Source organism: Ovis aries, chromosome 1, assembly GCF_016772045.2.
Source record: "Ovis aries strain OAR_USU_Benz2616 breed Rambouillet chromosome 1, ARS-UI_Ramb_v3.0, whole genome shotgun sequence".
Taxonomy (NCBI): domain Eukaryota; kingdom Metazoa; phylum Chordata; class Mammalia; order Artiodactyla; family Bovidae; genus Ovis; species Ovis aries.
In genome coordinates this window covers 262,336,585-262,480,145 of record NC_056054.1, presented here as the reverse complement: position 1 = coordinate 262,480,145, position 143,561 = coordinate 262,336,585, and the positions used below count along the sequence as shown (strand labels likewise).

The 143,561-nt window shown below is 47.4% G+C and overlaps 2 protein-coding genes and 1 long non-coding RNA gene across 8 annotated transcripts; 2 read left to right on the top strand and 1 right to left on the bottom strand.

The window, feature by feature from the left end:
• The first annotated feature begins 8,555 nt into the window (after positions 1-8,555).
• Positions 8,556-18,451, top strand: LOC132657465 (uncharacterized). The gene is made up of 4 exons (XR_009595686.1): positions 8,556-8,638; positions 9,962-10,079; positions 10,874-10,980; positions 12,829-18,451. It is a non-coding gene; the product is annotated as an uncharacterized LOC132657465 (long non-coding RNA).
• A 28,099-nt stretch (positions 18,452-46,550) lies between these two features.
• Positions 46,551-97,083, top strand: TMPRSS2 (transmembrane serine protease 2). Of its 6 annotated transcripts, none has more exons than XM_027960704.3 (14): positions 46,551-46,653; positions 56,101-56,171; positions 60,441-60,663; positions 66,532-66,618; positions 67,285-67,398; positions 69,865-69,991; positions 71,109-71,219; positions 79,478-79,521; positions 80,863-81,034; positions 82,534-82,709; positions 83,379-83,474; positions 92,419-92,561; positions 92,755-92,907; positions 94,637-97,083. In XM_027960704.3, the coding sequence occupies exons 2-14, from the start codon at positions 56,157-56,159 to the stop codon at positions 94,646-94,648; spliced, it is 1,473 nt and encodes a 490-aa protein (XP_027816505.2). In that variant the 5' UTR covers positions 46,551-46,653; positions 56,101-56,156; the 3' UTR covers positions 94,649-97,083. The 6 variants fall into 6 exon arrangements, with proteins under 6 accessions (XP_027816505.2, XP_042093293.1, XP_060252027.1 ...); XM_042237359.2 differs by having other exon boundaries at positions 56,035-56,171; XM_060396044.1 differs by having other exon boundaries at positions 46,551-55,697.
• Positions 97,084-102,086: 5,003 nt separating this feature from the next.
• Positions 102,087-136,782, bottom strand: MX1 (MX dynamin like GTPase 1; the record flags this gene model as incomplete). The annotated part of the gene is given in 15 exon segments (NM_001009753.1): positions 102,087-102,697; positions 105,659-105,898; positions 107,214-107,290; positions 110,595-110,753; positions 114,443-114,584; positions 114,974-115,096; positions 115,409-115,487; positions 117,906-118,104; positions 120,067-120,205; positions 120,782-120,936; positions 123,236-123,373; positions 123,891-124,083; positions 127,863-127,959; positions 128,630-128,706; positions 136,772-136,782. Coding segments are annotated over 13 exon segments (1,965 nt in total). The 3' UTR covers positions 102,087-102,466.
• Between the last annotated feature and the right edge of the window lie 6,779 nt (positions 136,783-143,561).

The window sequence follows — 143,561 nt, the reverse complement described above, 5'->3', positions numbered from 1 at the left end:
GTTTGTTGGAAATGCTGCTATTAATGAGATGATCTGATTTGAGAATGGAAACACATGCACCCACAGCTCTGGCTACAGAAAACTTACAAACCCGCTGTCTTCATAGCACAATTTTGTCCCTCCTGTTGTCTGTTCCCAGGCAGAAACCTCCATCTTTTCATCCAGGAAATTCCCCAGAAGCCCATCAACCTGTCAGTGGCGAGTGTCCACAGACGGTTGAAGATCTTTTCAAACCCCTCACCTCAAAATCGTCTCCTGGCTGTTTCTGCCCATCCTGCCATCTTACCCAATTCTAATCAAACCCCTCTCTTTCCCCCAGCCTGACTTCCACACAAAATCTCGACCTTGCCTCCCGCTACACTGCCCAGCTCCGTGGGGAGCCAGGGTCTAGCTTGCCATGAGAATACAGGGGGAAGGCTGCTCCAGTTTCCCTACCTGGTTTAGGTTTCTAGAAGAGTGAGAAGTCTAGAAGTTGGCATCAGCTGGATTACTGCTCTTTGTTTTACAAACATCAGGGCTGAGAAGCCTGCTGGCCTCAGTAAGAAGATGGGAACAGAAGGTCCGGTCCAGCCTCACCATCCATCTTTGAATTCGTTCCAAGTGCTGGGCCAGGGTTACACGATGTAACCCAGGCGGCCAGGCTCGCTAGTCGTGTGGCCCAGGACAGGTCATGACACCCCCTTGCCCCGGTCTCCCCACCTGCCAGGTGGGCTCAGTGCTGTCCAGCCCTCAGGAGTGGGGGGATTCATGGGCTATGTAAGTGGGTCCACCAATAGCTTCTGGCACATGCGAGGGGCTCCCCCGAGTGATAAATACTTACCAACATGCTTTCAGTGATCTCTCATTGATGACCTACTCAGGTCCCTCATCTACCTGTGTTTAAAGCCTGCCTGGAAACTGGACCCTCACCTCCTCCCACGTTCGACAAACAGGGACAGGGTGAGGTCAGGAGGTGGGAGGGGGATGTGTTTTTAGCTGCCTCTCAGGAGAGCAGTCTGAGTGGGCAGGCAGATTTGGAGGGTGAAGAGATGGACATCAGTGACCTTGACACTATCCTCACCCAGTGGCCACCAGTGACTCTCTGTCACCCCTGACTCTGCAGCCCATCTCCCCAAGCTTCACCTGGATTTCTTCCAGCCCCATGGGGGCAGCCTTACTCTGAGCTGCCTTTCTCCTTTGAAGGCAACAAAGGACGTCTGCATTCAAATACAGGTCTTTTCTCCAGATGGTAAAGAATCTGTCTGTAATGTAGGAGATGCAGGTTCGGTCCCTGGGTTGGAGCGATCCCTGGAGAAGGGAATGGCAACCCACTCCAGTATTCTTGCCTGGAGAATCCCACGGACAGAGAAGCCTGGTGGGCTACAGATCATGGAGTCACAAAGAGTCAGACACGACAGAACAACTAACACCTTCACTTTTTCCCTAGAGCCTACCCCTTCCTGAAAACCTCCCCAACTTCCGAGACATCCTGTCAGCTATTCCATCATCTCGGCAGTGGCCTGGGAGATGCCTGAAGGATCCTCCCTCTGCTGGTTGTAGCTGCATTCCCAACAGACGTGAAGGCAGCCACTTAAAGGGGGTGCGTCAAGGGATGTGTTTCCTGATCTGTGTTGTTGGAGGCATGGAGACCTAAAGAGCCCTCAGTGCCCTCAGTTCAGACTCCAGCCCAGCCACTTACAAGGTATGCAGCAACTCAAGCTTCTTAGCATATTTGAGTTAAGTAAAATAGCTTGGTAAAATAGACATTCCACTGATCTCATAAGAGCAAGACCTAGGCAGAACAGATACTCGACTAGGTCTCAGATTGGGACCTGGCCACTGAACGAAGCAGCAGCCCAGTAAATGCACCTGGATGAGATTCCCTGCTCATCACTGGCCAGACCTCAGGTAGATACCCCAGATGTGGAGACAGAGGTCCCCCACCCCACCCCCCAGAGCCTCTGCCCAGCCCTGGGCCCCCTGACAATCTCTGAGCCAAAAGCCTTCCAGGGCAGGCATCAGTGCAGACCTAGCTCTAACTGCTGCTATTCCTGTAGAGCTGTGAGTGAAAAAATTATTGCCTGCCATGTCAGTAAACAAAGGAGGTTGTGGCCATCAAGCCATCGCATTGCAGCCACCCCGACCTGGGCACCCTGAGGGAAGCCGGGATGGACACAGGATGCCCCACCCCCCACCATCCAGCAGTCAGCTGCTGCAGCCACTCCCATGGTGCGCCTTGAGGAGACACAGGATGAGAAAACAGAGGATTCTGGCCCCAGGTAGAACAGGCGCTCGTCAAAGGAATGATTGCCGTGAGTCCAGACTCTCGAATCTTCCCACACCTAGAAAAGTGCTGAATTTATTAACTTGATATGGCTGGTGTGCTTTAACAGTCATCTTTTGAACTTCAGACTATCTGGTCTTTGTTGTAAACAGTCCTACATACCCTGGCTCCTCCCTGACCTCTTTGGGGCAGTCTGTCAGAGTGATCTGAGATGCTGTGTCCTGGGCTTATGTCCTACGACTGTTCACTGAATAAAACATAATTCTCAACTTTCAGGTTGTGCTTTTTTTTCAGTTGACAGAGTCATGCCTGTCACTCCAGAATGAGCTTGTTCTTGAGGGTGGGGAGTTTTGAGGGTGAGCAAATAGACAGCTTTCTTCTGCTGCAGATCAGGTGGTTCCAACTCTCAAAACCCACTGTCTCCCCAGCCCAGTCTCCTCCCCAGGCTAGTCCTAGGGCTGCTGACGAAATGGTCCCTCAATCCCCACTGTTGTCAGGACACCTGTAGCCTGTATGAGTTGCCCACCAATGTGTGGGGTGGTTCTTTTGTATTCTGTTCTATTACACTGATCTGTCTGTGGTTCTCTGAACAGTTCCAAAGTGATGCGACTACTAGACCTTTAGCAATGGTCTTTTTTTGAACATACAGACTTGAGTACACATTTTCTTTAAAATATAAAGAATACCAACATTTCTATTGCCTTCCTGCAGGAGACATGGATACTCTGACACCCAGCCTCCAATGATTACTGTGGTCACCTACAGCTTAACCAGTTTTAAACACACAACAAAGGTGTGTATGTGAGTGTGTGTGTGCCCACACATGCCTCTCTCTCTTTTTTAGTCTTTTTCTCTATTGTGGCTCTAACAGATGTCCACACACTGGCTGGTTAAATGTTATACATTTGTTACGTGAGAGTTCTGGAAATCAGAAGTCAGATATAGGTCTCGATGAGCTAAAACCAAGGTGTCAACAGGAGCATGCTCCTTTCTGGAGATTCTAGGAGGAAATCTGCTTTCTTGCCTTTTCCAGCGTCTTGGCATGTGTGGCCCTTTTCTGCATCTGCAAAGCCAGCCACCTGTGTCTCTCTGATCCTCCTCCATACTAACAACTTTCTCTTACCTGGCTTGGAAAGGTTCTTTCCTGATTAGGTTGGGTCCACAGGGATAACTCCCCATCCCAAATTGGGAAGGAGGCAGGTTTCAGGCCCTCACCTGACTTGACCCCTGATGACACTGTATCCATCGATCATCACTGATCTCACCCCTCAGTGCACAATTTCTCCTGGGTCTCTGGGACCCCACCTGGAGCAGTGCGATCAGGGCACAATTTCTCCTGAGTCTCCAGGACCCCACCCAGAACAGTGTGATCAGGCCACAAAAGACCGCAAACTGGCCGCTTAAACAACAGAAATGTATTTTCTCATCGTTCTGAAAGTCAGAGATCAAGGTGTGGGCAGTGTGGGTTTCCTCTGCAGCCTCTCTCCCTGGCCTGCAGACAGTCGTCGTCTCCCTGTGTCCCCACATGGTTGGAGGGAAGCAGAACATAGACCCCCAAAATGTGCCCATTTAGCCATGTGGATTATTTCGAGGGGAAGGCAATCAAGACCCAGCTGACTTATAAAAAACTTACTTCTCCCTTAAGTGCCTGAAAGATGTTGGCAGAGGGCCTGATTTGGGCTTCCTGGATGGCTCAGTGGTAAAGAACCTGCCTGCCAACACAGGAGACATAAGGCACATGGGTTCAGTCCCTGGGTCAGGAAGATCCCCTGGAGCAGAAGATGGCAACCCACTCCAGTATTCTTGCCTGAAAATCCCATGGACAGAAGAGCCTGGCAGGCTATAGTCCATAGGGGTTGCAAAGAGTTGCCACTACTGAGTGTGATTGACTGAGTACACACACACACTGACCTAGAAAGGGAGCTCTTCTCAGAGATGACTTTTTATCTGACAGACTTACCTGAGCAGCAGGGCAAACAGCCAATGACAGGACCTCCTTAGCATCCTGAGAGTGACACTCCTCCCCTTTCGAGGCCAGGCCCCTACTCTTGTTCTTAACTCCAAGTGGTATATTGGCCTCAATTATGGGACTGCCTTTGGGGCTCATATGGGGATCAAATTTGTTTTTCTCCTGTTCATCTGTTCAGTTCAGTTCAGTTCAGTAGCTCAGTCATGTCCAACTCTTTGTGACCCCATGAATCGCAGCACTCCAGGCCTCCCTGTCCATCACCAACTCCCGGAGTTCACTCAGACCTGCGTCCATCGAGTCAGTGATGCCATCCAGCCATCTCATCCTCTCTTGTCCCCTTCTCCTCCTGCCTCCAATCCCTCCCAGCATCAGAGTCTTTTCCAATGAGTCAAGTCTTCTCATGAGGTGGCCAAAGTACTAGAGTTTCAGCTTTAGCATCATTCCTTCCAAAGAAATCCCAGGGCTGATCTCCTTCAGAATGGACTGGTTGGATCTCCTTGCAGTCCAAGGGACTCTCCAGAGTCTTCTCCAACACCACACTTCAAAAGCATCAATTCTTTGGCACTCAGCCTTCTTCACAGTCCAACTCTCACATCCGTACATGATGACTACTGGAACCTTGACTAGACGGACCTTTGTTGGCAAAGTAATGTCTCTGCTTTTGAATATGCTATCTAGGTTGATCATAACTTTTCTTCCAAGGAGTAAGCGTCTTTTAATTTCATGGCTGCAATCACCATCTGGCAGTGATTTTGGAGCCCCCCAAAATAAAGTCTGACACTGTTTCCACTGTTTCCCCATCTATTTCCCATGGAGTGATGGGACGGGATGCCACATCAATTTAATTATTAGACCAAAGAATTTAGAAGAGAAGAAGGGAAAACTTCTGCCCCTATGTGGCCTTCTCTCTGTACACGTGCACCCCTGGGGCCTTTCTGAATTCACATCTGTTTTGAGAACAGAAGATGGGATGAAGACCCACCCAAGGGTCTTGCCTCATGTTACCTGAATCATTTCTTTGAAGACCCTATCTCTGAATATAGTCACATTCAGCAGTGTGCTGTGGTAGGGGTGGGGGAAATAGGGCTTCAACATGTGAATTTGGTGGGGGGCAGCAAGCACAACTCAGCCCATAGCCTCGCCTTGCCTGCTTTTCCCCCTGGCTCTTTCCAGGTTCTCTGCTGCCCCTGGGCCTCCATCTAGAACTCCCTTCTCTGACTTCCTCCCCTTGGTGACCCCACCAGGCTGCAGGCTTTAGAGGTCACTGTCTCCACTTCTGTACACAAGTGACTCCTACATTTCCCCTCCCATCCTACCCTCCCCAGCTCCAGCCTTGAGTTCTCAGTTCCCTCTGTGATGTCTCCATCTGATGTCAAGCAAGAATCACAGATGCAACTTGTCCAAACCTGAGACTTCATTTCCCCACCAACTGACCCCTTCTCAGCTCATTAGATGACAACTCTGTCCTTCCAACCAGTCAGATCAAGAACCCTGAGGCATAAGACTGGTCTTCTCACTAATTGGTAGCACACAGCAATGAGCTTGAATACCTTTCTTCTAAACTAACTGCTTGAGCCTGCAGATACATCAAGGCCCAGAGACGTGCTGCTGGCTGATTTGTCTGGGCATGGTGCTGTCTCCCCATCACCAGCGGAAGCAGACGCAGGAGGGCTTGGGCATCCCTGTGATGCTTCTGGCAGGCCTGTGCCAGCTCAGCATCTGTCCTCTGGCAAAAACTCAGCACTGGACAGCCCTACACAGAGGCCGGGCTTGCTTCCAGAGCTTCATCTTGGAGCACAGAGGAGGATTTACCTGGACACTAATGACGTGGAAATCCCATGTCTTCTTGGAAAGACTGTTGCTGAAGCTGAAGCTCCAATACTTTGGCCACCTAATGAGAACAGCTGACTCACTGGGAAAAAACCCTGATGCAGGAGGAGAAGGGGACAACAGAGGATGAGATGGTTGGATGGCATCACCAACTCAATGCAGATGAGTTTGAGCAGACTCCAGGAGATAGTGAAGGACAGGGGAGCCTGGCATGCTAAGTCCTTGGGGTGACAGAGAGTTCGTCACAACTGAGTGATTGAACAACAAATCAGGTGGAAGCCTTGGGGCCCTGGGAGGGTGCTGCTCATATGACTAGAATGTTTTGCATGAGAAAGCTTTTATAGCTGCCGTCGTGAGCTGCTCTGCTCACTCTCACCTCCAGTCCAGTTTTCCTGGTGATACCACAGCTGCCATGGGCACGTTTGGATGGATGCTCAGGGGAAGCTGAGCTGGGGATATGTTTCAGTTGGGATGAATACATTTTATGTTGTCTGCCTCATGTGTAGGTAGTTTGTTGTTGACTGTGGGGTCTGGAAACAGCTTCTAGGATGCTCCTGCCACCCACAGGGCCGGCTAAGGTACAAGGATACAAGACAGGTGTCTCCTCATCATGAGTGCAGCATGTCCTGGGGTGCCCAGACTCCTCCTTATGTGGGAAGTGGAGCAGAGCAAAGGTTCTGGATCGACAGAGCCAGAGGCTGCCCTGCTAGAGAAAGGCAGAGGCTTCTTCCGCTTCCCAATAAAAGTGCTGTTTTCAGGAACTTCCCTGGTGGTCTACTGGCCAGGACTCCATGCTCCCAAAGCTGGGGGGCCTGGATTCAATCACTGGTCAGGGAACTGGATCCCACAGGCCACAGCTAAGACCTTGCACAGACAAACAAATGAACAAACACATAAAATATTTTTTAAAGAAATATTATTTTAAATTGCTGTTATAAGAAGCAAGCAAAGAATAACCACTAAAATGTAGTTTAAAAGATATCATAGAGTAAATAAAACCCTTAGTCTGTTCTTCTGAATTATGCTATCATGGTACTGTTTGTTAGAATTCACAGTTTATTGCAGTTACTCATTTTTTAAAATTCTTTTGAAATGAAACACTTTAATCATATCTCTAAGCACTCTGCTCTATGTTTTATTATATTAAAAAATGAACTCATGCTATGTAGTATAAAAATGAAGCAGCACAAAGGAATGAAAAGCCAGTAACTGTATCTCCAGTCCTTTTATTGCAGAACAGATTCTTACAAGCAACGCAATTACTCTTAAATATTTCTAGTATCAGTATTTCATGGTTATCCTCAGACTACAAAAATACCACTATTGACGTGCACGTATTCCTGTTCCAATAGACAAGAACTTTGTCTATTCAAACACTTCAATTACTCCTCCCTCTCTTTTGTAATTGGAGAAGGAAATGGCAACCTACTCCAGAGTTCTTGCCTGGAGAGTCCCTTGGTCAGAGAAGCCTGGTGGGCTGCTGTCCATGGGGTTGCACAGAGTCGGACATGACTGAAGAGCCTTAGCATGCATACATGCATTGGAGAAGGAAATGGCAACCCACCCCAGTGTTCTTGCCTGGAGAATCCCAGGGATGGGGGAGCCTGGTGGGCTGCCGTCTATGGGATCGCACAGAGTTGGACACGACTGAATCGACTTAGCAGCAGCAGCAGCAGCATCTCCTTTGTTATTCAGTCGCTCAGTCATTTCCAACTCTTTGTGACCCCATGGATTGCAGCACGCCAGGCTTCCCTGTCTATCGCGAACTCCTGGAGCTTGCTCAAACTCATGTCCATTGAGTTGGTGATGCCATCCAACCATCTCATCCTCTGTCATCCCCTTCTCCTCCTGCCTCCAATCTTTCCCAGCATCAGGGTCTTTTCCAATGAGTTGGCTCTTTCTATTATGCGGCCAAAGTATTGGAGTTTCAGCTTCAGCATCATAATATTGATTGTTATATCACTGATTTTACTTCCTTTAATGGGTATCTTTGCAATATGTATTCTCATTTTAAATAGACATCTACTTTTGATCTGCTCTTGGATTTAGAATTTTGGATTTTACGCCTTCCAGGGGATCTTTTCAAATCAGAGAAGATCCACCCCGTCCTATGTGGTGTGGGTCTGGCCTAGTAGAGTCTCTTACAAATATGCTTCCCCCTCCACACAGTACTGGGTTCCCAGAGCTGTGTAAACAGCGGCTTTGTTGACATAGAAGGAGAGCTGGAACAAGCTGATTCCAAAAAAAGCCAGGCTTCCCTCCTGCCCCAGGTGCTGGTCTCTACCGGCTGGGGTGCTGGTTTTGTTTGGTTCTGTGCAATAGCAGATGCCTGGGGTGCTGCAGTCCATGGGGTCACAAAGAGTCGGGCACAACTGAGCAACTGAACTGAACTGAACTGTGCAATAGTTTGCTCTTTGTTGTCTTTTCAAACCCTGTTCAGATCCATCATTTCCTGGAACTGTTGGCACCACGGGCAGGGACAGGCTCACCCCCGAGTCCCTGCGTTACAAAGCAGGACATAGTCACTGGCCAACAGCTGTACCCCTGGAACCTAGGAGACTGGAACCCAAACCCAGGTATCTTGGACACTACAGTCCCAGCCTGGACATGTTCATGTCCAGTGAGGGACCCCGCCTGAGGTTTCCAGCTATGGCAGAGCCTGCTCAGGGAGCCATTCTCTCCTCCAAGCCCAGGGAAAGAACCCCAGGGGCCCCAGGGGTTAATTACCTCTGCAGCCGGCTGTTTCCGGTCCAACTGGAAAAACCAGGCAGGCTAGGCTCTGGGTGATGGGCCAGTGGGAAGAGGGAAAGTGTTTCCTTGTGCAGCTAGTGAGAGAGGGGAGAAGCAGAGAAGGCGAACATTTAGCAAGCAGCGAGTCCACTGGGGGAAGAACAGGAGTCTGTCCGGGGGGCGGTCAGGGCCCCCCAACCCCGACTGTGGATGCAGCCACGCAGGCCCTGCCGAGGAAGGGTCAGGACTCACTTCAGTCTCTTGCTGAGTCTCTATTTCTACCAGTCCCAACTCCCATCCAGTCTCCTAGCTGTCAACCCATCTTCCAAACAGGACGCGGGACTGCACTTCTAACAATCTGGCCAGCACTTGCTCTGTGGCCTGGAAGTAAACTTGGAACATAGAACCTGCCCACCCATGTGCTTGACCGCTTGGGGGCGGGAGAACGGCCTCTAGGACTCAGGCCTGGGCCTGACTTTGTGGCCTACCATCTCTAGGTACAGGGCTGGCCTGGCACCCTTCTTGACCACAGCCCCCAGGACATGAGTGTGTAACTGGGAAGGGTTAATTTTGAATTTATGTTGGAGCTGCTTCTGAGACTTTAACCCTCATCTTGCCACGTTTGTTATTATAAACATACATAATGGGCTGCAAGGAGATCAAACCAATTAATCCTGAAGGAAACTGATCCACCCAGTTAATCCTAAAGGAAATCAGTCCTGAATATTCCTTGGAAGGACTGATGCTGAAGCTGAAGCTCCAGTACTTTGGCCACCTGATATGAAGAACTGACTCATTGGAAAAGACCCCGATGGTAGGAAAGATTGAAGGCAGGAGGAGAAGGGGATGAGTGAGGATGAGATGATTGGATGGCATCATCAACTCAATGGATATGAGTTCGAGCAAGCTCTGGGAGTTGGTGATAGACAGGGAGGCTGGCGTGCCACAGTCCATGGAGTTGCAAAGAGTCAGACAGGACTGAGTGACTGAACTGAACTAAATAGCCTGCCTCAGGGAGATAACCTGAGCCACCCACCTGTGGAGGACTGTAAGGAAGTGAAGCTAACACATTCCCCTGCCTGAGGCTTGTTATTCTAGGGGACATTTACATGGATTGAATAGCCTTTTTAATTTGTTTCCTCACCTCCCCCCATATCTGATCCATAAAGGAACCTGGCATCCAGGTCCGGACTAGATGGATATTTTGCGGTGCTAGCCTGCTGTCTTCTTCATCGGCCGACTCTCGAAAAAAGTCTCTTTCTGATCCCATCACTTCCTTATCTTGCGGTGAGCAGAGAGGACTTGGGGTAACAATTTGGAGCACCAGTGCAGGAGCCTTGCTGTTCCTGGCTAGCCAGCCCTGGTCGGGGGTATTGAAACCAATATCGGGAGGTGCTAGGACCATTTGTTTTGGGAATCTTTCCTTCAAGGCCCCTTGAAAGCAGTGCTGGCTACTCCCAGCGTTTGGCCTTTGGGACCAGGAACTGACTTAATTTGTAGGGTGAATTGAAAGTGAAAGTGTTCCTCTCTTAGTTGTGTCCAGCTCTTTGTGACTCCATGGACTGTAGTCTACCAGGCTCCTCTGTCCATGGAATTCTTCTGGCAAGAATACTGGGGTGGGTAACCAGTCTGTTAGTCTGCATAATCCGATAACTGGTTTGTAGTTTTCATGTGCTTTTGTGTTACAAGTTGATGGGCTCAATTTTTGTAGGATAGATCACTCCAGTGTGCACCCTGGGAATATATTTCCTTTACAGGACAGGCTAATTTGGTTGGTGTATCCTGTTGGAGGGGGAAGGTGTTTTTTGGGCTAGCCGAGTGGGAACTGGCTCATCTGGGAAATAATTAATTGTAGGGTAGGATGCCTAGCTGGAATTGAGTTATCTGTTCTGTAGCATATTTGGAATGTGTTAGTTGCTTAGTTGTGTCTGACTCTTTGCAACCCCATGGACCCCATGCAACCCCTGCCAGGCTCTTCTGTCCATGGAATTTCCAGGCAAGAATGCTGGGGTGGTTTGCCATTTCCTTCTCCAGGGGATCTTCCTGACCCGGGAATCTAATCTGAGTCTCCTGCATTGCAGGTAGACGCTTCACCATCTGAGCCACTAGTGAAGCCCTCTGTTCTATCAGGTAAAGCCTATTTACCTGAGTGGGAACCAGAATCAGTTCATCTGAGGAGCTAATGGATGTGAGTCTGATTGAACTCCGGGAGTTGGTGATGGACAGGGAGGCCTGGCGTGCTGCAATTCATGGGGTTGCAAAGAGTCGGACATGACTGAGCAACTGAACTGAACTGAAGCTATCTAGCCAAAATTGGTTCATTTGTTCTGTAGGGTGAAGCCTACTCACCTATTCTGAGCCTTGGCTCATCGGAGCATTGATGTTGAAATTTGTGCCATTTTTGTTGAAATATGTGTAGGTCTTTAGCATTTTGGTATTATGAAGCTTATAGAAGTGGAGAATACTCCATCAGTCCTGAAGGAAAGCATTAGTATATTAGTTAAATGGGCAAAATAGAGCCGTGGCATCTTTGGTCAACTCCCCTCCTTCCCACTTGAGAGCTTCCTGGCACCACAAGTGTTCTCTTGGCTGCAGCCCACAGTGTCCAGGGCAGGGCCGGTCCCATGCACATGACGGGGAACCGATGGTGGTGGGGCCAAGTCCGGTCCTCTTCTGATGCTCTTTCTTCACCAGTGTCCCAGTGCCTGGCTGGCCCCCTCTGAGGCTCCCTCCCCACCAAGTATCCGGGTCTGCGCCCACTCAGACCCCCTCGCTTCACTTTGTTGGGGCCAGAGGCTTGTGTGAGGCCTGAGTCACGTTCACGGTCACACCCCAAGTTGGCATACCCCAGCAGCAACGCATGGGGCACCCCAACTCCATCAGCTGCTGCATCAGAGGGAAGAGGGAAAAACCATCTAAACTAACAACGGTGGGGATTCCTTAAAGGAAAACGGAGAGCCCCTAGAGGGAAGTGGACATTTCTGTGTATCTTGGAGGTGCAGGTGTCCTATCTGGTCTCCTCTCAGCTGTCGTTTGCAATGCGATTTTAGAACAGGAAAAATAAAAATCTGCTGGTAACCCAATATCAATCCAACCTTTGTGCAAACTAATGGGTTTTATAGTACTTTACCTGACTCAGGATTGAAACCAGAATAAGAACTGAGGTCTCACTGGGTGTCTGTATGTGTCTTTTTTTTTTTTTTTAATCACATTGCTGCGGTTATTTTGAGTTTCAGGTTCACGTGAACTGGGAAATATTTGATATTAAATTAGTACATGGTATTCGTGTTTAAGTTTGTTGATCTAATAATAATGATATAGATATGTTTTGAGTCATCAACATATTAAATTTAATATTAAGTATAATACTTTCATTGTGCCTAGGTTTAGCATAAATAAGGCATTATATCTATTACAAATTTGTGAGCTAAAATGTACCTCAATGTGGAAAAAAATTTAAGAAAACTAAGATATGTGCTTTCAGTAGAAGGTGTGAGAAATAAAAATATGCTGAAGAGTTATGTATGATCAAGACCTCCTAAGACTGGGTTGAGTTTGGTTGGGTAAATGAGTCTTTTTTGAGAGTAAACTAGGATGTGGATTTGATGTTTTCTTTCCGTTCAGAGGAAAGCTTTCCTGGAGTGTCATTTCGATGATGGATTATGTGAGATTTTTGCCTTTGTATGAGTTAGTTCCTCAGTCGTGTCTAGCTTTTTGCGACCCCATGAACGACAGCCTGCCAGGCTCTCCTGTCCTACAGATTTCCCAGGCAAGAATACTGGAGTGGGGTGTCATTCTCTTCTGCAGAGAATCTTCCTGACGCAGGGATTGAACCCGAGTCTCCTGCATCGCAGGCAGATTCCTTACCATCTGAGCCACCAGGGAAGCCCAAGAAAATATGTTTCTGCCTGGTTAAGTGATGTGTATTCGCTTTTGAGATCTCTGGTTACTTTGGTTAAGAATTAAGTTTATTCAAATGCCTTTGTCAATTGATCGGGTGTTTAACCGTGACTTTGACGTCTTTTGTCATTTATAGATACTTTTGTACTCTGATGCTCTATAGTATGGGCTTCATTATCCGGGAGATTCACAGAAAGGTCATGGAAGCAGCTGCAGCAGTTCCACATGAAAATGACGACTCTGCGAGGATTCCAGCCCATACAGATGAAAACAAGGCTGTCCTACCCCTGGGCCCCTAGACCAGGTATTCTGGGATTTTTCCTCCCTGACAGGCAAGGTCGAAGCTTCACTAAGCCTTAAAGCAACTACAGAAGGTAGGTACCCCTTTACTTCTCATACGAATATGAGAATAAATTCTCTGAGGGGGGCAATGAAACAGAAGGAAAGGGGGCAGGACACAATCTGAAAGAATGACATAGTCCAAGGACATTACAAGGGCTGAATATAAGCAAATAGGTCCAGGACGGTGGACTAGTCAATTTCCACTGGACCTTAAGCCTCAACACACACTCTTTATAACACATCAGCCAGCTAAGTGATATACCTACAAGTGAGTGGAGGCCCCATTAAATGGAAAAGAACTTTTAGAAATAATGTTTTAGAACCTCTTTGGATATTCTACAACTTAAAAGTTAAAACTGTGCTACGATAATGATATAATGGTCTTGCCCAAGATCAGTCAGTTTAACTAAGGTTTAGACAAGTTTAACTGAGTAAATGAAACTTTAAGCTAATGTGAAAAATAAATTTCCCTTTTCCTTCTCTTAAAATGGACACATTTTCTGAAGATGTTAAACTGCCTTTTGATAACAGAGTTCTAGTTACCTTTTAAATAATCTGTATTTGCCTTTAAAATCTTCTATTATTGCTTTAGCTAAGTTTCATGGTGACCCACGGTCTGGTTGTATTTTAAAATGTTACTTGGTACTCCTTTGACAAGACTTCCCAAATCAAATTAATAATAAAGTGCCTTTGACCTCCAGGTAACTCTGGGGTGCTTCAAAGGGCCTCTGAGGGACCCCAAAGGGAGATATTAAATCAGGTTCTTTTGGTATGTTAAACTACAAGGGAAGTGTTGTCAAATGACTAATAAACTTCGAATTCTGTGGTAGATGGTACAGATAGTCTAGAACCTAAGAATCTGATATGTCCTGGCAGAATGTTATGAGTCATATTTTTAGTTATCCGGAGTAACAGACTGCAGCCGCTCCCTCTGGTGAGTCCTGAGAAGCACTGATAAAGCAGGACTACAGGCCCCAGGTAGCTAAGGTATATAAAATGTGACTAATGTTGTTTTTCACTCGCTCAATCATGTGACTCTTTGCGACCCCATGGACTGCAACACACCAGGCTTCCCTGTCCTTCACCATCTCCCAGAGCTTGCTAAAACTCATGTCCATTGAGTCAGTGATGGCATCCAACCATCTCATCCTCTGTCGTCCCCTTCTCCTCCTGCCTTCAACCTTTCTCAGCATCAGGGTCTTTTTCAGGGTCTTTTCTTCCCATGCATAGAGAAGAAGTAAGTTTCTTAACCTGAGATTCTACCTCCTATGTTTCAAGTTCATTATTTCTAAGTCTACAGGTATAACGAATGCATTTTTCCAAGAACAAAAGAAGAAGAAGTCTCAACATTTAAAACTCCAGCACCAAGGGCAGCCATTCCCAGGAAGATCCATCTGACAAGCAAAATGCCTCCCTCCCGCCCCCCCCCCCCCCCCCCCCCCCACCCTGCTGCCTTCTCCCACAAGATTTTGGATGCACATTGAGAAGGGGGAATTTTAACTGGGAAGGGTTAATTTTGAATTTACACTGGATCTGCTGTGACTTTAATCCACATCTTGCCACTTTTGTAAGCATGCATAATGGCCTGCCTGAGGGAGATGGCCTGAGCCACCCACCTGTGAGATGGTGAGGAAGTGAAACTAGCACATCCCGCTGGGGCTTGCCTTCTAGGGGACATTTGCAAGGACTGAACCGCCTTTTTACTTTGTTTCCTCACCTCCTCCCCCATCTCTGATCCATAAAAGAACCTGGCAACCAGGCCCCGACAAGATGGTCATTTTGAGGAGATAGCCTGCCATCTTCTCCATCAGCTGGCTCCTGAATAAAGTCCCTTCCTGAACCCAACAGCTTGTCTTGGATTCATTGACTTATCATGCACTGAGCAGGGTAAGCTTGCACTTGGTAACAGGTGCCCAGCCTGACAACATACTTACACTGAAGGATTCACAGTGGGCATGGACTCCAGCCCCTCCCTGCCACAGCCTGGACCACCTTGGGACTTTGAACAAGATACTCCAACTCTGGGCCTCATCAGTCCAGCAGGCCAGTGACACCTAACTCCTTCACATTCAGGAGGCACCACAGACATACAGAGCACATGGTGATCCTTCAAACTTAAGAAAATTAAGCCTATTGTCTTAGTCCGTTTCGGCTGCTATAACATAAATACTGCAGACTGGGTGGCTCACACAGCAAGCATCTCCCACAATTCTGGCTGCTGGGCCAGGGAAACGAAGATCAGCTTGCCAGCATGTTCAGTGTGTGGTCAGGAGGGCCTCCTTGGTCCGTGGATGCCTGACTTCTCACTGGGTCCTCAGCTCCCCTGGATCTCTTCCATAAAGACACTGACCACATTCATGAAGACTTCATCCTCATGACCTAATCACCCAGAGTCCCTACTCCTAATACCATCACACTGGGAGTCAGGATTTGTGTATGAAGAATGTAACCTGCCAATGGTTTTTGTTCAGTCGCTAAGTTGTGCCCAACTCTTTGTGACCCCATGGACTACAGCACACCAGGCTTCGCTGTCCTTCACTATCTCCTGCAGTTTGCTTGAACTCATGTCCATTGAGTCGATGATGCCATCCCACCATCTCATCCTCTGTCGTCCCCTTCTGCTGCCTTCAATATTTCCCAGCATCAAGGTATTTTCCAATGAGTCGGCTCTTCACTTCATGTGACCGAAGTACTAGAGCTTCAGTTTCAGCAACAGCCTTTCCAATGAATATTCGGAGTTGATTTTCTTTAGATTTGACTGCTTTGATCTCCTTGCAGGCCAAGGGACTCTCCAGAGTCTTCTCCAGCACCACAGTTCAGAAGCATAAAATTTTCGGTGCTCAGCCTTCTTTCACCGTAGCTTTATAGTATCGAAGTTGGGTAGTGAAACAAAGGATAGTATGGCCATCAAGTCATCAGCCAGTGCAGCAGCCTGTCCCCCACCTCCATGTACCCTGGCCCTAGATAATTAAGGTGTTTACCAAGAGAATGATTTCAATGAGCCCAGACTCTTGCATCTTCCCGTATAAAGAAAGGCAATAAATTAACAGTAATCTTTTGGTGTTCCAACTACTCGCTTTTAGTGGTAAAGAGATTCCAGTACATAGATATAGATATATTCTTTTTCAGATTCTTTTCTGCTACAGGTTATTACAAGATATTAAATGTAGTTCCCTGTGCTATACAGTAGGTCCTTTTTGTTTATCTATTTTGTGTATATAGGTGTGTATCTGTTAATTCCAAACTCCATATTTATCCCTCCCCACTTCCTCTTCAGTAACCATAAGTTCATTTTCTATGTCTGTGGGTCTGTTTTGTAAATAAGTTCATTTGTACCACTTTTTGAGATTTCATATGTAAGTGATGTCACGTGATATTTGTCTTTCTCTGTAGGACTCATGACAATCTCTAGGTTCTTGTATATATATTTTTTTGGTTGACAATTCAACACATGAATTTTGGGGGAATACAAACAAATCTATGGGCTTCCCTGGTGGAACAGATGGTAAAGAATCTGCCTGCAATGCAGGAAACCTGGGTTCAATCCCTGGGTTGGGAAGATCCCCTGGAGAAGCAATGGCTACCCAGTTCAGTATTCTTGCCTGGAGAATTCCACAGACAGAGGAGCTTGGTGGGCTACAAAGTCCATGGGCTTGCAAAGAGTTGGATACGACTGAGTGACTAACACTTTCAAACAAACCTATAGCACCTATGTGATTACATTTCCATTATACATAATGAGAATTTTTAATCTGAAATAGAAATTTGAATATTTATTGTTGTTACTTAGTACCATTGGTAAGAAAGATTGTATTTTCCAAAAATATTGACCATGGGGCCTTCTCTGGTGGTCCAGTGGTTAAAAATTCACCTTGCAATACAGGGAATGCTGGTTTGATCTCTGGTCAGGGCACTAAGATCACACATGCCATGGGGTAACTAGAGAGAACCCCACACACCACAATGAAGATCTAGTGAACCACAAAAATAGATAAATATTTTTAAAAATAAAATAAATGATTTTTCAGTATTTTAAAACCCCTCCCTTCTATAATACTTTTCCCATTGCTTTGGGTGTCCTTTGTTTGCTATCACCGAATAAGAACAAACAGGGGAATTCATTTATTCTCCAAAAATCCTGCCCGATAAAATGATGCTTAGTTAATGCCTTCTTACAGGAAATTACATTAGTCCAGGCTTTGCCAGAAACCGTAACACATGTGGTCCTCCTTTTACTTCTCTTGGTTAAATTTCAGGATGAGGGAAGATACTTTATATGTCGAAGTCAAACTACCATTAGTAGGAGCTCTGGTCTATGGTCACATCACCAATGCTGTGGGTGAGATGATGAGTTTAATGTTGATGAAACCAGACAAAAATGCCCAGGTCTTGAGACTTGGACCACAGGCTTCTTTCCTGAGACCTGGCCTTTGGTGTTTCGATTTCTCAGGCTGGTACGCCACATGCTCCTATCCTTTTGTTCTGCATCAAACCATCATCACTGTTATTTCCTCAAGGTAGTAAGGCCCTTTCCTTGTGGCTCCATCCTCTTAGGTTAAATAGAACCTGAGAACACAGTGAAAGAATCGTCAGATGCTGTCCACGTACAGTAATAACGGGCTGCTTGTGCAGAGCCTAGCAAGCACGGCGCCGTGGCTGCTACACAGCCTGTGTCCTTCGGTCTTTGCAACAACCCCATGGTGGCAGATGCTGCTTATCCCGTACCATGGGTGAGATAACTGCATGTCCCGTATCATGGGTGAGATAACTGAGGCTTAGAGGTTTCAGTAGCTTTTCCAGATTACATATGTTGAGATATTAACTCATATTTTCTTACACCTCCCCTTTCCCACCTCATCCTGGCTCGAGCTGGCTGTGGACTTTTATTTCCTGGAGAAGGAGGTGGCAGATGGAGAGAAGTGACCAGAAGTGGTTCTTTCCTTTTTTTTTAGTCCCAAAGTCTAAATCCCTAGGACAACTATTTATGGAGCATTCTTTTAAAAGGCTGTAAACTGAAAGGAGGAGAGAATTTGCTGAGAAGGAGACGAGAGGACTGGGGTGCGGTGCTTTGTGCCTGTACTCTGCCCTTTTCTAAGCAGAGAGGAGTGTTTCCGCTTCCTCTTTATAGACCTCTGGTCACCTGCTTCACGGGGATCTGGGTTTCTGTTTGAGACAGTCACACAGTCGGGAATCCTGAGTAATAAGTGCCATGGTTCTGTTGGTTTTGCCTTTTCCCCAGATGGGGCGTCTCCCAGTACCATGGGGCCCACGGAGGCAGCTACCAGTAGTGATTCCTTATCTCCAACTGTTCTTTACCTTTGTACCTTTCTTTCTATGGGGTTGCACAGTATCTATTTTTATTTATTTAAAAAATATTACTGTCATTTTTAAGTCTTTATTAAATTCGTTACAATATTGCTTCTGTTTTACACATTGTTTCATTTTTGGCCACAAGGCATGTGGGATCTTAGCTGCCCAACCAGGGGTCAAACCTGCACCCCCTGCACAGGAAGACAAAGTCTTAACCAAAGCATCCCCAGGGAAGAGGATGCTCCTGAGAGCTAGGGTCTAGACAGGACCCCAGGAAGGGAATGGCCACCACGGATGGCACTGGTGTGTCGGGGGGAGCCCAAGGGGGCAGCATAAGACGGCAGAGCCTGTGGTTGGGGGCAGGAGGGACCTGGAACCTATCTTTAAAGTTTTATATTGAAATAAGTAGATTCATTTGGTTTGAGAATTTAATGTAGTCATCATGATAATGAAACATCCTGAAAAGAAAGCTCAGGATTCAGAGTCCCTCCAAGGAGGCCTGGGTGGACTGGACAGGTGTTCCATTGCTGGGATCGATTTATATGCCACCTGTCGCAAAAGTCTGATGCAAGGTTGCAAAAGAGAATAAAAGGACCTGAGCAATAAGGAAGTTAGAGTAAACAAGCAAACTGGAAGGATAAAGAGGAAGCAGAGCACCCCGACTGTAGAGGTGAACACAGCAAGTTTGTTTCTGAGCTTCCTGGAAACCAAGGGTGATGGGGGCAGCCCAGCAGTTCTTGGGAGCTGATGGTCCTTCCCAGAAGGACCAGATTAGATACATCCTTCCAGCAGACACAGACAAGACTGTGTGTGATGAGGGGTCCACGCCCGCAGGGAGAGCCCACAGCAATGCCCATTCCTAGGCTGGGTTTTCCTTTTGTAAGTAAGATAGAAGAAAACCCTCCAATATTGGATGGGCCTTAAGATTGTGCCTCTAAAGGACTTGAGGTACCACCTCATCCTTTCCACTCACTCTCTCAACACCCCAGCAACCCGATCTGTGTCGTCGCTGGAATCACCCTCACCGAAGTCCCTGGATCAGGCTGGGATCCAACTAGTCCACCCTCACATCACGGGCCAGCTGCTCCTTCTGCCTGGAACCTTCATTCTGCTTCATTCTGCCTCCCTGGACTTCTCCCCGCTTGGTCCCTCCTGCCCCCATCTCAGGCTCTTCCCTCTTATCCTTCTTCCCCTGAGCACCCCCTGCCCCACACCAGGTCCATTCGTGGGGGACACTCCCTACCCGGGGGCCCGTCGAGACCTGGGGTCTCAGTAGCTTCCTCTGCTGGTCACTCCAGCCTTGAGTGTCCTTTCCCTCAGCTCTGACACAGAGTAACCATCTCCACTTAGAGGCTCAGTTGACAGCTGTGTCAATTTCCTGGGACCCGTCACTAAATACCATGTGCTCTGAGGAGCTGAACAACACAGCTCCTTACAACTTGGAGGCCAGAAACGCAAGCTCAAGGTGTTGGCAGGTCTGGCTTCTCCTGAGCCTCTCTCCTTGGCTTGTGGGTGGCTGTCTTCTCGCTGTGTCCTCAGTGGTCCTCTCTCTATCACATCCCTGTTCTGTGTCCAGATTCTCCTCCTCTTGAGGATGCCAATCAGATGGGATTAGAGTCATCCTCACTGAATCAACTCTAAAGGCCCAACCTCCAAATGCAGGACATTCAAAGTCCTGGGGGTTAGGGCTTCAGCATATGAATTGTGAATGGACACAATTCAGCCCATAAAAGCACTTGAAACTCAATCTTCCCAAGACCACATTCTTAACCATCCCCAAACTTGCTTCCTCATCTCGGTAAATGGCCCCTCCCTTCCAGGGGTTATTTTCAGGGTCCTCTCTGACTCCCCACTTGCCTCTCACCCGCAGCCACTCACTAAGGCTGATTCCATCAGTCTGTCACTGTCTCAGCCTCCAGCATTCTTGGCCCCACCAAACGCGGCTTCTCTGTGGACCTCCCTCATCCACGTGGCTCACCAGCAATTTATTCTGAACATGGCAGAGAGCAGAGTGCTCCTTCCAAGTGTAAACCGAACCCTGTGACGTCTCAGTTACCATCCAGCTTGGAATGTAACCCGCCTTCTTCCTGAGGCCCCAAGACCTCCCACAACCTGCCTCCATCTCCCATCTCTTATCTTTCATGGTTCCTGTTTGTTCATGCGGCCCCTAGGGCTGCTCTCTGAGCCTCTACCTGGAAAGCTATTGCCCTACACAGGGCCACCCGTTTCTCTCCAGCCTCTTGTCAGAGCCTCCCTGACTCCCATGTGAGAAGGAGTCTCTTTCTGTCCCCTTGTCCTGGTTTAATTTTTCTTTTTTGCTCTTAGTCCCACTCCACCTTATGTGTTTATTGCTTGTGAATTTCGGCCTTTTCTGGTGGAAAAACAGTTGCACAAGGACAAACCCTCCCTGAGCCCCCAGCATAAGCCTGGCGCGTGGCAGATGTTCAGTAACTGTGGGGGCGTCCAAGAGCAGAAGCAGGCGTGGGGGTAGGGACCCTCCTCTGCTCTCCTCATCCCACTAAGTAAGGACTTAAGGAGTAGGGAGGCTACACAGGAGAAGGTGGGGGCATTGGCAGCAGCTTCTGGTCTCAGGCTCCAGGGAGACAGGTATCCAAAGCTCAGTGCTGTACATTCAGCACTGACCGGACCCCAGAGCTTCTAGAACAGGTTTTCCGGTGGTCCCAAAGGTCCTTCATGCCAGGAGCAGCCACACAGATGCCCACATAGAGGACAGCAAAGACTGCTCAGCGCTCAGTTCTACAAGGGTGAGTTGCAACCTATGGCAGTGTCCACTGACTGGTCACTGAGAGGATGGAAGGTACCCATGGGAGGAGATGCCCTGTACTGTGGACAAGCTACCCCTAGATAGCTCCACGCGTGTCTCAGGAAGAATGTCAATGACCCCAGGTTCCTGCATCCTCCCATATATAGAAAAGTACTAACATCACTTACTCTAAATATCTGTTTTTTGTGACCAGCAGTGGATAAACTTTTACCAAGATTATCATTGACTGCAGGTATTTCCCAGCCAAAAAATAATGTATAAACCAGCTTCTCCCCAACCTCTTGGGGGCAGTTCGCTCAGAGCTGCTATAGGCTATATCCTGGACTCAGGAGGTCCCTGGATAAAACTTAAACTCAACTCTGCTGTGTTGCATTTTTTTTTCTTTCTTTTTAAAAAAGATTTATTTGTTCATTTTCAGCTGTGCCAGGTCTTTGTTGCTGCACACAGGCTTTTCTCTCGTTTCAGCCCGTGGGGGCTGCTCTTGGTTTCTCTTGTTTTGGGGTGCAGGTGAACGGCTTCTCACTGCCGTGGCTTCCCTTGTCGAGGAGCACAGCCTCTAGGCATGAGGGCTTCAGCATCTGTGGCCCCCGGCTCTAAAGCGCAAGCTCAGTAGCTGTAGCACTCTAGGGCTTTCTTCCCCGGTGGCATGTGGGGTCTTCCTGGAGCAGAAATCAAAGCTGTGTCCCCTGCATTGGCAGGCAGATTTTTAAACACTAGACCACCTGGGGAGCCTTCCATTTTTTCCTTTGAGTTGACAGGTTCAGGGCAGCTGGGGCCACCCCTGCTGCATCTAAAAGGTATGGGGCCCGAGCAGCCAGATATCTCAAGAAAAGATAGAGGGCTGGATTTCTGTGAAGTCTCCCTATTTTAAAATGTTGTTTCAAAATGGTTTTAGACTTCTGTGTTTCTGGAAGGATGAGTCATACCTGGATTGACCACTACAATTAGGAGCTTGGTTCTAGATCAGTCTAAAGTGATCTGACACAGTTTTAAAGTGATTGATGGTTTTCCTTCTGGCCTCTAGCCATATAGTTAAGTCATAGAAAGGTTAGGTCACTAAAACAGTGATTTAACTTTGCAAACCTGGTAGAGGAGGATATTGCCATTGGGTTTGTTCCTCCCATCTTACCAGATGCCGCTGGACAGGCAACCTCAACCCAAGCTTGCTCAGCACTTCACATGAATTAGAGTAAATCATCCTTTCTGGCAGCTGCTGGATGCTGTCATTTAAAAGTATGCATCTCGCATGACTATAGATGTGAAAGGCACCCCTGGAGTTGTGCAGTCCACAACCTGCACAACCACACATGACACCCTAGGTGTGGTGGCCTCTGTCCAGCCCATGCCAGAGGCACACCAGTTTGGAAAAGATGAACCCTTGGATTTGCCTAGCTCTTCCCAGTTTGCAAAGTCTCTCCTCATTCATTGGTTAATCTAACGTTCCACGACACAGAAATAGGTTGTTATGCCTATTTTGTGGATAAAGGAACTGGGCAAGCTATTTGCCTACGAGATTACAGAAGGAGTTAGAAGCCGAGGGAGTGCAGACTCCAGTGCTCTGACCACAGGGATCCCTGGAGGCCTGGGAGGGCCCGCTCTGGTGTCTCTGGGCCTTCTCGTCCATCTCTTGGGCAGTTGGTTCTCTCAGTCCCGTTCTGGCACCCAGAATGCACTGGGGGCCATCTCCAGTCCCTCCCAGGGCACTGCCTGGGGGTGTCTGGGGGAACTGGGAGCCATCCCTTCTTGAAGGTCATAGTTGGTAAAGGAGAAAAGAGGTTGCTGTCTTCTTCCATCTTTTATTTTATTTTTTTTTCTTCCATCTTTTAAAAAACTATTTATATTTATTGATTTGGCTGCCCTAGGTCTTTGTTTCAGCATGTGGGATCTATTTTCCTGACCAGGGATCAAACCCAGGCCCCTGCATTGGCAGCGTGGAGCCTTAGCTGCTGGACCAGCAGGGAGGTCCCCTCTTCCGTCTTAAATGCACAGTAACTTACTGTTTCACAGCAGACGATTTGTACCCAGGACTGAAAGATCTTTGCAGCCAGGAACACGACTGCGGTATTAGCCCTATTGAATAATTTCTCTGTCCAACTACAGAAAATTGGTCCATTAGTGTCAGGCTCAGGCTCCTCAATACCACTCACTCACCAGCTTGCTAGTCCTGGTGATAAGGCAGAGCTCACCCCTGTGGCAGAGGGAGGCAGATGAGATTTGCCCTGGAATGGAAACTGGGGGCTCTTAGGAGGTGGGGGGCCGGAGGGCACAGGTATGATTAGGGTTAGATGTAGATCATGTTACCAGAGCCACATTGGTGGAAAGAGCCAGGCAGGGACTTTAAGGCAGGGGTTCATAGAACCTCAGGGCATGAACTGTCTGTTGACACGTCCTACTGAAAGCCGGCCTTTTGGGAGGTTTCTGGAATGAACGACCAAGTCTTTTGCCTAAGCCTCCTGGAATAGCAGCCATGCTAATGAAGGTGTTGGATAAAATCTTGTTGATGTAGATGGGCATGGACACGGGGCATGGGGGGTTTCAGTGTTCATATTTTAAAGGACAGAGTCACTGAAGCAGCTACAGTTTCTAAAAATCAGTGAGAAAAAGGCGCATCTTTGTATTTTCATGTTTACATATATACACACACATTACATATACTGTATAGATGTGTGTGTTTGCACATGTATGGGTTTATGCACACATACATGTGTACACGTGACAAGGCTATGTGTGTACACAATGGCAGGGCTTCGTCTGTGCTCAGTCACGTCCAACTCATTGCGCCCCAGTGGACTGTGGCCTGCCGGGCTTCTCTGTCCACAGGATTCTCCAGGCAAGAATATTGGAGTGGGTTGGTTCCTCCAGGGGATCTTCCCCACCAGGGATCGAACCCACATCTCTTACGTTTCCTGCATTGATAGTCGGGTTCTTTACCACTGAGCCACCTAGAGCAGCCCTGTGAGTACACACACGTGCACAGATATTGAACTTGTGTTCAGCGGGGTCACACATCTCAACTGAACTGAACTAGAGGCATTTGAGACCAGATGAACCATGCAGCATATTGATTGGTTACAGTTCATTTCTTGAGCACAGGTAGCCACATTCGGAGCATCCCTGAGCCTGAAGAAGTGGGAGAACGACCAGGCAGTCCTGAAGCTGCCGGCCACCCCCAGGTTGCTCCTGTTCTGCTTTGTAGCCTGTGGCCCCCAACCCAACAAAGCAGCTGTCTCTTTCACATTGTGCATAGATTCACGACTAGACATTGTGTTTCTCTGGGGAGAAAGAGATTGAAGGGTTTTATGAACCTTTGAACAGCCATTACCAGGAAAAAAAAAAGAAAAAATTTAGGTGCAGGTTGCTAAGCTGCCTTCCTGACTCAGGGCATCAGGGGCTCTTGGTAGAGGGAGGGAACTGGGGGAGGTAAATTCAGCCAGTGCCAAGGCGTGAGCATGGAAGCTTAGGGATCCCCAGTGTCTCCCCAAAGTCTGAAAGGGCATTTAAGCGTGAGTACCAAAAAGAGCACGTGTAGCATCACTGGCCAGGCTTAATCTTTTGCAAAAAAAGTTACTTGCCAGGATTTGAGCCAGAAGAGAGAAATCAGGTATAACATGAAAAAAATCAAGGCTTTTCTCTTTTTTTTTCAATCCACGTTTTTATTTTTCTGATGTGGACCATTTTTAAAGTCTTAATTGGATTTGTTACAACATTGCTTCTGTTCTGTGTTTTGGTTTTTGGCCTTGAGGTATGTGGGGTCTCAGCTCCCCAGTCAGGGATCAAACCTGGACCCCCTGCATTGGAAGACAAAGCCCTAACCTCTGGACTGCCAGGGAAGTCACATCAAGCATGTTTTAGAATGAGGAATACTTGTGAAAAACAAAACCTCTGATTTTTTAGATCTTTAAGAACTTACTACTAATGGAATAACATTTCTAATTTTTCTCTTTTTCAAAGAAGAAAACTATCCAGATCAGTGACACCCTTCTTTGTAGCGTGGGGGTGTCAGCAGGGTGAAGACCCAGGGCTCACATAGAGGTTCAGTGGGGCTGGTTTCATCAGAAAATCTTCCTGCAAATATGTCGCATTTGGTAATGAAAACATTTTGATTTCCCATGACATTAAGCTGTGTCCTGTAAAGAAAATAAAAACTATATAGCTCATTTAGAAACAAATTTTAATACAATGCTAAAAGTAAGAGGGGTGGAATATTACTTGCTAAGCAAATGAAACTTATCAGGAGTCTCCAGGGTGTTTGATCTCACTGATCACCCCTCCCCCGTGAGCATCTTCCCCTTCCTGCCACGTACCTGGTGGGGCAGGGTTGGGGGCAGAAACCAGGGGTGCAAATCCATCTCATCTCCCATCTTAAACTCTTCAAGGATGCCCCTGCATTGAGGCCCAACTAAGTTCTTTGAACAGGTCTGTGAGGTCTCTGAGGTTTGATCCAGCCCACTGTTTATTGATTTATTTTTGGCTCTGCTGAGTCTTTGTGGCTGCACACGTTTTCTCTGGTTGCGATGTGCGGGCTTCTCATTGCGGAGTCTTCTCTTGTTGCCAAGCACAGGCTCTGGGCTCGAGGGCTTCAGTGGTTGGCAGCACATGCGCTTTAGCTGTTCTGGGGCATGTGGGATCTTCCCGGACCAGGGATCGAACTCATGTCTCTTGCGTTGGCACAGGCAGATTCTTATCCTCTGTACCACCAGGGAAGTCTGACCCAGCCCACCTTTGAAGGTTTCTCAAGCAGCAGCACATTTCCAGTGAAATCTTGCACATGCTGCAAGATGGCCCCAGCAGACCTCGTGGATGAAAAGGAGAGTTCAGATCAGCCGGGTGGCCCCACCTTGGCCTCCCCTAGCATATGCGGTGGTCCCAGGCCTCCCTGCCCGGGGAAGGGGAGAAGCAGCTCCTGCGTGCAGTCTCTGTCGCCCACTGGAGCCACTCATTGGTCCCCACCTCCCCTTGCCGAGGCTGTCAGCCTTAGTCCTGGTCCCGGTTGGGAACTCCCAGCCTCTGGACAGCCTCCAAGGGATGAGCTGGCCAGCACGTGTGCTGGTCTCACTGTTCTGAAAGCATGCAGCTTGAAAGGAAAGGATCTGTGACCACGACCTCCCTGAAAACTGTCCCGCCCTTTAATGCCTCAGCACCTTGCCTTTTATTCAGCTCTGAGGTTTTCAGAAAATCCAAGATGTGGGCTTAAAACTAACTCCGATGGCTAACCTTTAGGGAAGTTTGTTTAACAATAAATTGTTATTCTGAGAGCAGGGGGCCATCTACTAAAATGCTTTAACCTATGAGCTGGCATTTGTATTCTACCTGAACTTCTGCTCCGGTTTCTTGTCTGAAAGTGCTGGCATTCAACAATGTGATGGGAATATTAGTCTTGACCTGATGAAAAAATCTTCAAGTCCCTAAGGCAGTGTGAACACAGTCCACTGGGCTCCTGACAGAAGGTCCATATAGGGGGCTCTGATGATAACAGATTTTCGGTGCTCCGAGTTAGAAATGTGGTTTGACGAGAGACAGAGCTTGAAACTCCCCAGACTGGGGTTGATGGTTCCTCCATCGGGGGTTAATTCCATAGTCGATTAATGAGAAATGGATGAGTTCACATATGTAAGCAGTGAATATCGTTAATTTACGGTTCTTTGATGCATGGGTACATCTTGAGCATCTAGAACACATCACCATGAGCATGCAGGTTTGAGCCAGGGTGGGGGTTTTGCTAGAGCTACAGCAGGTCATGGGCTAGGAGGCAGTGGTGTGTCCTGAGTATTAGGAGCAGGACTACCAGCAGTACATGAATGCTTAGTTGCTCAGTTGTGTCTGACTCTGTAACCCTCCAGGCTTCTCTGTCCATGAGATTCTCCGGGTAAGAATGCTGGAGTGGGTTGCCATTTCCTGCTCCTTGGAATCTTCCCGACCTAGAGATGGAACCTGCGTCTCTTGTGTCTTCTGCATTGACAGAAGACTCTTTACCACGAGTACCACGTGCAAACCCAGTTAGCACCAGTAGTAATAACTGCGTAATAGTGATACTCTTTCTAAACCTTTTACATGCCATTACTCATTTAAACCCAACTTTCTCTCTATGGCTTTTCCACTGTAGCCCTAAGAGATTAGATGACTTCCCTCCTGTGTCAGCTTCCCTGGAGACAGGAAGTTTCTTCAGGAGTGTTAAATATTTTGGGGCAGAAGGAAGCAGCTTAAGATGGAGGGAAGGGCTAAGCTGTGGTGCCATCACACCAGAGGCCTGGGCCACCCCCCAGGGAGTGGGGGCTACTACCCACCGGTAACTGGTGCAGACGCTGTCCTGGGAGAGGAGGGTCCTGGGAGGGGATCTGGTGCCCCAGGCTGGAGATGGGAATTTGGTCAGGAGCCACTTAGGACCCCATGGAAGAGCCGGTGTGTTCTCAGGCACTGCAGTTAGAGGGTTACACGACTGTCTCTTCATGGCTGTGAGAGAAGACAGTCAGTATAAACCTCTCAGATCAGGAGTTCATGTTCTCCAGAGGAGAAAGAACATCAAGGGAGAGAAAGTCACAGAATCGTGGAAAGAGCCAGGCTGTGGCTCAGGCACCGGTCCGGCCGGCTCAGGGAAGGCCCTGGGAGGTGGTGGGACCCCTCCGCAGCACTCTTCCCTCTGTGCACCAGGACAGTGGCCAGTCAGAGCCAAGGTCCGGCCTGAGTCTAGCCTGTCTGACCAGAACCGACTGATGGAAATCAAAGCCCAGCAAGCCGGCCATAGACCTGGAGTCTGTACCTCCAGTGATGCCCCATCCAGCACAGAAAAACCGTAAAACCTCCCCCTGACCTGGCAAAAGGAAGTGGGTCCAGGGCAGAATTGGGGCCACCAGCACCTCCCAGAACAGCAGGGCAGGGACGGGATGGCAGTAAGGCACAGCCAGGTGGGCGCCAAATAAAATGCTGCTGCTTCTCCGCCCCTTTCCAAGCGGCTTCCCCCGCCGCCCGCCTGCCCCGCACTGTCCTGTTTTTGCTCCATTGTTATGAATCTGCTGCCTCTAGGGACAGAGTGGGAACTTAGCCCCCAGAGCCAAGGAGGCTTGCTGCCCTGAGTGAATGCACATCCTTCAGTGCCCCAGCCTAGGTCCCTGGATGCAGGGTGATTCCTCACGGAGGCGGGAGGACCAGGGCTGGAGGCAGGGGACCCAGGGCCCAGGAGGAGGCTGACGGAGGGCTGTTCCTTCTTCACTGCGGCTGCTGTGGGCGTTCCGCCTCCTCCACCCCTCCCCCTGCCCGCCTGCCCCACCCTTTGCCCCTGCAATTGCCTCCCTCTGGGTTCTGGGGCAAAGGGAGCCCAGAGACCTGGAACAGATGGGAACACAGGCCCCGCCCACATCCGGGTACCAGGAGCGCCTTACCCTTCCCTGATGCCGCCGCCCAAGAGAAGGCCGAGCCCGGAGACCCAGTTCTGGTCTTAGCCCCACCTGTGTGCCGAAGCAAGGTCTGGTGCACCCTCTCTCCCAGAGCCTCAGGACCCTCAGTTGTAAAACCTGGGGAAATCAGTGCTCCTCTCCCACAATGGGGTAGTGTAAACCCCAGCGTGATGACTGATGCAGAAAATGTTTAATGAAAGGTAATTGTTTTTACAGGGTCAGAGACTCAGGACTTGCTGAGTCTTGGTGCAAAGCCTTACTACTGGCTTTGGTCACGAGAAACAACTGCTGAAAACTTTTTCCTTGTGTGAACAAGTGGGATCTGGGCTCACCCAAAGAACTTGTTGAAAGCATGGAGACCCTCCCAAGCAGCCGCTAGAGATGCTGTTTGCTCAGCCGTGGTGTTTGATGAGGGGCTTCATTAACTCTGGAAGGACAGGCCGAAGTCCTGAGCTCACTAGGCATGGCATCGTAAGGCTTCCGCACAGTCTTCCTCGTCATTTTGGTTCGCAATAAATCCTGTGTGTCCTGCATCCTTGTTTTTCAAGGTACTTGATTCTTTCTTACTCCTTCTGACTCTGGGCACCCACGGGACTCTGGTGAGGATCAAAACCACACAGAATTATCCTCTCCATCTGAAGCACCATGGGGCCAAGATGATCTTATTACCGCCAAACGGTGAGCAGCTTCATCATTCTCATCAAGGCATTCATGTTCAGGGACTTCCCAATGGTACAGCAGTTAAGCCTCTGTGCTCCCAATGCAGGGGCCTTGGGTTTGATCCCTGGTCAGGGAACTAGATCCCACATGCCGCAACTAAAGAACCAGTATGTCACAGCTAAGATCCAGCACAGCTTAATAAATAGAAATAAATATTTTTAAAAGGCATTCATGTTCAGCTGTACACATTCTAAAAACAAAACAGTTTAATGACACATACATCATTTGTAAAATTATGAAATACTCCATATGTACAATAGCATATGTGTGCATGCATGCTAAGTCACTTCAGTTATATCCGACTCTTTGCCATTTTATGGACTAGCCCATCAGGTTCCTCTGTCCATGGGATTTTCCAGGCAAGAATAGTGGAGTGGGGTGCCTTGCCCTCCTCCAGGGGATCTTTCCCACCCAGGGACTGAACCCGCATCTCTTATGTTTCCTGCATTGGCAGGCAGGTTCTTTACCACTGAGCCGCCTGGGAAGCCCCAACAGCATACTGCTGTTCAGTTGCTCAGTTGTGTCCGACTCTTTGAGACCCATAGACTGCAGCATGCCAGGCTTCTCTGTCCTTCACTGTCTCCCAGAGTTAGCTTAAAATCATGTCCTTTGAGTAGGTGATGCCATCCAACCATCTCATCCTCTGTTGTCCCCTTCTCCTGCTTGCAGTCTTTCCCAGCATAAGGGTCTTTCCCAGTGAGTCAGCTCTTTGCATCAGGTGGCCAAAGTATTGGAGCTTCAACTTCAGCATCAGTCCTTCCAATAAATATTTAGTGTTGATTTCCTTTAGAATGGACTGGTTTGATCTCCTTGCTGTCCAAAAGAATCTCAAGAGTCTTCTCCAGCACCATAGATCGAAAGCATCAATTCTTTAGCACTTAGCCTTTAAAAAAAAAAAATATATATATATATATATATATATATATATATATATATAATACAAAATGCTATAAAAAACATATAAAGGGAATACCTATGTCGTCACCAGCCAGGCTTAGAAACATATTGTCATCAATACAATATGGGTTATGTCCAGTCTCCCCAGCTTGCATCTCTCCTTATTGAACCTCATCCCTTCCCACTGGGGAAAAACCTCAGTACGGAGTTTTTTCTTCTTTCTCTTTGACACTTTTTTCTCTTATTTCTCTTTTACACAGTTCACCATATATGTAAATTCACTTCTTTCTCTTTTACACAGTTCACCATATATGTAAATACCTCTAAAAACATTGTTTAACATTGAATGTTTAGAACTTCACATAAAGGGAATCCTCAGTATGTTGTCATACTGCAGCTCACTTTTTTGCTCCACGTTTTGTGAGATTCATTTGTGGTGAAGCACACCCTTATCATTTGCCCAGTTTCACTGCATCGTGTGAATTAGACCAACACGTACTTATTTCTTTTCCCATGAGAAGAACTGACAGGGCTTTCCTGTCAATATTTGGGTTGTTTCCAGGCTTTTGCAATAGCAATTGCGCCTCTGTAAACATTTCTGTAGAAACTTCACAGGAATACTTCAGGCCACATACTTGGGAGTAAGATTGCTGGGTGAAGGGTTTTCAACAACTTCAGTGTTAATGCAGAATTCTGAAAAGGCTTCCAGTTACACCCTCTCTTTCTACCCTCCCCACCCCTCCCCTCCAGCTGACTCAGTTTGGGCCACACAGGTATTGAGTAACTTTAATTTTTGCTAATCTGGTATCTTTGTTTTTGAGGTGAAATATAAAGACTCTGATGCTGGCAGGGATTGGGGGCAGGAGGAGAAGGGGACGACAGAGGATGAGATGGCTGGATGGCATCACTGACTCAATGGACGTGAGTCTGAGTGAACTCCAGGAGTTGGTGATGGACAGGGAGGCCTGGCGTGCTGCGATTCATGGGGTCGCAAAGAGTTGGACACGACTGAGCGACTGAACTGAACTGTAGAGAGCAATGTTGCCTACAAGCGGAAGGGTTCTAATTATAGGAGTCAGTAATTGACTTAAGAACAAATTTGTTAAGAGGCAACAGACCAGATGTTCCATAAAAGTGGAGTGGAGATTTGATCCAGGGATATGTTTGTAACTTTAGGAGAAGGGTGGTAAGGGTGTGGCCCAAACAGCCTGCAGGGCTAACTCTTGAAGAGGCAAACTTTATCCCTGGAAGCCCAGTCGTCTTTGAAGGGATGCCAGCCGATGGACTTCCAGCAGGCACTGTGTGCCTGTCGCCTGCCCTAGCGGGTTCACTGGGAGATGCTGATGTTGTACATGTTGTAGGAAACATGGAAGATGAAGGGTTGAATATCTAGAGGGACCGGATATTATACAGAATTTGCCTCCCAAGGGCCAGCTATTTTCTGGTTGTCCCTCCAGAAGATTGTAGAGGAAACAAATGGGCCTGGACAGGGCTCAGGAAAAGAGCATGAAAAAGGAGGGAAGGGGGCAGGGCACAACCTTTGAAAGAATGACGTAGCACAGCATAACACAAACCGATTAAAATCAATTGGGTCCAAGATGACAAGTCAAAGTCAAGTAAACCTTAAACTCCAATCTGTAAGCCAAAAGACACACCCAGAGGTGGCAGAACAGCTCTAAGGAACTGGCAAAAGACAGAGGAGTGGGTGGTTCCCCAACGGCTGGGATGATCCTCCCACTCATTAGCATATGAATTTACCCCCCTCACAAAGGCTAGCCAGGCCGCATTCCATGGCCAGTACCCTGTAGAGTGGGCTCTTCTCTCTGATTCTTAACAAGTCTACCTCTTATCTATTGCTTTGACTCTCAATGAATTTTTGCAAAGAGAACTCAGAGCCTGAGCTTTATTAAGTACCTGAAGCCATTCTGGGTTTTGGTCAGGCTTAAGTCCCCGGAGAGGACTGAAGGACAGGAGGAAAAAGCAGTGGGAAAAACGTGCCAAGGAATTACCCTTCATAGCCCACCGGAAAATTTGCTAAATATCTAAGTGGTGCTCAGTTTCATTGGTCTGATCCTTGGCAGAGAGAAGAGAAAGGACAGAAGAACCCCCACCGGCTTGTGTAACAGCTACTGGGGCTCAGCAGATAGCACCTTTGGGACGTGCTGAGGAGTAGCCTCTCCAGAGTCCCTCAGTTGTGCCCCCTGCCAATCTACCTTCCAATCAGTTCAGTTCAGTTCAGTTCAGTCGCTCAGTCGTGTCTGACTCTTTGCCACCCCATGAATCGCAGCACACCAGGCCTCCCTGTCCATCACCAACTCCCAGAGTTCACTCAGACTCACGTCCATCGAGTCCGTGATGCCATCCAGCCATCTCATCCTCTGTTGTCCCCTTCTCCTCCTGCTCCCAATCCCTCCCAGCATCAGTCTTTTCCAATGAGTCAACTCTTCGCATAAGGTGGCCAAAGTACTGGAGTTTCAGCTTTAGCATCAGTCTTTCCAAAGAACTCCCAGGGTTGATCTCCTTCACAATGGACTGGTTGGATCTCCTTGCAGTCCAGGGAACTCTCAAGAGTCTTCTCCAACACCACAGTTCAAAAGCATCAATTCTTCGGCGCTCTGCCTTCTTCACAGTCTAACCTTCACACCCATACATGACCACTGGAAAAACCATAGCTTTGACTAGACGGACCTTTGTTGGAAAAGTAATGTCTCTGCTTTTCAAAATGCTATCTAGTATGGTCATAACTTTTCTTACAAGGAGTAAGCATCTTTTAATTTCATGGCTTCAGTCACCATCTGCAGTGATTTTGGAGCCCCCCAAAATAAAGTCTGACACTGTTTCCCCATCTATTTCCCATGAAGTGATGGGACTGGATGCCATGATCTTCATTTTCTGAATGTTGAGCTTTAGTCAGCTTTTTCACTCTCCTCTTTCACTTTCATCAAGAGGCTTTTCGGTTCTTCTTCACTTTCTGCCATAAGCGTGGTGTCATCTGCATATCTGAGGTTACTGATATTTCTCCCGGCAATCTTGATTCCAGCTTGTGCTTCTTCCAGTCCAGCATTTCTCATGATATACTCTGCATATAAGTTAAATAAGCAGGGTGACAATATACAGCCTTGATGTACTCCTTTTCCGATTTGGAACCAGTCTGTTGTTCCATGTCCAGTTCTAACTGTTGCTTCCTGACCTGCATACAGATTTCTCAAGAGGCAGGTCAGGTGGTCTGGTATTCCCATCTCTTTCAGAATTTTCCACAGTTTACTGTGATTCACACAGTCAAAGGCTTTGGCATAGTCAGTAAAGCAGAAATAGATGTTTTTCTGGAACTCTCTTGCTTTTTCCATGATCCAGCGGATGTCGGCAATTTGATCTCTGGTTCCTCTGCCTTTTCTAAAACCAGCTTGAACATCAGGAACTTCACGGTTCACATATTGCTGAAGCCTGGCTTGGAGAATTTTGAGCATTACTTTACTAGCGTGTGAGATGAGTGCAATTGTGCGGTAGTTTGAGCATTCTTTGGCATTGCCTTTCTTTGGGATTTGAATGAAAACTGACCTTTTCCAGTGCTGTGGCTACTGCTGAGTTTTCCAAATTTGCTGGCATATTGAGTGCAGCACTTTCACAGCATCATCTTTCAGGATTTGAAATAGTTCAACTGGAATTCCATCACCTCCACTAGCTTTGTTCATAGTGATGCTTTCTAAGGCCCGCTTGACTTCACATTCCAGGATGTCTGGCTCTAGGTGAGTGATCACACCATCATGATTATCTGGGTTGTGAAGATCTTTTTTGTATATGATTCTTCTGTGTATTCTTGCCAACTCTTCTTAATATCATCTGCTTCTGTTAGGTCCATACCATTTCTGTCCTTTATTGAGCCCATCTTTGCATGAAATGTTCCCTTGATATCTCTAATTTTCTTGAAGAGATCTCTAGTGTTTCCCATTCTGTTGTTTGCCTCTTTTCTTTGCATTGATTGCTGAGGAAGGCTTTCTTATCTCTCCTTGCTATTCTTTGGAACTCTGCATTCAGATGCTTATATCTTTCCTTTTCTCCTTTGCTTTTTGCTTCTCTTTTTTTCACAGCTATTTGTAAGGCCTCCTCAGACAGCCATTTTGCTTTTTGCATTTCTTTTCCATGGGGATGGTCTTGATCCCTGTCTCCTGTACCATGTCACGAACCTCCATCCATAATTCTTCAGGCACTCTATCTATCAGATCTAGGCCCTTAAATCTATTTCTCACTTCCACTGTATAATCATAAGCGATTTGATTTAGGTCATACCTGAATGGTCTAGTGGTTTTCCTACTTTCTTCAATTTGAGTTTGAATTTGGCAATAAGGAGTTCATGATCTGAGCCACAGTCAGCTCCTGGTCTTGTTTTTGTTGACTGTATAGAGCTTTTCCATCTTTGGCTGCAAAGAATATAATCAATCTGATTTCAGTGTTTACCATCTGGTGATGTCCATGTGTAGAGTCTTCTCTTATGTTGTTGGAAGAGGGTGTTTGCTATGACCAGTGCATTTTCTTGGCAAAACTCTATTAGTCTTTGCCCTGCTTCATTCTGTATTCCAAGGCCAAATTTTCCTGTTACCCCAGGTGTCTCTTGACTTCCTCCTTTTGCATTCCAGTCCCCTAGAATGAAAAGGACATCTTTTTTGGGTGTGAGTTCTAAAAGGTCTTGTAGGTCTTCATAGAACCATTCAACTTCAGCTTCTTCAACATTACTGGTTGGGGCATAGACTTGCATTACTGTGATATTGAATGGTTTGCCTTGGAGACGAACAGAGATCATTCTGTCGTTTTTGAGACGGCATTCAAGTCCTGCATTTCGGACTCTTTTGTTGACCATGATGGCTACTCCATTTCTTCTAAGGGATTCCTGCCCGCAGTAGTAGATATAATGGTCATCTGAGTTAAATTCACCCATTCCAGTCCATTTTAGTTCGCTGATTCCTAGAATGTCGACATTCACTCTTGCCATCTCCTGTTTGACCACTTCCAATTTGCCTTGATTCATGCACCTGACATTCCAGGTTCCTATGCAATATTGCTCTTTACAGCATCGGACCTTGCTTCTGTCACCAGTCACATCCACAACTGGGTATTGTTTTTGCTTTGGCTCCATCCCTTCATTCTTTCTGGAGTTATTTCTCCACTGATCTCCAGTAACATATTGGGCACCAACTGACCTGGGGAGTTCCCCTTTCAGTGTCCTATCATTTTGCCTTTTCGTACTGTTCATGGGGTTCTCAAGGCAAGAATACTGCAGTGGCTTGCCATTGCCTTCTCCAGTGGACCACATTCTGTCAGACCTGTCCACCATGACCTGCCCATCTTGGGTGGCCCCATGGGCATGCCTTAGTTTCATTGAGTTAGACAAGGCTGTGGTCCTAGTGTGATTAGATTGACTAGTTTTCTGTGAGTATGGTTTCAGTGTGTCTGCCCTCTGATGCCCTCTTCCAACACCTACCGTCTTACTGGGTTTCTCTTACCTTGGACATAGGGTATCTCTTCATGGCTGCTCCAGCAAAGCACAGCCGCTGCTCGTTACCTTGGGCGAGGGGTATCTCCTCACCGCCGCCCCTCTTGACCTTGAACATGGAATAGCTCCTCTAGGCCCTCCTGCGCCCACGCAGCCATGGCTGCGCTGTCGCGGGGTAGCTCCTCTCAGCCGCCGCCCCTGGCCTTGGATGTGGGGTAGCTCCTCTCGGCCGTTCCTGCGCTGTCGTAGCCTGGCACTCTCGGCCACCGCCCCTGACCTCAGACGTGGGGTAACTCCTCTTCGTTGCCGCCCCTCATGCATGGGGTCCTCCTGGCTTCTGCCCCTGACCTCGGAGGTGGGGTAGCTCTTCTCGGCCGCGCTCTGTGTGCTGTCGTAGCCGCATGGCATAAGTCCTTTTGAAGGAGTTCACCATTACAGCCATTACCCCTACCATAGTTTGGCCTGAGGTTAAGGAGGGAACACAGCCCCACTTATCAACAGAAAATTGGATTAAAGATTTACTGAGCATGGAGTTGTAGGTGTAGAAGGATGCAAATTATTTTTGTATACTGCCTCTGTATTTATCAAATGTAGATATAGATAGACAAACTTTCTTAGTAATTCTAGTCATTTTCCTTGCTTCTTTGAGGTCTTTTAGATACACAATCAATGTCGTCTTCAATAATGATTGTGTTCTTTGTAATTCTTATTAGTTTAATTTTGTTTTTCTTATCTACTACCCTGGCTAATAGAAAAGGCAATGGCACCCCACTCCAGTACTCTTGCCTGGAAAATCCCATGGACAGAGGAGCCTGGTAGGCTGCAGTCCATGGGGTCACTGAGAGTTAGACACGACTCAGTGACTTCACTTTCACTTTTCACTTTCATGCATTGGAGAAGGAAATGGCAACCCCACTCCAGTGTTCTTGCCTGGAGAATCCCAGGGACAGGGGAGCCTGGTGGGCTACTGTCTATGGGGTCACACAGAGTTGGACACGACTGAAGCAACTTAGCAACAGCAGCAGCAACCCTGGCTAAAGCATTCAGTATATTGAGCAGAAATGGTGCTAATCATAAATCTTTTACCATTGAGCATATTTTTTGACACTTATAAATATCCTTTTTTTGTTTTTTGTTTTTAATATGAGCCACCAGGGGACTTAGACTCTGTCTGTAATGCAGGAGACCCAGGTTCAATCCCTGGGTCAGGAAGATCCCCCTGGAGAAGGGAATGGCAACTTACTCCAATATTCTTGCCTGGAGAATCCCATGGACAGAGGAGCCCGGTAGGCCACAGTCCATGGGGTTGCAAAGATTTGGACACGACTGAGTGACTAACACAGACACAGAGACACACACACACAGATATACTTTATCAGGTAAGAAAACTTCCTTTTATTTCATCTTTGCAGAGGACTTTTATTATGAATGTGTTTTAGTTTTATTGAATAAAATTTTTTTATCATTTAACACATTAGACAATTTTTCTGTCCAAAGTGTTATTGTGCTAATTATATGAACAGCGTTTCTAATGTTAAATCAGTATTACATTCCTAGGATAAACCCAACTGAGTCATAATCTTTCTAATACACTGTTGGATTCTTTTTCTTAATTTTTAAGAAGGATTTTCACATTTATATTCATGAATTAGATTGGTTTATAACTTTTCTTGAACTTTCTTTGCTGGTTTAGGGACTGATGAGTTGGAGATTATTTTCTATATCCTTATTCCTTGGGAAAAAACATTTGAAAGACTGGAATATTGTGTTTCTTAACTGTTTCAAATAATTAACCTGGAAAAGCCTCTGGCCAATTATCTGGTGTAGGCATCTACAAGTGAGTGTTAGTCACTCAGCTGTGTCCAACTCTTTGCAATGCCATGAATAGTAGCCCACCCGGCTCCTCTGTCCGTGAATCTATCAGTTCCGTTCAGTTCAGTTCAGTTCAGTTCAGTCACTCAGTCGTGTCCGACTCTTTGCGACCCCATGAATCGCAGCACGCCAGGCCTCCCTGTCCATCACCTTCTCCCGGAGTTCACTCAGACCCATGTCCATGAAGTCCGTGATGCCATCCAGCCATCTCATCCTCGGTCATCCCCTCTCTCCTCCTGCCCCCAATCCCTCCCAGCATCAAAGTCTTTTCCAATGAGTCAGCTCTTTGCATGAGGTGGCCAAAGTACTGGAGTTTCAGCTTTAGCATCATTCCTTCCAAAGAAATCCCAGGGTTGATCTCCTTCAGAATGGACTGGTTGGATCTCCTTGCAGTCCAAGGGACTCTCAAGAGTCTTCTCCAACACCACAGTTCAAAAGCATCAATTCTTTGGAGCTCAGCCTTCTTCACAGTCCAACTCTCACATCCATACATGACCACAGGAAAAACCATAGCCTTGACTAGACGGACCTTTGTTGGCTAAGGAATGTCTCTGCTTTTGAATATACTATCTAGGTTGGTCATAACTTTCCTTCCAAGGAGTAAGCGACTTTTAATTTCATGGCTTCAGTCACCATCTGCAGTGATTTTGGAGCCCCAAAAAATAAAGTCTGACACTGTTTCCACTGTTTGCCCATCTATTTCCCATGAAGTGATGGGACCGATGCCATGATCTTCATTTTCTGAATGTTGAGCTTTAAGCCAACTTTCTCATTCTCCTCTTTCACTTTCATCAACAGGTTTTTCAGTTCCTCTTCACTTTCTGCCATAATGGTGGTGTCATGTGCATATCTGAGGTTATTGATATTTCTCCCGGCAATCTTGATTCCAGCTTGTGTTTCTTCCAGTCCAGCATTTCTCATGATGTACTCTGCATATAAGTTAAATAAGCAGGGTGACAATATACAGCCTTGATGTACTCCTTTTCCTATTTGGAACCAGTCTGTTGCTCCATATCCAGTTCTAACTGTTGCTTCCTGACCTGCATACAGATTTCTCAAGAGGCAGGTCAGGTGGTCTGGTATTCCCATCTCTTTCAGAATTTTCCACAGCTTATTGTGATCCACACAGTCAAAGGCTTTGGCATAGTCCATAAAGCAGAAATAGATGTTTTTCTGGAACTCTCTTGCTTTTTCCATGATCCAGCGGATGTCGGCAATTTGATCTCTGGTTCCTCTGCCTTTTCTAAAACCAGCTTGAACATCAGGAACTTCACGGTTCACATATTGCTGAAGCCTGGCTTGGAGAATTTTGAGCAGTACTTTACTAGCATGTGTGATGAGTGCAATTGTGTGGTAGTTTGATCATTCTTTGGCATTGCCTTTCTTTGAGATTGGAATGAAAACTGAGCTTTTCCAGTCCTGTGGCCACTGCTGAGTTTTCCAAATTTGCTGGCATATTGAGTGCAGCACTGTCACAGCATCATCTTTCAGGATTTGAAATAGTTCAACTGGAATTCCATCACCTCCACTAGCTTTGTTCGTAGTGATGCTTTCTAAGGCCCGCTTGACTTCACATTCCAGGATGTCTGGCTCTAGGTGAGTGATCACACCATTGTGATTATCTTGTTCGTGAAGGTCTTTTTTGTACAGTTCTTCCGTGTGTCCTTGCCACCTCTTCTTAATATCTTCTGCTTCTGTTAGGTCCATACCATTTCTGTCCTTTATCAAGCCCATCTTTGCATGAAATGTTCCCTTGGTATCTCTAATTTTCTTGAAGAGATCTCTAATCTATCCCATTCTGTTGTTTTCCTCTATTTCTTTGCATTGATCGCTGAGGAAGGCTTTCTTATCTCTTCTTGCTATTCTTTGGAACTCTGCATTCAGATGCTTATGTTTTTCCTTTTTTCCTTTGCTTTTTGCCTCTCTTCTTTTCACAGCTATTTGTAAGGCCTCCTCAGACAGCCATTTTGCTTTTTTACATTTCTTTTCCATGGGGATGGTCTAGAGCTTGCTCAATCTTTATTTTTCAAATTTATATTTTTACTAAATTTTTGATTGTCTGTTTGGCTGACCTGTCATTACTGAAAGAGATAATGATGGATTTGAAAAGATCTTTTTCCTCTTCCAGAAAGTTTTCTTTGTACATTTTTGGGGCACTATGTGTTTAGGTACAAGGAAATGGCAACCCACTCCAGTGTTCTTGCCTGGAGAATCCCAGGGACGGGGGAGCCTGGTGGGCTGCTGTCTATGGGGTCACACAGAGTCGGACACGACTGAAGTGACTTAGCAGCAGCAGCAGCAAGTTCACAACTGTTACATTTCTCAGGTGACTTGTTTCTTTTACCGTGACAAAGCCTTTTCTTCAAAAGTTTATTTTACCCACTATTAATTTAGCCAAGCCAGCTTTCCTTTTCATATGTCCTTTCTACATAGTTCTCACAAATTACATGTTTCTATCTTTAAAAATTAGACTATCTGATAATTTATATCTTTCAAAAATCTATTCATATTATCAGGACAGTTTGGAGTATTTATATGTACTATGATTACGGATGCATCTGTATATTTTTTCAGGTTATATTTTGGGCTTTTATTTGTCTTCTTTTTGGGTCTGGTTTTGTTTCTCTTCCTTCCCTATCTTTCTTTCCTTTATTTTGTTAAATTTCACTGAGTTTTTTCCCTCCTTATCTCATTGTTTCTTCGTTAGGTTTGGACTAGGTCAACATACACTCTATTTTTATTCTTTTCCAATTTTCCTTTTAACTCAGTGAAGCCACATGTCCCTCCATGTGTTTATGCTCCTCCAGAAGATTGCAATGATTATAGTGCTGTGCTTTCGTTTCTCCCACCTAGAGCAACAGGATTGAAGCATTTTCCAATATCTTTGTCCTACTTTTTGTTGTTGTTGTCACTTTGCCTCCATGTAGTCACCATTATCAGTGGTGCCTTTTTTATGCTGTCAATATATGTGGAGATTTATTTGCATTTTTACCATTTTATTACCTCACCATTTCCTTTTGCATGTCAGATGTTCCTTCTGGGATTATTTTTCTTCTTCTTGGATTGCATAACTTTCAAATTTCTTTTTGTGATCAACACTGTCTTAATTTGTCTATAAATGTCATTTCCCTCTTTCTTGAAGGATATTTTACAGGATATAAAATTTTAGATTAACAGTCATTTTTTTTTGTCCAAACACTTTGAATATTTTATCCCACCATATTCTGCCTTCCATTTGGGGGCTAGGTCTATTGCTTCCGGATGTTTTTTAGATCTTTCCTTCCTTTTAATAGTTCTGAAGTTTCACTATATTACAATTTAACTCTGATTTCTCATTTTTTTTCTGCTCAGAATTTGTCGTGTTTCAGTAATCTAAGGATTCATGACTTATCAATTTGGGGAAATAAATTAATCATTATTGCTTTTAAAATGTTTTCTCCATTATCACATTTTAGAGGTCTAATCAGGTGTACATTAGATCTTCTGATCCTCCATACCACTTAGCTTCTTATAATTTTATCTTTTTTAAAGTAATTTCATCCTTCTATGTGAATTTTGGATAATTTCTTCAGGAATATATTCTAAGTCACTAATTCCCTCTTCAGCTATTGAAAATTTATATTGTAGTTTGTTTCTAGAAGTTCTACTTAGAATTTTACCCCCAATCTCTTCATTTTAAACAATTCTTGCTTCTTATTCATTTTTAGAGTCTCTGCTTTACTTTTTCATATAGCAAATATACTTATTTTGTCATTTGTGTCTAATAATGCCAGTATCTATGGTCTGATTCTGCTATTGTTATGCTTGTTGATTTTAATTAAGCTCATTTTAATTGACTGGACATTTTTCCTGAGTTGGAGAATACATCAGTCATCAGAATATATTAGCTCTCCAGAACCGGTAAAAGATATATGTTATGTGTGTATGTGTATGCGTGTGTGAGTTTATTATTATAGGAATTAGCTCACCAGATTATGGAGGACAAGTCTTGGGACACACTGTTTGCAACCTGGAAAACCAGGAAAACCAGTGGCATAATTTAGTCTGTGCCCAGAGGTCTAAGAATCAGGAGTACTGATGCTGGTAGGCAGAAGATGGATGCCTCAGGTTGGGCAGAGAGAGCAAACTGGCCCTTCCTCTGTCTTTTTTATTTTAAGCCCTCAAAGACTTGGATGATGCCCACTAGCACTGATGAGGACAGATCTTTTCTTAATCTACAATTTAAATGCTAATCTCTTTCAAAAACACCCTCACCAAGGTGTTATTGCACCAAGCAATAGTATTTTATCAGCTACCTGGGTATCCTTTAGTCTAGGCAAGTTGACACACAAAATTATTCATCACAAGTGGCATTCCACTAGAGAGGCTTGCTTCTGCCTTTGCCTGGGGCATTACCTATCAGGGACCACTTTTGATTAAATTCTTGACTTGATGTTTCTCTGACTGCAAAGTTGGTGGGAATTAGGGTTCAAAACTTGAATTCTTGTAAAAGGCTTCCTAGCACTTGTAAATTCTCAGGAAAGCATTAGTCCCCCTCCATTAAGCAACCCTGAATATTCATTGGAAGGACTGATGCTGAAGCTGAAGTTCCAATACTTTGGCCACGTGATGCGAAGAGCCAACTCACTGGAAAAGACTCTGATGCTGGGAAAGACTGAGAGCAAGAGGAGAAGGGGATGGCGGAGGATGAGATGATTGGATGGCATCAACGACTCAATGGACATGAATTTGAGCAAACTCCAGGAGATAGTGAAGGACAGGAAGCCTGGTGTGCTGCAGTCCATGGGGTTGCAGAGGCAGATATGACCTAGGGACTAAGCACAGAGCATTTTTAACATAGAAGAATATTGTTTTGTTTTATTGTATATGTCTACTCCCCTTGGTTGATAATTCTGATTTCTACTTGTACTCATGGAAGATGTGGTGAAGGAGGCTTAACTTCAGTGGTTGGATGCAGTGGTTCAATGATATCATTAAGAATTAGGGTTCCCTGTCATCTCTATACTGTTTCTTTTTTTTCTTTTTCTTTTTTTTTTTTTTTTCACTGAAGTTAAAGACCCTCATGCTGGGAAAGATTGAAGGCAGGAGGAGAAAGGGGGATGACAGTGGATGAGATGGTTGGATGGCATCACCGACTCAATAGACATGAGTTTGAGCAAGCTCTGGGTGTTGGTGATGGACAGGAAAGCCTGGTGTGCTGCAGTCCATGGGGTCTCAAAGAGTCAGACATGACTGAGTGACTGAACTGAACTGATATTAATTTACAATGTTCTGTTAGTTTCAAGTGTACAGCAAAGTGATTCTGTTATATACATATTCTTTTTCAGATTCTTTTCCATTATAGGTTATCACAAGATACTGAGTATAGTTCTCTGTACTGTACACATAGCAGGTCCTTGCTGTTTATCTATTTTATATAATAGTCTGTATATGTTAATCCCAGACTCTTAATTTATCTCCCTTCCTCTATCCCCTGTTAGTAACCATAAGTTTCTTTTCTTGGTCTGTGAATCTATTTCTGTTTTGTAAATAAGTTCATTTGTATTTTTTTTTTTTAAGATTCCACATATAGGTAATATCATATGATATTTGTCTTCCTCTCTCTGACTTATTTCACCTGATATGACAATCCCTAGGTCCCTCTATATTGCTGCTGCTGCTAAGTCGCTTCAGTCATGTCCAACTCTGTGTGATCCCATAGACGGCAGCCCACCAGGCTCCCCTGTCCCTGGGATTCTCCAGGCAAGAACACTGGAGTGGGTTGCCATTTCCTTCTCCAATGCATGAAAGTGAAAAGTGAAAGTGTGACCCCATGGACTGCAGCCTACCAGGCTCCTCCGTCCATGGGATTTTCCAGGCAAGAGTACTGGAGTGGGGTGCCATCGCCTCCTCTGCATCTATATTGCTGCAAATAACATTGTTTAACTCATTTTTATGCCTGAGTAATGCCACACAATTGCACTCATCTCACACGCTGGTAAAGTAATGCTCAAAATTCTCCAAGCCAGGCTTCAGCAATACATGAACCATGAACTTCCTGATGTTCAAGCTGGTTTTAGAAAAGGCAGAGGAACCAGAGATCAAATTGCCAACATCCGCTGGATCATGGAAAAAGCAAGAGAGTTCCAGAAAAACATCTATTTCTGCTTTATTGACTATGCCAAAGCCTTTGACTCTGTGGATCACAATAAACTGTGGAAAATTCTTCAAGAGATGGAAATACCAGACCACCTGACCTGCCTCTTGAGAAATGTGTATGCAGGTCAAGAAGCAACAGTTAGAACTGGACAGGGAACAACAGACTGGTTCTAAATAGGAAAAGGAGTACGTCAAGGCTGTATATGGTCACCCTGCTTATTTAACTTATACGCAGAGTACATCATGAGAAACACTGGACTGGGAGAAACACAAGCTGGAATCAAGATTGCTGGGAGAAATATCAATAACCTCAGATATGCAGATGACACCACCCTTATGGCAGAAAGTGAAGAGGAACTAAAAGCCTCTTGATGAAAGTGAAAGAGGAGAGCAAAAATGTTGGCTTAAAGCTCAACATTCAGAAAACGAAGATCATGGCATCCCGTCCCATCACTTCATGGGAAATAGATGGAGAAACATTGGAAAAAGTGAGAGACTATTTTTTTGGGCTCCAAAATCACTGCGGATGGTGACTGCAGCCATGAAATTAAAAGACACTTACTCCTTGGAAGGAAAGTTATGACCAACCTAGATAGTATATTCAAAAGCAGAAATATCACTTTGCCAACAAAGGTCTGTCTAGTCAAGGCTATGGTTTTCCAGTAGTCATGTAAGGATGTGAGAGTCGGACTGTGAAGAAAGCTGAGTGTCAAAGAATTGATGCTTTTGAACTGCAGTGTTGGAGAAGACTCTTGAGAGTCCCTTGGACTGCAAGGAGATCCAACCAGTCCATTCTGAAGGAGATCATTCCTGGGTGTTCTTTGGAAGGACTGATGCTGAAGCTGAAACTCCAGTACTTTGGCCACCTCATGCGAAGAGTTGACTCATTGGAAAAGACCCTGATGCTGGGAGGAATTTGGGGGCAGGAGGAGAAGGGGACGAGAGAGGATGAGATGGCTGGATGGCATCACTGACTCGATGGACATGAGTTTGAGTGAACTCCGGGAGTTGGTGATGGACAGGGAGGCCTGGCGTGCTGTGATTCATGGGGTCGCAGAGAGTCAAACATGACTGAGCGACTTAACTGAACTGAATGTTGCATTATATATATGTACCACGTCTTCTTTATCTATTTCTATGTTGATGGACATTTAGGTCGATTCCATATCTTGGCCATTTTAAGTAGAGCTGGAGTGAACATTGGGATGCACATTTATTTTCAGATTAGGGTTTTCTCCACTTATATGCCCAAGACTGGGAATTCTGGATCACATAGTAGCTCCATCTAGCTTTTTAAGGAACCTCCATCCTGTTCTCCTCAGTGACTGCACTAATTTACATTCCCACTAGTGGTGTAGGAGCATTCCTTTTTCTCCACACCCTCTCCAGCATTTATTACTTGTACTTTGTAATGATGGGCATCCTGGCTGGTGTGAGGTGTATGCTTTGGTTCTGGTGGAGAAGCTATCTTTGTTGTGGTACTAGCTCCCTGGTGATGGAAAGACAGCTATCAACGATTCCTGTGACTACTTGCTTCTTCCTCCAAGCACAAGGGAGAGGGTCTCTGAAGGCTCCAGTAGAAGAGAGTAGAAGAGAAAAAAATTCCAGCTTCCCCAGGCTGACCCTAGACTCGGGTGCAAAGGTGGGTTGTGTGTTCATCCCTGAAGCACAAATCCAGGCAAGGATGGGATTTAGCTGCTAAGCCAGACACTGGCCATGTGCTCACCTCCAGAACTGAGGTGGTTCCCCAAGCTAGTCCTTTGCCCCTGGGAACAAATGTTCCAGAAAGTTGCCAAAAGAAGGGGAAATGGATAGTGAGAAAACAACCACTAAAGGGGTGAAGGTTGAGACACACGTAGTTCCTGATGTGTGGTGGACACTGAGTTTTGGTGAACAACGGTGCCGTTCCCAGCAGACTCCAAACGCACTGTTCAAAACAGCACCGCCAGAAGAGCACCTAACCTGCCAGTGAGCTGACACTGACCTTGAAGCAGTCCTCAAGGGTCTTCTACTTCGACAACCTGTACACCGCGAAGGATGAGAGATGGGATGGGCCAAAGGGTGGGGGCCAAAGGAGAGGCTGGGGAGAACTTACTAGGCAAGTCCAGTCCCAGGACACCTGCTCAGGAAGGAATGCTGTGCCAAGGCAGCACATGACTTGGCATGAATCGGGCCTTCTTCTGCCTCTGCCTGATTCTAAAGCAATCCAGACGTATTTGTGTATTGCAAACGACATTGGGAAGAGCCTCTTAAAAGGAAGCAGAGAGCTAAGCTTTATTTCACCCTTTTCCCTCACCCTCTGCCTTAGTGGGGGCAGGAAGACATCAAGCCACTCCTGGGGACGTTCTGAGGGAAGGGGAGGGACTTGGGACCTGAGGGCAGAAAAAGGCCCCCCAAGAGGACTGGGGAGGGTCCTTGGGCTCTAGCGCCCGGGCCAGGGGCCTCCGGAAGCAGATTCCTGGGTCCTCGCCTAGGGTACAGAGATCAGGCAGATCCCTTGCGCCAGGGTTCGGCCGGTTTACAGGAGACTCGGTCAGCGCTCCCCAGAATCCCGTTGCCGAATCCAAACTTGAGCGTTCGGGCACAAAGCGCCGGCGACCGGCTCGGTCCCGGTCCCGGTCCCGGTCCCGGGGAATGCGGGAGGGAGACGCGCTCCTCCCCAGCCCTAGACTGCCCGCCGGGGATGGAAGCGTCCCCCGAGCTCCCTCTGGGTCCCTCCAGGAGCGCGTGCCGGGCTTTCCCTGGAGGAAACTCCTCCTCTCGCCGCCTTCGACCCGACCAGCCCCGCCCGGGACAGCCGTTCCGGTCCGTCCCCTCCCTCTGTCCGAGGTGACCCGGGACCGGCGCTTGGGGGTGTTGCCCTGGGCGCTCGGACACCGCCTCCCAGGATTAAAGCGAGAGCCGGGGAGGATCGGGGACTCCGAGCTGGGCCGAGGAAGAAGCGAACTCCAGAGGAGGCAGAGGAGAAGGAGGAGGAAGAAGGGGTGAGGGGAGGGGAGCTGCCCCGGAGGGCAGCAGGTAAGTGGCTCGCGCGACGGGTTCTCTGTGCTGGAGATCGCGGGAGCAAGGGAGTACCTGGGCGCCCGGACTGGGTGGGAGTAGCGGGATGTGAAGCCAGGTGTGAGCAGCTTCGGCCCGGTGGGTCCGTCCTCCAGCCGTCGGGACGCACTGGGCTGAGCCGTGCAAAGCGACCTGCGTGAGGTCGGGAGGGTTCCGCGCGCCCGGGACGCGTTGGCGCGGGGGTCAGAGGCCCCCCGGCTGCTCTGTTGGCATCACTGGGTTGGTGCAGGCTACTCTGCCGGTCCTTAGCCAACTGGTAGCCGGAAAGGTGCCTTGGAGTGGGTCCCCTTGGCTGAAATCGGCTCATGCTCCCCTGGCCCCTTTAGCTCCTAGTTGGGAACGAGGGGTGCGCCTTTTCCCTTCGGGGACGAGGCGGGAGGGAGGGTTGTCCATCCGCTTCTTTGTTTCGGGAAAATCTCTGCAGCCTCGTAGTGTTACCTGAACTCCTGTTTCTTGGTTCCCTCCCAAAGTGGGGAGAAACTGGAAACTCTCGGAGATGCCGGGAGCGATAACGCCGGCGCGGCGGTGACTGGCCTGGAGGGCCTCCGGGCGAGGTGCGAACCACTCGGTGGCCCCAGGAAGGCAATTCCCACAACCCTGGCCCCAATGCGGCGACCCGGAGGCTACGATCAGGGCTGGACCGCCTGTACAGCCGGCAACGCCCCCCGCCCCCGCTCCGGTCCCCCGAGCTTCCAGTGCCGGAAGGAGCGGTCCTGGTCTCTCGGCGCACATTCCACGCCAGGGACAAGGCCGGACACCTGGGCGCTTCGGTCCACCGCATGCCATCCGGCAGGACCCCGGGCCGTGGCACCGCGGCTGAACGTACCAGCTTGGCAGTGGACACCGATAAGAATTGCCTTATGGCCCCAAATTTCGCGCTTCCAGGCCCCGGAGGGGAAGAACGGGTTGAGGGCGGCCGCCTGCCCTGGCCTGCGCCCCGGCTTTTGGGAAGGGCCCACCACGCCGGTGATTCCAAGTCCTGAATTCCGTTTCGGACGCGCAGGTGGCTGCGGGCCAGTCAGGTGGAAGCCCAGTGGATAGTTTGGGAGGGAAAAGAGAGCGACTCGAGACCTGCCTGTCGGGCAGGGGTCACCCGGGGCTCTGCCTCGAGCCTGCGAGTCCCGCCCGATTGCCGCTAGATTCAGACCCGCGTGGTAGTACTGGGGCACCCAGCAGGCGCCCTGGGCTCCGGGCTGTAGAGAGCCAACAAACTGATGGAAAATTACAAAGGCTACTAAGGAGAGCTTCAAGGTGTTTAGAAAACCTGAAGTGAGGGGAGGGTTGTTGACTTAGCCTGGGAGGTCTCAGAAGGTTCTCCGGGAAGTGGGGATGGAGCCAATCTCCCCTGGAGGAGGGCAGGGGCAGGGAGTGGGAGCCCGGCTTACATGAACCGGCTTCCTGGGGGCGCAGGTGCTGCTGTTGCTGCTGCTGAGTGAGGTGCAGGGGTTGGGGAATCCAGGGAGGCGGTGGAGGTTTGCTCCCACTTTCCACAGCTTTTCCGGAGGTTGGCCTGCCTGCAACCCCTGACCACCGCCAACCTTACTGGACCCTTGAGATCAATGTGAGAGGCCAGGGCACCACCAGCAAGGCCACACCACAGGAGTCAGGGAGCTGCGGTGGGGGCTCTGCCTGGAGATTGGCTATGGACACCTCCCTCTCCGTTTTAAAACCGTGAGCTGGCTAGCAGCAGGAGCCCTTTGTTCTTGACTGGGAGGTTTGTTTGTTTGATCCCCAGCCATGCCTTTCTTATTGACTCCTCCAAGGTCAGTCTTTTTCCTACAAGATTGTGTAGATGCCTGGAGCCTCCAGGGCTCAGAATTGCTTGGTGATTGGCCTCCGCTCACCCTGGGCTGCTCCACCCTGGACTCCTGCTTTAACTGTAGGAGAACATTGGGTTGCACCCCTGTTATCATAGGAACAGCCCATGTGGATGTGGCCTTTACTTTCAACTGGGCATCCTTCCAGGCTCTTTATGATGCATGTAACTCAGTTGTGAGGAACTAAGGCAGACAGGGGAAATAAGTTGCCCCAGGCGATCCCATGACCTGTAGGGAGACCAGGGGGGTGCAGGCAGGCCAGATGGCTCCAGGGAAGCTTCGTGAGGCCTGGAATCCTCGTGGGAAAGAGGGTGGCTCTAGGGCCAGGCTGACTTCCTCATGATCCAAGAGCAGAGCCTCTTCCCTTCCCCCTCCCCCTTACCCCTGCCCCGCTGGCTCTGAGCTGCCCATTTCCAGGGTGACTTGGGCAGGAGATCTTGTACCTTTATGGGGCAGTGCAGAGGGGTGACCATCTCTGGTGATGCGGCCGAGGGTGCAAACGTCTTGGCGGTGAAGCCTACACACGCGAAGGACACTATAATGGTTGTTGCAGAGAGTCGACCCAGCCAGGGACACGGGGTCTACCAGGATGTGTAAACCAGGGCTCCAGGCTGGTGCCTCTCACTCTTTTCCACCTAGGCCTTTGGCAGGAGTCCTGGGGGCCTCTGTGACCACTGAGGGTCATTGCCCTGGTTTCAGTTGCTGCATCAGATTCTGATGGAGTAGGAAATCTATTTTTTGAAGCCCTCCAGAATTATGCAATCCTTAGGCATGGAAGTAGGAAAAGGAAAGGCGACTGGGTCAAAGTAGTGTCTGGTCAGCTTTGCTTACTTACGGAGGGGAAGCCGGCTCTGTTGATGTGGGGGTGGGGCACTCAGGGCTCGTCCACCCTCTGCTGCTCTCTCAGCTCTGGGTCTGCTGGGTGGTCTTGCTTCCCACAATTGCTCAGTCTTTGCTGCCCTTCCTGGCACCCCCTAGGGGACCCCCAAGATGAGCTAAGGGGCCTCTGGGGAGGGAATGGGAGGTGTAACACACCTGGATGCTGAGATGTGAATTGGGCCAGGCTTGGTGAGTCCCTTCCTAGCTTGAGGTTGGGGATCCCTATGTATAGGCCATTTTGGGGGATCTGGCTTGCAAGCCACTCAGGACTGTGGGCCTGGATGTGGGGGAGGGGACTCCCAGTGCCCCTGCCCCCACCATGCCGATGGCCAGCCTGGTCCCAAATGCAGTAGCAGAGGGCTCAGCTGATCACACAGACAGGTCTGAGGAACAACCCCAAGGCAGAACTCGAGATCAGGAGGAAGGGGAGGTAACCTCGGACTTGGTCTGCCCCAGCCACTGGACAGAGGCCCAGAGAAGAGGAACCAGGGGCATGAAAAATGTCATGGGCAGTCTTAGAGACATCCAGGGAGAATGGTAGGCCCTGATTTTCTGGTGGGCGTGTGGGCAGCTCCCTGAACTGTGAACAGTGTGAATCTTGAAGAGGGCAGGTGACTCAAAGCAGAGCTTTATGCTCTTGTTAGAGGTCAGTCAAGGAGAAGGAGGGAAGGACTTGCCATGAGTGGAAACTCCAGGCATTTATGTTGTGTGTAGGGGTGGGGTGCAGGAGGGACGAGGGTACAGAAATGTGATAAGGAAGCAGGGAATGTTTGAAAGGCATGGAGAAGGAAATGGCAATCCACTCCAATATTCTTGGATTACTGGAGAGAGGAGCCTGGTGGGCTACAATTCACGGAGTTGCAAGGGGTTGGACATGACTTAGCAAGTGCTGTGCTTAGTCGCTCAGTTGTGTCTGACTCTGTGAAACCCCATGGACTGCAGCTTGCCAGGCTCCTCTGTCCATGGGGATTCTCCAGGCAAGAATACTGGAGTGGGTTGCCCTGCCCTCCTCCAGGGGATCTTCCCAACCCAGGGACTGAACCTAGGTCTCCCACATTGCAGTTGGATTCTCTACCATCTGAGCCACAAAGGAAGCCCTGCAATTCACATTTATTCTTGCAGCTATCTGCAAGTAAACAGCAACAAAAGCTAAAGTCTGGAAGCTTCTGCAAAGGCAGAGTGGACGGAATCATTGGGAGCTCCATTGGCCTTCTAGTGGACGTCCATTAGAGAAATATTCTCTAGGGAGCTCTGATCTGGAAGGTGAGATGAAGCCCAGGCTTTTATGGTGGCTTGTTTGGATGTCACCTCACATCAGCATTGCTTTAAGCTCCCTGCTTTCAGAGGGGCCCGCCTGTCAGGGCAAGCACCTGGCCTCATCTGAGGCTTGATTTGAACACCAGGCATGTGGAGCCTGTGTTTTCTAGGGATAGATTTGTGTTTCTGATCACAAAAGATAAAAGATCATCGTGTCTGGCCTCTCAGCGAAAGCCCAGTTTGGTTCTAGAATGTTCTGTAGACACAGCCTTCCAGCGTTGGATCAAACTTTTGTTTTTTTTTTTTGGTTTGAGGAACTGTTTCTCACAAGGGAAACCAGTGGATACTGAAACTTCCTCATTGTTGGAACTTGGTTTTCCTGGATTGAGTTAAATCTGCCCTCCTGATATTTCTGAACTTTTTGATCCTGAGTTCTTCCTTTGGATCTTCACACAAAAAAACTGAGTCCTTTTCCCACACATCAGTCCCTTAGCTACTGCCATTATGTTATTCTGGAGGGCTCATCGTGTGATGGGCATGGTGTTAGGCCATGAACACACTTAATCTGGACAAAACCCCATTTATCTGCTATCTTTGGGTCAGGAAGATCCTCTGGAGAAGGAAATGGCAACCCATTCTGGTATTCTTGCCTGGGAAATCCCATGGACAAAGGAGCCTGGCTGGCTAGAGTTCATGGGGTCGCCAAGAGTTGGACATGACTGAAGTGTCGGCACGTATTGCCTGCACGCATGCCCATTTCACAGATCGACTCAGGCAAGTTCTTCGAACCTTAGACAGTGGCTTTTGTACTTTATTGCGGAACAGGCAACCTCTCCAGCCTGCCTGCTGGCATTCGGTCAGCTCTGTGCACCTGGACCTGTAAGGTCACTCACATCCTCAATTTGGTGTCTGCTTTGTCCAGCTGCAGGCTTTCTGGCTCTCTCTGTCTTAAATTTCATCTTACTCATTTGGCCTTTGGGATGCAAAAAAAAAAAAAAAAAAAATTGGAACACTTTCTGTGTATGGTACAAAACTAGACTGAAAGAAAAAGGACCAGATTCAATTCCTGCCCTAAAAAGTTTGCAATCTCGTTTGGACAATGAGGCATTCATAGAAAAAGAAACTTGGATGATGTAGGCAGTACCTCTCCTGAGCGGCTCTCTCCCTCCCTCTGTCTTTCTCCTTCCTGCATCAGTCACTGTGTGTGCCATTTCTCTGATAGTCTTATATTTGTTTACGTTGAACTGTTAATTAAATCCACCACTGTCTCTGTTAACTTCCCTCTCACAGTGTATTTTGTCCCCAAATGGGATATGAAAACCTCTCCAAATGTAAGGTGATTGTATGCAGTGGCTGAGACGTAAGGGGCTCCATTGATCATGGATCCTCAGATAGGGAGTATCTGTTGGTGGTGTTTGCTTGGAGTTTGAAGAAGGCATGCCGAATTTGAGGTCAGGAAGGTGGGGTTTCTTCCACCCATCACACCTCATCACACGACTGGCGTCTGGAAGGCATTAGAACGGGCCCGGTGCAGGCGCCCATGCATGGATGATGTGTGAGGGAAAGTTAGTGGAGCCTTCATAATAGGGAAAACCCCTGACTCCTGTGTGGGCATTGGTATCTACCTCTCTGACCTCATTTCCACTGGTTTGGTAGTTTTCAAAATAAATCTCCAGCAAATGTGTTCTGAGATCCAGAGTAAAGATACTGTAAGGAGGAACCCTCCTTGTCTAGAAATAGATTCATCACGTCATGGGAGACAGGTGGTATTCCACAAAGCCGTCCTGTTGAGTGGTGGCCGGGCAGGTGACTTGAGGCTTGAGTCAGTCCCCTGAAAGGAGAGCCCAGGGTGGCCTGGGACAGTCAGGCTCTGCTGTGTGACTCAGGTGGGTGACATTGAAGTGGACGCGTGCCAGGAGCAAGCAGCAGGGCAGAGCTTCGTCACACGTGAGTCTCGGTCACTTTGGGGAAAAGCGTTTCCCTGAGGCTTGCTTTCCGGAATCAAGAGCACTCACGGGTGTCCTCTGATGACCGGAGAGAACATTCGAGAGGCGGTGTTGTCTCTGCCATCTGGATTGTCTTGTTCCTTTCAGAAACCAGCTAAAGAGTGTTGCTACCTCGTAAGGGAGTGGAATTGCCTGTTTGGGAAATTAATCGCACAGAATGTGAGCCCCTGGTCTTTTTGGACAGCAGTGCGTCTCCATCAGATCCAGGTCCCTGGGGAGACCTTTCTTCCTGGCTTTGTCTCTGGCCACTGAGAGTTAGACTTCCCTGGCAGTTCAGATGGTAAAGAATCTGCCTGCAGTGCAGGAGATTTGGGTTCAACCCCTGGGTCAGGAAGATCCCCTGGAGGAGGGAATGGCAACCTACTCCAGTATCCCCCCTGCAGAATTCCATAGACAGACGAGCCTGGCAGGCTACAGTCTGTGGGGTTTCGAAGAGTTGGACATGACTGAGTTACTAACACACACACACTGACAGTTAGGAGCACTCCGACTCGTCTTCTATTCCAGAGTCCGTGGTAGCCTGTCTGGGCTCATTTGGTGTCCTGGGTCCTCAGGATCTGCCAGCTGTGGGATCTCTGGGTGAGAGAGGATTGTGCTGTAGTTATTTCTGGGTCCTGGGCATTTAGGGGACAATTCACGGTTGCTTCTCCCGGTGCCCCTGAGCTCCTGGCTTCCTGGTCTCACTGTGTGGGATCTTGAATGACTGGGGAGCGTGGATTTCGGGCACTGATTCATCACTCTTTTCAGAGGGCTCTCAAACTGGGAAAGCTGCCAGTGAGATCGGATTTTCATTTCCTGAAACTCCAACCAAACCTATAACTGGTGAGATAGCTCAGAGGCCCGGGGAGTGCCTGCCACTGAGGGCAGAGAAACCAGGGCTGAGAACCTCGGCCGGGGCAGGACTCATCTGAAACTAATCCGAGGAAGGTGCCAGCTTTTCCTGCTTAGATGAGAGGATTCTGTCCTGCTGGCAAGTCTCAGAAACGTCTCTCGTTACAGAGCCAAAGTAGGAAAGGTTATTAATACGTGATCATCACATCCACGTAAAGATGTAAACATCATGTGTATTCTACATGCTGATCTCGTCTTCCTGTGTATGGTCAGGTTTTTTTCCTCATACCTGGAACCATGTTGACTCTTTTTTTTTAATCTTAAAAAATCTCAAAGCTGTCAGCACGAACTGGTTCTTTTATCTTTACATGAAAAGTAAATGAATGACCTGGTACATCTTTCTTGTGACTTGTTCAACAAGTTTTCCTGAGATTAAACACCCTTACTTATATTTTTATGTATCCAAGTTAATGTTTGAGGTTTTTTTTTTTTGATGTGTAACGAGTCAAGTAATAATTTTGCTTGGGACTTGGAGAGGCAGTGCCAGCAGGAGCTCCAGTGGGTTTTTCAGAGCTGGTGGATTTCTTGTTGGTATCTTGGGCATTCTTTGCAGATACAGATCTGCGAATCTATAAATGCTGCCAGTCAGGCCCATCCTGCTTATATGGGCTGTTCAACATTTATCCGCTTTATGATCAATTTTAAGAGCTTCCCATGTGGTACTAATGGTAAAGAATCTGCCTGTCAATGCAGGAGACTCAAGAAATATAGGTCCGATCCCTGGGTCAGGAAGATCCCCTGGAGTAGAGATGGCAACCCTCTCCAGTAGTCTTGCATGGAAGATTTCATGGACTGGGGACCCTGGTGGGCTACAGAGTCGGCTCTGTATGTACAGCCTTGATGTACTCCTTTCCCAGTTTTGAACCAGTTTGTTGTTCCATGTCTGGTTCTAACTGTTGCTTCTTGACCTGCATACAGGTTTCACAGGAGGCAGGTAAAGTGGTCTGGTATCCCCATCTGTTTAAGAATTTTCCACAGTTTGCCTCCTTAGGGATTTCATTCTTTTTGTTGCAATGGTAAATGAGATTGTTTCCTTAATTTCTCTTTCTGATCTTTCATTGTTAGTATGTCGGACTGCAAGTGATTTCTGTGTATTAATTTTGTATCCTGCGACTTTACTGAATTCATTGAGTAGTCCTAATAGTTTTCTGGTGGCATCTTTAGGGTTTTCTATGTATAGTAAGAATCATGCCATCTGCAAACAGCGACAGTTTCACTTCTTCTTTGCCAATTTGGATTCCTTTTATTTCTTTTTCAACCCTGTATTGGGTGCCACTGTTATCCTCTCCCTCTCCTTTTTTTTTTTTTTAAACAGGTTTGTAAACAATATGTTACACTGTGCAAAAACCTCCTATACTAAGTAAATACCAAACTACATTCTTCTGAAAGATGTTTCTAGTATGTCTTAGATAACTTCTGTATTATGTACAGTGAAACCACATTTAAAAAGCAGTGACTTAGGCAAACCAACCCTACTGATTCGTTAAACCATTTCCCCATTTTACAGACAAGGAAACCGAGGCCCGGAAGCCTTATTAGACTCGCCCCCAGGTCATGGCTGGTGTGAGTGAGTTTGGTTTGGATCCAGAGTCTGGTCCCAGGAGTCATGGGCTCAGCCATCCTGCCTTGCTGCCCTTACCGGCTGTGCATCAGGCACTTTACAGATGAAAGATGCTCTGACCAGATCTGCCAGCTTTGAAGCCCGGAGCTTTCTCACCCGGGACAGGTCCTGTGGATGGGTGATTGTGAAGGCTGTTTCTTGGAGTTACTGTTTGATCAATTCAAGGTAGCCAGGATTGGTGGACAAAAGCCATTGTTTGCTTATGATGGGAAGAGTGACATCAGATGGGCCTTTACTATAAAGCTTTTTATGTTGATGGTCTTCCTAGATACCACTGTTCAGAAACGTCTGCAAAGTGACCAAGGGCTTTATTTTTCATGACCAATTTCCTTATATATTGATAAGCGTATTGTATAGGGCTTCCCAGGTGGCTCAGTGCTAAAGAATCTGCCTGCCAATGTAGGAGACACAGAAGACGGTGGGTTCAATCTCTGGGCCGGGAAGATCCCCTGGAAGAGGAAATGGCAACCCACTCCAGTATTCTTGCTTGAAAAGTCTCTTGGACTGATATCCTTAGAAACCACTCAAATGGTTAGTCCTGGATTTCCTTCTTTTCTGGATTTGGGAATAGTAAGTGGAGTATCAAGTGAGTTTAAATGTGTTTTATAGAATTTTTATACATTTGTGTTGATTAAGGTTGCAGCGACTCCATGTGGCTTATTTGTATGTGTGTGTGTGTGTTGTTGTTGTGTTCTGCTTTAAAAAATTTATTTATTTTTAATTGAAGGATAATTGCTTTACAGTATTGTGTTGGTTTCTGCCAAACATCAACATGAATCATCCATACGTATACATGTCTCCTCCCTCTTGAAGTTCCCTCTCACCTCATATGGCTTGTTCAGGTTCTTTCCCATCTCATCTCCCACAGACTCACCGGCACAGAAGCAAACTCACCAGCACAGAAGCAAAACAGTCCTGTCATTCTTTCCTCTAGGTCAACTGGAACATTCCAAATACCTCCCTTTACCCGATGCTGCTGATAACATCAGGATGGCTTTAAACTCAGTAAGTGGTTAATCATTACCTCCCTGGCCTTGCCCTGTCCTGGGTTCCTTCTGCTCTTTCCAGCAGAGGCGTGTGCTGGTCAGCACTGTCAGAGCTGCTTGCTGGATGCCTGTGCCGCTTGGGATGCTGTGAAGGCATTCTGGGGTTCAAGGGTGATCAGGAGTGGGGCCGGGGGAGCCGCGTGGCAGTTGTACAGTTGCAGGGGTTGTGTGGCTGATGAGGTTCTTCCTGCTTTGATCAGCATGGAACAGGGGGCAGGGGTGAGATGTGGGGACAGAGGCAGGATGGTGGTGAGAGGGAGTGTGTGTGTGTGTGTGTGTGTGTGTGTGTGTATGTGTGTGTGTTAGTCACCCAATCATGTCCGACTCTTTGTGACCCCATGGACTGTGTGTGGCCCACCAGGTTCCTCTGTCCATTGGATTCTCCTGGCAAGAATACTGGAGTGGGTTGCCGTTTCCTTTTCTAGGGGATCTTTCTTACCCAGGGATTGAACACGGGTCTCCCACATTGCAGGACGATTCTTTCCCAGTTAAAAGAGCGTGCCTGTGACACCAGTGGCCAGCCGAGCACAGTGTAGCCTCACTTACTGGAATCCTGGGAGAGGCCATAGCTGAAGCAAAGGGCTGGCCGCCCCCTCCTGAAACACCCGCCCCAAACACACACTTTGGATACAAATGTACCTTACATTTGAGCCTCTTGATGAAAGTGAAAGAGGAGAGTGAAAAAGCTGGCTTAAAACCCAACATTCAAAAAACGAAGATCATGGCATCCGGTCCCATCACTTCATGGCAAATAGATGGGGAAACAATGGAAATAGTGACAGACTTTGTTTTCTTGCGTTCCAAAATCACTGCAGATAGTGAATGCAGCCATGAAATTAAAAGATGCTTGCTCCTGGGAAGAAAACTTATGACCAACCTAGACAGCATATTAAAAAGCAGAGACATTACTTTGCCAACAAAGGTGAAAGAAAGAAAAGAAAAGATGTGCCAACAAAGGTCCATCTAGTCAAATCTGCGGTTTTTCCAGTGGTCATGGACATGCAAGTTGGACCATAAAGAAAGCTGAACACTGAAAAATTGATGCTTTTGAACTGTGGTGTTGGAAAAGACTCTTGAGAGTCCCTTGGACTGCAAGGAGATCCAACCAGGCAATCCAAAAGGAAATCAGTCCTGAATACTCATTGGAAGGACTGTTGCTGAAGCTGAAACTGTAATACTTTGGCCGCCTGATGCAAAGAACTGACTCATTGGAAGAGACCCTGATGCTGGGAAAGACTGAAGGCGGAAGGAGAAGGGGACGACAGAGGATGAGATGGTTGGATGGCATCACTGACTCGATGGACATGAGTTTGAGCAAGCTCCAGGAGTTGGTGATGGACAGGGAAGCCTGGTGTGCTGTAGTCCATGCGGTTGCAAAGAGTCGGACACGACTGAAACTGAACTGACCGACTGGCTGTACCTTCCCCATCGCATCTCACTTATCTTACATTTAGATTACTAAAAGTTGTGGTTGACAACAGAGGTCTCTCTATTTGGAAAACAGACCTTTGCTTGCCCCATTCCTGTATTTGATAGTTTCCATTGGATCCTTTTAAAATTCCAAACCCACGGTACAGGAACTCACAGGGTCAGACTGCTGTGCCCGCTGCCACCTTTCCTGGGAAGGTCAGCGTGTTCTCAGATGCTTCAGATGGAGACCTGTTCTGCTTTTTGGCCTCTGGCTTCCTCATTTAGATGAGAGATTACCTTCTGTTTTCCCTTTCTGTTACTGCTCTGGTGTTGGGTGCAGTCTTCGGACTCTGGAAGGGGCACGTTGGTGAGTTATTAAACTCAAGATTGGCTCACTGTTTTCTAACCACGCTGCCCTGGAGGCCTCATTTAAAATTCTCAGCATTAAGTCGCCTATGCTCAGAATACTAGTCTTCTCTGAGCTCTCAGACAGCCAGGAACAAGAGGAGGCGTTACTGAGTGGGGAGGAGTATTGCAAGTGGACACTTAGATAAGAGGGCAGGTGTGGCTCCCAGGGCGGCCTAGCCAGTGGGTGGGCTGTGAGGGCAGGAGTGGGTCTGAAGCACAGCAAGTTCTCAAGCTCCTGGGGTCCCCAGTTGCCTTGGGGGGTTGGGGTTTGGAGAGGGCAGATTTTAAGTAGGCATAAGGGGAGGAGAGAAGTGGGGAAAAAAAAAGAAAAGAAAAACAACAACAAGTAAAACCAAAATTAAAAGGCAAATGACAAGCTAGAAAATACATTTTAAAGCAAAGATTTACCACTTTCTACATAGAGTGTTCACAAAAATTAATCGGTAGAACACTGAGATTTCGGAAAGTTATGACCAACCTAGATAGCATATTAAAAAGCAGAGATATTACTTTGCCAACAAAGGTCCGTCTAGTCAAGACTATGGTTTTTCCAGTGGTCGTGTATGGATGTGAGAGTTGGACTGTGAAGAAAGCTGAGTGCTGAAGAATTGATGCTTTTGAACTGTGGTGCTGGAGAAGACTCTTCAGAGTCCCTTGGACTGTAAGGAGATCCAACCAGTCCATTCTGAAGGAGATCAGTCCTGGGTGTTCATTGGAAGGACTGATGCTAAAGCTGAAACTCCAGTACTCTGACCACCTCATGCGAAGAGTTGAGTCATTGGAAAAGACCCTGACGCTGGGAGGGATTTGGGGCAGGAGGAGAAGAGGATGACAGAGGATGAGATGGCTGGATGGCATCACCGACTCGATGGATGTGAGTTTGAGTGAACTCCGGGAGTTGGTGATGGACAGGGAGGCCTGGCATGCTGCGATTCATGGGGTTGCAAAGTCGGACACGACTGAGCGACTGAACTGAACTGAACTGAAGGTTTCAATGGGCTTCCCTGGTGGCCCAGGGGTGGAGAATCCACCTGCAGAGCCGGAGACACGGGCTCGATCCCTGGGTTGGGAGGATCCCCTGGATGAGGGCACAGCAACCCACTCCAGCATTCTTGCCTGGAGAATCCCATGGACAGAAGACAGGCTATAGTCACACAGAGTTGGGCACGACTGACGCAGCTTAGCACACACACAAGGTTCCAACAGAAACTTTGGTAAAAAGCATAAACCAATACTTCTTGTTAAAGAAAATATTATTTTTTGATAATCATAACTCTGATTATAAACACTGGAAAACCTTTATCAATGTTGCCAACCACAGCATTGCTGAAATCTTGGAAACAACTTATGGCATAGCAGATACACCTTCCCCCCAGATCATTACCATTTCATGAAAAAATGTTCCTATTTGTTATCAAAACGTTTAATTTGAAGCAACTAGATAAGAAAACAACGCTAGGTACAAAGAGAATAGATTTGAAAAGAAAAGCAGATAGGAACCAGCCAAAGGATGGAGCTGAGAGTGCGATGCAGCGACTGGGCGTCCCTTCCATGTCTGTGTGTGTGTACACTACACCCCAGAAATACCACTCAGAGGTGGAGCCGCCAGAGTCCACGTGCTGTCCACACAGACACTTGTGCCATGGAAGGATGCCTGGGGCAGCAGAGCTGCTAGCTGCCCCCAGCTGTAAATCCTTCAGGTAGATTTCGTAGCCTCTGTCACTCACGTTCCTGTCTGAGTATACCCATCACACCTGTACCATCTTGGGAGGTTATGATCAGGCTCTAAGGAGGCTTGAATACAGATGCCCAAGTTGGTAAGTTTTCTAATGTTAGCTTTTATTATTCTCATTGTAATTCTGGTATTGCTAGTCCATAACTTGGTACCCCAGCCTCAGGGGCTGGGGGGTACCGGCTCATTCCCAGACTTCCACACATTTTTTCTTTAGTTACTCAGTCTCAATGTCAGCCATTTATGTTTTCTTTATTTCAAAAAATGAATAGCAAACAAACAAAACCAAACACTATTGCCAATTAATTGGACACCCTGGTGAGTTTTCATTCTAGGTGAGGGTTTGGCATACTTAAAGATGCCCTGGTATCTTTGGTAAAGAATCTGCCTGCAAAGCAGGAGATCCTGATTCAATCCCTGGGTCAGGAAGATCCCCTGGAGAAGGGATTGGTTACCCACTCCAGTATTCTTACCTGGAAAATTCCATGAATATCAGCCTGGCGGGCTATAGGCCATGGGGTTGGGAAGAGTCAGACCTGACTGAGTAGCTAAGAGTTTCACTTTCACATAGGAGTCTGCAGTGCTGAACCCATGAATTGACTGAGTGCCGTGGAAGGTTTCTTTAAGCTTTGGAATAATTACAGCTTTGTATCATTCATTTTCTTTTTAATCATTTAGGGATCATCACCAGGTGTCGGGCCTTACTATGAGAACCATGGATACCAGCCGGAAAGCTTGTACCCTCGGCAGCTGCCCACGGCTCCCCCTGCCTACCAGGTGTACCCCGCTCAGTACTACCCGCCTATGGTGCCCCAGTACACCCCAAGGGTTCAGACGCACGCCTCGACACCTGTAATCTACAGGCAGCCCAAACCTCCGTCCAGGACAGCGTGCACCTCAAGTAAGACCCTTTTTGCTTGTATTTTCTCTAATGGAGCCGAGTTTGGGGTCTGCCTTCTCCAGTGTGCCCTCTGCCCCCACCAGCTTGGTGCCGGCTCTCTGTCTGCAGGGCTGGTGTGCATGCCTCTCCCTTTCGTGTCTCTGCGTCAAAGTTGTGGATCCTGGTTCTCACCCCCCGGGGGCCTTTGGGAGCCTCTTAGCTGGGTGGCGCTATTGTTAAAGAATCTGCCTGCAGGTGCAGGATATGCTAGAGCATTGAATTCGATCCCTGGGTTGGGAAGATCCCCTGGAGGAGGGCATGGCAACCCACTCCAGTATTCTTGCCTGGAGAATCCTGTGGACAGAGGAGTCTGGCGGACTACAGTCCATGGGGTCACACAGAATCGGACATGACCGAGCACACAGCACACATACACAGCAGCTAAGACCTTCATCTCCCACCAACGCTCCTGTACCAGCTTGGCCTGTACCACCCAGCCTCTCTGAACTGCTTCTTGTCTGCGTGGTTTACCACTGTGCCATCTTGAGTAGATGGTAAGCCCCCAGGGCAGGAAGAAACAGCCTTTCTCTACGTACCCATTTCCTGGATGCTACAAGCCGCAGTCAAGGTGCTTGATGAGTGCTGTGTATTCAGTGAAGGAAGTGGCTGGTGGGGTTGTCACCCAGAAGCATCTGCAACATTTTCTCATGGCTTGAAAGGTCTCACAGAGGGTGAGGGACGGCAGGTGGTGTGTCTTCTGCCCACCCCCTTAATTCCATGTCTTCATGCCCTCTCATTTGTCTGCTTTCTTTTTTAGCAGTTCAAACTTCTAACTGATTAATTAATTGTTTTGGCCCCATTATGCTGCACGCAGGATCTTAGTTTTGTGACCAGCGATTGAACCCGTGCCCGTTGCATCGGAAGCACGGAGTCTTAACTTCTGGACTGCCAGGGAAATCCTTGTCTGCCCGCCTTACATTTCATTTTATCTTCTTTCCGTCCAGATCCCTTCCCTTTGTGCCCCCTCCCCTAGCTTGTAATGCAGGCAAGTTGATGTGGTAAGCACTGCCCGGATAGGACGAGTACAGCCCGTTATATGAGCACAGAGCTAGTATAAGGGCTGGCCCAAGGAACATTTTCATTGATGACATTTTTATTTTATTTTGTGAGAAACACATACCCTCACATACAACTCACACAGTTAAAGATCTATGACAGGGTGAATTTCCATGTGCCAACAACACACCATAAACAGTGGCATCAGGTTCTATCTGTACCCTTTGAAGATTCCTCTCCTTAGACCTCCCTCAGTTCAGTTCAGTTCAGTCGCTCAGTCGTGTCTGACTCTTTGCAACCCCATGAATCGCAGCACGCCAGGCCTCCCTCTCCATCACCATCTCCCGGAGTTTCTTCACAAGCGCCGTCCCTCTTGGATTTCTCTCTCTGTCCTTTCTTGTCTCCCTCATGCTTCACAGATGACTCTTCCATCCTTCCTTCTCCCGACCGCTACTCTCTTCCATTCCTGTGTCTTCCACCCCTTTGTGATGCCTTCTCCTTAATTACTCCTACCCCTTTCCTGTGTGGTTCTCTTTCCCTCCATCAGTTCTTCTTGGTTCAAGAAATTACTTGTCTCTGCACTGATGTCTTTCTGGTGATGGCTGTTAGATTGAGAACGGTGGCTCCTAATGGGGTGATTTTGGCCCTCAGGGGCATTTGATGATGTACGAAGACAGTTTCGGCTGCTATAACTGGGGTGGGGTTGCTACCAGCATCTACTCGGGAGGCACCAGTGATGATGCTGAACATCCTCCGGTGCACAGAATGACTACCACCAAGGATGGCCCAGGCAAGATGTCCATGGTACCCAGGCTGAGGACCGCTGTTCTTAGCCCCTCATGGTCTTAGCTCATCCTTCCCTAACTCTTGGCAACCACTGATTTGTCTCCGTAATTTTGTCTCTAAATTTTAGAGTGTAGAGTTGGAATCATGCAGCAGTACATAGCCTGTCAGAGCCTGACAGTATTTTGCAAGTGACTTAAAAAGCACAAAGAGATCCTCAGCAAGAGTACAAGGGACTTTTTATCTTCCTGGTTCTGTTTGTTTTAGCAAGAGATCTTTCACACTGAACCTTAATACATGTGTTAGCGTTTGGGTTTGGGAGGCTCGAAGGTCAACAATCCTGTGAGGCAAATAGTTGACATTGGTCACAGAAGGGCTACATCAGCAACTGGTAACAATGAAGGTGAGAGGAGAGTGAAAAAAGCTGGCTTGAAACTCAGCATTAAAAAAACTAAGACATGGCATCTGGTCCCATCACTTCATGGTGGATAGAAGGGGAAAAAAGTGGAAGCAATGACAAGATTTTATTTTCTTGTGTTCCAAAATCACCTCGGATGGTGACTGCAGCCATGAATTAGAAGATGCTTGCTCCTTGGAAGGAAAGCTATGACAAGCCTAGACAGTGTATTAAAAAGCAGAGACATCACTTTGCTGACAGAGGTCCATATGGTCAGAAGCTTCCCTGGTGGCTCAGATGGTAAAAAATCTGCCTGTAATATGGGAGACCCAGGTTCAATCTCTGGGTTGGGAAGATCCCTTGGAGAAGGAAATGGCAACCCACTCTAGTACTCTTGCCTGGAGAATCCCATGGACATTGGAGCCTGGAGGGTTGCAGTTCATGGGGTCGCAAAGAGTTGGACACGGCTGAGTGACTAACACACACACATGGTTTTTCCAGCAGTCATGAACAGATGTGAGAGTTCGGCCATAAAGAAGGCTGAGTGCCAAAGAATTGATTCTTTCAAATTGTGCTGGAGAAGACTCTTGAGAGTCCCTGTACTGCAAGGAGATCAAACCAGTCAGTCTGAAAGGAATTCAACCCTGAATATTCACTGGAAGCTGAAGCTGAAGCTCCAGTACTTTGCCGACTCATTGGAAAAGACCCTGATGCTGGGAAAGATTAAAGGCAGGAGAAGAGGGTGGCAGAGGATGAGATGGTTAGATAGCATCACCAACTCAATGAACATGAGTCTGAGCAAACTATAAAAGATAGTGAGGGACTGGGAAGCCTGGCATGCTACAGTTCATGGAATTGCAAAGAATCGGACATAGCTTAGGTACTGAACAACAATAACAACAGCAAATGATTAGGTACCCAAATAGGTACAATTGCAAACCAGCACCCAGTCCAGTCTGATCGACCAGACACTGATCCCGAAATAGTTGTCCACCAGCAGTGAGATCTGGGGCCCCCACTGCCCACATTCCTAGCGAAAGCCGGGCAGGTTGCCACCCTGTCCAGGAGAGGTTCAGGACACCTAGTTCAGGATACCCTCTCAAGGAAAGGTTCAGGACACCTGGTTTAACATCCTTCTACTCACCAGCATGGTATCTTATCTTGGATACTATGACACACAGGGAAGTCACCCAAAGGAAGAAATCACCCTTTACTGATGGATCAAATTGACCATTTGGAATTTCCCCTGAGCCTCCTTGGCGACCCCACCTTGCCTGTTGCCAGACACGTTGACCGTGAACCAAGCCCTGATAACACGTGGCTGGTGTCACATGGCACTCTTCAGACCGGCGGCCGTGACCTCACCCAGGAGCCTGTAGGTCTGAGACTCACCTCCTCTCCCCTAGCTGAGTCAGAATCTCTGGGTAACAGGCTCCGCAGGTGATTCCTAAGCAGGTTTGAGCACAGACTGTGGAATTTGCAGAATGTGGTAACAAAATGAGGGGTGAGGGTTCATGCCCAGGTCCAGTGGCTCGATTGACTCCAGAAACTGGACTTCATGGTCTGGTGGACTTCTGGCAGGAAAAATGGGCACAGGTGGGGTGCAGGGCCTCCGAATGGGCTCCACCTCTGCCGCCTGGTGTCCTCCTTTAGGAGCTAAGGAGAAGTAGGTTGTATAAGAGCCTTGGCCCTGGCTCTCCTCTCCTCTGCCTGTCCACCCATCTCCCGAGTGAAGCACCGGCCCTGGGGTGCTCTCTGCACAGGAACTGCTGGGGGTGGCGGTGGTGGACGTCTTACTCTGAAGCTTGGCACGACTTGTGGCTTAGGCTCTGACCAACAGCAGCGTGTTGGTTTGTTTCGAAATGGCACCCCACTCCAGTTGCCTGGAAATTGCCATGGACAGAGGAGCCTGGTAGGCTACAGTCCATGGGGTTTCGAAGAAGTGGACACGACTAAGCGACTTCACTTTCACTTTTCACTTTCATGATTGGAGAAGGAAATGGCAACCCACTCCAGTGTTCTTACCTGGAGAATCCCAGGGATGGGGGAGCCTGGTGGGCTGCCATCTATGGGGTCGCACAGAGTTGGACACGACTGAAGTGACTTAGCAGCAGCAGCAGCAGCAGAGGACACTGGTGACCTTGCCCTACAGCTTGCCTTCTTAGCTGAAACGTGAGCGCTGGCGACCCCAGCGCTGTAGATACTCCCACAGTGATAGATCATCCTTCCTTTTCACGGTCCAGCGCGGCAGCCACTGGCCATGTGGGACTATCGAGCAGTTAAATTTACAGAATGATTTAATATCATTTAACATGAGAATTAATTAAGGTGAAAATAGCCACCTGAGGCCAGTGACTGTGAGTCAGTGAGTCAGTGTGACTCTGGCCCATCCATTCCCTAAACTGCCTTGAGGAAGAGGCTTTTTTCTCTCTGCCTCGAGTATCACTGACACGGAGATGAGAGAATGGCTGTGCTTTGTGGCTTGCAGGATCTTAGCTCCCCAACCAGGGGTCAAACCTGGGCTCCCTGCTTTGGAAGCTTGGAGTCTTAACCATTGGACACCCAGGGATGTCCCTGGAGATGACGATTTGGGGAGTGTTATTATTATTTTGCTTATGCTTGTAGTTACTAGAGCAAGGTATATTTCCTTTATTCAACCAATTTTTTTACATTCATCATTTTTTGGACTATCTTGAGACCAAAAGACTATCTTACTTTTTAAAGAGCTTAACTTCAACGTATGTTTGCTTTATATCATGGCTGCCTGCTTTGGTTCTCCAAAAAGTTAGTTTTAGTTCAGCTCTATGGAAGAAATAAGGCCTCCCAGGATATGTTCCTAAAGAGAAAAGTCACTTTGAAAAAATGGAAATGTAATTGCTTTCCAGTGTTGTGTTAGTTTCCGCTGTACGACAAAGAGAAGCAGCCTCGAGCGGACATGTGTCCCCTCCCTCGTGGCCCCGCCTCTCACCTGGCCCCCACCCCACCCCACCCCTCTGGCCACCGCAGGGCCCCGAGCTGAGCTCCCTGTGCTCTGCTCCCCACCAGCTGTTTCACACGTGCTGGTGTGTATATGTCCACGCTGCTCCCCGTTCGTCCCACTCTCCCTTCCCCCACTGTGGCTGCAGGTCTGTTCTCTGCATCTCTATTCCTGCCTTGCAGATAGTCTCATCAGCATTGTTTTTCTAGATTCCATAGATACGTTTTAAAATACAATATTTGTTTCCCTCTTTCTGACTTAGTTCGCACTCTGTGTGATAGGCTGTGGGTTCATCTGCCTCACTACAGCTGTCTCAATTTCATTCTTTTTATGGCTGAATAATATTTAAGTGTGTAAGTAAGTAAGTAAGTAAGTAAGTGAAAGTCGCTCAGTTGTGTCCGACTCTTTGCAACCCCATGGACTATACAGTCCATGGAATTCTCCAGGACAGAATACTGCGGTGGGTAGCCTTTCCCTTCTCCAGGGGATCTTCCCATCCCAGGGATCAAACCCACGTCTCCCGCATTGCAGGCGGATTCTTTACCAACTGAGCTATCAGGGAAGCCCCATTTAAGTGTATTATTCCTTGATAAAATATACCATAACAGTAGTGCATGAAATTTGAGAGTCTAAGAAACCAGGTGACTAAGCTATGTCCTCACTGCCTTTCCTGCAGAGACCAAGAAAGCCCTGTGCATCACCTTCACCCTGGCAGCCCTGCTGACAGGAGCAATCCTCGCTGCCGTCCTCCTCTGGAAGTACAGTAAGTGCGGGCCAGGGCTGAGTTGCCTTGTGCTGGCCCTTCAGCAGCCCTGCTGCTTGGACTGGGGGCCCACCCCCAGCCCCTCTTGAAGTTTCCCGTCTCTTTCCTGTTTGACTATAAGATACTTGGAAAACCTTTCTTGGAAGCCACCAGTCCCATTGGCATACTTCCTCGCCTGTGGGTTGTCAAGATCCCATGTCCTTCGTGTGGTATTGAAGCGTATTGAGCTCACCCTGTGCTTTAGGACCCTGGGTGGGGCCTGGCACTCGTGAGCATCCGCACCTCGGGGCACACCTGTCTCCTGCTTTTCAGTGTACATGGTGGTGGCTGGAGGCCACGCTCCCCAGGGGACTCCTATACCTACAGCCAGGCCTCCTCCACCAGCCTGGGGCAGGGATCATGGGTCACAGGACTCACCTGTGTGGAGCGGGCGCGGGGAACTGCTGTCCATATCCCAGGTTAGGGATCCGCCTCCGACCGGAAGTAATACACCTGGGGGATTCACCATTGCTGTGGGCAGCCCCGCTTCCTTTGACATACACTGTCGGCAAGGACCCACTCCCTCCTTTTAAAATAGAGGGGAACGGCTTGCTGTCTCTCGTCCCCAGGGCTGGGGGTTTCCTTGGTTTCTCACCTGATGGGCGTCTCCCTCTGTTTCCCTGCAAGTGGAGGACGGGTGCTCAGGGATGGAGTGCGGCTCCTCCGGGACCTGTGTCAGCCCCTCCCTCTGGTGCGATGGCATCCTGCACTGCCCCGGTGGCGAGGACGAGAACCGCTGCGGTGAGTGGCAGGGCTGCTTGTGGGAGGGGGCCGCTTGGCTTGGGCACTGGGTGGCCCCCACAGAGGCCACAGCAAGGCAGGCACACGGTGCCAGGCTTGTATCCCGCACGTCAATCACTCCCCCATCGACTCCATTCCTGGAGGCTGAACCTTGCATGCAAGCCCAGTTTTCAGATGAGGAGATAGGCTCAGAGGGGGTGAGCTCCCACCTGGAGTCACACAACCAGGGGATGGGAGACCACAGCCTAGGGCCAGGCCACATTCATGCCCCAGCTGCCACAGGATGTGACTAAAACAGCAAATTGTTTAAAATAGCAAGTTGGGAGTGGGCTCTGTGCTTTCTAAGCAAGCTGCTTTTCGGGTGGCCTATGTCTGTTGTCACAGGGTAGACACTGCTTCTGCTTTTATTTTCAATGAATTTTTCAGTAGCTGTGGGCTTCCCAGGTAGCGCTAGTGGTAAAGAATTCACCTTCCAGTGCAGGAGATGCAAGAAGCATGCGTTCGGTCCATGGTTCGGGAAGATCCCCTGGAGAAGGGAAAGGCAATCCACTTCAGTATTCTTGCCTGGAGAATCCCATGGACAGAGGAGCCTAGAGGATTATAGTCCATGGGGTCGCACAGAGTCAGACACGACTGAGCAACTGAACGCAAAGTAGGTGCAGCAGGGAAATGATGCCTGAGGATGAAGGTTGCCTTGATATCCCCTGAAGGGCCTACCCAAAGCCTGAAGCCTGCTGCATGCTCTGGGAGCCGTTAACTTTGAGTGCAAGTGATGCAGACAGAGGCTGTGCTCCTCCCTAGAGCTGTCCATCCTCTGTGGCCGTCCTGGGGAGATGGTTCTCTTTTACACCCCAAGTCCAGGTCAGGGCACCCGTGTGAGACACTGCTGTTCTGCCCGTGGATTCCCCTGCACTGGGAGTTCCTGGAGTTCTCGCCTACAGCAGAGGATTTGCACTTGGCAGACTCACTCACTCGGCAAAGTGTCCACATACTGCTTTGCCTTTATGGGTGATGGTATATTTGTCACCATTTTCTTAACTAAAGTGGAGAGTTTCTGAGGTTGAGCAGACGTGGTTACTCTATTGGATGGAATGGTGTTTGATGTTGTAATACCTGTGTCCACTCATGTGTCAATAACTCTAGCAAGACCAACTCATGATGTTGCCTGGAGTGACTTTCTCTTCTTAATGTCGAAGTTTATATTTATTTAAATACTATTAAGAGTTAATGTCTTCAAATAGATCAAAATTCAGGAAGTAGCTAAGGGTACGGAGTGAAAAATCTTACCTACCACTTCACGTAACGCACTCAAACACAGTCTCATGCTCCAGATACTAATACATACACTCATACACTGTGAGATTAGATAGAGGACAGGTGCCGGTCTCTGACCCCAGTTCCCAGCACAGGGCTCCTGAGACCATGGTGATTTTCAAGTGGTGAGACCACCTGGTGCATCTTTTGTTCTGGTATTTGGCCCCTGACCCCAGCTCCTGACACTGAGCTCCTAAGGCCCTTGTCATTTCCTGGGTGGTAGAAGGGTCTTTGTTCTATGAGGCGATTCTGGGTGGCCCCTGAATGGCTCCTGTAGGCGCTGGTCACCTCAAAGACTGAGCCACGGGTAGAAGCTTTCACCCCCTGTCTTGAAACCACTTTCTCGTCAGAAAACCACTGATCCTTTTACTGTCTCCATGGTTTTGCCTTTTCCCGAGTGTCGTAGAGTTGGAATCCTACAGGTCGTATGTAGCCTTTTCCATCACTGGCTGATGTGCACTTACGCTTCCTCCTTGTCTCTTCACAGCCTGGTGGCTCATTTCTCTTTAGGGCTGAATCATATTCCACTGTCTGGATGCCCTTACAGTTGGTTTATCCACTCACATGGTGGATGGAATCGCTCACCACGGAAGCATCAGGAAATGAGCTGGTTGCTCCATGGCAGACTGAGCCTGGATGTCAGGCCCTAAGCAACCACTAGTCTGCTTTCCATCTCCATAGACTTCTTCCTCCAGATGTTTCATAGAAATGGGGTCCTACCGTGTGTGGACCTTTGCCTGGCCTCTTTCAGTCAGGAGGATACCAATCGTGTGTGAACGTTCATGCCTGTTGGGTCCTGTCAGTGTTTCATCCCCTTTCATGGGAGAATAACGTCCCACTGCGCGCAAGGACTGCGTTCTGTGCGTTCCTCCACTGATGAACGTTTGGATGTTACCCGCCTTGAGCTCTTGTGAATAATGCTCTCACGAACATGTGTGCACGATGTTCATTTTTGTCTGAATACCTGTTTTCAGCTCTGTCGGTTGAAGGGCACATTTTGGGAGGAAAGGCTAGATTCTGGGCATCTCTTGTGTGTAGCTGGGGAGAGGGAGCCAAGCCCTCTGGAGCCTCTGTGTCCGGGAAGGGTGGGGCCCGCGTGAGGCCAGGATGAAGGTCACGGTCTGGAACTCACCGGAGCCTCCCTTCCCGCAGTTCGCCTCTATGGACCGAACTTCATCCTTCAGGTGTACTCAGCACAGAGGAAGTCCTGGCACCCCGTGTGCCAGGACAACTGGAGTGAGAGCTACGGGAGGGCGGCCTGCCAGGACATGGGCTACCGGTGAGTTCCGAGCCCCTCGTCCTCCCTGGTGATGGTGACAGGCACAGAGCATGGAATCAGTGCGTCTCTCTGCCCCTCTCCGGAAGTGCCAGCCCATAGACACCACACACCTCTGTCTTCTTCCCAAAGCTGCCCCAGGGAACCAGCAGGGGAGCGTGTGCCCCACACCCCCAGCCCCACCTCCTCCTGGGCCTCCATCTGCTCCTGGTTCCTCAGGGCTGTCCAGCGCCGAGGTCACCAGGGTCCCGGGTGCTGGCTGAGGGCCTTGAGAGACTCATTTCCTGAGGAGACTCCAGTGCAAGGTGGAAGCCTTGACTCAGCTCGCCTCCTGGGTGGGGGCTGGAGGTGGGGGGCCAGTGGGGAGGACTGCGGGAGAGGTTGGAGGGAACACATCTGTGAGAGCTTCACTGCAGGAGTGCAGGAGGCACTGAGGGCTTTTGAACAGAGAGAGCTGATCACTGGATTTATCTGTAAGAGAATACATCCCTCATGTAGCCACCAGAGAAGGTTCCAGTCAGGAGCTCCTCGGAGTGCACCTGCCAGCCTGGCCTTCCAGGGAGAGGCTGGGCCATTTTACTGCCCCCATCTCCTCCCTGGGCGCGTCCCCATGTGACTTCTCTGCAAATCTAGCCTGTTCACCTTATGCTAGTTTTCAAAATGAATTATCACCGGATAAAAAAGTTGCCATCTTAGCTAGGGAACTGCTTCCAAATTCCACTCTCCCCCTAGTTGAAGTGTGTGTCACTATGAATGACGTAGGGATGTCTCATCGTGGTTCAGGGGCTACATTTTACCACTGAGAGCATTTGGACATGTGGTTACATTATATGTTTGGTTACACTATACGTCCTCGCACATCTATATTCATACTGCTTTTTCATCCTGATCCCGATTAGATTCGAAACACGACTGATAGAGGACTTTCCCCTGACACTCCAGGGTTATTGGATGGTTATAATGTGGTGTAACTTCATTAGAAGTTGTGTTTTTGTTTTCCAAAATGCTCTTAACCTGCATGTTGTATAAGAGAAGTACTATGATATAGCTATAGCATAGGGTTTGCAAATGCTCGCAGCAAAACTATTATTTTAAGTAAGACTCTCTGTCTTTTTTTTAGGAATAGTTTTTATTCTAGCCAAGGAATAGCAGATGACAGCGGAGCCACAAGCTTTATGAAGCTGAACATAAGTGCCAACAATATCGATCTCTATAAAAAACTCTACCACAGGTATTTAATTTGCTGATTTCTTTTTTTAAAAATTTGTTTTATTGAAGTATGGGTGATTTACAATGTTGTATTCATTTCCACCAAACAGCAAAGTGATTCAGTCGTACAAATATATGCATTCTTTTTCACATTCTTTTCCATGTGATTTATCACAAGATATTGAATATAGTTCCCCGTGGTATACAGGAGGACATTGTTGTTTATATCCATCCTATATGTAACAGTTTGCATCTGCTAATCCTGAAATTCCAGTCCATCTGCTTTTCCCTCCCCTTGGCAACCACAAGTCTATTTCTACGTCTGTGAGTCTGTCTGTTTCATAGGGAAATTCATTTGTTTCATATTTTAGATTCCACATATAAGTGATATCATATAGCATTTGTCTTTCTCTCTCTGGCTTACTTCACCTAGTAGGATCATTTCTAGGTCCATCCATGTTCCTGCAAAAGGAATTGTTTCTTTTCTTCTTATGGCTGAGTAGTATTCCACTGTGTATATGTACCTCATCTTCTTCATACGCTCATCGACACGTGGATATTTAGGTTGCCTTCATGTCTTGACACTGTAAATAGTGCTGCACTGAACACTGGGATGCGTGCATCCTTTTGAATTACAGTTTTGTCTGGGTATATGCCGAGGAGTGGGATTGCAGGATAACATGGCACTTTTATTTTTAGTCTTTTGAGGAATCTCAAAATTAATCAAACTATTCGCATGGACCACAGCCTTGTCTAACTCAACAAAACTATGAGGTGTGCCATGTAGGGCCATGATCCATGGGTCATGGTGGAGAGGTCTGACAGAATGTGGTCCACTGGAGAAGAGAATGGCAAACCACTTCAGTATTCTTGCCTTGAGAATCCCATGAACAGTATGAAAAGGCAAAATGATAGGATACTGAAAGAGGAACTCCCCAGGTCAGTAGGTGCCCAATATGCTACTGGAGATCACTGGAGAAATAACTCCAGAAAGAATGAAGAGACAGAGTCAAAGCAAAAACAACGCCCAGCTGAGGATGTGACTGGTGATGGAAGTAAAGTCTGATGCTGTAAAGAACACTATTGCATAGGAACCTGGAATGTTAGGTACATGAATCACGGTAAATTGGAAGTCGTCAAACAGGAGATGGTAAGAGTGAACATCGACATTTTAGGAATCAGTGAACTAAAATGGATTGGAATGGGTGAATTTAACTCAGGTGACCACTACTGCAGGCAGGAATCCCTTAGAAGAAATGGAGTAGCCATCATGGTCAACAAGAGTCAAAAATGCAGTACTTGGATGCAATCTCAAAAAGGACAGAATGGTCTCTGTTCGTTTCCAAGGCAAACCATTCAATATCATAGTAATCCATGTCTATGGCTCAACCAGTAAAACTGAATTTGAATGGTTCTATGAAGACCTACAAGTCTTTATAGAACTAACACCCCCAAAAGATGTCCATTTCATTATAGGGGACTGGAATGCAAAAGTGGAAAGTCAAGAAACTCCTGGAGTAACAGACAAATTTGGCCTTAGAATATGAAGCAGGGCAAAGGCTAATAGAGTTTTGCCAAGAGAACACACTGGTCATAGCAAAGACCCTCTTTGAACAACACAAGAGAAGATTCTACACATGGACATCACCAAATGGTCAATGCCAAAATCAAATTGATCATATTCTTTGCAGTCAAAGATGGAGAAACTTTACACAGTCAGCAAAAACAAGACTGGGACCTGACTGTAGGTCAGATCATGAACTCCTTATTGCCAAATTCAGACTTAAATTAAAGAAAATAGGGAAAACCACTAGGTCATTCAGGTATGACCTAAATCAAATCCTTTACGACTATACAGTGGAAGTGACAAACAGCTTCAAGGGATTAGATCTGATAGACAGAGTGCCTGAAGAACTATGGACAGAGGTTTGTGACACTGTACAGGAGGCAGTGATCAGGACCATCCCCAAGAAAAAGAAATGCAAAAAGGAAAAATGGTTGTCTGGAGAGGCCTCACAAATAGCTGAAAAAAGAAGAGAAGCTAACTAAAGGCAAAGGAGAAAAGGAAAGATGTACCCATTTGAATGCAGAGTTCCAAAATATAGCAAGGAGAGATAAGAAAGCCTTCCTCAGTGATCAAAGCAAAGAAATAGAGGAAAACAATAGAATAGGAAAGACTAGAGATCTCTTCAAGAAAATTAGAGATATCAAGGGAATATTTCATGCAAAGATGGGCAGAATAAAGGACAGAAATGGTATGGACCTAACAGAAGCAGAGGAAATTAAGAAGAGGCAGCAAGAATACACAGAAGAACTATACAGAAAAGATCTTCATGACCCAGATGACCACAATGGTGTGATCACCCAGGCAGACATCCTGGAAAGTGAAGTCAAGTGGGCCTTAGGAAACACCACTACAAACAAAACTAGTGGAGGGGATGGAATTCCAGTTGAGCTATTTCAAATCCTGAAAGATGATGCTGTGATAGTGCCACACTCAATATGTCAGCGAGTTTGGAAAACTCAGCAGTGGCCATAGGACTGGAAAAGGTCAGTTTTCATTCCAATCCCAAAGAAAGGCAATGCCAAAGAATGTTCAAACTATCACACAATTGCACTCATCTCACAGGCTAGCAAAATAATGCTCAAAATTCTTCAAGCCAGGCTTTAACAATACGTTAATCATGAACTTGCAGATGTTCAAGCTGAAAAGGCAGAGGAACTAGAAATCAAATTGCCAACATCCGTTGGATCATCAAAAAAGCAAGAGAGTTCCAGAAAACCATCTACTTCTGCTTTATTGACTATGCCAAAACCTTTGACTGTGTGGATCACAACAAACTGTGGAAAATTCTGAAAGAGATGGGAATGCCAGACCACCTGACCTGCCTCTCGAGAAACCTGTATGCAGGTCAAGAAGCAACAGTTAGTACTGGACATGGAACAACAGACTAGTTCCAAATAGGGAAAGGAGTATGTCAAGGCTGTATATTGTCACCCTGCTTATTTAACTTATATGCAGACTCCATCACGCAAAATGTCAGGCTGGATGAAGCACAAGATGGAATCAGGATTGCTGGGAGAAATATCAATAACCTCAGATATGCAGATGACACCATCCTTATGGCAGAAAGTGAAGAAGAACTAAGGAGCCTCTTGATGAAAGTGAAAGAGGAGAGTGAAAATTTGGATTAATATTCAGAAAACTAAGATCATGGCATCTGGTCTTATCATTTCATGGCAAATAGATGGGTTAACAGTGAGAGGCTTCATTTCTTTGGGCTCCAAAATCACTGCAGATGGTGAGTGCAGCCATGAAATTAAAAGATGCTTGCTCCTTGGAAGAAAATCTATGACCAACCTAGACAGCATATTAAAAAGCAGAGACATTACTTTGCCAACAAAGGTCTGTCTTGTCAAAGCTATGGTTTTTCTAGTAGTCATGTATGGATGTGTGAGTTGGACTGTAAAGAAAGCTGAGTGCTGAAGAATTGATGCTTTTGAACTGCGGTGTTGGAGAAGACTCTTGAGAGTCCCTTGGACTGCAAGGAGATCCAACCAGTCCATTCTAAAGGAAATCAGTCCTGAATATTCATTGGAAGGACTGATGCTGAAGCTGAAACTTCAGTAATTTGGCCACCTGATGGGAAGAACTGACTCACTGGAAGAGACCCTGATGCTGGGAAAGATTGAGGACAGGAGGAGAAGGGGACAACAGAGGATGAAATGATTGGATGGCATCACTGACTCGATGGACATGAGTTTGAGCAAGCTCAGGAGTTTGTGATGGACAGGGAAGCCTGGCGTGCTGCAGGCCATGGAATCACAAAGCGTCAAACACGACTAAGCGACTGAACTAAATTGAAATGAGGAATCTCCTCACTGTTCTCCATAGTGGCTGCACCAACTTACATTCCGCCTGACAGTGTAGGAAGGTTCCCTTTTCTCCACAGCCTGTCCAGCATTTGTTATTTGGAGACTTTTTAATCATGGCCCTTCTGACCAGTGTTGAGGTGATACCTCATTGTTGTTTTGATTTGCGTTTCTCTAATAATTAGTGACGTTGAACATCTTTTCATGGGTGCATTGGGCATGGTTGTTTCTTTTTTCCTTTCAAAAACTGCAGATGAGTGGGGGATGTCTGGGAGAATCACCATTAGAGTTTGATTTCTCTCTTGCTGGTGAGAGTTTGAGTTCCTCACAGGCAGGAGACCGGACTCTAAGTAGGACCCATCACTGAGCAGCTCTGGGTTCGTTCTAGGGAGGTGTTCGTGCTAAGTTGCTTCAGTCATGTTTGACTCTTTGTAGCCCACAAGTCTCCTCTGTCTATGGGATTCTAAGAATACTGGAGTGGGTTGCCGTTTCCTCCTCCATGGAATCTTCTCGACCCAGGGATCAAACCCACATCTCCTGCATTGCTGGCGGGTTCTTTACCATCAGCGCCACCTTGGGAAGCAGCTATGGTCTACTGGCCACCTGTGTGTGCCGTCTGCCCTCCAGGGTATTGGGTAACATTACAGAATGAAGATTCCTCTTTCCCGATTTCCTTCTCTGCAGACACTAGAGATGCATCTTAGTGTCTGTCAGGGTGTGTGTCTAGGGGTCCAGAAGAATGTCTCGTGACCCCACTGGGGTGATCAGCTCATCCTGGTTTTCGCAGGACCCTGCTGGTTTCACACTGGAAACTCTGCTTCCCAGAGGTCCTCTCAGCCCAGGCAGTGGGGAAGGTTGGTCCCCCAGCCCCAGCCGTGGAGTCAGAGGATGCTGTGTGAGGGGTGGGCCTGGGAGCTAGCGGCTACTCCAGTACGCCAGTGTTTTCTGTACCTGGAGGCCAACTTGCAGTGCTGGGAAGGTCACAGTGTGTCCAGTGGGTGGACGTGAACCTGAGTTGGTGCCACGGGTTGATCGTTTGACTAGTTAGGAGGGTGGGGGAGAGGGCTAGGCTTAAGCTACTCAGTTTGTGTTGCATATGTTTAAAATGCTTGCAGTCTTCCTAGAATCATTCATGCTGGTGTTATTTAGTGACTAAGTCCTGTCCGACTCTTTCACGACCACATGGACTGTAGCCCTCCAGTCTCCTCTGTCCATGGAATTTTCCAGGCAAGAATACTGGAGAGGGTTTCCATGCCCTCCTCCAGGGGGATCTTCTCGGCCCAAGGACCAAACCTGGGTCTCCCGCATTGCAGGCAGATTCTTTACCACTGAGCCACAAGAGAGTATAGAATACTGTTATCCAAATGGAAAGACACACAGCATACAGCTTCCTCAGCTCCCAGTTCCCCATCACTCACCCAAACCATGCTGTCCCCTCCCTGCTGGCCAGGTGCCAGGTGCTGTGTTTAGGGAAAGAAGGACAAGTCAAGCTTCCCCCTCCTTTTCTGTGAGTGGGTTTGTGTTCCTGGTGGCCCGGGGGGGGGGGGGGGGGGGGGGGCTGCCTTCTGCCCGGGGCACCTGAGCCTGGCCGTCCCCAAGAATGTGACAGGCTGAGCCTAGGAGGAAGGGTGCCCATGGCCAGGTGTGGCCATCAAAACAGCGGGCCGTGGCTTGCCCCCCTGAGAAGCTGAACACAGCTGCCTGGGCTCTTTGTAAATATCGTCTCCTTGTCTTGCTCAGTTACTGGGAACCACGGCTGAGTAAGGGAGGGAAGGCTGCCGCCTTGTGGTAACTCAAGGCTTCACACTTTGGAGGAAAGAAGAGGCACATGGTACCCGCATGCTCGTCAGGGGGCTGGGAGGACTTCTTTCCGGTTTGCTTTCAGACGTAGCACTTTGATGCTTGAACCTCGGGCTCCTGGTAGGGCTCGTCTGAGCGATCGCTTCGTGCCCTGAGGTTGCGTTGTTCTTCAGTCTCTTAGTCGTGTCTGACTCTTTTGACCGCACGGACTGCAGCACGCCAGGCTTCCCCGTCTTTCCCCATCTCTCAGAGTTTGCTCAAACTCATGTCCGTTGAGTTGGTGATGCCATCCAACCTTCTCGTTCTCTGTTGCCCCCTTCTCCTCCTGCCTTCAATGCTTCCCAGCGTCAGGCTCTGGTGGCTGCACAGTGTGCCTCCACACAGGGAGAATGACCAGACGATCCTTAGAAAACACCCGCTCTTAATGGGAGCATGTCTCCTCTTGGCATTTTGTGCCACCCAGCCAGAGGCCACCAGGACACACCTTGTCTTGAAACCATGGGGGTCTCAGTGGGAGGGTGTTAGAAGGGACTTATAACGGGATGTGGGCTTGTATTGAGTCATTTGGGGAAGGTTCCAGGAAGCTAGGTTTGGCCATGGATTGGATGCTTTCCAGAAATGAGGGTCCTTCTATAGTTGGTACCTCAATGCTTTTTTGTCAGAAGGTGGGTTGGCATGAAGCCAGGCTACTGCTGGGATTGGCAAAGAAGTGCAGTCACTTATGCCAGCCAGCAGAGGGGGCTGTTTGTTATTGTGAGGTTTGGACCAGGTTCATGGGATGAATTACCAGCTGGGATTGAGAATGCAGGAAGAAATACCAACAACCTCAGATATGCAGATGATATGACTCTAATGGCAGAAAGTGAAGAGGAACTAAAGGGCCTCTTGATGAGGGTGAAAGAGGAGAGTGAAAAAGCTGGCTTAAAAGTCAACATTCAAAAAAACGAAGATCATGGCATCTGGTCCCATCACTTTATGGCAAACAGATGGGGAAAAACTAGAAACAATGATAGATTTCATTTTCTTGGGGTCTTAAATCACTATGGATGGTACTGCAGCCTTGAAATTCAAACATGCTTGCTTCTCTGAAGGAAAGCTATGACCAATCTAGATAGCATATTAAAAAGCAGAGGCATCATTTTGCTGACAAAGGTCCATATAGTCAAAGTCATGGTTTTTCCGGTAATCATGTACAGATATGAGAGCTGGACCCTCAAGAAGGCTGAGTGCCAATGAATTGATGCTTTTGAATTGTGGCACTGGACAGCAATATCAAACCAGTCAGTCCTAAAGGAAATCAACTCTGCATATTCACTGGAAGGACTGATGCTGAAGCTGCAATACTTTGGCCAGCTGATGCAAAAAGCCAACTCATTGGAAAAGACTCATCAGAGGAGAGATTGAGGGCAGGAGGAGGAGTGACAGAGGATGAGATGGCTGGATGGCATCATCAACACAAAGGACACGACTCTGGGCAAACTCCAGGAGATAGTGAGGGACAGGGAAGCCTGGCATGCTGTAGTCCATGGAGTCGCAGAGTCGGATGTGACTGAGCGACTGAACAACAACCTGGGATTGTGTGATGGGTGTGCCTGTGTCCTGCTCTGCCATGTAACACTGATCTGGCCCCACATGAACTGATTATGTTCAAAAGAACCTCGCCAGCTTCAAGCACCTGGGTGTCAGCACCTCTTTCCTTCTCAGCGTGTCAGGAGGGCATTCAGTACATAGCGTTTTTCAGATCTACTAAATCTTTCTACTTTTCCATTCATTCCATTAATTTTTGAGAGTTTGATATTGAAATTCCAATGAAAAATCTTCATCTACTTAAAAATAATTGTAGTATATAGTGAAATAATACGTAACTGTTCTGTATTTTCCAAATCTGCAGTAAATGTGTTATACTTCCATAATTTAAAAAATAAATAAGGAAGGAAAAAAAAAAGGAACACTGCCAGCTTCAAATACCTGGGCATCAATGCTGCTTCTCTTTTCAACATGTTGGAGAAAATTCAGTGTACAGTGGAATGCATTTGTTAGTTCTTTTTCATTTGTAACCTGGAATGTTTGCCTCCCAAGGAGTAACTCTTCTTCTGTTCCCAGGCAAATGGTTGTATAGTTTTCTGTGCAGTTCATATGAAGATGTTACAAGAAGCTGGAAGTTTACAAAAGTCTTCCTTACAAAATTAAAGGATGATTTTAAACTCCAAGAAAAAAAATGACAGCTGATATGATGTGTGTTTTGACTTGAAACGATTGAATGACTAACACACACACACACACAATGTGTGATTATCTTCACAACTACCTTTGGTACTATTATTAGCCCATTCTGTTGATGGGGAAATCAAGGCACAGAGAGGTTAAGTGCCTTGCCCAAGGTCACACAGCTTGGATTTTAACCTTCCAGTTTGACTTGGTGTCTACTCTTTACTACTGTCCCCCTATGTATTTACTTTCTCTATTCATGTCTTCAATTGCAAACTCTTCTATATCTAAAGAGGCAGGGAGTGAGAACATTGGAAGAAAATATTTATTTCTAAGTATTTTGAGAATCCAGTGTCTTGATTGTTATAGTGACCAGAATTTCCCCCTCTTCTTTTGCAGCGATGTCTGTTCTTCAAAAACAGTGGTTTCTTTACGCTGTATAGGTAAGTGATTCTTGGTTTTCTGTTTTGTGTTTCTAAAATGGGATACATTTTGGTATTCCATTTGATACCAAAATCAAATAGTATCAAATTTGATACCTTACTGAAATGTATCCCAGTGTGTCTTTGAGGGACTTGGAGATAGAAGGTGGAGTAACGCATCAGGACATGCCCAGCACCTTGCCCAAGAGTTCCCGTTCTTGAATCTGGATAACTTTAGACACCTACTGCTTTGGTCCGAGAACCAGCTGTCCCCTGAGGACAGACAAGCTCCAGAGATGGACGGGCCCTCTCTGTGCTGTCCACATTGTGGGGCTGGAGACCCATGGGTGTCCCCATTCCAGCGTTTGGACTACTTATAGTTTCCAACCTTTTTGGGCTTCCCTGGTGGCTCAGACAGTAAAGAATCTTCCTGCACTGCGGAAGATCTGAGCTCAGTCCCTCTGTCAGGAAGATCCCTTGGAGAAGGAAATGGCAACCCACTCCAATATTCTTGCCTGGAAAATTCCATGGACAGAGGAACCTGATGGGCTACAATCCATGGAGTCGCAAAGAGTTAGACATGACTGAGCAACTAACACTTTCACATTTTCCAAACCTTTTATGGGTATGGAGGATACTGTCCCTGAACTCATTTCTCTGGTATGGCCCCATCCTCTTCCCGTATGGGTCTCGGTCCTGAAGCTTGGATTCCCAGTTTGAACAGGTGAAGCAGGCAGTTGTTCCAGGGTGGACACCATTCCCCAGTGGTCCTGGCAGTAACTTCCCACACAGGTTAGTTCAAGCTTCTTTAGGTACTAGGAGAGCGTGGTGCCTGCCCTGCCCTCCTACCCACACTGTCCACCTTGTGATGGTTTGAGAGCAGTGCATAGGACAAAAGCCCTCCTTAGCTTTGTTCAGGAATCTTGGGGTCTCTGAGCATTCAAGGGGGTCCCAGGGCCTTTGTTATCTGCCCTGCTACATGGGTATCTGGGAGATGCTGATGGAATCACACAAGTGCCAAGCAACAGGCGGCATCCAGGGCTATCAGAAGTGGAGCTTCCTGGAGGTGGCTGCGGGGATGGGGTAGGGGTGGTTGCTCGAGGAGTGTCCTCTGGCCCCCCACCCCAGCCGAAAGAGACCAGGCAGCGTTTTCTAAAGTCAGAGCCCAAAGAAACAGGCACAAGAGGAGATAATGGTCACCCTGCAGCCAGGCCGGAACCTTGGGATGGGAACTGTCTGGGCACACAATGTGGCAGGTGTCCGGGGGAGGCAGGAAGGTGGGGCGGCAGGGGCGTAGTGGGATTGGGTGGGGGCGGCCCTGCTTTGCTCACTGGCCGGCTGCACTGTGCTTGTCACTGTCAGAATGCGGGGTCGCCGTGAAGACGAGTCGCCAGAGCCGGATCGTGGGGGGATCGAATGCTAACTCGGGCGAATGGCCCTGGCAGGTTAGCCTGCACGTGCAGGGCATCCACGTCTGCGGGGGCTCCATCATCACCCCGGAGTGGATCGTGACAGCCGCGCACTGTGTAGAGGAGTAAGTCTCGAGGAGGCGGGGCCTGAGAAAGGGGGCGTGGCCTGAGGGAAGGGGCGGAACCAGAGGAGTAGGGGGCGGAGCCTGGGCTTCTGCGGTGGTTCCCTGGGGACAACTGGGGCTTCTGAGGGCGCCTCCCTGGCGTCACAGGGAGGGTCGGATGACTTGTGAAGCACGTGAAACTGTGGCCAACACATCCCATAGCGTGTGTCCATCGCTTTGAGTCAGCACAGGGATGCAGTGTAAGGCTGGGATGATGCTATGAACAGGACGAATTCCAGTCCACAGTCTTCTCAGCTCGGTTCTATCCTTCCTGAGGCCGCTGCCTTCTCGACAGGTTTGGGCTCCCTGGGTGCTCGTCCCCAGAGAGACACTCAGAGAATCTTGGAGACACTCACACCTCAGGCTGTCCTGCCGGAAGGTTCTCTGTGATCCATTAAGCAGCCTGGGCCCCAGAGTTGCCCATACAGATGGGTGGGGAGGGGTGAGGGTGGCCATCACTTATAGTGTTAGCTCTTGTAGAAGATACCGTTTTTCCTCCTTTTTTGTTAAACAAGGAATTTTTTTTGGTCACATGGATGTTTTGAAAAACCCTCACTCATGGTAGCTGCTTGTCATGTTTAGAGTGAGGCTGGGCCTGACTTGGCTGTTCCCTGACTGATTAGCCTCAGACAGTTCACCCCAGGTGTCTGACAGAAGTGTCTGCACCTGTAAGTCAGGTGTGCTGTTTCGAGGGTTGTTGCGAAGGTTGAAGGAAGGAGTGTGTATAACTCAGGAGTGTCCATCCACAAGATTCCATGGGCTCTAAGACTTGGGATTTTCTTGGAAGGGAACCACCCAAAAGAAGGTAGTGCCTGAGTGGTTATTAGACTCAGAGTCTACTCCCCGGTACACATTTATTAAGCACCTACTGTGTGCCAGGAGATGTTCTAGTATATAAAGATAAATAAGACCCAGTCATGCTGGAAATGGGGTTTCAAACCTCAGGGAGACATTTAGATTCAAGAATAAGTGTTGTTGGCCTTCCCAGGTGGCGCTAGTGGTAAAGAACCTGCCTGCTGATGCAGGAAACATAAGAGACATGGGTTTGATCCCTGGGTCAGGAAGATCCCCTGGAGGAGGGCAGGGCAGCCCACTCCAGTATGCTTGCCTGGAAAATTCCATGAACAGAGGAGCATTGCAGGCTATAGTCTATAGGGTCACAAAGAGTCAGACATGACTGAAGCAACTTAGCTCACACGCATAAGTGTTCTTGGAATTGCGAGGGTTTGCAGGCTGGTACAGAAATACGGGAGGAAGATGATTCACTGATGAAGTAAAGGAGAGAGGTCTGGGAGGGTGAGGCTGTGTAAGATGGGGAGAGAGAAGAGCCTGAGACCATTCTGGTGTGGCTTCTGACAAGTCATGCCACCTCGGGGGCTGATGACTTTTGAGAACTGTGGAATGCGTGTTGTGTGTCTGCCATCCTTACATGCTGAGCGGTGTTCGTCTCTGTCTTCCAGACCTCTTAACAATCCCAAGATATGGGCGGCCTTTGCGGGAATCTTGAAACAATCTTTCATGTTCTATGGAAGTGGATACCGAGTAGCAAAAGTGATTTCCCACCCAAATTATGATTCCAAGACCAAGAACAATGACATCGCTCTAATGAAGCTGCAGAAGCCTCTGACTTTCAACGGTGCGTACCTGTGTTTCAGCAGCCCAGGGTGTGTGAACAGTTTGGACCAAATCTTAAGAGGCTGATTGGAAATGAAACTGCTGTGAAGACTGGATGGAGGAAATGTGCATTGAGCTATCGTGTGCGGGGCTGGGGGAGGGGATGACTGCTAGAAGAGGGTTTAGCAGAGACTGAGCCGCCCTCAAGTGTGCCTGTGGCCGCCGAACGATGTGGTCACCACGTTTTTCCTCCACCACACAGTGACAGCTTAGCACACATGCACGTCTACAAAAGTCATTTCATAATCAGAGTCTGGTCAGTGGCAGTTGACACTGTGCCTTTGATTATAATACACTGATCATTTACCTTCCTCATCATCAGTTTAGTCTGTAGCTGATACAGCCCTGTTGTGCCCAGTGTCAACTATCTGCATCACAGGACTGTTGACTGTTGACCTTCAGTTTTCCCAAACCCTAACTTCCAGAGATGAACTTCTCATCTCTTAGAAAAAGGGTCCTGGCAGGGAGAGGAAGAGGATGCTAGGCACATTGGAATCTAGACGTCTCCTTGGGCCACAGGCTGGTGGTCCCAGGCCCGGTGCATGCACATGGGAAGGTCCAGGTGGAGACTATCACCCAGGGCCTTCAGTTAGACCAGATTCGCTCATGGCATTTTCTTCTCATGAAACAGACAAAGTGAAGCCAGTGTGTCTGCCCAATCCAGGCATGATGCTGGAGCCAACTCAGTCCTGCTGGATTTCTGGGTGGGGGGCCACCTACGAGAAAGGTGAGTCTCACAGCACAGGGTCGGCAGGCCCCATGAGTCAAAGCATGGGTTCAGAAGTGGGAGATCTAGGTTTTGATCCTGCTTCTACCACTGAGTGATTGGATGATTTTAGGGTAATTCACCTGGGCTATTTGCCTCAGTTTCTCTACATGTTAGATGGGAAAATCCTACCTGCCCTACCTACCACAGTTCCCTGATTAAGGTCAAATGCAAAGACTTCCCTGGTGGTTCAATGGTTAAAACTTCACTTTCCAGTGCAAGGGGTGTGGGTTCAATCCCTCGTCAGGTAGCTAAGATCCCACATGCCTCGTGGTCAAAAAACCAAGCTATAAAGCAGAAACAATACTATAACAAATTCAATAGAGACTTTTTAAAAAGTGGTCCATATCAAAAAATTAATTAAAAACACAAATCAAATGGAACAGTGAGTGGAAACTGTTTTGGAGTGTAGAGGCCACCTAAACATGAGAGGCACATGGCCCACCATGTTCAAGTCACATAGTCATTAACGGGCTGCCTGGAAGTCTGCCAGCCTTTGATGCTGAGGATAACGGTCTTGGTGAGGATGGGCCTGTGTGACTGGCTGCAAGTCATCAAAGCCTAGTTCTCCTGGCATGACCACACAGAGGGGAAGAGGCTCTAGACTCTCCTGACGGAGGCTGGCCTTGCTGCCTTCAGTTATAATTTGGTTGCATCTCTGATAACCTTTTTCAAATGAAGAGATCCAGGCTGTTTCCTTTATATGGAGCATTGGACGTGCTTCAGTTCAGTTCAGTCGCTCAGTCCTGTCCAACTCTTTGCAACCCCATGGACTGCAGCACACCAGGCTTCCCTGTCCATCACCAATTCCCAGGGTTTGCTCAAACTCACGTCCATTGAGTCGGTGATGCCATCCAACATCTCATCTTCTGTCGTCCCCTTTTCCTCCTGCCCTCAATCTTTCCCGGCATCAGAGTCTTTTCTAAGGAGTCAATTCTTAACATCAGGTGGCCAAAGGATTGGAGCTTCAGGTTCAGTATCAGTCCTTCCAATGAATATTCAGGACTGATTTCCTTTAGAATTGACTGGTTTGATTGACTCTCAAGAGTCTTCTCCAATACCACTGTTCAGAAGCATCAGTTCTTCCATGCTCAGATTTCTTTATAGTCCAATTATCACATCCATACACGACTACTGGAAAAACCATATCTTTAACTAGATGGACCTTTGTTGGCAAAGTAATGTCTCTGCTTTTTAATATGCTATCTAGGGTGGTCATAGCATTTCTCCCAAAGAGCAAGCATCTTTTAATTTCATGGCTGCATTCACCATCTGCAGTGATTTTGGAGCCCCCCAAAATAGTCTCTCACTGTTTCCATTGTTTCTCCATCTGTTTGCCATGACGTGATGGGACTGGATGCCATGATCTTAGTTTTCTGAATGTTGAGCTTTAAGCCAACTTTATCACTATCCTTTTTCACTTTCCTCAAGAGGCTCTTTAGTTTTTCTTCACTTTCTGCCATGAGAGTGGTGTCATCTGCATATCTGAGGTTTTTTGATATTTGTCCCAGCAATCTTGATTCCAGCTTCTGCTTCTTCCAGCCCACCATTTCGCATGATGTACTCTGCATATAAGTTAAATAAGCAGGGTGACAATATACAGCCTTGCGTTTTTTGATCTGTAACCAGTCTGTTGTTCCATGTCGAGTTCTTACTGTTTCTTCTTGACTTGCGTACAGATTTCTCAGGAGGCAGGTAAAGTGGTTTGGTATTCCCATCTCTTTAAGAATTTTCTGCTTGTCGTGATTCATACAGCCAAAGGCTTTGGAGTAGTCAATAAAGCAGAAGTAGATGTTTTTCTGGAACTCTCTTGCATTTTCAATGATCCAAAGAAGGTTGGTAATTTGATCTCTGGTTCCTTTGCCTTTTCTAAATCCAACTTGAACCTCTGCAAGTTCATAGTGCATGCACTGTTTAAGCTTGGCTTGGAGAATTTTGAGCATTACGTTGCTAGCATGTGAGATGAATGCAATTGTATGATAGTTTGAACATTCTTTGGCATTGCCTTTCTTTGGTATTGGAATGAAAACTGACCTTTTCCAGTGCTGTGGCCACTGCTGAGTGTGTGGATGTGGTTAGTGGTTCAGTTCAGTTCATCTCAGTCGCTCAGTCGTGTCTGACTCTGCGACCCCATGAATCGCAGCATGCCAGGCCTCCCTGTTCATCACCATCTCCCGGAGTTCACTCAGACTCATATCCACTGAGTCCGTGATGCCATCCAGCCATCTCATCCTCTGTCGTCCCCTTCTGCTCCTGTCCCCAATCCCTCCCAGCATCAGAGTCTTTTCCAATAAGTCAACTCTTCTCATGAGGTGGCCAGAGTACTGGAGTTTCGGCTTTAGCATCATTCCCTCCAAAGAAATCCCAGGGTTGATCTCCTTCAGAATGGACTGGTTGGATCTCCTTGCAGTCCAAGGGACTCTCAAGAGTCTTCTCCAACACCACAGTTCAAAAGCATCAATTCTTCGGCGCTCAGCCTTCTTCACAGTCCAACTCTCACATCCATACATGACCACAGGAAAAACCATAGCCTTGACTAGATGGACCTTAGTCGGCAAAGTAATGTCTCTGCTTTTGAATATGCTATCTAGGTTGGTCATAACTTTTCTCCCAAGGAGTAAGTATCTTTTAATTTCATGGCTGCAGTCACCATCTGCAGTGATTTTGGAGCCCCAAAAAATAAAGTCTGACACTGTTTCCACTATTTCCCCATCTATTTCCCATGAAGTGATGGGACCAGATGCCATGATCTTCGTTTTCTGAATGTTGAGCTTTAAGCCAACATTTTTGCTCTCCTCTTTCACTTTCATCAAGAGGCTTTTTAGTTCCTCTTCACTTTCTGCCATAAGGGTGGTGTCATCTGCATATCTGAGGTTATTGATATTTCTCTTGGCAATCTTGATTCCAGCTTGTGTTTCTTCCAGTCCAGTGTTTCTCATGATGTACTCTGCATAGAAGTTAAATAAGCATGGTGACAATATACAGCCTTGACGGACTCCTTTTCCTATTTGGAACCAGTCTGTTGTTCCATGTCCAGTTCTAACTGTTGCTTCTTGACCTGCATACAGATTTCTCAAGAGGCAGGTCAGGTGGTCTGGTATTTCCGTCTCTTGAAGAATTTTCCACATTTTATTGTGATCCAGAGTCAAAGGCTTTGGCATAGTCAATAAAGCAGAAATAGATGTTTTCTGGAACTCTCTTGCTTTTTCCATGATCCAGTGGATGTTGGCAATTTGATCTCTGGTTCCTCTGCCTTTTCTAAAATCAGCTTGAACATCAGGAACTTCATGGTTCACATATTGCTGAAGCCTGGCTTGGAGAATTTTGAGCATTACTTTACTAGCATGTGAGATGAGTGCAATTGTGCGGTAGTTTGAGCATTCTTTGGCATTGCCTTTCTTTGGGATTGGAATGAAAACTCACCTTTTCCAGTCTTGTGGCCACTGCTGAGTTTTCCAAATTTGCTGGCATATTGAGTGCAGCACTGTCACAGCATCAACTTTCAGGATTTGAAATAGCTCAACTGGAATTCCATCACCTCCACTAGCTTTGTTCGTAGTGATGCTTTCTAAGGCCCACTTGACTTCACTTTCCAAGATGTCTGGCTCTAGATTAGTGATCACATCATCATGATTATCTGGGTCGTGAAGATCTTTTCTGTACAGTTCTTGCATGTATTCTTGCCACCTCTTCTTAATATCTTTTGCTTCTGTTAGGTCCATACCATTTCTGTCCTTTATCGAGCCCATCTTTGCATGAAATGTTCCCTTGGTATCTCTAATTTTCTTGAAGAGATCTCTAGTCTTTCCCATTCTGTTGTTTTCCTCTATTTCTTTGCATTGATCGCTGAAGAAGGCTTTCTTATCTCTTCTTGCTATTCTTTGGAACTCTGCATTCAGATGCTTATATCTTTCCTTTTCTCCTTTGCTTTTCGCCTCTCTTCTTTTCACAGCTATTTGTAAGGCCTCCTCAGACAGCCATTTTGCTTTTTTGCATTTCTTTTCCATGGGGATGGTCTTGATCCCTGTCTCCTGTACAGTGTCACGAACCTCATTCCATAGTTCATGAGGCACTCTATCTATCAGATCTAGGCCCTTAAATCTATTTCTCACTTCCACTGTATAATCATAAGGGATTTGCTTTAGGTCATACCTGAATGGTCTAGCGGTTTTCCTACTTTCTTCAATTTAAATCTGAATTTGGTATAAGGAGTTCATCATCTGAGCCATAGTCAGCTCCTGGTCTTGTTTTTGTTGACTGTATAGAGCTTTTCCATCTTTGGCTGCAAAGAATATAATCAATCTGATTTTGGTGTTGACCATCTGGTGACGTCCATGTGTAGAGTCTTCTCTTGTGTTGTTGGAAGAGGGTGTTTGCTATGACCAGTGCATTGTCTTGGCGAAACTCTATTAGTCTTTGCCCTGCTTCATCTGTACTGCAAGGCCAAATTTGCCTGTTACTCCAGGTGTTTCTTGACTTGCTACTTTTGCATTCCAGTCCCCTATAATGAAAAGGACATCTTTTTTGGGTGTGAGTTCTAAAAGGTCTTGTAGGTCTTCATAAAACCGTTCAACTTCAGCTTCTTCAGCATTACTGGCTGGGGCATAGACTTGGATAACTGTGATATTGAATGGTTTGCCTTGGAGACAAACAGAGATCATTCTATCGTTTTGAGATTGCATCCAAGTACTGCATTTTGGACTCTTTTGTTGACCATGATGGCTACTCCATTTCTTCTGAGGGATTCCTGCCCACAATAGTAGATATAATTGTCATCTGAGTTAAATTCACCCATTCCAGTCCATTTTAGTTCACTGATTCCTGGAATGTCGACATTCACCCTTGCCATCTCTTGTTTGACCACTTCCAATTTGCCTTGATTCATGGACCTGACATTCCAGGTTCCTATGCAATATTGCTCTTTACAGCATCAGATCTTGCTTCTATCACCAGTCACATCCACAGCTGGGTATTGTTTTTGCTTTGGCTCCATCCCTTCATTCTTTCTGGAGTTATTTCTCCACTGATCTCCAGTAGTATATTGGGCAGCTAATGACCTGGGGAGTTCCTCTTTTGGTATCCTATCATTTTGCCTTTTCATACTGTTCATGGGGTTCTCAAGGCAAGAATACTGAAGTGGCTTGCCATTCCCTTCTCCAGTGGACCACATTCTGTCAGACCTCTCTACCATGACCCGCCCATCTTGGGTTGCCCCACAGGCATGGCTTGGTTTCATTGAGTTAGACAAGGCTGTGGTCCTAATGTGATTAGATTGACTAGTTTTCTGGGAGTATGGTTTCAGTGTGTCTGCCCTCTGATGCCCTCTTGCAACACCTACCATCTTATTTGGGTTTCTCTTACCTTGGGCGTGTGGTATCTCTTCACGGCTGCTCCAGCAAAGCACAGCTGCTGCTCCTTACCTTGGACGAGGGGTTTCTCTTTACTGCCGCCGTTCCTGACCTTCAACGTGGTTAGTGGTACATTTATATTAATATATTGTTTACATCCTTCCAGAAGTATTTAGGGCACGCCTACAAGGAATTCTTTAAAGCAGGGGTCTCAAACCCCAGGCCATGGACTGGTGCTAGTCAGTGATCTGTTAGGAACCAGGCCACACAGGAGGAGGTGAGCGGTGGGTGAGCAAGCAAAGCTTCACCGTGTTTATAGCTGCTCCCTATTGCTTTCATCACCACATTATCACAATGTTCTAATAATAGAAACAAAGTGCGCAATAAATGTAATGCACTTGAATCATCCTGAAACCATCCCCCCCCCCCACCACCTCCCTGGTCCATGGAAAAACTATCTTCTGCGAAACTGGTCCTTGGTGCTAGGAGGGCTGGGGACCACTGATTTAAAGCAAGGTAAATAGTACATGGGTGGAATGACTTAAAGAAAGAAGGGAGAGATGGCAGCTGGGCTGAGTATCTTGGCATCTGGATTAGAGAAGCTCCTGGGTTGATCCTTCCAGCTGTGAGCAAGTTTCCCCAGCAGCCAAGACCGAAGGAAAAGTCAGCCATGATCTGTGGGACACCTTCCAAGGGCTGGGAGAGCAATAGTGAGGAAACTAAAACAAAACCTCTGCCTGCAGAAGCTTCACATTCTCCTATGGGCACTAGGGGACAGATTGTGCTCAGATAGGAAATGAGAAACTAGGTGCTTTCAAACAGTGGAGGCTTGTCACAGTGAGGGGTGGTCAGGGAGGGCTTCCCGGAAGAGGGGACATTTGAGCTGAAATCAGCATGACAAGAATGTCTTAGGAACAGAAGGACCAGGGTGGCCAGGGCATGATGAACCAGGGGCCAGGGGGCAGTCTGGAGTCAGGTTGCATAGGGTATTGTAGGCTATGATGATAGCACTGGCTTCTAATCCAAGTAGGCCAGGGAGCTGCTAAGGAGTGACATGGTTGGACGGCTAAGTAGGGACTCACAGAAAATGTGGCAGCATGGCGAGGAGACCACTGCCACATCCTGCGAGACAGGAAGGAGGCCAGACCAGGGAGGTGGGTGGAGGGGTAGGGGCAGAGCCACCAAATCTGCTGATGGATGGAGTGTCACGGGAGAGTGAGCAGTCTCGGGGGGCCTGCTTCATGCTCGTGGTCTGAGCCCCATGGTGGGGCGTGGGGCCACTTCCCGAGTTGAGGAGGATCAAGGGGCCTGGCTTAGGGCGGAGGAGCACTCCAGGAGAGGCTCTGCTTCAGCCCCCAAGCCCACAGAGCCTAGAAAACCTCTGTGTAGCAGGTGGGTGATGGAGACAGCACAGACCTGCAAGTGATTGGAGGTCTCCACATGCAGGGAGCAAGGGCAGGCAGTCGGGAGTGGAGCATCGCATGGGGTTGAGAAAGGTTAGGGTGCTTGAGGTGGAAACACAGGAGCTCCTGGTGTCACCCTGGGAACTGTCCAGAGAAGAGAGAGCAATGGAGGAGAAGTGATCCCAGGCAACTGCCGGGGTCCAGCCCTGGTGGATCCAGGGTAATTGGAAGGGGAGATGGAGTAGGCGTCCTAGGAAAAAACTTATTTAATTACAGATATAGAGAGATTAGAAACGGATAGTATAGTAGGAAAATTAGTGGAGAAAAGGAGGCTGAATAACTTGGTTTACGTGGAATACCAATCACCATCTATGTAGGCCACAGGCGTCTTTCTGTTCTCCCAAAGGAGAGGAGGCACTGAGGCCTTCCTGGTCCATTCTTAGAAGCCCAGGCAAAATTAGCAGGCTTGGTGAGTACCCACGTACCAGATGGGAATTCAGCCAGAAGGGGAAAGAAAGACATGGGGGAATCAGTCTTTCCAGAAACTGATCCGTTTTTCTTTATTTTCAGGTTTGCTTATATACCTTTGTTAAACATAGGGATGAATACAGAGTCACGTGGGGGTCAGCAGACCTGACCCTTGTCAAAATCAGGTGCTTCTTATAAAATTATACAAAGGTCTTATGGGTTTTACATCATCTTCTGGCCATGAGGCCTGCTGATATTTTATGATCCTTCCTGATAATGGTCAGTCAACCAGAAACTTATTTTTTCCAAGGGTGATTTTTTCTTAAACCAAGCGCCACCCTCCAAATAAAGTTGCATTCCTATAGGGTGAGGGTGTAGTGGGTTATAATCAAGAAAGGAATTTACTTAGCCTAAGGTTTAACATGATTAATCTTAAAGGTTAATACTTATTTTTCCTATATGCTAGTTATATTCATTATAAGGTCAGGGAATATGGAGCTTTAGCAGCAAATATTGGCTCAACAAATGAAAACCCTTCACCAGTATTCCCCTTAGGATCTATTTAGTCTTAAGATAGTGATAAAGTTACATCTTTACACAGCAAGGACACAGTGATTTATAACAAAGTACAGTGATCTATAACAAAAGAGAAAATTCATTAACTCAAAAAGTCTAGTATTGCTAACATCAAAACTACTATATTTCCTTTTCTATATTCCAAATACATTGATTAATATATTCCCAGGTGCCTAAGGATATGGAGGCCTGGCGGCAATCATTGACTCAATAATGAGAAAAGCCCTATGCTAATTAAGACTTTCAAAATACTCTGAACTCTCTGTGCTGTTTATGGTTGAGAGGTAGTAAACAATCATGTGCGTAGTGGCAGGAGTATGGATAATCCTGTCACACAAGCTAGTTTACCAGCAGAGAGGTTTGACCTGAGACACCCTTGTCATACCCAGGGCAGGGAATTAGCAGTAATTATTGGCACAATAAATAAAAAACCCTTCACCAATATAATTCCTAATCAACCCACTATACTATACTAATAATTTTCTAACTTTTCAAAAGAGTCTGTATATAGAAAGTTGAAAGCATCTTGTGCCTCTCACGGTTGGGAGGCTGTAAACAATCACATGTGGCCGGACGAACCTGGTCAGGCAGGCTAGAAAACCTTCAGAGGAGTTTGTAAGTAAAAACACTCTTGTCACGCCCAGGAATCTTTATTAACTGGAGCTGCAAGTTAACTCCTCCGAGAGAAATGGTGATGGGGGAGAGCTCCCTGTAAAGTCAGAGGTGTAGCTGAGAGCATAAAACAGACTCTGGTTTTGGGGGTAGATGCTCGGGAACAGAGGGTCTCCTGAGGCTCGATCTGCCTTTGCGTAATGCTGAGCCTCCTTCCTCATGACCTTCACCAAGGGCGGAATTCCTCACGCTGGCCCCTGGCAGGGAACCACGTGGCTGGGCGATGAGCAGCCAACTCTAGGACACAGCTGGAGCTTGGTCCACAGCCCAGAGGCAGGTAGTCCTCCCCAAAACACAATCTTGAGCTGCTTTAAACACATGCCTCAGCAGTTGAAAGGTACCTGGGTTCCCCAGGAGCCGGCTTGGGAGGAGTGGCATGGCCATATGTCCACGTGTGAGGACAGGCTTCCTGTGAGAGCTATGCCGTCTTCGTTGCAGGGAAGACCTCGGATGACCTGAATGCGGCCAAGGTGCACCTCATTGAGCCCCGGAAGTGCAACAGCAAGTACATGTACGACAACCTCATCACGCCCGCCATGATCTGTGCAGGCTACCTGCAGGGCACCGTCGACTCCTGCCAGGTGATGACCAGCTGGGCCTTGCCCGGCTCCCATGGGGCCCATGAAGTGCATCCCTCCCCTGCCTGGGACCCGGGGTTGGAGGAGACCCGGAGACTCTCCCATCACCCCGCTGAGCCCTCATCCCACCTTCTTGCCCTCTGGCCTGGGTGGCTTGTGGACTGACTTCTGTTCTGTAACCTGCTGTGTCCCCCAGGGTGACAGTGGAGGTCCTCTGGTCACACTGAAGAGCAGTGTCTGGTGGCTGATCGGAGACACAAGCTGGGGGTCGGGCTGTGCCAAGGCGTACCGACCGGGAGTGTACGGGAACGTGACAGTGTTCACAGACTGGATCTATCGACAAATGAGGGTAACCTTTCCATCCTGACCGGCTCCCCACTTCACTGTGTCAGAGCCCGGAGGTCTAGGAGGTGTGATCCTGTGACTGGTGGCACCCCTCCCCGTACGCATTTGGATGAAAACTTCTGGGGCCCAGCTTTGCAGGGTCCAGGGTTACCTGTGATGGGCCTGCTTCTGGCTCTGATAGCTCCATTCACCTACTCACATGTCATTGCGTCAAACTTCTGGGGATGGGCAGAAAGCAGAGTGAGGCTGCCAGGCATGATTCGGGCCTATCCTTCTCTGGGCTGTCACAGGCACCCAGGGGAGCAGCTGGGGTCTCTGGTACAAGGAGAGGGCATGAGAAGGGAAAGATCCCAGGGGTTCCTGGCGCCCCTGCTGCCTCTGGTGCATGATACTCAGCGGGGCCCAGTCTTGGGTTCTGTCCAGATCCTGGGTGAGGACCGGATGTCTGTCCATCACAGGGACCTTGGGACTGGGCAGTGCTCACAGATTTTGGCTCCTTCCAGGGCTAGGTTCCAGGTGAAAGTCCTGTCTCCCTCAAGTCTCCGAAGGTGCCCAGGTGCTAGGAGATGGGGCAGAAGCCAAGGGCAGTGCCTGGTGAGGCATGGCCTGCATCTCTCCTGAGCCAAAACCTAAGACCTAACACTTTCAAGTGACTTGGAGCCCAGCCAGTCCCCACCCCGCAAAGGGCTGAGTTCTGGAAATTCGTGACCCCCACTGTCCCACTGAGGACCTGCATGATGCAGGGAAGCTGGGAGGGGGTCCTGGAGGGACTGAGGGGGGAGGTGAGGCAGGCCATGGGGTGATTGTCCCTCCAGGATGAGAGAGCGAACAGGTACCGTGTGTCTAGGCAATGCTGGTGGCTCAGCAGCGGGAAGTGGAGGGGATGCGGCTGGATGACAACAGAAGAGGTGGGGTAGAAAGCAGGACTACATAGACCGTGGATGACTTCCAGTGGCTAAGGTCATGCTTGGTTGGCCCAGAGATGCCTGTGTCCCAGCGGTGCTGAGTCATTGGACTCCCCCACATCCTGGCCCCTCCTGTCCCTGGGCCTTTGCACAAACCATTCTCCTCCATTGTCAGTCTAACCCAACCTTCATGCTGTAGGAAAAAAAAATCCCTTTGTCTTATTTTTTAAAATAATTTATTTATTTAATTCTTGGCTGTGCTGGGTCTTCATTGCTGCACAGACATTCTCTCATTGTGGTGAGCGGGGGTTACTCTCTCGTGGTCTGAGCACAAGAGAGCTTCTCATTGCAGTGGCTTCTCTTATAGGCGGGTTTCCCAGTGGTAACGAACCTGCCCGCCAGTGCAGGGAGACATAAGAGACTTGAGTTCGATCCCTGGGTTGGGAAGGAGGAGGGCACAGCAACCACTGCAGTATTCTTGCCTGGAGAATCCCATGGACAGAGGAGCCTGGTGGGCTTCGGTCCATGAAGTCACAAAGAATCCGGCATGACTGAAGCAACGTAGCGTGCACTCTTGTTGTGGAGCACAGGCTCTGGGGCACAGGCTCTAGCTCCCAGGCTCAGAAGCTGTGGTACATGGGCTTAATTGCCCCAAAGCACATGGTATCTTCCTGGACCAGGGATAGAACCTGCGTCTCCCGAGTTGGCAAGTGGACTCTTTACCACTGAGCCACCAGGGAAGCCCTCCCTGTCATTGTAGGGGAAAATAATTTTCTACCTTTGTTTGTCTTAAGAAAGTAACATCATTTCTTTTTCCTTTTTGAACAGGCAAACAGCTAATCTGTACGGCCTGGGTCCTTGACAACGTTCCACAAGAAAAAGAAGGGGCTGATTTCGAATCCCCATGCATTACGTATTTTTTGAAGTGATTCCAGATCCTTTTGTTCGATCATGATCCTGTATGTCTTGGCCCTTTCCACGGTTCTGTGCAGACCCCGTGGCTCCCCTACCCCCGGGCCCAACCTTCCAGGCCCCCCTCGTCTGACCGGGGAGGCTGGCTGGATGTGGACGGCAGAGCCAGTGCAGAGTAAGGGGACGGGGTCTGCCCTGCGGGGACCTCCCCTCTGAGCCCCACTGCACGGACCCCTCTTGGATGCACAGGGGGCTGGCGACTTCTCAGCTGCTGGACGGCTTGAGAAAGGAAGAGGGAAAACCTGGCAGAATCTGCAGGGGCCAGCCTCTGGGGCCACTGCCGGTGAGGCCACTTGGGATAGCCCCAGGGCCTGTCTCCCCACGAGGGAATTTGATGAACATTCTTGAGTGCCTTCTTAGCAGCCCAGAGTGCTGGCTGGAGATAAAGGGACCAGCTCTTCACGGGTGATGACTTGATAGCCACTTGAAAGGGGACCCAAACCTTTTTCTTTTGAGGGGTGTGTAGACAGAGCCCTGGGAACATATGTGACCACCCCCAGCATTGCTGGGGGCCCCCCACCCAGGGAGACCCGCCTTACTCTCCAGTCTCTCCCTGGCCTCCCTTGAAGATGGTGCAATGCCCTGGGCCCCCACTGAGGTCCTCACCCTGAGTGGGGTGCCTGCTGACCCTCTTAAAGCCTGCTAATCATTCACCTGGAAATCGAGCTCACCCAGGGAAATCAGGGATACTAATTAAAGAAACACTGTTTCCTGTAAAGCGTCTACCTGTTACTACCTCAGTCAGTGCCCATGAAAGCGGGCCGTAGTCCTACTCTTAGCTTTAAATTACTGCTGCCTTTGCTTGTGTGAGCAGTGGCCGACTTGAGCTGTTTCACAAAGTGACTGCTCCCAGTTTAACGTTCTGTAAATGTCGTCCTGAAGCACAGCATCTGGGCTTGTGAGAAAGGAGAGAGGGGTGTGCGTGGGCCTCCCCCTGGCCCCTTCCAACCACTCCTCCAGTTCCCCTGCAGGGGAGAGTCCAGCTTCAGTGACCCAGTGTGAAGTGTAAACACGGGTGCTGTGAGGTCCTGCCTCCTCTCCGACACACTGGTTTCGCAGAACGACTTGAGTGATTCTGCACTAGGACTTGACCTTGGAGTGGAAGTCAGGACGAGCATCCCAGCAGGATGCTCGGGCGGCAGCACCCCCAGGAGCCATCCTGACCTGCCTGCTCCCGAGTCAGATTTTTAAAAGCGTCGTCATGATGAGCAAGCATTCCTTCTTTAGTCCTTCTTTTAATTTATGTGACCAGTTTGTTTTCTGTTTTGTATCTTTTTTAAACTGTAAAATTCAATTGTGAAAAACTGTACAAATAAATTATGCATTTTTTTTTTTTTTCCAAACATGTGGCAAGCAGAACCAGTCTGCATTTCTGCACTAGGCCTTGATGTCAGGGCCGCCGCTGCATGGTGGGTTGGCAGGGAGTGAGGTCAGGTGTGGTGGGGCAGATGTGGTCTTCTGGCTGCCCTGCTGGCCTCCACAGCTTGTCCTGTAGGACAGCAAAGTGAAAGTGTGAAAGTGTTAATTGTTCAGTCTTGTCCAACTCTTTGTGACCCCATGGACTGTAGCCTGCCAAGCTCCTCTGTCCATGGGATTCTCCAGGCAAGAATATTGGGGTGGGTAGCCATTCCCTTCTCCAGAGGATCTTCCCAACCCAGGGACTGAATCCAGGTCTCCTGCATTCCTGGCAGATTCTTTACCATCTAAGCCACCAGGGAAGGCAGCAGTCCCCAACTTTTTGGCACCAGGGACCAGTTTCATAGAAGACAATTTTCTCATGAGCTGGGATGGTTCAGATGGAGTGATGGGAAGTGGCCAATGAAGTTTCCCATCGGCACTCACCTCCTGCTGTGTAGCCTGGACCAGTACTGATTCTAGGGGCTGGGGACTGCTGCTATAGGAGGTAACCAAGCTCCTTAAGGAGCATCACCTGTACCTCCCATTTCTCCCAGATATGGACCCTGAGACCCAACTCCCTTCTAGAACTCTGCCCAGTGACCCCAGAGTCCTCAGATTCTGTCTTCTCAAACTTGAGTGTAGCATCTCCTCCCCTAAAATTCCTGTGAGCTCACGGCAGCAGAGCTGCTTCCTTAACACATGTCTCAGCCCCCAGAATTGTGACCACAGGTAGGAGAGAGAGAGAGGGTAAATGTTTTCCTCCCTGGAAGAGATCCGTTCATGTTCTTCAAATAGCCCAAATCTGGCAGGTCCCAATGTGTAACAGATGATTGGAGAGAACTGTCTGCGTTATGTCAGTTTGTGTTAAAATAACGGTGAAAGTTGTAATAAAAAAGTAAAGAAAAGACATATTTTGTTAGATAATATTTTTTAAAGATTTTTTTGTTTTGTTTTTGATGTGGGCCATCTTTAAAATCTTTTATGCTACAACTCCGATACTTTCGCCACCTGATGCTAAGAGCTGACTTGTTGGAAAAGCCCCTAATGCTGGGAAGGATTGAAGGCAGGAGGAGAAGGGGATGACAGAGGACGAGATGAGACGGTTGGATGGCATCACCAGCTCAATGGACATGAGTCGGATCACCCCGGGAGATGGTGAAGGACAGGGAGGCCTGGTGTACTGCAGTCCGTGGGGTCGCAAAGAGTCGGACATGACTTAGCTATTGAACAACAGTAGCAAAAGGGGCCAAGTAGAGGCAGGTGCCTGCCGGCCAGCAGTCTTTGTCACCTGGTCATCACAGAACTTTGTTTACTGTATGTTTGCTTAAAGACACCTTACTGGTAGATACTGTCAATTCATTAACATTGAACTCATGGCCAGCAACCCCATAACTGATTCCTAAAGGACGCTTCTCTGGCACACATGTTTTGTCTGGAGGGTACAGCCAGCCTTCCTGCACTTAGGAGATTAGACAGCACTTTCCATGCTGCTTGGGGCCATTTCAACATTGACATCGCTATCCGAAAATACAAAAATGCCAAACAACATGGCGCTAAATAGACTGAAAAGGATACTTGCTTACAGTCTGAGCTGAAACAGGAAGGCAGGGTAGCCATTTTCAAACTCAGTCAGCAGCTCAATATTTTTGCTCCTCTACCGGTGTCCACAAAAGTGCTGCTAGTGTTCATTTGGGGTAACAAATCAACTTTACTGAGTAGGTGGATCTACCGGTAAGGAATCTGTGAATAATGAAGATGGGACTGTGTCCTAAAAGTGTCCACGTGGCAGGGTAGCTGACATCTTTTTCAGTTGTATTTCTCATTTTGGAGTCCTTCCGTGAGTGGCTTTAATTTTGAATGAAGCTGATTTCACTTAAAAGATCCAGCCAGGGGACTTTCCTGGTGGTCCAGTAGCTAAGACTCTACATTCCCATTGCAGGAGGACTGGGTTTAATCCCAGGGTGGCATAGATCCCGCGTGCCACAACGAAGATCAAAGATCCTGCATGTGGCAACTAAAACCTAGCATAGCCAAGTGAATAAATATAAACAAACAACAAAGAAAGATCCAGCCTGAATGCTGAAACTAGGGAAATAGATATTTCTCTATTTAAACCTTTACAAGAGACATACATTAATTTGCTTAATATAAATTAACCCAAAATACTAAAGTGGACACACAAGTATTAAAGGTGTGGAATCTGTGTTGATCATTTTGTGGATTCTTGCAGCTGGGGAAGTAGGTGAATTTCCAGGAGAATGAATTAACTTTGATTCGATTCTCACTGCACTGTTACGCGGGAGGGGGCACAGTCCTGCCTTAAATTCAGGTACCTGGTCTGTTCTCAGCACCTCCCTGGTTCTCCTGGGGTTGCCCTGATCTGGCTCGAAATTCAGAGAATTTATCCTTCTGACCAAGGCTTCACCCTGGACCTGGTTTGTGAAGAGTCACACACACACACGTATACTCCCGGTTGGAGTCCTATCCCACAACCACAGTCCTTTTCTGCTCTGGACATGGAGAGGGTGAGGTATGATGTGGTACAGGCCAGAGCTCTTCTCCCAGTGTGCCCAGTGTTTTAAGAAAAATGTGCAATTTATGCTACTTCCAAAGTAGTTCAGTTCAGTTTGGTCGCTCAGTCATGTCCAACTCTTTGCAACCCCATGAACTGCAGCATGCCAGGCTTCCCTGTCCATCACCATCTCCCGGAGCTTGCTCAACCCATGTCCACTGAGTCGGTGATGCCATCCAACCATCTCATCCTCTGTCATCCCCTTCTCCTGCCTTCAATCTTTCCCAGCATCAGGGTCTTTTTCAATGAGTCAGTTCTTCACATCAGATGGCCAGAGTATTGGAGCTTCAGCTTCAGGATCAGTCCTTCCAATGAATATTCAGGACTGATTTCCTTTAGGATTGACTGGTTTGATCTCCTTGCTTTCCATGGGACTTTGAAGAGTCTTCTCCAATACCACAGTTCAAAAACATCAATTCTTTGTTTTAAAAAGTCACTAATGTACAGCTGTGCCTGCTTTCTCTGGCTCTGCAACCCCATGGACTGCAACCCACCAGGCCCTTCTGTCCACGGGATTCTCCAGGGAAGAATACTGGAGTGGGCTGTCATTTCCTTCTCTGGGGTATCTTCCCCGTCCAGATATCAAACCCACATCTATTCCATTGCAGGCAGATTCTTTACCACTAGGACATCTGCGAAAGCCCATAATGTACCAGCTATTTCATTTTAAATGAATTAACCCCATAAATATTGGTGTTTGAGCCATCGTTTTGCTGTGATTAAAGAACCGGAACTCATAATCCCCTGAAAAGCCACTGATCACTTGGACCCACTGAACCTTGGAAAGCCAATGTCAGTGCCCCATTAGCTGCTTTTAGGGCTTCCTGGTTTACCAGTTGGATTGGATTCCTTTTCTCCCACACAGTAACTGACTGTGGGGACTTTCTTGCCTGGCTGCTTTTGTCTTTGCTCTAAGAAGGAAACTAATAAAAGTAGCTGCTCCGTAGCATCTTAGAAGATAGTCAAGCAACCAGCAAGTCATTTGGACTTGTGCCTGATCTCCTATGCCCACTCCCTCCCACAGCATTTATTAAGCGCCAGCAGACCCTGTATTCCTAGTTCTGTCACTTCAGTGTTATCTAGCTCCTCTCCTAGCTCTGCTTCAAACTCAGCCCCATACTCTGGGGTCAGCTGAGCCCCAGACTTGCCTGGAGAGAGGGTCCCTGAGTATGCCTGATTGCTCTTCTAGTTTAGTCTGCCCAGGTTGATGGACCTTCATGCTGGCGCTGTGGAGCCGGCAGCAGAATCTGGAGAGGCAGGCTCTGATCCTGGTGTTGCCCTTCACAGAGGAGATGGGGGACTGGGGTGGGGAGATGGGGGTTGGAGGATGGGGGGCAGTTCAGCCCCTTGCCTGAGCCTCACTGCCCTCTGAGTGATGGACTCACACAGAGTGGACTCCAGACCTGCCTCTGCTTGACTCCTCAACAGATAGGAGGGGAGACAGTGTACTTCTGCCCTATCGATGGCCAGTCAGGACAGATCTGAGGGATTCCTGGACACCTGCTCTTTCTGACGAAAGGAAAGTGAGCACCTTGTGAGTCCTCAGTGGGCTTGAGCCCCAAGGAAATTCCTGTCCTCTGAAATATAATTGGCTTTCTTCTCCCATCTATCTAGGAATCTCTAGGAAAACTATAACAACAGCAAAGAAGAATCCTTGGCAATAGTGACACCTGTTTCTAGTCGAGGCAGATTCTATGGGATGCCTGATACTGGAGCAGTTACTCAGCCAGCCAGGAGGGGGCAGCAGCTCCAAGTCTCAGAGCATCCCTTCAGGTACATTTGTTCAGTTGCTCAGTCGTGTCATGGAGTGCAGCACACCAGGCCTCCCTGTCCCCCACCGTCTCTTGGAGCCTGCTCAAACTCATGTCCATTGAGTCAGTGATATCATCCAACTATGTCATCCTCTGTTGTCCCCTTCTCCTCCTCCCTTCAATCTTTCCCAGCATCAGGGTCTTTTCTAATGAGTTAGCTCTTCCAATCAGGTGGCCAAAGTATTGGAGCTTCAGCTTCAGCATCAGCCCTTCCAATGAATATTCAGGACTGATATCCTTTAGGATTGACTGGTTTGGTCTCCTTGCTGTCCAAGGGACTCTTCAAGAGCCTTCCCCAACACCACAGCTCAAAAGCATCAGTTCTTCGACTCTCTGCCTTCTCTGTGGTCCAGCTCTCACATCCATATGTGACTACTGGAAAAACCATAGCTTTGACTATACGGACCTTTGTCAGCAAAGTAATGTCTCTGCTTTTTAAAATGCTGTCTAGGTTGGTCATATCTTTTCCTCCAAGGAGCAACCATCCTTTAACTTCATGACTGCAGTCACCACCTGCAGTAATTTCAGAGCCCATACAATAATCTCGTACAGAAATTCTTATATTGTCCCATGCTTTGAGGATTGTGGAATCCTGAGTGTCAGAAGGGGCCAGGGGTGGGGTGGGGCAGGGGCTGGATGGGAAGGGACAGTGCAGCTAGTCCACCTCTTCCAACAAGCTGTTGTCTAGCTTGGCCTGGGAGTGAATGGACAGCTCATGAGGCAGCCATTCCCTTTCTGGCTGGGTGTCAGCATGTCCCCATGGCTGCCTAGTCCAAGGAGGCCAGTCAGGACCCGTACTGCTCCTTCAGGATAACACGTGGTTAATATTCTGCCTTCTCACCTCCCAGACCAGAACAGCATCTGCTGTAAAATCCTCCTGGGTGGGCAGTGACCTCTCTCGACTTAGGCTTTCACCTTTCAGCTCCACACTAGGTGGCCAGCAATTAAGCAGCCTGGATGCTTGGTCAGCATACATTATAAACAAAAATGCCAATTGCTTCACCTTCTGTCCCATTTTTTTTAACTTTATTCCCCATTTCCCTTCTAGCCTCTTATAAATAACCCACCACGTTCTTTTGCTCAACCATTCCTTCTGACCTGACCCAGTACAGACGGCAGCCTTAGTGTCCACTGATTGCTCCACAGATTCCCACCTGCTGTCATTTTCAAACGTCTCCCAAATAAAGAAGGTGTCAGAGAGGGCTTCCTGATGGCACAGTGGATAAGAATCCACCTGCCAACGCAGGAGACACAGGTTTGATCCCTGATCTGGGAAGATCCCATATGCCTAGGAGCAATGAAGCCCATGCACCGCAACTACTGAGCCCACGTGCCCTGGAGCCCGTGCACAAGAGAAGCCACCACAGTTGAGAAGCCACAGCCGTAAGAAGCCCACACAGCACGGCTGCAGAGCAGCCCTCACTCGCCACAATCAGAGGAACCCCAAGTGCAGCAATGAAGACCCAGTGCGAGCAACATAACCATAAAATAAATAAACATTAGAAAAGAAAGTGTCAGAGAAATGTCTGGTAGAAAGAACGGTATTACAAATTGAAGGAATAGGCTTCTGTGTGCATTCACAAATGTGGCACTCATGTTCCGAACACATGGGGTGTGAAAGGCTATTACAGTCATTGGAATGACCCTTCTACAGCGCTGTGTGGGGATCACTGACAGAGGGGTGGAGAGAGTTCAGGGATGGGGCAGGGTGGGCGTGAAGCATCGAATGAAATCACCTGCTGTTTAAAGCCAGTGTGCTTATCCACTGAGAGACAGCAGAGACCCCGGCTGCAGGCTGACCACTGAAGCATCTGTGAAGCGGGCAGCTAAGGGCATGAGGCCGTCAGGGGAGCTGTCGGTGGTGGTCTGCTCCCTGGAGACCCGGGGCTGGACGGGGGGGCGGGTTCAGCCCGGGAACTTGGCGAGCCGCTGCCGAGCGCGGGACAGCCGCTCCAGCCGCTCCTTCAGGAACTTCCTCTTGTCTCTGGTGTCGGTGCGCTCCTTCAGCAGCCAGTCGTACTGGTCCTTGTCCTGCAGCAGCTGCAGCATGCTCTTCTTGAGCTGCTCCCCATACGTCCGGAGCACGAAGAACTGGATGATCAAGGGGATGTGGCTGGAGATGCGGGTGCTGACTTCCTGCGAGGAAGGAAGGCACAGTTCACACGAGGGTGAGGGGCCGTGGCAGCCAGGACACCCTGACTTCACCACGGCACCCCGGCAGACCCAATGGGTGCATGGTCATCCTCTGTGGTCTGGGCAGCACCAGGCTAGGGACCAACCCCGACTCTGGGCTCCCGCCAGCCTCTCCGGACCACTAAAGGGTTACTTCTGACGGAAGAGGGCAAAACGTGCCCTAGGAAGGTAAATGCGTGGAGTACAAAAGTACAGAGGACAGGCTTGTGGACAGAGTCTGTGGGTGGGAGGAATTGAGAGCAGCATTTAAACATATGCATTACCATGTGTAAAATAGATAGCTAATGGAAAGCTGCTATATAATACATGGAGCTCAACTCCATACTCTGTGACGACCTAGAGGGCAGGATGGGGGTGAGGGAATGGGAGGGAGGTTGAAGAGGGAGGGGACATGTGTGTATTTACAGATGATTCTTGTTGTCTGGCAGAAATCAACATGACATTGTAAGCAATTATCCTCCAATTAAAAATAAATTTTAAAAAAACCCTACATTTTAAAATTATTTACAACTCTCCCTAAAAGATTCTATAACCTCTTTTTTTGTTTTAAATCAAGGCTGAAATTATTTAGCATAAAAGGAGGTGGGCTATCAAAAGCCACAGAAGGGAGCCCCTCCAAAGTTCTAAGCATGCTGGAAGTCACTTTCAACTTTCCTTTCTCCCTCTTCCTGAGGGAGTCCTTCCTGAGACAATACCCCCTTCCCACCTCACCCATGTCCTCTGCTTCCTTTTGGTCTATTAAAAAAATTTATCCAAAGAATAAATGGAATCACATAAATGAAAAAAGGCAGACACCCAAATGAATTTTTTGGCCAACCCGATATTAATTTGCTTTACTTGACTAATTTCCTTTGTTGCTGCTGGACTAGGCAAAGAAAGAGATTCTCCCTCTAGACCCTCCAGAAGGCACCCAGCCCTGCTAACGCCTTGACTTTAGCCAGTGAGGATCATACTTGATAGGAAAAGTAGGGAGTTCTCATTAAAGTCAGGACAGGGCAAGGCTGTCTGCTGGTCTACTGTGGTTTCAAGTTGCACTGAAGGGACCACCAGATGGGGCAAGAAAAGTTTGAGGTATAAAAACTGGAAAGATCAGGGGGAGTGTGAAGCCACCACTGTCTGCAGAGGGATGAGTGTTTGTTGGCAAAACTCAGGAGAAACATGTAAACCCACCACAGACAGTTTAAGAGAATCAGCATGGTTAACAAATGTAAGACAACATGCAGAAATCAACAAACGCGATGTCGTGGAAGAAAAGTCTCATTGATAGCAGGTACAAGATGAGAAAAGAAGAAGGAATCAACTCCAGGTGTGTGTACCACCTACACAAAGAGAACTTGAAAACACTTCTGAGACTCCCCAAAAGGATATTTAAGAAGGAACATTCCCTGATGTTCTTTGATAGGAAATTTAAAGGCACAAAGGTGTCAACTCCTCCACTGCAGGTAGAAATTCTGAGGAAGGACTTTGGCTTGTGGTCTGCAGATCCGGCACCTGCCTGGCTTTCTGCATGGCTTGTCCTACCTACCTTGGACTTGATGAGCCAGCCTCCATAATTGTATAAGCCAGTTCCTTTGTTTATACTTATCGATATAAAACAAGCCCTAGCCTTTCCCCAGATATAATGGTCAGTTTCATGTGTCAGCTTGACTGGGTTGTAGACCCACTTATTCAATGGAACTCTCATCTAGGTATCTCTGTGGAGATATTTTGTAGATGTGGTTAATAGCTCCAGTCAGTCAATTTTAAATAAGTAAACAAGATCATCCTCAAGAATGTGGGTGGGCCTCACCCAATCAGGTGGAGGCTTTAATATGTGTGTATGTGTGTGTGTGTGTATTGCTCACTCTCAAAGGTTCTGCCAGGCAGCACTGGGGGGTGAGCTTGGCTGCAGGAGAAACCAAGGGGGCACAGGGCTGCCCTCGCCTTGCCCTTTACTGGCTTCACACACACCCGTGCACATCCCAAGGTCTGCAGAGTCTGACCGTTTGAGCTTTGTTGCTCAGAGTGTATCCCCATCCAGCAGCATGGCATCCTCTGGGAGCCCGTCAGTCATGCAGAATTGTGCCCCATCTCAGACCTGCCCCCACCCCACCACATCTGCATCTCCGGAAGGTCCTGGAGATGGGTGAGCATGGTTGGTGTGGGAAACTCTGCCTAAAGTGATGGAGACATCTGGTAAACCAGGAGGTTGCCATTTGTCTTCCTGTCCAGACTTTCACATCCCCCCGGGCTCTGAGTTACACATCCTTCCCCAGATGAATTAGATGGACCCTCAAGTTATTTGAAACGTAAGGTGCATGTGCTGCATTGCTCAGTCACGTCCAACTCTTGTGAAACCCTATGAACTGCAGCCTGCCAGGCTCCCCTGTCCGTGGGATTCTCCAGGAAAGAATTCTAGAATAGGTTGCCATGCCCTCCTCCAGGATATCTTCCTGACCCAGGCATTGAACCCACGTCTCTTACATCTCCTGCAATGGCAGGTGGGTTCTTTACCACTAGCGTCACCTGGGAAGCCCAAAATGTAGGGTAGCAATCAAAGTACAAGTCTCTATGAGCAGCAGCTTCTCCAAGGGCCAGAGGTCACTGCCTTCTACACTCCTCCTGCTGAATATTCACAAGAACCCTGGGAGGAGGTAGCCATTTTGCCTCCTTTTAGAGAGGAAAGCTAAGGCTCAGAGAGGTTAAATAACTCGACTGGGGCCACGCAGCCAGCCCAAACCAGATGCAAACGGCTCTAAGTAACAACCTTCTCATGTCTGATTGAATTGCTCCTACAGAAGCTTACCAAGGGCTGAAAGATGGGGCTGGTGGTTCCCTTACAGAGACAAGACTGAACAGACAGGCTCTTCATTCTCAGAGACAGAGAATGGATGAGAAGCACTGTCCCAAGACTAGCAGACTCACCTGGTGGTACGCCATCAGGTGTTGAAAGATCTCAGCTGTGGAGGGCTCTGAGTCCTCAGATTGGTAATAATGGTTTGATTTTTTTTTCTTTTCTTCTTCTGCCTCCTTCTCTCTGACCTGTTGCAAAGCACGTCGGTACACCTGGTCCTGGCAGTAGACCAACTGCTCCATTTGGAAATGTAGTCGGATGGATTTCTCAGCTTCATTTTCTTGTTCTAACCGAATGTCTTCAATTTTGGACTATAGCAAAAGAGAAACACAACAGAATTTCCATCTAGAAACAAATCACTGGGTCACAGGAAGATAGCTCCACTGCAAAGGCCACCCGGAGCAGGTGCCATCTAGAAAAGAGCTGGTGGCTTTGGAGCAGCCTCTGTCCCCACAATAGCTTCTCTGGGCAGGGAGTGGGACTTCCCATTCTGGCTGAGGGTCAGAATTTCCCAGGAAGCCTGAGCCACACAGATGACCAGACCTTGCATCCCCAGGGCCTGGGAACCTGCATGGGCTCTGTTCTCAGGCCTGATATCCAGCTTTTTTCCTTTTCCCTTTTACAGACTTTTCCATCTGAGGAGGAGAAATATTTTTCTACCAGAGAGCTCACAGGGATAAGATGGGAGCCAGATTCCATCAGTCAAATTCCACATATTTCATGTTCCTGGAGTTTAGAGGAACTGGCTGCCAGAAAGTCAAAGAGGGGACTCTTCACACACAAAGTTACCTGGACCCCCTGGCTTCACTGAATGGAAGAGTGTGATGCCAAGTGTGGTCCTAAATCTTCTTCTCTGTGTTCCTTCTGAATAAGAGGGCACTCTTAGTCCTAGTCTGTAGATGAGGAATCAGAGGTCCAGGCAGGTTAAGAAGCCCCAAGACCTCTGGCTTGCAAAAGGCAGAGCCAGTCTTCCCATCTCTGCTGGGTGCTGGGGCTAAGGTTGGTGTCCCCACCAGATTTGTACATTGAAAGCCTAATCCTCAACAGGATGGCATTTGGAGATGGGGGTCTTTGGGAGGTAATTAGGTCATGAGGGTGGGGTCCCCACAAATGGGTTAGTGTCCCTCTGAGAAGAGACCCCAGGGAGCTCTCTCTCTACCTCTGCCCCCGGCCTTCTGTCTCGTGAAGACGCCAATGAGAAGGCCACCAGCACCTCCATCTGGGATTCCAGTCTCCTGGACTATGAGAAATATTCAGTGTCTGCAGTGGTATTAGCTATGCAGCCCAAGCCAGGACAAGGGGGGGCCCCTGTTCCTAGATTGGACGAGTCTGTCCTATTTGGTTTCCTCGATGAGTTTCCAGAGTCAGTATCATTCTCTTCAGCTGTAACAGGGTTCCACACTTACTATGGCTTTCCTCTGTTCCTGTGACTAAATATTTTCCTTCTGAATTCTTTCTCTTTCTTTCCCTCTTACTGCCTTTAACGAGACATCACTGCTCATATCTTAAATTCATTATTGATCTTGACTAATAAAGGTTGAATAGTCTTAATCTAAGAAATCTATTTTCTAGTGTCAGGCCTACATTTTTTTTTTTTTTTTAAAGTAACTTAATGGTCAGTTTTACCTTGGCAGTTCGGTGGAGGTTGAAAAATTCACTAAAGTGTTTTCCTGAAACTTCTGTGAAGGTATTCCGGATTATATCTGGTGAAAGAAAGAGAGAGAAGTCCAGTCTTGCTGGAAGGACCCATGACTTCATAAACTGCAAAATATAAGAGGATAAAACAGCAGAAACAGTTCCCTGCCTCCCTCTTCCCCACCCCCAATCTTCTCTTTCTTTCTGAAGAAAGAAGGTGTGCTTTTTTACTCAAAAACATCCTGGAGGAATTTTAAACATCTAAATGTCCCCTGAAATATTTATCTGATGTTTATATTTTCATCCCAAGTATAAATAGTTGCAAAGAATGCAATTTCTGTTATTATAAATATATTAATATTTATAGTAAAACACATCGCTTTTTAAAATACATCAATGGAATCAAAATAGCTCTGTTATCCATTTGAAAGCAATAGGTGAACAAACTCATTTCAATCAGAAAACTTACATTATTTCATTTTATTTTTGAAACTCATATTTCCACTTGACTTCCTCACAGAATGTTATCTTAGTGTGATGTACAGTATCTTTATGCTTGGAAATTTTATTTTGGCCACACTGTGAGGCATGTGGGATCTTAGTTCACTGACCAGGAAGTGAATCCTCACCCCTGTAGTGGAAGTGCAGAGTCCTAACCACTACTGCTGCTGCTGCTAAGTCGCTTCAGTCGTGTCTGACTCTGTGTGACCCCACAGATGGCAGCCCACCAGGCTCCACTGTCCCTGGGATTCTCCAGGCAAGAACACTGGAGTGGGGTGCCCTTTCCTTCTCCAATGCATGAAAGTGAAAAGTGAAAGTGAAGTCGCTCAGTCGTGTCCGACTCTCAGCGACCCCATGGACTGCAGACTACCAGGCTCCTCCGTCCATGGGATTTTCCAGGCAAGAGTACTGGAGTGGGGTGCCATTGCCTTCTCCGGTCCTAACCACTAGACCAGTGCTAACCACTGGCTGCTATGCTTGGAAATCATAGCATACATATCACATTTTTGGCTACATATCATATTTTTCTAAACAGAAATAGGTATATAAATATATAGACTTTTTAACATTTTCTGAAGAATTTTCAGAAAGCCTTGACATATTACACAAGAATTTTCTTCAGGACTGAAGGAAGAATGCACAATTGATCAACAAGACACAATTGCAGATTTGGGTTTATAGTTATTAAGCCCGAAGATAAAATTGAACTAGAAACACCAGGGAAGCCACTTGCACTGCCCTGGTGGCTCAGTGCACAAGAGTCTGCCTGCCAACGCAGGGGACGCAAGTTCGATCCCTGGTCCAGGAAGATCCCACAAGCTGAGGAGAAATTAAACCTATACACCACAACCACTAGGGCCCACGAGCCGCTTACTGAGCCCACGTGCTGCACCTACAGAAGCCCACAGGCCCTTGAGCCCGCGCTCCTCAACTAGAGAAGCCACCGAAATGAGAAGCCCATTCACGGCAACCAGAGAGGAGCCCCCGCTTGCCGCAACTGAGAAAGACTGTGCACAGCAAGGAAGACCCTGAGAGGCGAAAAATAAATAAAAGGTCAAAGTAAAAAAAGAAGAAATACATGTCTTATCAACTGTGCAAAGGCTGTCCTCCCTTCACCCCTACGAGTTCACGGATCCTCAAGATTATGACTCGATGCTAAAATGAGACACAGTTGAAGCCTGAGTGAGGAGGGTGTCGGCCAAGGAGACGACAGAGAAGAGATGCAGTAAGCTCAGAGCAGTAAATAGGAATCCAGGAAGTGAAGATCCTCGAGGAGAAGGGGTGGTGAGTACTGTGAGGGACTGTGCCTCTCCTCTGGAGTGCCGATGTGGCTTGCAATTGGCACGTGACCACAGGGACACCGTCTCAGGTTTATGCCGCACTTTAGAGGCTCAGCCCACTCCCATCGTGTACAGCTGTTTAGTTAACCTTACTTCTCAGAGATTTCGAATAAACAATAGTGTTTTGAGATTGTGAAGTATGCAAAGTGGTGGAGTAGAGGGAGGTGAGGTATGATAAGAAACATACATCTGGTTCTTGTCCCTAGTTCCTAAAACAGAGCTCCTAAACCCTTTAGAATATCCTGGGTTACAGGAGCATCGCTTGTTCTTTTTTTTCTTTTTTTTTTTTTTTGCATCACTTGTTCTAACGAGGTGGCACTAGACAGCTTCATGATGGGGCTGGTCACCAAAAGACCAAGCCTTTGATTAGAAGCCTGGAACTTCCAACCCAGCTTCCGCCTTCTCCCCAACTTCTAGGGGCTAGGGGACAGGCTGGAGATTGGATTAAAAATTGATTATGCTTCCATGGGATAATTGATTTTATGTGTGTGGGTGTGGGTGTGTGTGTTGATAGCTCAGTTATGTCTGACTCTTTGTGACCCCACGGACTGTAGCCCTCGGGGCTCCTCTGTCCATGGAATTCTTCAGTCAGGAATACTGAAATGGGTTGCCATTCCCTTCTCAAGGGGATCTTCCCAATGCTGGGATCGAACCCAGGTCACCCTCATTGCAAGCAGACTCTGCCATCCGAGCCACCAGGGAAGCTGTATAATTGATTATACCTTCATAAAAACCCTAATGACTGGGCTCAAAGATAGCCAGGCTGGTGAACATGACCACATGCCAAAAGGGTAGTCCCGCCCTCACCACTCCTCTGACAGAAGCATCTGTGACCCGCCCACATCACGCATTATGCATATCGTTCATTTGCAAACTTTCGTTGCAAACTTGCAGTCTTTCATATCCAACACCAGGAAACTGGTGCGTGCGTGTGCTCACTCAGTCTTGTCCCATTCTTTGTGACCCCAGGACTGTACTCTGCCAGGATCCTCTGCCCATGGGATTCTCCAGGCAAGAATACTGGAGTGGGTTGCCATTCCCTTCTCCAGGCGACCTTCCCGACCCTGAGATGGAAGCCCTGTGTCTTTTGCAGCTCCTGCATTGGCAGGCAGATTCCTTACCACTGAGCCACCCGGGAAACGCCACTAATAAACTGGTAAAGGTAAGCAAATCCTTTATAGCAAACCAGTAAAGTAGAGCATGCTCCTGAGTTCTGTGAGCTGTTCCAGCTGAGTATGGAACCCCAGGAGTGGGTGGTGGGCACTGTGACTTATAGCTGGTCACTCAGCAATACAGGAGTTTCAGAACGGAGCTGCCATCCAGAGGCAGGTCTTGTGAGCTGAGCTTTGCACAGTTTGAGCCCTGTGCAAACTCCAGGCAGTTAGTGTCACAAGGGGAATGAATTGTTGGACACCCATTAGAGTCTGGAGAAGACTGGTTGGGTTGCTTGTGTTGGAAAACACCCCAGCAGGGTGTTTGACCCTGTCCTAGAAATATTGATAAAATGCCTAAAGTAAAACCAAGAACCCACCTGTCACCGTGTGCAGCATGTCCACAGCAGGCTCTTCCAGAACTATGACCTGCTTTTTTATGATGATCTCAAATGTCTTGTAATTCACAAACCCTGGCAACTCTCTGCCACGATACCGATTTTCAAATTGCTTTATTTCTTTACGTATGGCTTCATGACCTACAGAAGGAAAGGATAGCTCTGAATTATTTTGCAGAAATAACCTTGCTGGCTGAACACAGCAGCATCCTGACCTTCCTAAAAATACAGAGGAGCAAGACAAAAAAAATCAAATCTGATTTTCAAATTGAAAAAGATGCAAGGATTGCAATAAAGAAACAGATTTTCAGATAACTGTCCTTAGTCATCTCAAGATGGCACGTGTAAAGCCAGGGAAGGACACTGAAAACTAGCAAATGCAGAAACTTACTAAGACAGAATTTTAAAAAAATTTTGGCTGCACACCACAGCACGTGGGATCTTAGTTCCTTGACCAGGAACTGAACCAGGGCCCCCTGGTTCACTGGACTCCAGTCTTAACCACTGGACCACTGGGGAAGTCCCAAGACATATTCGGGAAAAGGTAACTTGAGTAGGAAATTTGGGAAATCAAATTTGATTTTGTAAAGAAAATTATATCATAGAATACTATGACCTGCAGACACTTTAAAAAATAGAAATGGGGACTTTCCTGGTGGTTAGGGCCCTGTGGGCATAGTGCAGGGGGCGAGGGTTTGATCCCTGGCCGGGGAACTAGGATCCCATGTGCCGCTTGAGGTGGACTCACTTAAAAAAAATAAAGAAATGATCATAACGCCAGTTGAAGTCAGTGATTCAGCATATATTCCCAGGTTACAGCAGCAGTAAAACGTATTTATAAACCAGAGGGATAATACAGTTGGATTATTAATGTGATATGTTATCACTGTTTACCACATAAAGCACTTAATTTTTTTCTATATTCTTAGAATTCTTTTTACTCTAAACAAACTAGGGTGTGAAGAACCTCCTTCATGGGGTGGGGAGAGGATGATTCAGAAGGACTAAGTTTCCTTCTTTTTGAAGAACTAACCCGGGATAGTAGCCCGGTTACTCTCTTTTGGTCAGGAGATACTTTCTGAAAGGCATTTTAAAAAATTAAGATTTAATTGGCATGCCATAAATTCACCATTATTAAAGTATACATTTAGTATATTCACAAAGTGGTGCAAACATCACCACTATCTGATTCTCAAGCATTTCCACCACCCCAGGGAGCCCCATCAGCACTCACTCCCCATTCCCTCCACCCAGCCCCTGAGACCACTAATCCACTTTCTATTTCTATGGACTTGCCTGTTTTGAGCATTTCATGTAAATGGAATTGTACGTCCTGTGGCCTTTTGTGTCTCACTTCTTCCACTTAGCATAAGAGCCACTCTAGTACGTGTGAGATGGGATTTAACTTGCATTTCTGATGGCTAACAATATTGTGCATCTTGTCACGTGCTTATTAGCCATGTGTGTGTGCGTCCTCAGTTGTGTCTGACTCTTCGCCACGTCATGGACTGCAGCCCCCGAGGCTCCTCTGTCCAGGGTTGGACACTGTCTGGAGTGGGCTGCCATTTCTCCTCCACTGGATCTTCCCAACCCAGGGAGGAAACTCATGTCTCCTGCATTGGCAGGCATATTCTTTACCACTGAGCCACTGGGAAGACAATCTTATTAGCTATACCTGTATCTTTTTTCTTTTTTTTTTGTGGAATGTCTATTCCAACCCTTTGTCCACCTTTAAATTGAGTTATTTCTCTTCTTGTTGTTGAGCTGTAAGAGTTCTTTACATATTGCAAATACTAGTGAGTGAGTACTAAGTCACTTTAGTTGTGTCCAGCTCTTTGTGACTCTATGGACTATAGCCCACCAGGCTCCTCTCTAGGGGATTTTCCAGGCAAGAATACTGAAGTGGGTTGCCATTTCCTTCTCCAGGGGATCTTCCAGAACCAGGGATCAAACCCACAGCTTTTAGGTCTCTTGCATTGCCAGGCAGGTTCTTTACCACTAGCACCACCTGGGAAGTGAAGTCCTATAGAGACTAGACCCTTATCATATACATGATTTTTAAATACTTTCTCCAATTCTGAGGAATGTCTTCACTTTCTTGATCGTGCTCCTGGATAGTGTTTTTTGATATGCACACAAGTTTTAAATTTTGATGAAATCCAGCATATCATTTTTTCCCTGTGTTGCTTCTGCTTCAGGTGTCCTAGGTAAAGAGACCGCTACCTAATCCCAAGGGCACAAAGTTTTAAACCTATGCTTTCTTCTAAGAGTTTTATAGTTTTGGCTTGTACACTTTGGTTTTTGATCCATTTTGAGTTTATTTTTGGATAGGAGGTGCATTAGGGGTCCAAATTAATTCTTACTTTTGGACACTCAGTGATATGGAACTGATCATTTGTTGGGAGGAATTTATCATTTTAAAAAATGAGCCATTTTTCTCACAGGCTGTCTGCCATAAGCACTGTTTCCGTAAAAACCTGGCTAGGCAATGCCATGAGGGAGCTTCCGGAAGCCAAAGACTGGTGTTTTCTTTGAAAGGGGTTAGCATGGTGCTCCCCCTCCCCGACATAAGAACAGACTGCACAGCAGGTGTACAACTCTCTGCTCAAGGACTTGGCTTCTGTAAGCGGCACCAGGGGGTGACAGAGGACGAGCTGGCTGGGTGGCATCACAGACTCAGTGGACACGAGTTTGCGCAAACTCTGGGAGATTGCGAAGGACAGAGGAGCCTGGTGTATTGCAGTCCATGGGGTTGCAGAGTCGGACACGACCAAGCAACTGAGCACTAGCAACAAGTGGCACAAAGACTGCGGACACGTGACAAGCGAGCACCCCAGGAATGAGTGTCCTGGACTTTGGTCCCTAAGGTTCACATCCTACACCGCCCTCTGTGCCCTCTGCCAGGGAATAAAGGTGCGGCCTCTGAATTAAGTAGAAACTCCCTTGATTTCTCTCCCCCTGTTCATTATTCAAAGCCAAGGAGGACTGTCAATCTGAACCTCTGCTCAGTTTAAATAAATCATGAAACCACCACCATCGCCTACTGCCCCCCTCCACCATCAGATTGTTGGAATAAAAGCCAATTGAAAGTTCCCTCAGCTGCTACAGTTTTCTCATTGGTCAATATATGATTTAGTTTAGGGTTCTTAAAATAGTAAAAAAAAATAATAAAGTTCAGATCACATTTTCTGACTCCGGAGGATGTGATGATGCAAGATGCTGTTGTATTTTCTTTCCAACACTGCAGCCGTAAGGGCGTCCCAGGTAGCACAGTGGTGAAGAATCCACCTGCCAACCTGGAGACACGGGTTTGATCCCTGGGTTGGGAGGGTCCCCTGGAGGAGGAAATGGCAACCCATTCCATTAGTCTTGCCTGGGAAATCCCATGGACCGAAGAGCCTGGCAGGCTACAGATGACTACAGCACCGGATGACTGGGCAGCGAAACAGTGACCAGAAGATCCATCACAGGACACGCCAGGTGTCAAGGCCTCAGTGGATTAACCACTGGCTTATTTCAGGGGCAGCACCACTGGGAACACAAAGGGCATGACATACGTCGCAGGCTCACCTGCTCACTGTTGAGGGGAAACTGACTATTCTAAGAGTCGTGATTGGCGTGGGCCATTGAATCTGCATCTTCTCTCCAGGTGTCCTCTGAAACCTGAACCTGATGCTTGCTGGCCAGAGTTCAGGGACTTGAAAGAGCACATGTGGCTTTCACGCTACCAAGTCCTTACTCTGGCCGTCCTTGACCACCGCCATCACCCACCTCCCCCAGCCTTGGCCTCAGCTCAACTTGACGCGTTTACCATGATGCCTCAGACTCACCTTTTTCGAAATTTTTCTCAACCACAGCACTCCATTTGCAGAATTCGGCTCGTACTTTGGTAAACAGTCGGGAGTCATACTGCCCCACGAGTTCCTCCCCTTCTATTGTTGAGATGATCTCTTTATTAAATGTATCAATTTTCTGCCAAGAAGGAAAAAAGAATCAGCAGAGACATTCTAAACTGAGCAAGGTAGTTTGGCAGTCGTGTGCATGGATGAGTCCCTCTGTGCTGTCTCTCAGGTCAGGTGGGAGGACAGGAGAGAAGAAGCCTGGGCTGCACAGAACCCCAAACTCCCCTCACTGCCTGGGGGGTCCCCAGTGAGGGACGCACTTGAGGAAGAGCCAGTGGCACGCATGGGGTGGTCCACCACTCCCTGCCCGCTTTCTAACTCCGGGCCAGTTTTGGTGCTAAGTGGGCAGAACAAGTTTGGATCAGCTTTAGGGAAGTGAAGATGGATGAGCGTGACACCCATAATCCCTGTGGACAGTGATGTATGGCTCCCCAGCTTGGTGCCACTGGCAGTACTCACCTCTATCAGAGAGAACATTTTCTCACTTTCTTCTTCTGGGATGTCCTTGCCATACTTCTGTAACTCCTCTGTTATTCTCTGGTGAGTCTCCTTTATTTGATTTTCCAACAGGGGCAGAGTTTTCTGAGAAAAACAACAGAAAGACATAAATATGAACAGGGAACGAGCTGTGGTTGGCGATGGGGAAGGGCTAGGGTTAGGCCAGCGCCTGCAAGACGCTCATGTTTAATTAGGCCGGGTGGGTAGTTTATCAGCATCCCACTCAGCACGTGATCCTCTGACAGGCAATAGCCACACCCGTGGGAGCATCCCAGGCCACATCCACGCCCCCTGAATCTGAGCCCACATCTTCACAAGATGTCCAGGTGATCCATGTGTGTCGACATGGGTTAGCTTTGCACATGCAAGACTCTACTCAGCTCTGTGTGCACTTACACAAATGTGCATGATGAGTTCATTCGTGAGTCTTTCTGCCAGGCAGGGGATAGTGGCCCTCCCTTCCTCCAGAAGGTCCCTGCAAGAGAAGACAATGTTCCTGTCCACCTGGGTCTAGCCAGGAAACGCAGGTTGGCTCTCTGTTGCTGGGGAAAGCCAAAGCAAGTGCAGTTACTTCCCACTGGACGGCATGTCCTGCAACTGGACCACACAGAATCACGACTGAATTTTTGTAACGTTGCATATTTCGGAAATGGTATAGAATGATCCCTTCCAGCTGATAAAGTAAATGTGTCTTATGACACCTGACTACAAATGGTCTTTATAAAAGTTCACATATCACCTAGAGGTATGTTTCCATAACATGCACATACCCTTCTGAATACGCAGTGCATATTGGTATTGGGCTTCATGAACATATATTGACAGATATTTACACAGGTGGATGGATGAAGCCTGAACTGGGGGACCCACACTTCTCCAAAATGACAACTGAAACCATGAGCTGCTTGGGGAAGGAGACCAAGCCTTCCTCTCACTCTTTCCAAATATGTGTTTGTAGAGTGAGTTACTACACAGTTTTCCACATGTTAAAGGACTTTTTAAGATGAAGGGCAGCCAGGAAACATGAGTTCACACATATCTTTGCAAGAGGACACTCATACCTAAGTTTTAGCTTCTGTACCTGTCGAATTTTTTAATTGTGGGAAAATATACATAAAATTCACCACTTTAATAATTTGTAAGTGCACATGTGTGAGCTAAGTCACTTCAGTTATATCTGACTCTTTGTAACCCCATGGAAGGTAGCCCAACCAGGCTCCTCTGTCCATGGGATTCTCCAGGTGGGAATACTAGAGTGGGTTGCCATGCCCTCCTCCAGGGGATCTTCCTGACCCAGGGATCAAACCTGCATCTCCTGCACTGGCAAGTGAGTTCTTTACTCACAAGTGGTGAGTGCCACTTGGGAGGCCTGTAGGCACACATTCAGCGGTATTAAGTACAATTACATTGATGTGTAACCTTCACCACCATCTACCTCCAGAAACAGCTCATCTTCCCCACCTGAAACTCTGTTTCCATTAAGCAGCTCCCCAACCCCTCCCCCAGGTCCTGTCTCTATGTTTTGACCCCTTTAGGGACCTTGTATAAGAGGAATTACACAGTGTTTGTCTTTTCATGACTGGCTTATTTCACTGAGCATAGTGCCCTCGGGGTACAGCCGTGTTATAGCAAGTGCTAGAATTTTCTTCCTTTCTAAGGCCAAATACTATTCCACTGTGTGGATGGAAGTTTTTAAATCCATTTTGGATAAACACTGTGTTTATCTATCAGTGGTCACTCAGCTTGCTTCCATGTTTTTTTTTTTTTGTTTGTTTGTTTTAGAATTGTGAATAACGCTGCTATGAACATAGGACTGCAAGGATCTCTTCTGAATTATATGTCTCTGCAAGCTTCTGGGAACATCCAATATGATAATGTTTACAAAGGACATGTGTCTCCCCCCACATACACATGTGCACACACAAGGGATCTCAGTGAATGTGTCCCTTTTTTCTCAACATCTTGGAAGGATCTTTTTATTGGCATCTCCTTGGCACAGCACTATAATGGTTGCTAGCCCTGTGATCTCTTATTCTGGTTTGACCATACAAATCTCATGATTTTCAACATGTACATTCCACAGTCTTCACAATTGAAAACAAATCTGTGCTGAACACGCTTTAGGGGACATTACTGAACACATCTCGGATTACTTGCCTGTGTGGAATTCCTAGAAACGGAACTCAGCCTTAGGGACACCTGTGTGATCTCAGCACGCGCTATTGGTAGCGGAGATGCAAGCCCACACCCCTCCTTTCCCACCAACTCTACACCTTCTCATTATTTCAAAATAACCAGTTTATCAGTATCATCCTTTTTAAAAAAATTTTCATTTTTGGCATCAGGGTTAGAAAGGCCTTTATCCTGGGATTATTAATTCTCCGCCTATATTTTCTTCTGCGAAGTGGTACTTTCTTTGTACTTAATTTTAAACTTCCACTGATATTTATTTTGGTATCCCATGTTAAGTAAGGACATGTTTAACTTTTCCCAACTATTAAATAATTATTTCAGTGCTACTGATTGATAATGAAACTGACAAAGCCCAGGAATTTGAAGTGCCACATTTATTACAGACCAAATGTACGTACTTGAGTCTATTTCTGGGTTTTCCACTTTGTTTCCATCCTGTTATACTTACGTTCATATTCTGTTTCCAGAACTATAATAAGTTATTGCAAAAAGTCTCCGCCTTCTTCCGAAGTTTTAGATTTATTCTTTGCCTACTTTGTGAATTCCTCCTTTACCCTTCCAGGCAGATTCCCCGTGGCCACCGTAAAGGAACAGACACACAGGGATACTCTCAACAGCCAATCTTGGACAGCATGCATTTCTCCTGTGAGGAAGGAGGTCCTTAATTTTGGTTCTCCCTGGGAAAGCTCCATGCACATACCTGAAATGTGTGTGATCCTCGAAGAATATCCGCTCTCTCTGTAGGGCCTTGTCCAGGCTCAGCCGATGCTGGATCTCCTGCTGGCCGCGGCACTTGACGATCATGTAGCCCTTCTTCAGGTGGAAGACCAGGTTTCTCACCACGTCCACAACCTTGTCTTCCGTGCCTTTGTCCACCAGATCGGGCTTTGTCAAGATTCCTGCGACCCAGAGACTCTGGTTATAGAATGTTCACATCTTCGCAGGGTGAGGAGCAAGGTCAGCTCCCCTCCTGGGCAGCGAGGTCCCCTGGCCCCAGGCTTGCTTCCACAATGCAGCTCACCAAGTGAAGGTGCAAGGCTCAGCCCCTATGTGCTCCTTAAGTTCACTTCACCCAGATCTTGGCTCTCACGCCAGAGAGATAGCAGCATGTAATGGCCCATTATGTTCCTCCTGTTCAGCAAAGGAGTTCATTCTCATGCAATGGGTCTCAAACTTCCCTGTGCATCTAAGCCACCTTAAGGCCCTGCTCCAGAGATTCTGGTTCAGCAGATTCGGTGGGATCAAGGGACTTGCATTTCTAAAAATTCTTCAGTTAATATTGGTGCAGGTGGGGCCTGGCTCACACTTGGGAAAATAAGGGTCTGACCAGGTCAGCTAGGTCATTTGCAGGACCCACTGCAAAATAAAAATGCAGAACACCTGTTTAAACAAGTATTGCAAGATGGCATCATCACAACACTGCACTGAGCATGGACCCATCTGCATGTGTGGCACTGTGCGGTTGTCCAGCCCAAGATTAACTCTGAGGTTTACTGTGCCCACTTGTAGCTGCAGCCCTGGCTGAGAGATTCTCATCCCAGGCAGGATGGGCAGCAGGACAAGCAAAGAATGAGAACCTGCAGCTAAGGATGGTGGAGCAGAATGCAGAAGGGACTGACAGCATCTCTGGTACACAGGTGAGCAGCCTCTGCCCAGGCTTCTTCTTAGGTGTGAAAATAAATTGCTGTTTGTTTCAGCCACTGCCCTCAGGCTCTCTGCTATTTACAGCCAAATGCATTTTTTCAAACATAACACTTAAACCATTTTTACACGCACATTTCAGGTGCATGAAACACTTTCACGTTGTTGGGCACCCTTGACCACTATTCATCTTCAAAACCTTTTCATCTTCCCCAGCTGAGACTCTGTAACCGCCAAACACTAACTCCTATTTCTCCCTTCCCCCCCTTCCTGTCCATGAACCTGACCACACTAGGTCCCTCATATGATTGAGGTCATGCAGTATTTGTCCTTTGGCACTGGCTTATGTCATTGAGCACAATGTCTTCAAGGTACATCCTCATTGTAGCAGGTGTCAGGATGTCCCTCCTTTTTAAGGTTGGATACTGTCCCACTGTGGGCTTCCCTGGTGGCTCAGATGGTTAAGAATCTGCCTGCAATATGGGAGACCTGGGTTCGACCTGGGTTCGACCTGGGTTGGGAAGATTCCCCTGGAGGAGGGCATGGCAACACACTCCCGTATTCTTGCCTGGAGAATCCCCATGGGCAGAGGAGCCTGGCGGGCTATAGCCCATGGGATCGCAAACAGTCAGACATGACTTAGCGACTAAGCACAGCACAGAACTATCCCACTGTATGGATACCTCACATCCTGTGTATCCCCTCATCTTTCTGGGACACATGGGTTACTCTACATAAAATGCATTGTCAACTGATATAACTACTTTCTGCCCCACCCCTGAACCCACAACACCTCTTATCAGCAGATAAACAAGGATTATGGGTCAACCCATGGCCAATAAGAGTCAGCTGTGGCCCAAGAGTCATCTGGCCTCAATGGTTCTTGAATGGTTCTCATCCGCTGGGTGTAGGTCCCCACTCATGTGTACCAAGAAACACCCACTGGATTTAAGAGATGGTCTTCCACTGTCAAGCCATCTACCATTTTCAGATTCTTCCCTGGTGGCTCAGGCAGTAAAGAATCTGCCTGCAATGCAGGAGATGGAGGACACACGGGTTCAATCCCTGGGTCAGGGAGATCCCCTGGAGAAGGGAATAGCAATCCATTCCAGTACTCTCGCCTGGGAAATCCCAAGGACATAGAAGCTAGGAGAGCTACAGTCCATGGGGCCACACAAAGTCAGACATGACTGAGTGACTAACAATTTCACTCTTCTTACCTATGGTCCTATCTCCTTGGGGATCCACATCCTGAGCCATGCGCAGCGCCTCTGTGGTGGCGATGTCCACGTTAGCAGGGACCACCACCAAGTTGATGGTCTCCTGCCTAAGGATATACTTCCTGATGAGAGACTTGATCTGTAAGAAAATGAGAGGGTATGAGAGCTGAGACAGGTCCTGACTTGCTTCAGGCCTTCCAAGTCCCAGAGGTATTTCTTCCAAGAAGCAAACACAGAGAAATGCAGAAAAACTACATTTTCTGAGGGAACACTGTGAGATTTTAACTCGCAAATCATTTCCCAAGACCTCAAATCTGAAGGTCACAATGAAAAATAAGATGCCAAAAGAAATGCTTGACTATTCTCTAAATCTTTAATCCACAGGGTGAGATTCACTGATACAGGAATATTTGCTCCTAATGCTCCCTCTTCCCACATAAAACCCCTTCCTAATGCATGCCAATTTAGATATGGCATAGAGTGTAACTATAACCAAAAATAAGTCACTGAATAAAACACAAATAAAATGCTTTCCCAACTTTGCCTCTTCCCACAGAAGCTTCCATCCAACTTGGTGGAGTAATTTCGACCAATGCATGCTTCAAATTCCCCACCTCCCCATACCCACTCCTCAAGCTTGGTCCTGGACTCACTGATGCTCTAATGCAGCCTCTCCCCCACAAGACCTGGGCCAGGATGGGGCCTGAAGTTTCACCTGATATTCAATGTCGTGTGGCTGGTTGCCCACAGCAACCCTGGTGATGCCAGGAAGGTCTATCAGGGTCAGATCTGGGACGTGAGGGGAGCTGACCTCCAGACTAATCAGCTCATGACTGATCCCCATGCCTTCGCCAGCGATGGCAATCTGGGCTAGAGAAGAGGAAAAAGGAAAACGGAATAGAGCTTGGGATGGAATATCTCATTACAGTGAATCCTCTGAAGGCAAAACCCACCTGCTGGGATTCAACGGTAAGGCATGTTTGGAGCAGATTCATTTCTCTGAAACAAAAAGGGACATCAAAGGATAATCCCGTATTTGCATTGCCAGTGGCCAGAATAGTCTGCAGAGAGAACTAGCGAGAACACCTCTGTAGGTGACACCCAACTGAACCAGTCTTAACCTGCCAGAGCAGGTAAGTTCTTCCTGGTGCCACACCTAAATTCCTCCCATTGATATACTAGGAACTTAACAAAGAGGTAAAATGAAAAGAAATTTTAAAAAATGGTGACTCCTAAAACATGACCTGGAAAGCTACGGGTGGTGGTACATGCTTGTTTCAGGCAAGCTGAGCATTAGCTGTTGATATTCCATTAAGAGATTTAATTCTGTCCCTTCCTCCTTAATAATGAAAATTTCAAGATAAGAATTTCTTTCATCAAACTTTTAGCTAATACCACTTGACCACTTTGTACATCCAAAATGTCTTTTTGGTATGCTTTATATCAGTCAAGAATGTAGAAGGAAATAATAGTAACAATGGTATATGTAGCGCAATCTGCTAATTCCGCCCCCCGCCCCCCACCCCAAATCCATTTCCCAGAGATGCGGTCATATAAAACCGTCTGGCCCTTGGGATAGATGTGAAGATGCTATGTGCAACTTCCAGAAATATGCTTAAGACAGGGATAGGTCCTTTGCCAATGACTAGCTGGCAGGAATAGGCACTTGACTGAATGATGAGGGGGCCTTGGGAGCAGAGGCCACACAGAGTGTAGGAATGAGACAGGAGTCTGGGTTCATAACCTGGGAACCCTTACATCAGCTCTGAGAGACATAAAACTGACATTGTTTAAACCACTGTGTTAGTAATTTGCTTGCACAAATGGCTTCTATACTCCTTCCCATCTCCATATGGATGCCACTTTATAGAAAGAATGCCACTTCTCCCATCAAGAGAATTTGCTTCTTGAAATTGGGCTTGAATGCATTAATTTCTTTGGGTAACAGGTTGTTACAAAATGTATTCCAGTAGACACTGAAAGGTGCTTACACATCAGAGATTTGAACTCAGGTCTCTTGGTACTTGGAACCCTTCTTCCAACATGTTAAAAAAAACCCAACCCAGTCACCTGGGGGGACAGGCTACTGTCAGACCATGGGAAGGTCTGGTCATTCCAGTCGAGGACTGGGTTGGTACCTGAGGTCATCCTAGACTCTTGGCCCCAGACAAATCATCCTAGAGGAAAACAACTGCCCAGCTGATCTTTGAATCACAGGAAATAAACTGTTCCAAGCCATTAAGTTTTGAGATTGTTTTGTTACACACCAAAGACTAACTGATACACACTAATTTTGCGTTTTCTGCAGGCAACCTAATCCCAACAAACACATAACAACATCTTCATGATAACATTATTTAATTTTTGCACAACAGCCAGTAAATGGTAGTTAGTGCTTCCACTTTTATAGAGTCAAATCCATTCTTTCCTATTGCTGGATATCAGTTCATACCATTTTTTGTATCTTCCCCAAATGACTAGAACTTAATTATGTGACACACTAGGAAGAAATTAAAGTCAATAAGGGAAAATTGCTTACTCATCTCACTCGCTCTCAGCAGCAACTAAGTGTATCCCTACTTTGTCCCTATCTACATCAATTTTCTCTTTTCAGATGTTTCAGATGGATACAGTAATCTCTGTGGTGTGCATTTACTGAGACCTGCCATATATTATTCTAAGCTGGGGATTATTCAAGCACATGCATCCCACTCTTGGAAGAAAAAGACTTCCAGTTCTGAACAGGATTCAGTGGTGTTCCAGCCAGCATTTTGGAAAGCTGTTAACAGGTGAAGGTGTCCCCTGGCCCCACACCTTGACATTAGATCTGTGGAGCGGGGAGGCCTTTGAATAAAGGACAAATACTCCATATTTGAAGACAAGCTTCAAAATTCACATTATGCTCAGATACATACTTACATACTAAGTAATAAATTACTGAGGTCAGATTCTGTCCAAAGCACTGGTCTTAATGAGAGTAAAAAAAAAAAAAAAAAGAGAGAGAAAATACAAGAGAGCTGGGGGCCTGATGGAGGGAAGGGAAGGTTCCTGAGGGACCAGAACAAGCCTAGAAAGGGGAGAGTGGGGACAGTGACAGGCAGACCCCATCTATTTCACCTGGTTGACCAGATATCCAAATAGGCATGAAGAACAATCATGAGACACTTACCTTCACTGATTTCCTTTTCCACCTGTGAAGCATCTGAAATCTCAATTTCTCTGTCCAGGAAGCTGACTTTGCCTTTCCACTCGCCTTCCTTCTCAAGTTTTTTCAGCCTCAGCACGAGAGGACATCTTGTAACAATACCTAGGAAACCACTACTCATCAGGTCTGTACTCTGCTGCTAACAGTCCTATATGGTGGTCTTAGACCAGTGGTTCTTAAATTTGTATATAATCATCTGGGAGGCTCCCAAAACTGCAAACTCCCTGTTCTCACCCTTTCACTCTCTGAGGCGTCCTATCTGGGATGACTCACGAATGTACATCTAGGATTTACATTTCAGATGGAATTTGACTTGAAATCCCCTACTTTAGATCTCTTGCTTCACCCCAGTGTTTTCCATCAGCCCAGGTGGTACACTGCAGTGGGAAACCCCAGACTTCTGCAAACATTCTCCACCATCCCCCAGAAGACACAAGGAGAAGATAGTCATCTGTAAGCGGAGGACACAGGCCTCCGGAGAAACCAACCCTGGTAATACCTTGATCTTGGGCTTCTAGCCTCCCAAATTTTGAGAAGTAAACTTCTATTGTTTAAGCTCAAGTCTGAGGTCCTCTGTTACTGCAGCCTGAGCTAACCAACACAGAAGGCAAGTGCTTACCACTGCCCCTGGGGAGGGCAACCCCAGACAGGGCCTCCAGCACGGAGCTCTTGCCCGAGCTCTGGTCCCCGATAACGGCGATGGCGGGCAGGGCCAGGTCCTGCTCCACGCCCAGGGCCCGCAGAGAGTCGATGAGGTCAATGCAGGGCCGCACCTTCTCCTCATATTGGCTGTACAGGTTGCCCTTGGACTCCTGGAAGAGGCAGAATGGGAGATCTCTATCATAGCCTGCAGGTCACGTTCCATCAAAGATGGACAACTTCAGTCATCTTAATGTATACAGGTGATTGAAGCTCCCCAATCAAGAGAATGAGGGTAAAACAGAAATAAATATTTGAAGAAATAATAGCTAAAATGTCCTCAAACTTGGTGAAAACCCAAAGATCCCCAAAGCTCAATGAGCCCAGAGCAAAGGAAACATAAAGTAACTGTATCAAGGCATACTATAGCCGAATCAGTCAAAATCAGTGATAATGACAGAATGCCAGCCAGAAAGCGACATGTTATGTACAGAGGAATAAACATGAGATTTATAGCATATTTCTCAGTAGAAACTATGCAAATGAGAAGACAGTGTAGCAACTTTCTTAAAGTACTGAGAAAAATCATCAACCTAAAATTTTCTACTCAGAAAAGAATATCTTTTAAAAGGAGAAAGTGAGTAAGGACTTTTCTGGATGCACAAAAATGAATGAATTCATCACTAGCAGACCTGCACTACAGGAAATGTTTAGGATGCCCTTCAAGCCAAAGGAAAATGATATTGGATGGACATTTTAACCTACACCAAGGAATTTACACCAGAAATGGTGACTACTATACTTTTTTATTACTTAAATGTCTTTAAAATACATTGGCCATTTCAAAAAAAATAACAATGTAATGTGGGGACTTAAAATACTGATAAAATAAAAACTCATGATGAAAATGGAATGAAGGCTGGGAGGAGAGAAATGGACACACATTATCATAAGGTTCTTATATTATATATGAAATAATATATTAGTGCTTGAAGGTAGGCTTGGTAAATTAAAGACATGATATACTCCCTAAAATAGTTTTACTCAATAAACCAACAAAGGAGATAAAATGAAATCATAAAAAACTTGGTTAATTCAAAAGAAAGCAGAAAAAGAGGAAATGAAGAATAAGGCAAATAGAAAACAAATAGCAAAAATGATCTTTCCAAGTGCAATTATATTAACAATCACAGTAAATCTAAATAGTCTAAATACCCCTAGAATAGTCAAATGACTTTGAAAAACAAAAGAGTTGGAGGGTTAACATGACCTGATTTCCATAATTATTATTAAAGCTTGGTAACCAATTTTCTTTAGGGTTGATTGGTTTGAACTCCTTGCAGTCCAAGGGACTCTCAAGAGTCTTCTCCAGCAACACACTTCGAAAACATCAATTCTTCACCTCCCATTACCCTTCGAAAATTACTCTTGGCAATTCCTTCTCCTCTCCTCTATCCTGCCCACTTGTGCTTGTATCCACACTAAGTTCAAGCTCTCTCCTCTATTGCAACAGTCTTGAATAAAATCTTCCCCACTATTTTTAAAACAAGTGTTCTGTGTGAGTTTTCTCAATAATGACACTTAAGAAAGATTTGGAGCTTGAATCCCCAAGGAAAGCCTTGTGGTGGCTATCAGTGGCCTATTTGAGCCCTCCTTATGGGTTCTTTTTGTTTTCATTTCTTTATATCACTCATTCCCAAGAGTTTATAAAACATGAACGATAATTAGCCAAAATGCATGTGCCAACCACCTGGGTTAAGAAAACACATATTCCCTGTACTTGAGACACTTTGTCCACCCCTCCCCAGGCACCTTCCTCCTAAAACTCCTTTACCTCTAGAGGGTCCCTCTATTTCCAGGTTTATGAAAACTATGTCTTTGCTCTTCATTCGTTTCACCACTCACCCATCTTTCCCTTAAAAATACATGGCTTATGGTGGCCTGGATCTTTATATAAATGGAATAATACAGTATATTTCTTTTGTGACCTGATTCTAGGGGATTCACCACAGTCTATTTATTGTTATTTACTTTTTTTTTTTGGCCATGCCATGTGGCTTCCAGGGGATCTTAGTTCCCCAACCACAGATTGAATCCAACCTATGGCAGTTAAAGTGTTGAGCCCGAACCATAGAGTCACCAGCCACACCATTGTTTTTTAGACACAGCCATCATGATACCTGGAAGTCTAGCTCATTACTTTTCACTGCTGTGTGGAATTCTACTGCATACCACAATCTATGTATGCATTCCACTACTCATGGACACTTGTGTTATTTCTGGTCTTGCTTATAAAAAAGTGCTGTACAAACATGGCAAAATGCATCTCAAACTTCAGCACAAAGAAAAATCACCTAGAAGGCTTGTAGAAACACAGATGGTAGGTCCCACCCCTGAAATTTCTAGTTCACTAGGTCTGGGGAAGGGTGTGTGAGGGTGATAGTTTGCATTTCAAACTTCCCCAGAGATATTAATGTTGCTTCTCTGGGGATCATACTCTGAGAACCAAGGTCAACACCTAGAAGTGGAATTTCTGGGTCATAAGATACACCTTGTTCAACCTGGCCAGAAAGGCCAAGCTAGATTCACCTGATACGAAGAGTCAACTCACTGGGAAAGATTCTGATGCTGGGAAAGATCGAAGGCTAAAGGAGAAGAGCTTGGCAGATGATGAGATGGTTAGATAGCATCAGTGACTCAATGTACATGAATTTAACTTTGGGAGATGGGAGACAGAGGAGCCTGGCATGCTACAATCCATGGGGTTTCAAAGAGTAGGACACAACTTAGCAACTGAGCCCACCAGGCTCCTCCGTCCATGGGATTCTCCAGGCAAGAATACTGGAGTGGGTTGCATTTCCTTCTCTAGAATAACAACAACAACAACATTCAAACATGTGGGTGTGAGCATTATGAGTTCCTACTGCCCTATACCTTGCCAGTTACAGCCAGGCAAGAGACCACAGTTATATCACGGTGCTGGAAAGATGGGTGAATTTCTTATTTTTCTGTGTCCTTTGGTGTAGTTTATAATATTGTTTAAAATATTGTTAACCACTGATGATTAAAATGGAGTCAATTGGAAAGAAGCTGAAGAGCCATTGCTTTAAAACATATGACAGCAATAAACAGAGCTCTTTCTAAGCGCCCAGCCTCTACCTCCTCTCAACAGCTGCACAAAGTAAATGCTCTTATTATTTTCATTTTAGAAACGGAAAACCAGGCTTCTAAAGGGAGGAGTAACCACCCAAGATCTTACAGCTGCAAGTGTCGGTAGTGGAATCAAATTTAGGTTGAACTGATTCCAGAAGCCAAGTTTGATTCCCACCAAAAATATGTCTCATTCCTGGGAGAAAAGATACCACATGGCTTCACTGTCGGAGATATCACAATGACACCTAGGAGGTTTGAGCTTGAGACTGAACTAAGGTGTGGGCACGTGATCTCACAGGGCTCCTTGGGCCCAGTGCCTGGGCCCAATTCTTACACCAGCCCATTGGCCTCTTGCCTGGATTTTCCAGACCAAAACTGCACGCCAACCAGGTGGCTGAGATGGTAAAAAATCCTCCTGCAACACAGGAGACGCTGGTTCGACGCCTTGGTTGGGAAGATCTCCTAGAGAAAGGAATGGCTACACACTCCAGTATTCTTGCTTGGAGAATCCTATGGACAGAGGAGCCTGGCAGGTTACAGTACATGGGGTTACAGACGGACATGACTGAGTGACTAACACTTTCACTTTCAGGATCAGCTAAAGCAAAACACTAATGGCATTTGGCTGCAAGAAGGGCCCAAGCAGAATGAGTCACATCTTTGCATCCACATCCAGCCCCTGGAGAGATGAGGAAGAGCACATCCCTGGGCAGCAATGGTATCACTGTTATCAATGGGCAGGCCAGAGGTGAACACAGTTCATGTCCATGTGGATAGTGGTTTTCAGGCATCAACTTACCGTTTCATGTTCCCTCACCATATCGTCACTTCCATTTAGACCGGATTCAGGTGAATCAGGTTCTTTGATATCCAAGTCAGAAAGAACCATCTTCTTCCTTTATCAGTTCAGCATAAATCAAGCACATCAGGATTAACACAATTCAGGAGCTGGGTACATTCAATCATGGAACCAAACCCACCATGAGACACACTGAGGTAGAGGGGGAGCTCAGAAAGAAACTACAGGAGAACGCCAAGGAACCAAATGTCAGATGAAGACATGCTCCATCCCAGCTCAGTGATCTTCAGAGACATGCTTCCGGATGCCAAAAGCTTTTTTAAAACTCTGTATTTCCCATCATGATTACAGGGCGAACATCAAAAATTTTTTCACCATAAAGTTAAACAGCAACAAAGAATGAAATTTCTGCATTTTAAAATTTATGTTTAAAAATAAAATTACTGTAAGACTCTTTCCAATGTAGATGAGGGACTCTAAATATTTGATAATACCCAAACATTTTATATATATATATATATATATATATATATAGCATAGCTTGCATGATCTTAGTTCCCTGACCAGGCCTTGAACTCAGGTCCCAGCAGTGAAAGTGCTGAGTCCTAACCACAGGAATATATGTTAAAAAATTATAATTTTTTTCTGGGACCATAAACTTCTAAATATTAAGACTTATAATATGCAATAATCTTGGATAAAAGTAAATGAAAATATATTTCTCCTAGGACTTGAAATAAATGTTATAAAAAGTATAAAGCACTTACCTCAATATACCTTCCTTTTACTTGACAATGTAGTGCTGATTAGTTGGCAGAAATGCAGAGCTCTCCTCCAACACCACCTTGGAATCAGGCAAAACATACAAATTAGACCAAAACCCGATGAATACAATCCCTGTCAGTGCTCATTGCCATACATCCCATTGCTGAGAATGGGGACGATGCAGAGGGGATGTGCTTTGAAGGAAGTTCACAGTTCCCTGAGCCCTTTTGTAAACCTTAAATATTTAAATTCTAAGGTTGAAGGATAAAGCAGAGAGACTTGCTGTCAGTGTACTGAATCAACACTTTTTTTTTTCTGATACTCTTCTTGTATATTCTCTAGGGACCCTCCCCCAAGGCCTATGCAGATTTTGAATCCACACTGAAAGGCCAAGTTGAAAGGGCAAGCTTGTTTTTAAAAAAAAAAAGTGTGGGGGAGGGATGGATTCTGTTCGTTGTATAGTGAAAGGTGATTTTGAAAGGTGATCAACTTTAAAGAATACTTATGGAATCTGGTAATTTATTTCTTAACCACCATCCATCCCCCTGCGTTTGGAAAGATTTCGTGTGTCCGGGGGCTCCTAGGCTGGAGCTGGGGCCCCGGGTTAAAGACCACAACCTCCGCTGACCTTACTGTACCCGGCCATGTGGCATCATTGATCCCCAGGGCTACCACTTGATGACCATGGAAGTTTTGAGAACAAAAAATCTCTCTCTTTGTTTCATAAAGTGACATTCCCTGAAAACCAAGTCTTGTGAGTTTTGTCTGTACATCTTAAACATCTGTACCTATCTTAGTCTTTGAAAATCAATTTGGATCTCTGGGGCAAAGCTATCTCAGTAATAAAAATCAGTGTTTTACTAACTCGTCACATTCAGCATCTGGCTGCACTTGCCGAACTGAACAGCCCAAATAATTTAGTCCAGGTAATCCTTTAAGAACGTATATTTGCTTTTTCTCATGGAAGTGTTTTGCCTTCCAAAAACTCACTGACATTTAAACTGTTTACGATTGTAATAGGGAGTAACAAATCTGACACCATATTAGATCTGTGTCATTTACTTTTACCTTTATATTCTATTGTTAGGGGAAGGACACTGACTGAAACCGCCCACCGTGGCCAGGCATCCCAGTAACCATTTGCATCAGTTGTTTTATGACAGGAGGTCTTGGTAAGGAACAGGGAACTAATAAGCCACCACCAACCAGAAGAGTTCAAGAAAAGTCAAAAGGAGACACCACATGTCCAACCACCTCCCGGAATCCTTCTCGCTGGCATCCATCTTGGCCGAAAAAGCTGTGCACCACCAGGGAGGACCCTGAGTCAGAATGATCGGCTAAAGACAACCCAGAAACGAATCCCATCACCATAAAACCCAAGACTGCGAGCCACTTGGCAGAGCTGTTCTCCTGGGTTCCCTTAACCCTCCTGCTCTCCACCGGGTACCCTTTCCCAGTAAAATCTCTTGCTTTGTCAGCCCGTGTGTGTCTCCTTGGACGATCCATTTCCGAGTGTTAGATAAGAGCTCAGTTATGGGCCCTGAGTGGTCCCCCTTTCTGCAACACTATTGCTTTCGCCACAAGTTAATCATTAAAGGGATGTTCCCTACAGCTTAGAGTAAGCACAGTGGCCCCCAAGCCAGGATGTAAAACTAAAACAAGAAGCATCCTGACCCAGCCGCCTGCGAATGACTACAATGAAGAAGAAGTCAACACATCCCCTCCTACTTCCCTAAGTCCAACAAAAAACTTGATTTAAAATTTGACTTATTAATTCCGAGAATGCCACCCCCGGCTGCTCTGCGGGCTGCAGGTCTCAGCAATACCTGGGCTTTCGGCCAGCCCCCAGGACTGTCCTACCTCGCTCCGCCCGGAAAACTAACTGCGCCGGCCCCACACCATTGCATCCCGCTGCGCAAGCTGCGGGAAGCAGCTCTGCATCCCCTGGGTGACTTGTACTCCGCGGAGGGCACTTCTGCGCATGCCCCATCTCTATAGGGACGGTCCCCTAGGCAAAACCTGTCCGCGGAGACCCTCCGCTACAACATCCCTGTTTCCAGAGAGACTGGGGAAGATCCCTGGGTCCTTGCGCTTCCAAGGGTACCTCCCCGGCGTAGACTTGTCTGGCTTGCACTCCTTAGCTCCCTCGGAGACCCTTTTTACACGCTCTGCTCCACCTTCCTATTTCTTCAGGCAGAAAATTCGCCAGTGCTTGGAGGACAGGAGGGGCGTCCTGCTGCTTTTGATGCGTCACTCAAGAGCCTCAGCAGCGTGTCGGTGGGAAAGCAGCATCAATAATGCTTTGAACCCAGCCAACACTGTATTACCATCATCGTGTCATCATCACTATCGCGTGCTAAGTCGCTGCAGTCGTGTGCGACTCTGTGCGACCCCATAGACGGCAGCCCACCAGGTTCCCCTGTCCCTGGGATTCTCCAGGCAAGAACACTGGAGTGGGCTGCCATTTCTTTCTTCAGTGCATGAAGGTGAAAAGTAAAAGTGAAGTCGCTCAGTCGTGTCCGACTCTGTGCGACCCCATAGATGGCAGCCCACCAGGCTCCCCCGTCCCTGGGATTCTCCAGGCAAGAACTCTGGAGTGGGTTGCCATCTCTTTCTCCAGTGCATGAAAGCAAAAAGTGAAAGTGAAGTCGCTCAGTTGTGTCCGACTCTTCGAGACCCCATGGACTACAGCCTACCAGGCTCCTCCGTCCATGGGATTTTCCAGGCAGGAGTACTGGAGTGGGGTGCCATCGCCTTCTCCTAGTCTGCGCAATACCGGCATCCCAGAGCGCTCAACTCCCAGCCAAACGCCCAAATGCCCCGACCCGCGGAGGGTGCCCAGACCCAGGAGCGCTACACTTACCCGTCCCCAGCGCAGTGACCGGCGGGCTCCCGGCGCTGGCCCTCCTCGGCTTTATGCAGCGCTAGCGCCGCCCCCAGCTCGCTGCCCCCGCCTCCCCGTCCGTCATCTCCCACCCAGCCTCTGGGAAACGAAACTCGTAGAGTTTTCAGGGCTGCTGAATCGGAAAGGAAACCGAAACCCAAATCGAACGGGTAGCGCACTTGCGCACCGGCGCCTCCCGAGGTCGCTGCGCCCAGCACCCTCAGCTGTATCCTCCCAGAAGCACTCTAGGTGCGCCCCGCACCAACAGCATCCCTAGGAGCTTGCGGGAAATGCAAATTCTCGGCCCGCACCCAGACCTGCTGCCCCAGAAACTCGGGAGCAGGACCCAGCTACCCGAGCTTTATCCGGCCCTTCTGAAGTTTCTGGCAGTTTGAGAACCTCTGCTCAAGCAGCCCCGAGTCATCCAAAGCCGAAGGTAGCTTGGAACCTAGCTAACCTTAACCTTTGGTTGTTTGAACAGATGCATTGATAATTGGGTATCAAACTTCTGCTGTAGGTTCACTGGGAACATTCCAGCGCCCGTAGGGATTCTCAAGCATGCTAGGGAGCTACCCCCTTAGCCCCCTCCTCACCCAGACCTACATCAAGCTCCTTTCTCAATTTTCCTTATCCTCTTCAAGCACCGCCCCCTCCACCCACCTTTAAATCTCTTGACCACTCTGCATGTCGTGTGAGATCTTGGTTTCTTGACCAGGGATCGGACCTGTGCCCCCTGAATTGGAAGCAAAAGGTTCCCTGGACCACCAGGGAAGTCCCAAGCCCTCCCTGAAGTTTAGCTCATTTGATTTCTTCAGGATGGAAATGAGTAGAAAGTGGGGGACCAAGGTCAAATAGACCCAAAGATGAGCCCTCCCGGAGGGCTTTGGGGATGAGGAGTAAAATTTCATTTTGGAAAGCCCACCTCCATCCTCCTTGGCTCAGCTAAGAAGCCTGGACAACAAGTATCCTCCCCACAAAGACTCCTGTGGTTATAGAGGGTCACCTGCCCCCTACACAAAGACCCAGAACTGCCCCTTTTCCAAGTGCTGGGCTACAATGTTGACTTAAAAAAAAAAAAAAACTACACACCTAAAAAAATTGAGAATTATATTTTACTTGGTGGACTTGCTGAGGACTTACCCTGGAAGACAGCCTCTCAGATTGCTCTTAGGGACGGCAGCAAACAGGTCAGAGAGGAGCCAGAACATATAGGAGTTTTTGCAACAAAATCCAGGTAGTGAAAATATTAACAAAGTTATTGTTACTTAAAGAAAAACCAGACATCCCAAGTTCATGAATTCAGCACTTATTCTATGCATGGGAAGATGCAAGAGTCTGGGCTCCTTGAAATTATTCCTTTGATGTGCACCTTGGCTGTCTAGGGCCAGCATCCTGCTTTTCCTCATCCTGAACCCCTGAAGGACGTACAGTCACAGGTCAAAAAATGCAGTGGCTGCTGGCGTGATGGCTGCAATTTCTTTTGTCTACTGATATGGCTGGTGACATTCTTCAGCCACATCGGGAAAACTTGGATGGAACCAATTTCAATGTGGTGGCACCCAAAAGAAGGGGAGGAGGCCACACAGAGCAGCTCCCTGGCCTGAAGTCTGGCATGTTCTATGGGGCCCTCTGCTGGGGTCTAATGGGAGAACACAGGCTTCCCCAGCAATTATCAAGGAACCCTTGCATGGCTGCTTACCCATCCAGGCCTTGTTACTTCCTAGTTACAAATGAGAAATGGAATATTTCCGGCCATATCAGTAAACAAGGATGTCACAGTCACCAGCCATTGCAGCCACAGCTGACGGTGAACTGGTGAGCCCTAAAGAAACTCAGGAAGGAGAATACTTGCCATCTAGCAGCCATCATGGTACTCTCTTCCAAAAACACTAGAGAGAGAAAAAAAAAAAAAAAACACTAGAGAGGATGCTACACATGGACATCACCAGATGGTCGATACTGAAATCAGATTGATTATACTCTTTGCAGCCAAAGATGAGGAAGTCAGCAAAAACAAGACCAGGAGCTGACTGTGGCTCAGATCATGAACTCCTTATTGCCAAATTCAGACTTAAAATGAAGAAAGTAGGGAAAACCACTAGGCCATTCCGGTATGACCTACATCAACCCCCTTACAATTATACAGTAGAAGTGACAAGTAAACTCAAAGGATTAAATCTGATAGACAGTGCCTGAAGAACTATGGATAGAGGTTCGTACCATTGTACAAGAGGCAGTGATCAAAACCATCCCCCCAAAAAAGAAATCTAAAAAGGCAAAATGGTTGTCTGAGGAGGCCTTACAAATAGCTGAGAAAATAAAAGAAGTGAAAGGCAAAGGAGAAAAGGAAAGATAAACCCATCTGAATGCAGAGTTCCAAAGAATAGCAAGGAGAGATAAGAAAGCCTTCCTCAGGGATCAATGCAAAGAAATAAGGAAAACAACAGAATGAGAAAGACTAGAGATCTCTTCAAGAAAATTAGAGATACCAAGGGAACATTTCTTGCAAAAATGGGAACAATAAAGGGCAGAAACGGTATGGACCTAACAGAAGCAAAAGGTATTAAGAAGAGGTGGCAAGAATATACAGAAGAACTATACAAAAAAGATCTTAATACCTGAAAAACCACTATGGTGTGATCACTCACCTAGAGCCAGACATCTTGGAGTGTGAAGTCAAGTGGGCCTTAAGAAGCACCACTACAAACAAAGCTAGTAGAGATGATGGAATTCCAGCTGAGCTATTTCAAATACAAAAAGAAGGTGCTGTTAAAATGCTGCACTCAATATGTCAGCAAATTTGGAAAACTCAGCAGTGCCCACAGGACTAAAAAAGGCTAGTTCTCATTCCAATCCCCAAAAACGGCAATGCCAAAGAATGTTCAAGTTCAGTTCAGTTCAGTTGCTCAGTCGTGTTTGACTCTTTGCGACCCCATGGACTGCAGCACACCAGGCCTTCCTGTCCATCACCAACTCCCAGAATTTATTCAAACTCATGTCCATTGAGTTGGTGATGCCATCCAACCATCTCATCCTGTCATCCCTTTCTCCTCTTGCCTTCAATCTTTCCCAGCATCAGGGTCTTTTCCAATGAGTCAGTTCATCATACCAGGTAGCCAAAGTATTGGAGTTTCAGCTTCAGCATGAGTCTTTCCAATGAATATTCAGGATTGATTTCCTTTAAGATGGATTATTTGGATCTCCTTGCAGTCCAAGGGACTCTCAAGAGTCTTCTCCAGAACCACAGTTCAAAAGCATCAATTCTTTGGTGCTCAGCTTTCTTTATGGTACAGCTCTCACATCCATACATGACTACTGGAAAAACCAAAAACCATAGCTTGGACTAGGCACATACAAAGAAAAGTGGCTAAATTCCTTAACTTGGGATATCTTATTTTCTGTAATTTATAAAAAAAAAGTTGGCATTCAAACTACCTGCCCTTTGTTGCAAAACATCTATATAACCTGGCTTCTCCCCAGCCCCCTTCTTCTCAGAGCAGTTTTCTCAGGGTCACTTGAGATGCTGTCTCCTGGGCTTGCAGTCCTAAAAGTTTATGCTGAATAACAGATATCTCCAAACTTTTAGGTTGCATGTATTTTTTCAGCTGATACAAAGAAGAGTGAAGACTTAAATCTGAGGCATGATCCTACTTCTTCAAACCACAGGAGGTTCTCCCCTTGACTCCTGTATAGAAATGAACTCAGGAAGAGCCACTGGCAAAAGTGAAAATTGGCCAGGGCAAAAGTCACTGCCTGGGGCAGAACTAGGAACAGGTGAGTGAGGTGCCTGGAGTTCAGTGTTTAAAGAATCACTCACTGTCAGTAGGTCAAGTGTATCCTTAACATTGGTGCCCAGATGCTTCACACTCTTCCCCTTCTTGCCTCCTGGTCTGGGATTTTGGTACATGCTGCATCTATATGCACCTTAGAAGGTAGTTCCCTAAAGAGCCCAGGGGCTTGTTTGGGATGTAATTTAATAATAAGACAATAATAGCTTGTATGCTCTAGGCCATAGTATGTGGGTGCCACCTTGAGAAAATAACTCACTTCAGAACCACCCTGTGAGGGGAGTAAGATCATCACAGTCATGTTACATATGAGGAGACAGGCCAACAAGTTAGGTTACTCTTGGGCCCCTTGACTAGGAAGTGAAGGAGCTTAGACTGCAATCAAGATTTTTATTCTTAAGCCTGGGTTCCCTAGCATCTTTTCTCCACGCTAAAGCTGACAAGATGAGGCTCTTAGGAGGTTCACAGCCTTTTGCCTGAATTGTGAACTATTCTTCCCCTACTAGAAAGACACTATATTCTACCAGGTGTCAAACTCATAGCCCTTGAGAGTTGCCCTCCAGGCTCAGCACCCAACTCACCACCCACCATCCCTGATCCCACTTCTGCTGACCTAACTGTCATCCTGGGCTCCCAGAGACATTCTCCTTTCTGGCCAAGCCCCAGCTGTGTGTTTCCTGTCTCTGCAGCTACCCTGGACAGCTCCTTCTAAGCCTGGGTCTCACCTCTTCCAGCCTGGGTCGCACCTCTTCCACCTCTCCCCTTCCGTGGGCCTAATTAGCTCAAGCAAAGATTCTTTGCATTTCAGATGGATGTTCTGAATAGTGCAGATATGGCCACCTCCTCAGTGAGGCTGTCAGCTTGATAAAGGTCTATCAAGCTTGGATGCTGCAATGCCTAACTACCTACCAACAGTGAGTGCTTAGTAATCATGTGTGTGCTTAGTCACTCAGTCGGGTCCCACTCTTTGCGACCTCATGGCCTGTAGCCTGCCAGGCTCCTCTGTCCATGGGGATTTTCCAGGCAAGAATACTAGAGTGGGTTGCCATGTCCTCCTCCAGGGGCTCTTCCCCACCCAGGGACTGAACCCATGTCTCTTACGTTTTCTGCATTGGCAGGCGGGTTCTTTACCACTCACACCACCTGGGAAGCCCCCTACCCTCTTCTTACTGTTTCCTAACATCATTAAAGTGTCTGGCGAAAACAGCATCTACAGGAAAGCATTTGTTGCTGTTCAGTTGCTCGGTTGTGCCCTACTCTTTGCAACCCATGGGCTGCAGCATGCCAGGCTTCCCTCTCCTTCACCATCTCCCAGAGTTTGCTCAAACTCGTGTCCATTGAGTCGATGATGCCATCCAACCCTCTCATCCTCTGTCTCCCCCTTCTCCTCCTGCTGTCAGTCTTTCCCAACATCAGGGTCTTTTCCAGGAAAGCATATCAGAGGCTAAAAAATATCACACTGACTCCAGAACCCCTCCTGCCTGTGCAGTCCTGTGTGCTCAGGGCTCTGTAGGTCTTTTTGGCCCTTGTCCAGCCCTCTCATCGGCTGCTGGCCTGGCTTTGCAGAGGAGAGGTGCACTGGTGTTAATGGGAAACCAGGCTGAGCAGTCTTTTATGCATTACTCCTTACTTGTAACTGGTGCATTTCCTCAGATACCTGTGGGAAGCGAACGGACCGCTGCGCCCTACTGCAGGGGTGGGAGAGGGTAGAGGCATTCCAACCTGCTCAGCTTGGCATGCCCAGCCTCACCTTACTCCACCTCCATTTTCTGAATGTAATGCCTCCTCGCTGCACAAGAACTTCCAATTCAGGGCTCTCATCTTCCACCTGGGCTTCTCCTCAGAAGTCAGCCAGCCTCCGTCCTTCTCCAGGCCTAATAGACTTGCTCTCTGGGAGCCCCCCGCCCCAGCTCCCGGCTTCCCGGGACCATGGCTTCATCGCACAGTCTTGGTCTTTTTTTGAACGCCCTGTCTGCTACCAGGCCATCAACAGGGCGGACAAGTCGGTGGTGTTTGTTGCTATCCTTGTGATCCAGCACAGTTCCTGACACACAGCATTTCAATAAATGTTTCTAGAATGAAAGAATGAGTGAGTGAAGAGTCGGAGGACCGGCTCTGCTCCTGCAGAATGGTCTGCATGACCACTCCGGAGGTTACAGGACCTCCGGAGAGTTCCCCTAAGCCTTTCAGTTTCTGATCTGCGGTTTCCCAGCCTATCAAGTTGGGTTTCGCTTTCTTCTTCTCCGATTCAGAGAGAGGAAGTCCTACTGGCCCCACCCCGGAGTCCAGGGACCCGGAGAGAAGGGGGCGGTGCGCGGGATGGGGGGCGGAGCCTCAGGACAGAGACGGACTCGCCCGAGGTGGAGGGGGTGGAGTTAGGGGCCCGCCCCCCGCCCCCCGCCCCGCCGGATCCTTTCGCAGCCCGGCTGTCTCCTGCGCGGCGCGTTGTGGCCGCGCTGCTGCTGGGACCTTGCATCCAGCCCGGTCGCAGTTCTTCCGGAGCGCGGGGTTGCGCGGGGCTCCGGGGGGCCTGGGAACCGACCCGCCAGGGCCATGCTCCCCTCTCTGACGCTGGTCAGGGCCCTGTCAGTCCCCCCTGGAGACTGGTGTCACTGCCGCGTTCTCTCTTCTGTGCGCGACATACATCCGTGCTTCTCAAGGGAAGGTCCCACGGTCGGCTTCACCGTGGAGCTTATTAGAAACGCAGGGTTTGTCACTCTGGTGGAGCTGAGTTGGTGGCCCTGGGACGAGGCTTGGTGGTGGTGTTAGTCGCCCAGTTGGACCCTTTGCAACCGCGGGGACTGTAGCCCACCAGACATCTTTGTCCATGGGACTTCCCAGGCAAAAGTACCGGAGAGGGTTGTCATTTCTTCCTCCAGGAGATCTTCCTGACCCAGGAATGGAACGCCCAGGGATCAAACTCGCATCTCCTGTCAGATCTCCTGTATTACAGACAGATTCTTTACTGTTGAGCTACTGGATGGAGAAGCTCTCATGTGGCCCAATGTGGAATCGCTGGGGACGGTTGGTGGCCATTCCAAAATCATTTTTTCCTGGATAAGGGCCAGCTGTCTAGCTGGCATTCGTCGTGATCACTTGGTGAAGGTTTGATATTCCAGTGGAGGAGGTAACAGTGCATGTTCCCTGCCTTCTGGAGTACTCTCCCCAGGGGAATGGAAATTGGGCCATCCAGGCTGTTCTTTATACCAAATTCCTGCAAATTCTAACTCAGTTCCTCCTCTGCCTGCAACTGAGTTCCATGCTTTATGGAATAAAGTTGAATTTCTGTGCTAAAATTGCCGCCTCTTGGTTATGGAGCATCTGTGGAGTGACCACAACAGGCGTTGGGCTAACTTGTCTACACACATGATCTGGAAGATTGCAAAAATAAATCAAATGGGTAATGGAGCCCAGAGAAACGGACTTGATCTGGGGTGGCCTTGGCCTGCAGCGGCTTGCAGCAGGGTTGGCTTCCCTAGCCAGAGAGTGAGGTCAGGCCCCGGCAGTGAGAGCACCGAATCCTAGCCGTTAGACCACTGGGGCCAGTGGCTGGTGATAAGGCCCCGGCCCATTGGCTGTGTAGAAATAAATTTCCAGAAAGAGTGAACCAAGTGAAGTGTTTATTAGGAACAAAAAAGAGTAGGTGTGAATAGACACACACAGGTGGGCTCAGAGTCACGCCTTTACGGTAGTTTGAATTACTTACACGGGGCATTTCTTCCAGGCTTCCTCTGGCCAATCATCTTGCTTTACCTGATTCTGAGGCTGTATCTGGTATAGCTCAGGATCCTCCCATGTGTGCACACATCTCTTAGCCAAGTCGGATTCCAGCTAAGAGGCCCCCAGGTAGGTTGACATCACTACCTGTAAGGAGGGTGCCAACTCCCTCCGTTTTTGACCACCCCACCCCCCAAGGAGCCTTCCTGTGCATGTGCAGTCAGGAAGGTCGCCTTGACCTTGAGGATGAGAAATATGTGGTCTTTGTCTCTTATCTGGACAGGACTCTTGCCAATGCCATTACTATTAATCTTAATTGTCTGTCTAGAGGCAAAGCCAGCTATTTACCTTGTTCCTGTTATTATTTCTATCTGAAAGTTATTTCTGTCTGTAAATGTCTAACCTATTGTTGTTCAGTTGCTAAGTCATGTCTGACTCTTTGCGACCCCGTGGACTGAAGCGCACTAGGCTTCCCTGTCCTTCACCATCTCCCAGAGTTTGTTCAAACTCATGTCCACTGAGTTGGTGATGCCATCCAACCATCTCATCCTCATCATCCCCTTCTCCTCCTGCCTTCAAGCTTTCCTAGCATCAGGGTCTTTTCCAATGAGTCGGCTTTTCACATTGGGCGGTCAGGGTATTGGAACTTCATCTTCAAATGTCTGACCTGGAACCCAATCTATCTCCTGCCTCAAGTGCAGCTGACTGGCCCATAGCTGGACTGAAACTTCAGGAAAGACCCTGGGCCAGAGGCACCAGTCTGAGGCTCATGTGAATTCCTGAGCCAAGAAATGATGAGGAAATTTCAGGGCTAAAATTTGGAATAATTTGTTATGTAAAAATATAACCGTTATACCATGTCACTATGCATGACAAAGGGGGCATTTTAGGACCTCAAGGAGTAGAAACAAGATGGACAATCCACATTTTTTATCCCACCTATAGATACCCTCTTGTGGATAATCCTTTGTCTTATAGCTACTAAGTCCAAGCTTGCTATGCTCACTACACGACAGACCAATAATTTGGAAGATGAGGTGTTGAGGCAAGTGAGAGAGTTAAAGCTTAGGCAGGTTGATAGAGAGTCCAAGGCCCCTTAAGGAGGAGCAGGCAAACATTCTTTTTTTTTTTTTCACATTGTTTTGCCTTAGTCAATGGGCCCTTTAAGCAACAATACATCTTGCTCAAGGACATACTTTTCTTAAAGCTCTGCATTGCAACAATATATCTTGTTTGAAAATTGTTTTTTTCTTTAAGGCCAGAGTTAATGATATATCACAATATATCTTCCTGGTTGAAAATGCTTTTCTTAGGCTCCACGTTAATGATTATATTTGTAACAAATTTTGCCTTGGAGTCTGTTTTCCCATATCACTGCTTTCTCACTTGAAAACACAGTGCCCAGGAGCCCATTCTCCTTGGATAATCTTATGCTGATACTATCTAAGATATATGTTGTGGGAAAGAGGTCTGGCAAAAGTTTTGCAACCTTGAAGTATTCTTTTACCTATTCTTAGTAGTCAACTGAAAAATGTATAAAGCTCCACTTAACCTCAAAAAGAGGGGTACTCTTTCTACCTCTTTCTGATGTCTATGTCAAAAGCTTTCTCTATCCTTTCACTTTAATAAAATATATGCTGCATGAAGCTCTGAGTGACTGAGACTGTGTCTTTGGTCCCGGAGTGAAATTTTCTCCTTTAGAGACCATGAGCTTGGCACCATTCACCATAAGCTATCACAAAGAATAGTGACTTTATCAAAGAGTTAGCCATCCAAGAAGATGGTGAAGAGCCTGAGCTACTCCATCTTGTAAAAGAACTCCATTTTGCAAAGGTACCGGGCAAACAGACTTAGACTTTGGATATTGCCTAAACTTGCCCCACTGTGCATGAGTCAATCAGCCCTTAGGTTAAACCTCCTGACTTTAAGTTCAAGAATTTGTGATTTACCTTGGAAGTAATGATTTACCTTGAAAGTAATGATCTACCATGGAAGTAAACAAAAAATCAGAAATCCACACAGAACCCTATAGAAGAGGATAACCAATCAGTAGTCCTTCAGCCTGAACACCCCCGTTGTTACCCTTTCACCTGAATATTCCCTATATAAGCAGTGTAACCCAAAACTCGGGGCTCCTCTCCTTAGCTGCTGCGTCGGTAATGGTGGGAGCCCCAGCTCGAGCTTGGTAATAAAAACTCTCTTGCTTTTGCATCGGGTACCGGCTCCCGGGTGGTCATTGGGAGATTTCGTGACTTGGGCATAACAATGGTGAACTAGAGTTCTAGAGTACCATCTTACCAGGGTCTGGATGCTAATTTCTTTTATAGAACAGAGACGGGGAGGAGGTGAAGCAGTGAAATAAAAAGGCCACAAGTCTTACAAAACATCTCCTGGTTTCACAGTCTTGGGGAGGAGTTGTGTTAATTTATTCTTTCCTGCAGCCATTCAGAGGTGGGCAGGTCAGGGTGTCTCCTTGTGAGCTGAACAAAGGCAGTTTGGTGAAAAATCAAAGCTACTCCATTTTGTAAGGTTCCGGGTAAAGAGCCTTTGGAAATCCCCTGACCTCACCCCACCACCTGCGAACCAATCAGAACCCTTGGCCAGCCCGGGAAATTCGAGTCAAGCCCGGGAAAGCAGAACCAATCAGAACTCAACACCTAACCCTTCACCAGAAGGTGACCAATCAGACCCGGAGACTCCCGTTTTTTTAATTTTTCGCGCGATAATACCCTATATAAGCAAGGTAACCCAGAGCTTAGGGCTCCTCCCTATAGCTGCTGCGTTGGTATTGGTGGGAGCCCCAGCTCGAGCTTGGTAATAAAAACTCTCTTGCTTTTGCATCGGATATCGGCTCCCTAGTGGTCATTGGGAGATTTCGCGACTTGGGCATAACATTTGGTTTAACATTCAGGTAGAGGGGCACGGTGCCCAAGGCAGGCCATTATGGGCTTGCCAGGTGGTTCTGCAGTAGAGAATTTGCGTGCAATGCGGGAGACTCAGGTTTAATCCCTGGGTCAGCAAGATCCCCTGGAGAAAGAAACGGCAACCCATCCCAGAATTCTTGCCTGGAAAGCGCCACGAACAGAGGAGCCTGGTGGGATACAGTCCATGGGGTCACAAAGAGTTGGACACAACTTAGAGACTAAACAATGAATGACAACAGAGCTACAGACAGAAGAAAAGCAATGAAAAGCAAAGGTCAACGTAAAAGAAACAGATCCATCGCGGAGTCAGAGTCTGTCTATTATCACTGCTCCATCGACTGGGGAGAATATTCCTTCCCCTCCCCACCTCCACCCCAATATGGAATCTCAAGGGAAGGAAGGGGAGAGAGTGATACTGAGCAGGATCTTGTGGGATTCCTGAGCACAGAAGCCTTTCTGTGTCCCCTGTTTCTTGATTACAGAAAATAGGCTTCATTCAGCCTCCCTTCCTGAGTTCCAGCAGTTGCTGATTAGGGAAGGGAGGTGATGCTCAGACAAGGGAGAAATAGTTGAGAGGCAATAGTACAGCGGTTGGACCAGGGTCCTGGTTCCCCATCAAGGGACGTATAAAGCAATACCTTTGAGCTGTTCTGCAGATACTGAAACTCTTGCCAGGTGGGAGAAATTAGTGATATGTTGCCCATAAGCGCATAGACTCCAGTATAGTTGGAACCAGAGGTTGGTTCACCACCAACCAATGAGAAGAATGTCCACAAACTGACCATGTCCTCTTTGAACCATTACTCTAAAACTTCTCACTACCCTCTCCAAGTTGGGACACACGGTTTTGAAGGCATTAGCTTATTGTGGCCCCCTTTGGCTGGAAAATCAATAAAGCTATTCTTTTCTACTTCATCCAAATCTGTCTCCAAAAATTAATTCAGTGTGGGGGTAGAGAGGCTGGAATCAGCTTCAGGAGGGATCATATTCAAGCATAGGCAGATCACCAGATTTTGATCAAAGGAGATTTCACCTGTAGGAGCAGGTCTGCAGTGTCCAAGGACAGAGGAGAAAGAAAGGCCCCACAGGACCTCAGGGAACCCTGCCCCTCTGCCTGAATGTTAAACATAACTGTTTTTGTTCATTTCACAGGGAGACACTTTGACCTACCCACTTCTGAATGGCTGCAGGAAAGAAGAAATTAACCTACCCCTCCCCAAGACTGGTGAAACCAGGAGATACTTTATAGGACTTAAGGCTCTTTTACTTTACTTCCTCACCTCCTCCCCTTCTTTGTAAGCTGTCAGACCACATGTGAAAAATCTGACTTTCAGGCTGCAGCGACTTGTCTAGGAAACCAATCCATTTTCTGCGGTAGCCAACCAAGGAAGCCAGCCTGTCTTAGGCCAACTTGCAGGAGGTCAGATTGCTGTTTCCAATAGTCTGGGAAGTCAAACAGTAACTCCTGAAACAATTAGCTTCAAATGACCGGGGTTTTGTTACCAAACCAGGTGTGTTTGCAGCAGAGAAAGAGTCTATTCACAAAGCAGCCAAGAGTGGGGAAGAGAGAACAAGTCTCAGATCCACCTCCCAGAATATGAGGGAGTTGGGATATTTATGG

Bases quoted from the DNA above. Each gene is read 5' to 3' on its own strand.
- TMPRSS2 (XM_060396024.1), top strand. The intron at 67,399-69,864 runs GTGAGTGGCAGG...CCCTTCCCGCAG, and splicing joins CGAGGACGAGAACCGCTGCG to TTCGCCTCTATGGACCGAAC. The intron at 82,710-83,378 runs GTGCGTACCTGT...CTCATGAAACAG, and splicing joins GAAGCCTCTGACTTTCAACG to ACAAAGTGAAGCCAGTGTGT.